The sequence below is a fragment of the Diuraphis noxia genome, unplaced genomic scaffold (assembly GCF_037042655.1).
Source record: "Diuraphis noxia isolate RWA-SAM2 unplaced genomic scaffold, SU_Dnox_SAM2 contig0005, whole genome shotgun sequence".
Taxonomy (NCBI): domain Eukaryota; kingdom Metazoa; phylum Arthropoda; class Insecta; order Hemiptera; family Aphididae; genus Diuraphis; species Diuraphis noxia.
Window position 1 is genome coordinate 16,290,988 of NW_028301715.1, and position 144,179 is coordinate 16,435,166.

Consider the following 144,179-nt stretch of genomic DNA (forward strand, 5'->3'; position numbering starts at 1 on the left):
TTCCAAAGCAGAATAATTTTTGAAGAAATAAAAAATCGAAAATCTATTAAAATATACATTTTTTATAGGTTAGGTTATATAATGACTTCAAATAATAATAATAAAAAAAAAAAAAATACTTGTCTAAAGCGTTGATACTTTTTCAGAAAATGAATGGATTATACCTTTCAAACAATCATTTTGTACTAAACTATACGTAATATAATATACACGAAATTTGAATAATCGCAACAAAACGTCGCGTTACACTCATTACTTATTACATTTAATTTCAAATTTTCAATTTTGTACTAATCACTCAAGCTTTCCGTACAAATTGGATGTAACAATGGTGTGTTTGTATATATATATGCACGATTACGACCTTCTTCGTATAATATATTTTTAATTTGCATATCAATTTTTATAAACGACGGTCGTTGTTAATTTTTTTACTGATTTTGACGTATAATAATACGACACGAGGGGAACGAACGTCCAATGTGAAATATTATTTTTCAACACGTTCATCGTGTTTAGTCATAGATAATAATAATTAATTGTTTTTATTATTTTGTTTTATTGGGTTAATATAAGGTTTCAAAAACTGAAATAACAATTTCAAAATAACAACTTAATTGGCCCATTAACCTGTAATAATTACAAAATATTGGTCTTAAAACTATGGAAATATATACATTGTGTTTATAACAGTGGAGGAAGGAAGTTAGTGAAGTATACCTAATATGTATGTAAATATAATAAATTAATTTTTTTTTTTTTTACTGCAGAAGTTTTGCTAAACCTATAATGTTAGTGAAATAATTAAATATATTTTTAGAATTTTTCTCTTCAAGTGTGCATTGTTGATGGGTTTCCGAAAATTGGTCTGGAGCCGTTGAACTTTGAGCATTCTAAATTGATTGTTGTTCACTCATTCCGATAGAATAATATAAATTAATACGTCTGCTATAATAATAAGATCAATAATAAATCCGTTCAAAACGTTCTACTAAACTTTTTTTAAGTAAATAAAATTTAATATATATATGTTTTCACGAGTGCATAATATCTATGCAATATAATATCGTCGTACGTTTTTTACCGATGATGTATTCAAATGGGGAATACTTGTATTTATAAATTATGCTTTTAAAACGTTTCAACGGTTCACGTTTTTACATACATATTATATACTATATAATGATAGTGATAAAATTATAATAATTTGTTGTGATATGACATATCAGATATGTCATTCCTCGTTCCAATGCTGGTTGCAACGGACACGGTGCAGAAAAAATGTGTAATTAATAATATGCCAACGGTGTGTTTAACGTGCACGTATATTATATACATATTATGGTTGTACAGTACATAATAGGATAAAAGCATTAACAATAAAGTCAAAAACAAAATCACCACGCAAAGTCACTCTTTCGGAACATATTACAGTAGGTACCTACACTGTCGCGGCGGGTGTGTTGTCTCGCATTCTTCAAATCATGTTTTCGGTGTCGCAGTGCAAACTACAAAATGTTATCAACTATTTTTTGTATTGACATGTTGTCCGGTCTAAAAAGTCTAGATGAGTTGTACTGTACGCGTATGCGTTAATGTTTCGACGGTTGTTATCCACGTAATCCAGCGACACGGTAGTGTCGCGAGCTAAGTAAAAAAAAAAGGAAGGCGAAGCACTCGACCGTGTATATATACAGAAACCTAAACATTCCCATTTAATACGTGTTAATATTTTGGTATTCTTTATTAAAGGCTGTAGGTCTAATAAATGAACCAAATAGTTAGAATGAGATATCAATCGATCGAGAAAATCATAGGCTACGTGCTTTTATAATTTTAAATAGAATCGGTTGAATAGTATTTTAGTTATGATCAAAAAACTGTGGATATTTAAGTGATCATTTTATATTACTTTCGCCGCCGGCTGCCGTATTAAACGCGTCATGTTGACGGGACGAGTGAGAGGATTCTTGCGACGGCGGCGTGTGTCTCCCACTACTATTGCTTCCCCCCACCGCTAGACACATACAACATACTAACACGCGAACATGGTCCACAATCGCTTATCAGTTATCGGTATCGGTGCATTCTGTTTTCGTAATTTGAAATTTCGTTCTTTCGTCTCGCGTCCTGCGTACGAGCTTGTTGTCGGCGTTATTGTCTCGTGTCCATAATATTATTATTCAATGCACGTGGTATCACCAAACCTAACCGTATCGACTATCTATCATTTTCCATTGAGCATTTTATTGTTAAATAATATATAGTCGTTATAATAATAATTATTATTATAACAGTCTTTATTATAATTTATAATACTTTATTGTGACTGTCTTCATATTTGTGTCGAATTGTGTCTACATTAAAAATGGTAACTTAACTCCAAAAGGCGCGAGATATGAGGAAAAAAAATATCAGGAGTCTACTCAATCTAAAATCGTAGTTGAAAGTTATAATAGTACTACTATTAAACAGTGCAGTATTAACACGGTACATGAAGTACCACTAAAAAGAAAGAATCCAAAATCCAAACAGTTATTTCCATTTTATTAAATATTGAAAAATGTGCCAATAGATCAATTGGTAAATTAAAAATGCCTCTGGTTCAAGGTAGGTGTGCAGATAGAGTATTAAAATGGGTGCTGAAGTATAGGAAACAAAATGTACTTTTGTACAGAACGATATGTTTAAACATCTTAAAAAAATTATAAATAAGACATTACATCATAATAATGGAAAAAAAAATAAAAAATATCTTGACCCTAATAAAAACTAATGATATCTCAACAAAAACACTACGTCAACTCCGTGTAAAAAAACGCTAAGTAAAAAAAAAAAAATATATAAATGCAATAAAATGTGTGATATAAGGTGGAATCTAAGTAAATAGTTTAATGAATAAAATGTATGTATAAATAATTAATTCAAATTTAATAAAAATTGGTTATTTATATTAATTTATAATATGAATTATTTTAACTCAAATTGATCCAATTTTGGTTTACTTGGCCGGAAGATTCAGTCTAAAAAATGTATAGCCAAGTACTAATAGTTTATGTAATAAATAATGAAAGCACCATTACAATAAATAAATTGTTTCCGGCTAAGTAAACCAAAATTGGATCAATTTGAGTTAAAATAATTCATATTATAAATTAATATAAATAACCAATTTTTATTAAATTTGAATTAATTATTATACATACATTTTATTCATTAAACTATTTACTTAGATTCCACCTTATATCACACATTTTATTGCATTTATATATTTTTTTTTTTTTACTTAGCGTTTTTTTACACGGAGTTGACGTAGTGTTTTTGTTGAGATATTATATACGGAAAGACTTTTCCTGGTTTGTCGAACGGGAACAATAATTGAATTTAAGCATAATATTATAAATTGATAGCTGATATGTTCAAACAGTTCCGATGCCTGTGATAATACTATTCCAGCGGTATGTTATAGAAATCATTATCAAAAGTGCCAAAGTGGGCGTTAACCAGTCAAAAAGTTGATCTTTTTATTACTGGTCAGTTATTTAGACAGTTAATTTCTCAACCTACAATACTTAATAATAACAACTTAATAAATATTGGTTAAAATATTCATTTTAATAATATATTTCGGTGATTTCGAAAATAATTCGTCTTTATAACGGAAATAAAATAAAAATTAACTACCTCTCTATACTTTCCTCGGCAGAAACAACTTTAAACTTTTCGAGTTGAATAGATTTTCCGGTCAACCATTCATTATTAACGCTATAAATAGATTTATAATAGTATTTATAATCAATGATATTATATAAAGTATTAACTTATAACTTGACGTTCTTAACGTCGACTTAACTTAACTTAAGATTTTTTTTTATTTTTTTTCATCAACACGTCTCGCCTAGCTTTCAATATCGTTATCAGGAATACTAGCGCTATAACAGTGTAAACTGTGAAAAATAATTCCATGTTATATAATATAGAGTATTCGTTTTTCGATAACATATTTTATTTATGACGAATTTTATGTTATTAATGTTATTATAATTATAATAATACAGTCAAAAGTAAATAGACATTTGATACAGTACATGCGTGCATACCGTGAACAAATTATTATGCATTAACTATGATCTACGAATAGAATAAAAATAACAATAATTGTTTGATCAATAATTTAATCGGACGATAGAATGCATTTGCACGATACTAATGATTATTGCATTGTTTGAACTGCATAATAATGGACGAAACACGATGGTTAAACTACGGACCGATGTGATTAACGCTATAAAACTTGGTGATATCAATGCGCCCGAATACTGAAATACAAAATGCAGGCATTTGCGTATATTTTATTAAACGGTTGCATTTTATTATATCAATCGGCTGCTTGTATATAGACTAAATAGAGTGTCGTCATCTTGGAAAGGAGTATTATTTATAGTTGGTGGATTTTCCTCTGCAAGGCACTGTATTTTTAAAATGTGAATTATGGTAACCATATAGTCTTGGTAATAATGTATGATACTAAACCAATCTGAAATTTCAGAATACCTACAAAGTATACAAACAATGTTTGGACGTCAATCATAACCTGCAGGGCTCGGATTGTATAGCTAATTGTTATAGGATACAGATAAAAATAGCAGAGTGCTATAACTTTGCTCTACACATCGTAGACTCTAAATATACATTTTTTAATTCCATGTTTTGCATATGTATATGTATGAAGTATTTTGGGTTTTCAGTGATTTTTGTTCAAGTTTTAGTGCTAATTTGCATAAAATGACATTTTATTTTGTATTTTTATGAATCTTGTTGATATTAGGTATGTAGTATGAAAAATAAAAAAAGATTGTCATTTATTTTAATTACATTTTGTTTGAATCAATGAAAAATGTAAATACCCATATTTTTGTTCATATTAAAATCTATTTTAAAGCAGTCCAGCGAATTGGTCTATCGAATAGTGAATAATTATGACTAAAAGCCATCCTAACGAGCCTATAAGGATTGGACACTAGCAAATCTCACACAGTTTTTTAATGTCCAGGAAAGAACCTCCAACATGTGCAACATTCCAAATTACCATTAAACACATACTCACCGAATGCCGTACATACCACAACATATCCGATCAAGTCTCAACTTGCCTGAATCGCATGCCGAAATACTCCACAATCATCACAAAGCCATAGCCGACACCATACAATTCATCACTGCAGCAAACCTCCATTCCAAAATTTAAAATTAAGATCTCCTATAGGTATGTAACTTGATTTAACATGTTATGTAATCTAAACTTATGTAAACCCAATTGCCTAATGCTGCTGAGGGCTCATTAAATAAAAAAATTTAAAAAATATGACCGTATAATATATATTGCGTACAATATTTTGTCGTACATTAATTGTACGTATTTTTTTTTTTTTTTTAAATTGTGAATAGAAGAAATTTTAATTTTTGCTATTTTCCATATGATGTCTTTGCGGTGCATTTTATACCCGATATTTCAGTCATTTTTAGTGCTATAAAATCCAAGACCTGATCATAACTTAGTACTATAAATGTTATATTCAAATCACCTACATAAATACCTGTTCATTTCAATGTTCGGACAAATCCGTATTAATTGAAGTGTTATTTGATACACCTAACCTAACCTGTGCATGTAACTTTTTTATTGGTACCAATAACAGGATTATTATGATATTGCGATTTATTACTGCATATATATTATATTATGTTTGTTATTATTGCCAGTGATTATTATACTCATCAACTTTTATCATACAATAATATATTATCTAGAAACATTGCGTATAGAGAAGGTATATATAAAATAATGCAGAAATGTAATGTTTAGGGAGAATTTCAAACGGATGTTAATATTTTGTACAAAATGCATATGTGCCTACCCACATATTTTATCCATTACTCCATCGTAGGTATACTGATTTAACTTTATATTATTATTGCTATAGGCTATACAGTAGATACAACTCTGAACACTCTATGACTTTTTAAACTCTAACCATAAAAAATTCGATTTTAAGGTCTTAGAAGGTATTTTAAATATCTAAACAATTTATAATTTTCGATTCATTAAAAATAATTAAAAATATTAGAAAAGTAGTTAACAAAGTTCAAGACGAATTCAAATACATAATACGAGTAGGTATTATGTTTTCAGGAGCCGTATCCAATAAATAGATCGTTCGATATGAATGTGGACAAAATAATATAGCAGACTTTGAAAAGTTACAGAAAAAATGTTTTCGTTTGCATGAGTTAATATTACGATAGGCGTTATGTGGTAAAGGTGTTGCACGTACGTTAGTGTTCATTTACAATGCACCAAATTAAATGGCTCATATACACGCACTCTTAAAATTGCCTATATTGAACTCTTTAAAAACGAAAAACCATCTTAATCAGAAATATTTTATCAAACGTAATAATGATAAGTTTATCGACAATCAAAAATATAGTAATTATTACTCATGTGTTTTACTTATAAATTTACATTAGTCATTTATTTCTGAAATATAAACTATATAATTTAATAAACACCAATAATACGTTAATTGTTTTTCAACTACTAATCGAAATTAAAAATATATAAATCACTCACCGTTTAATATGGACGTTTGGTGTGCTACAGAAAAACTCATACCAGTCCTAAATTTGAATCGTTTTTTTTTTAGCATTTTTACTTTTATTTGATCTTAAACATAACCTATACAGCTGCCCTTGGAACTAAATGAAATAACTATTTGATGTGTGAATCATCAAAATATGATATCGTAAATTTATAATATTAATTTTTTATATTCGTGAAACGGATTTTGATGAATTTTGTTTTAGTTTTAAAAATGCATATCTATATAGACATATAGGTGTAGTTTAATTAATTTATTTATCTAAGAAAACAATATTTAAATGTTTTACCAATGACTTCCCTTCGTTGGCCCGTTACAGTACCTATATATAGATATATTATTTTCTATTTTGTATCTTTTGTTATTTTTAGTAACCCAGCAAACAAATAGTATACACATATTATTCTATATTTATATATATATATATATATATATATATATATATATATTTGAGGATAATTTCATGTGAAATTACAACAATAACTGTTTATAGCCTTGCATGAAATGTTTCAATATAGTAAAACACATTCGAGTTATTGAGGAAAGTACAATGTATTATTTATACAAACTAATGTACACTTATAAATTTTAATTACTAATAATTGTTTTATGTTATATTATATAGTATATTTGTGTCTATTGATAAAAAATAATATTATAATAACACTATCCTGAATCAATACAACTCCATTGAAGAACAAATATGCAATGTCCAATACTTTAATTGATATAATATTATATATAAAAGTGCGGGCGGTGGTTTTTCTGTATATCACATAAATTAGTATATAAAACTTAATTTTATCATTATTTTCTCGATTTTAAAAATGAAGTGTTCAATTTAACGGGAAACATAGTCGATTAGTTATGAATTCCTAAAAAAAACTAAAAACAATATTTAATTTCTAGTTTCTGTGAGTTATGTTCATTACGATTGCCAACTAAAAATGTCAGGTTGTATAAATCGTCTACCTAACTAAGTAAATATAGCCAATATATAGATAACTAGTTAAATTATTATGAAATTTTCGGTAGTGAAAATACGACATCATCATGTCCATGTAATTCACTCATGTAATTCACTCTTATAGGAGTCAAACTTTAAAATGAGAAATAATGTTAGTACCAACCTTTTACAGCATTATTATGTGTATATGCCTCAATGTCCTTGTGTTGAGGTGATTCGTGATTGTGAATTAAGTTGTTTCATCTATGAATAGCTTTAAAATAATATAATAATACGTATATCATATTTTAACGAATAAATTATAGTTGATTATTTTTCAACACTATACTCAAGTATTCAAAACAATATTTGTTTTTAATAATTGCATATTCAAGTACAAATAATGTTTTATTATTTAAAGTTTAATTGGCAAAATTCTAATATGAACCACATTCATATTAAGAAAACACGTAGTTATTGTTCTACCTGCACAAAATCATAAAAACTTCATGTCTACGATTTTAAATTGAATCAATAAAATTAAAATTTCATAAATACATTAAAATTGTATAACGATATACTTGCAATATTATGATAATTTTTTATATATTATTATATTATTCATTAATTATATTATATGATATTAGAATGGTAAATGTTATAATAATATAAAATTCGCTAGATTTATGAAAATTCTATAAAACAAAATATTTTTTTTCTCATTTCAAACATGAAATATTTTCTTTCAAATTAATTGATTTTTTTTTTTTTTATTTAATGCCAGCAAAAATATTGTTTTTTCGTTCAGCTTCTTTATCAATTCTTTTGGGTAATTGTAATTTTATCGACATAAACTATAATAACTAACCATTTTTTCAAGTTAATTACGAATCTTTATTTCAGTGAAATTCTTTCATACTATTGTTTTTGTAAAATGACAATTATTATTAAAACTAAAAAATCTATTATTCTTTTTAGTAATTCATAAGGATTTGATAAATTTCCATTTGGCCGTCAGTGAGTAAAAAACTAAAAATAATGTAATAATAGCTTTTCTGAAACTGAAAATTGCAACTTAATATATTATTTTACTTTTTATATCATAGTTTTGTTAACTTTAACTTCAACATGACAAATAGTTGATTGGAAAAAATAATTTCAGCATAAAAATCTTTGATCGATATTTGGCATGAATAAATTAATTATTTGTATGACTTTTATTATTTTAGTTTTATGGAAATACATTTGTAACATATAAAAATATTTAGACACCAAATAATAATGATGTTTATGTATTCTGTAGGTATAACATTGAATAATTGAATAAAGATAAATAGTTTATGTCAATTTCTTAATCAAGAAATAAGTTTTAATTAGTTTTAAGTTAAAAAATTGTGTTTTTATTAAATTTAAAAACATATTCAAAGTTTTTAGGGTATTATTTAGTGAATTTTTTAAGGCGTTTAATAGTATTTTTTTAGGACATTTTTGTTATTTTTAATGGTATTGAAGTCCGTTCTATAATAATGATTATCACCAATTTGACACGAGACAAGCCACACACATATATGTTTTAATGATATCAATATAACCATAAAACTAATAAGTAAATATACTTCACGTCCTTACACGTGATACTATATAGATTTACGAGGATAATAGTAAACCTTATAAACGTGAATTAAGAATATTAATCGTGTCAATTCCCATAAATTATTTTATAATATACGGTGACTCGTTGGTTAGGTTGTCCTAACCTAACCGTTGCCCGTTTGTACATGACGTGACAACTAAAATATTACTGTTCATTTAAAATCTAATAATTGTCGTCTAACTGGAAAGTTTTCTGAGCAGTCAGTACATATCGAAACCAAATAAAAAAACGAACGACCAAGACATATATATATATAATATCGACAAGTCGAAAAAGTTATATGTACACACGAAATAATGTGGTTTATAAGGGTGCGCGAATAGCCGATATAAAAACAACAATAAAAAAAAAAAAAGGAATAAAACCGGAAATTCGGTGGCGACGAAGTTTATGTGAATGTCTCGTAAAAATTTAAGTGTTCGGAATATTGCAGTATATAAAGTATATTATTATGTACAGTGTACACTGCAGCAGAGCCAAAGACGGAATTTCATTAGATTCTATATAAGCCAGATGGACATGGAAATACTGAGTATTCAATTTACTAAACGTAGTACTGCGGCTTACTGTTTTTTCGAATAAAATATTTTTAGGAAAATTGCATAGCTCCAACGAGTTTTATCGTATGCATAACACTTTGGTAGATTGGAAATTCTATACCACTGCGAAGACTAATGTCGGTATACTATTTCTGCGACATTTATAAAATATTCGGTAATCCTGCATAACCGTAGAAAACCGCGCATTTTCAATATATAAGACCGTTTTACGATGACTTTTATTAGATTTTTCCAAATTTTCTGCGGCGAAAAATGTTTCGTCGAGTATAATATGGAACGTTGTAGTAACTATATTTAGCTACTTACAATAGCCTATTATTGAGAAAACTCGTAAAATTACAAAAGTTTTTCAGAAATTCTCCGTGAGACCTCAACGACCCAGCACGAAACGCCGACAACTGTTGAGCCGTAAGTGTACAAAGGTCGAAAGACTCGACTGATACCTGTCGACCTGTGGTGTCGGTGACGTTATCAGTCCGTTCCGAGATAACGAGCGAACGCGCGCGCCTCCCGTATTGTTATTGTGTTCATTGAATCACGGCGGGCGCCGTTGCCCGACCGCCATTGGTCGATTATTATTATCTCCCGCAAACGAGGAAATAATAAAAAAATAAAACAATACTACGACAATCGACACTCCACCGCCGGTTGTACTATATGTATATTATACTATTTACTATACGGTAAATTGTTTATTGTTTAATCAGCGCGTGTTGTATATGTATATAAATCATAACCAAATACGTAGTAAAATCGTTCTACAGTCACCCCACCCCGTCCCCCCGACCAGTGAACGCCACTTCACACCGTCTCGCCACCACCTCCACCAACACCTCCACCACCCGACCGTTATTGGTATGATATCGTAAATTCATAATTACAGTGCGATCCCCCGCCCGCCGCACGGCAAGCACATAATATTACTATTATGCATAAATTATCATTACAGTGTGTCGACGATTATAATACAGTAGTATCAGCCCGGGACGAGAAAACAGGAGAAGGAGAGACCCGTTTCGGCGTTATATAAGATGGCGTCCCGGCCGGTTCGCTATCCGTGTCAGTTTGTTGTGCTCGTGATATATTAATATAATATACGTTCGTTCATCAGTGCCGCTGCCACCTGCACCGACGACGGAGGTGAACGAAAAACTATTATAATTTCATAATATTATCCGGAAAACACTTTCGAGTGCTCGATCGTACACCGACGACTCACGGAAAGCCGCGTCGGCCACCACCGCACATACCTATCGTTCATATTGTTATACCTGCGACAGGTCGGCAAGACAACTTCCGCCGCCAAACATGAGGACCAAGCCGGAAATGATGGGCCAACTGCGCCCCGCGTTCAGCGAACTCAATCTTTCCGAAGGTTTCGAATTCGACACGGAAATGGTCACCAACGAGGTAAGCAAATTTTCGTTTTTCATCACTAAATCCCTCGCAAACACACCGTCTGATTATTTTTCGATCGAGTTCACAATTATTAGTAATCACCGACTGTTCACGAATATTTTCACCTGCGTTCGATTTTTCGCGTATTACACGAAACAAAATAAATTGTAATAAAATTGTAAATCGCATATCACTTATTCGTCCCGACGATCGTGGAATATTCGCGCACGTATTTTATTACAATTATAATAGGCACACAATTAATTAATATTATATAACTATATTGTATTATAACACGCGACCGCGATTTGCGAAGAAACCGTACAAGCAGACCGCAATATAATTTAGACGATATAATATTATAATATGCTGCAGGACGTAGGTAAAGTGCACTTCGGTTTGATAACGCTGCACAATATTAATAATAATAATTAATGGTATAACGGGGCGGCGGTAATATAACGCGGCTGCAGAATATTAATAATATTATTGGTACACATTCGCGGTCCGACATTCGATCGAACACACGACTTTTACTCGGCTGACCAGAAATCGTCGACGGTAAATATTTTAATAATAATAATTCACTCCGACGACGGTTTGCCAGCAGGAGTTGAACAAACACACACACACACACACACACACACACACACACATCTCCTAGAAATGGACAGGTAACTTGTTCGGTGCAACATAATTTTAACTGGACGAACTGCACATTATATGTATACCTATATAAAGGATAACTCGAATTATTATTTGATTCGCATCATAGCGATATTATTATTTATTCCGATCGCGGGCAACTGCACGACGTGCGACGACTTTTTACAATAAATTCATAAAATAATAATAATAGACAGTCGGTATAAACGACAGTGCACGTTATTTGTGAATAATTGTCCCACACACGCCATTAACATAATATTATTCTTATTATAAATTATGATGTACCTATTGCCGTTTTCATATTATACGTTTACAGTCGCCGTGTGCAGCATAAATTATATCGTTTTTCTCGAATCTCGGCGTCCTCCCGAATTAGCAGTAGGTACACCACTCGTTTTGATGAATTCCATAATCATTATTACAAATAATATAATACACCTATTACCTATATTATAATATAACGAGTATAATAATTAATGTTAACTGTTGATGTATACCAGTTACTGTTACGCTATAGTAACAATTAATTTTTTTTTTTTTTACCATAAATTAATGTGTATATAAATGTATAATGTACACGTATCAATTATTAATAATGTAGTGGTTACAGGTATGTTTAAACTTTTAATGTTAGTTGGAGCATTAAAATTTCAATGAATATATTTTACGAATAAATTATGATATTATTATTATGCGTTTTTATGATTTTACCATTGATTACCAGTGATTTGGACACCTGTCCAATAAGAATACGAAATAGGCATTTTCAAACAATTAAATATAGAATATGTTTTTGATTTTAGTTATTCGGTATGTTATTTTTATAAGATTGGAGATAAAAATAAATTAATATAATATGTAAAATTGTAATAATATTACGGATAAGTGATACGATATTATGCTGTTAAAGAATGGATATAGTATATAATTTTTTAAAATTGCATACAAAATCGTAAAGTCCGTCAGCTTTTATACAATCACAGTATTAGCAATTTGTACTATTGTTATATGTAAAATCTATCAATTAGAAAATTAGTAAAAATCGACGACGAACCGAAAAATTTTGTATTCTCTGACTTCTGGGGGGAGCTCTTTTAATCTAAACCTATTCGGTGCACAATATTGTAAACAACCCTCCGCGGAACAAACTAATTCATATTATAATATGTAGAAAAGAAGGTAGACTTTACCATATTATTCTAAAACGGTTTCGTTCTAGTAAGTATAGTGGGCTGATGATGATATTATTATATGTATATACAAATAAATATAAGTACAACAATATTATTGAAATCATAATAGATTATAACATAATCTCATTCCCAACGTTAAGTGAATACCTATACTAAATATAGTATTTTATAAAAGTAATCTTACTAATTTAATTATAACACATAATCGATTCCATCGTTTTATATACGATAGGCGTTAAAGAATCGTACCTATACTTTCAACGGTTTCGACTTCGCCGAGAGGCGAGAATAATTGCCTTTGGATTAAAGTTAAGTACCTATTATCATATTATTCCGTCTGACTCTCATTCCGTCGCGGTTTAATGTTGTTTTCATTGCATGCGATTCGACGCGTGTTGTACATAATATACCCATAGTATAATAATTATTGTTATTATTATAAAATGGTTGGGCGGATTTAGCGCCAGAACTTAATTTATGATTTAACCCCACTCGTCGTGGACCGCCGCGGCAGCATGATCTGTGCATCGGATCGACTGCACCGGTCAAGGTACTTCCGTGGTACTTTCTTGGTATAGTTTTTATTATTTTTCCTCCAAGGTTGCATAATTGGTGAATTGTTATTATTATTATTATTATTATTAATGTGTATGTGTATATTATTTTTTTATCGTCGTCCGAACGGACAAGTATGACGAGTGAGAGGTCAAAAAAATTGTTTTATCCATGTGCACTATTATACATTATATTATACTATACCAATTATTTAGAGACTGCAACGTGAATCCATCTTCGCCGCTAGCCGCGCGCAAATCGGTTTCTCGGCGGGCCATGTGACTTTGCAACGACCTTTAGTACGTCACGCGACCGGGTCAGTTTTCTTCGTTTTCGCCGTTGGCCTGCTGCGTATTCGCACCCGCGTCCAAATAACGTACATAATACCTACTATAATTCAATAGTTTATAAAATGTCATAAATCATGATACATCATAAAATATGTGTGCATTTTGAATATCGATTGTCGAATAGTATAGGTATACGTATAGTCACTCCGCCGGCGCCCCGTCTGACCTCTGTGCCCCTGCCGATTTTCAGAAACTACAATACATTATACTCGTATGTATGAACGAGTGTGTATAGGTAGTGATGTGTGTGTACACATTATATTTTTATTTTATTTCACCCGTTTCACTCAAAACCAGAATTTAATTATTTACAATCATTATTTATTTATTTTAATTTTTTATGGACGATATCGTTTTTCAGTAGATATAGGAGGTATGTGTCTCCGAAATCGTTTAAATATTGAGGGGCTATATTTTAACCGAAAATATTTAATCCGACAGTATTTTATCGAAATTTTATTCGAAATACCTAATATTATGTTGATGCGATTATTGTTATGAAAAAAGTTATATTTATTTGAAAACGTTCACCATATTATGCGTTAAGCTAAATGCCTAAATTCGCTATTTATGCGTGGTTCCATTTATCCCATTATATTAAAATATATTTTACCTATTTACCAGTTCCGTATCCAGGGGGTGGGATTTTGGGCTTTAGCCCTAAATCTCGGGTGAGATATTTTTTTTTATTAATGCGTAATGGGTTCATATCATAGTAATAATGTTGACGGGTGAGCTTAGATTTAAAATCGTGACAGTTTACATTAATATGTTAAATGCATAATATATTAAATAGTATGTATGTATACATGTGTATATAATTATGTGTTTTAAAATTATTTCCTATTTTCCTATAGAGCAACGGTTCCCAAACTTTTAGAATCGCGGAACCCTTAGGAAATAGTTTGTGTTTTGAGGAACTCTAATGTGTCTTTACTTCCAACTCAACCACATTTTTTCTAAAAAAAAACAGTACTACAAAAAATATCATATACATCTGACGGAACCCTTGAGACCCACACTTTGGGAAACGCTGCTATAGAGTATAAAGTATGAATGTTTAAGCCCCCTCCCCACCCTCGAAACCATATCCTGCAGGGTACAGCACTGCTACCTACTTTTATAACGAATCTGAGCGCCAAACAGTTAAATTTCGACATTTTTATCATTCATTAACACACAGCAGTGAAACCTCTGCAGAACACAATTCTCGGCCGCTGAAATTTTGTCCATTTTCCGCATGGGGTTCAGTTTATAAAAAAAATTTATAATTTATAACCAGAAAAACGTCATCTATTCGGAGAGGTTCAGTCTTACGGTACGACTCTTACCTGACGTCTCACTCTAATTAAATATTGTGCACGTAAGATAACGAATATTATTATATAATAAACTTAAAGGTATGTTTTATAAAAATTCTAATGATATATTGATGATGAGTTTTGTTTTATAATTAAAATAAAATTAGTTGTGTAACATGTTATGCAAATTATACATTAATGAACGGAATACAGAGTGTTCTATTTTATAAAAAGTATTATTTTTAAAGGGGTTTAAGCGATGTAAACTTCAATAATAACTTAATCATTTAAAATTCTCGTATTGAGCTCCTACAGGATATTATATAAACACTAGTATGAATATGAATTGACATAAACTAATTATTCATTTTAAAAATCACAACCAGTCTATTGAAATGTGAAAGTTGAAGATCATTCTTATATGGGTAGTTATATGTTACACAAATATTATGCCTGTATAACCATGTATTTCAATGAATAAGTTTTTAAGTTAGATTATTTTATAAAGTAACTAAATCAATAGAAGACATAAAAAAATATAGTATGATGCAATTTAGCTTAAAACAAGCGCAATAATTGTTAAATAAATTAATAATTGTAACATTATGATGATATAATATGAAAACATCGCTGCGGTGTATACACGGCGATTATTTGTGATAGACCTGCAACAATAATGTCCGTTATGTTCGATTTGATGCATTCATAATATTATACATTCAATAAATAACGATGACGATACGAGATTAGTTACATTTTTATTTCGCACGAACTGTCAAAATTCGATCATATACAACACACATTTGTTTCGATTGCTGGAAAGAGTAATCTCGATCATATTAATGTCAAAATAATAAATAAATAGAAACGTAAACACACAGTGGTGCGGTGTAGAAAATCAATAATAATCTACTCTCCGATTAATAATGGTGTTTACACAATTGGCAACCAATTGACACTGACGTTACGATAGCAATAAATAAATATAATATTATATACATTATAATTGACGTTTACTGAGAATAAGGCGATAAGTGGTTCCTAAAGACAAATTAGATTTTTCCTTCGCGCGTATATAATATAATATTGTATCATAATATAGGGCTGAACTGCTCAGAGACCTTGAAATGCTCTTAAAAATTATTTTATTTGCACCTTCGTCTGCGGCGATCGCGAGGACGTAAAAAAAAAAAAACTGCGCACTTGTTTCGTATTATAGTAACCTACCTGTAGCAGTGTACCACGCAAAATAAAATATATAAAGTATAAATATACGTTTCCCTTTTCAGCTATATTATATTGTATTATGTATACCTGCTGAAAATTCGACGTGTGGCATACATTATAATATTTTACACATTATAAGTTCTACGACGCAGATATTTTTATTATATTAACACGTTTTACACCACTCGTGTATAGGCGCGGGTGTGCATTATTACAATAATAATATTTATATAATATATCGCAACCGGTCGACGGCGGTGATGTGAACCAAGGACGTTCTCGCGTTGCCCTCGGCAGCCGATTTTTTTCTTCCGATTTTATTTTTTTCTTTCTGCGATCGATTACGCGAATATCGTATTATATTAGCATATATAGTGCCTACCTATGCCCGTACACTTTTCACAATCGGTGGAACGGCGAAAAAAACCAGCGCCGTCCGGTGGAGGGCCGCCGAGACATAATAATGGAAAGACACATATCGGCCGCATTCCTGCGCGCACTGCACGCGATGCCCCAGCTGGTATGACCAGGTTAGGTTACCATTATATGGTACGACTGTCGGGACATTATACAATACTATACCTAATGGTATGATGAGATTCCATCGTGCTCTTGCATATCATAGAAGTTTGAGGTTTTTACGAATTCCAGGCGGAGGATTAATAATAGAGATTTAAGACGTGATATATTATATAATTATTATCACGCCGTCGGTTTTTCGGACGATCCGCCTTATTTGCTAGATATCCCGCTTTTTATCGGCGGCGTTCCCAGACATTTTCAATGGTGGGGGGGGGGAGATTTAATAAACAATAATACATTTTACAATAATTTTTTGCCAATATACAACTATTATATAGTAAAAAGTATTAAGTATATATAATGACTTAAAAGCTGCTCTTATAACTAATAAGTTGCTTTCTGTAAAAAAATACAGTGGGTGGGGGATATAAGTATATAACCCCTAATCTCCCTCCCCCCCTCATGAGCACGCCACTGGCTATGGTGGGTTAACTCCACATAATATTCGGAGGGCGCCTCTGGGACTCGACGGGGTTTATTATTCCGCGAAACACGGTCACACTGAGCACATTATATTTTATGATGGTGATGAATCTCCCTCGATCGTCGACGTCGTGGCACCGGTACAAATATAATATTTCGCGGCGAATTATCGTTTTCTCGCCGATACGTCTCCTGCTGCAGCTGCTTTTGCTGTTGGCATGCCATTATTACAACTACTATATACTTACACTGCTCGTTCGTCATTTCGTTTTGATGTCTGTCATCATCGCGCCGGCGTCGACGTCGTTCGAAACGATCGAAAAATAATCGATATCGTATATGCGATACTACAATATTGGCGTTTATCGTTTCGAATGTGATGCGCAGTTATTCGACGCATTCATTCAAACATCGCAGGACAATGCACAGGGTAGGTGCTTATACGGTGGTAAAATAGTTTGGCAGCGAGAGAAACGACCGACGCCACCGCAGACGACGGTGACGGTCCATAATATATATAATAATAACACAACATTATAATAGGTAGTGCGTCGTAAATAATTTTTTCCGACCGAGATCAGAGGAATGTCTTGCGGGACGAATTCACATAAATTCTTTTTCACATTCAAATATTGACACAATAGGTATTATTATGCTCACCGAGATACGTGTAATCCTAGCATTATTATAACACACGCTCTTAAGCCGAACACATTATTATCTATAGTCGGTATTTCGCCCGTGAACTCTGTAAGAAAGTGTGGTGAGTAGGTAAATAGCTATATACATCATAATATATTACCTACGTAGACATGTACGTAGTTAGAAATACGTTCCAAGGTTAACGTCGTTGCCGTTACCAATATGCAGCTCGTCGTGTCCCGAGGATAACAAAAAACAGCAATCAGTTTTTTGGTGATCTTTATAATAGTTACTCGAAAGTATGTCCGAGGTAAGTATAGGTACTCGAAAAAAAGAGATATTTCTCGACGATGAGCCGTGTACAAGCAACAAATTTTCACCGAACAATTGAAGTCGATGACGACTCAGATTAATATAGTAATTCAAATCGGTAAACGCTGCGTAGCTGCAGTAGACAACATTTTATACAAAAAAGTTCAAAGCAGCTTTTTAGTTGTAGGCATTAGACGAATACCTACTTTTCGAATGATAATATTATAGACTTTACAAATTTTTCCGCAATTGCAGTTAATAATAATAATTATTGAAATAATACTTATTTTAAAAACTTAACCGGCATACAGTATACTTATACAAATACAACATATTAATTAGTTTTATGTCTTTTACCAACCTATATAGATTTTATTTGATCACATCTGTATTATTATCAAAATAATTAAAAACTTCAAATTGGTAACACAATTGGGTATTGACGGTATTGTGCTTATATATCCTTTGATATTTAATAATAATAATTATTATTTGTGATACATGGTATGAAAATGTTCACGAGAATTATTTGATTATATAATCGATATAATGACATTCTGAGTAGGTAATTCTATCGTATGACCTCTGCTTTTTGTTCAAATATATTTTGTGAAATGTTATACCTATATGGAAAAAACAATATGAAATTAAAAAGATTATAAATTATAGATTCCAATCTAACCATTGGACTCATTCATAAGTAATAAAATTAGAAAACCATAACGATAACTCAGGCTTGTCGATTTATTGAATAATTTAACGATAATACCTGACATATATATATATATATATATTAATAACTGACGTTTAGACGATAATACATTATTATTTATAGGTCACATGTTATAAAGTAATATTTACGATAATGCGTAGGCATATTAAATAATGTACTTTCTATTTTTTTTTCTATTATGATTAATTTTGAGATACTAGCTTAAGCGTTCAAAAAGTTATAAAATTAAAATTTTTTTGTGATTTTGCACATTAGTTTTGAATTAGTCATTACTCATTAATCATTAATAATATCATGATAATTATAGCAATTAAAAACTTCTTGGTTTTCGCAAAATAAGTTAAGATTTTTATTCGTTGGTTTTAGTGATTTATAAATTTTAGTTTTATAATTTTACTTCTATAATAATATATCAAATACACAAAGAAATTAATATTTCCTTGATTATAAAAATGACTCAAACTAGTCTAAAATATAAAAGTAAATATTAAACATACGTCTGTCGCACTTTAATTTCACTAACTACTAATAGTGATACAAGTTTATTGACGTATACTCAGCAATTATTATACATCTTTTTTATTTTATGTAGGTACATACTAAATACTTCTCAATGATATGCGTTTTAGCTATAAACAGAAATTAAGTGTAGTGATTAATTATTATATCCATCGTATTCGTATATTATATTATATACAATACGGTATATTTAACTTAATAAAGCTTAAAAACAATTTGATTTATTTATTAGTTAAATTCATTCGGAAATCGTGTTTTGTCATTTTGTCAAATGTCGTACGTTAACAGTTTAACTGCGATTTTGTTTACTGAATTTAAAATAGACACGTCAATCCACTTAAAACCATTCCACCAGGTGGTCGCATTCAGTCGCGGTCGACATTGCCCAACGATTTTCGAGTTGAATGTATAGTCAAAAGTACTTGCACACTCGCATGCGTTTCGTGTATAATCGCGACGTTTTAAAATCGTATCGAGTATGTATATTACTTCATATCATTCTATATGAAAACGAACGGCCGGACATGTAATCGTCGTGTGCGCAAAAATAGCTCGTGTATACCAATCAGTACCTATTCAAACGATTAACTCGTATTCGAATAAAATATTATACACTCAAAATCCGGGATGAAAGTGGGGACACGGTATAGTCGGTATCCCCGAAAATGGCTCGAACGTTCGCTCAACAACCCCGAATTTCGGAAACTCGACCGTGAAGGCTATTAAAAAAACATCGTTAACCGTTTAACAATATTATATTATATTTACATAATAATAATATTCTAGACTAAATGAACCATTTGTCATGGGCCATCTTGTTGTAGAACCACGAACCCCATCTATCATCGACTATCTCGCTAAATGATAACGTCTGACGAAACCCCCCGCGGCGGCGACACGGGCTCGCGTAACCTTCAAAATTCGGATGAATCGTACGATGATCGGCGTCGCGTGGTAGTATAGACTCTTAAGTAGAGATAGTTATAAAAAAATAAAAAAATTATAGGTAGTAGAAGTAGTAGTTGTAGTAGTAGTAGTAGTAGTAATAGTGATGGCGGTGCGGGGAAAAAAATGTGACCGATTTCTTATTACGGGAGTGACGTAATAATAACAATAATCGGCGGGGCGAGGGCAACTTTCGGTCGATAGCGGTCGCGAGCGCCGCCGGTGACCTGTTTGGCGCGCGGATGAATGGTCGCGTGTGTGTGTGCGTGTGTCGCGCATGCGCGTCCGTGCGACCGGACTGGCGGCGGCGGGGTGTGCACTCACACGCGCGTCGTCGTCGTCGTGTACTCGCGTGACGAGTGCGCCAGCGCGTTGAAAATGTGAAAACCACACTCGGTCTCTGTCGGCGGCCCGACAGTCGGCACTCGGCAGTCTAACCCTCTCGTGCCAGCAGTTTCGCGTCCGTTTCGCCGTCAAAGTCGAATTTTTTTTCGCGCCGTCGTGTGTGTGTGTTTTTTTTTTTGTTGTGTGTTTTCGCTCTATCTTCCTCCTACTCAATCGTGTCGAGTTTGACGCCGCGCGTGTGATTATAATTGTCGCCGACGCGTTTTCGTCATTTCTCTACGATAATTACATTGACTAGAGAACCGCGTTGATTTAAAATTTAGGCACTTTATTTTTTATAATTTTATTACATTTTTTCGTCGATTCAACGCCGCCGCCATGTGCATCGTTGTCCACCCGATCCTGCGCGCCCTCTACGGCCTGTTCACCGGAGCCACTTCTTCTTCGTCCGCCGTCCGCGTGACCGTAAGTCCTCCTCTCAGCCCATCGAGGCGCTCAAGTTTTGATGGATGGTCATATGGTGGGATTGTGGGTGGGTGGGTTGGTTGGTGGGTGAGTGGGGGGGGGGACCGCCGAAATCTACCCAACTGATCGGCCGCGCGTATCATCGCCTCCGCCGCCTGTGATCGCCCCTTCGCCTACGATTCGGACGGGATGCCCTCGTGGGGAGGGTTAGCGGGGTGTTTTACGCGTGACGCCCGTTTTTTGGCGGCTCCCACACATGAATTACCAGCGACGACGGTAAACTGCAAAATAATATTCGAAATTATTGGAGTGTATCCGATACGTATCGATTTAATTTTGAGAGTCCAAGAAGTGACACGTTTAAGTTTAGGTACCTACAAACGATAAGTGTCGAATTCTTCTTGAAAATCTTGATTATTGTGCCGTCGCTGTTTATTTATTTTTTTTGCGTCGTACACATATATATCATAACAGTAAAATGCAATAGTATGTACCTACACATTTTCGGGGGGAAAGGGTTTTCTCAACGAAATTCCATCTCTTAGCTTTCGATTTATTTTCTCATCGAAATACCTATTAGGTACGACCCTTTGGCTGACCGTTCCTGTCCGTCGCCATCACACTCTGTTCACCGGTCGATCGTTTATCCCCGAGAAACTAAATCGATCATAATACTGTTATCGCGTGGTCGCAATATTCACGATAGGCAATATCAGTGGCGTCGAAGTCCTAAAAACCTAGTTGGGCGAAAAATATTTCAAGAGGCCCAACATCTTAATATCGGAAAAAATGGCATACCGTGTTGAAGAAAATGATCAATATGAAGCGGCCCTATCTTAAATTTTCAAAATATGTCGGGCCATGGCCCGACCTTAACATAGTGTTCGGCGCCACTGGGCAATATTATGCCGGAATATCTTACCCCCCCCTTCCTTGTCACCAAGGCTTAGAACTAATTTAACTTGAGGTGAAGCATAAAACAATAATTATATTACAATTAGTACACACTATAAGGTAGTAGTAGTGTAGAAAAAACAGCAGGTTTTACGAGTTTCGCGCCAATATAATAATAATAGTATTTTGTAGGTGACTTTTACGACAATTTTTACTGCGAAATGCTTTTATTGTTCGTTATTTTATTGACGGTTGTTAACGATTTACCGACGTTTTGAATGTTTTCATTCGCGTCTATACGGAATACTTTTACTCTGAATTTGAACAATGACATATTATTATAAAACGTATGCCCTCCGATTGTTAAATATTATTGTGCGATGTGTATTCAGTGTACACAAAAAGCTTTATATCAATAATATTATATTTCGCCGTCTAACGATATGTGAATACTAAAAACTTATTTTTTATTGCACCTACTTATCTCTTTTTTTGTTGTGTTGACACTAAAAATAAATCATTTCTAATTAGTATTAATAACTCATTTGTTATCATTACGCGTGCAGATGTATCACACGGTGTGCTATCATTGACTCATTGTACAAATGATAAAATACCTAATATTATTTTATTAGAGTAGGACAATATCATATATTATAATAATTATACTCATAGTTATTATGTCTAGCCGTATAGGTACATATTATTATGATAATTATGATGTAGTATTATCGGGACATTTTTCTAGTTTTCCTTGTGTATGTACATTTTAAACATTAGGTCTATCGTTATGAATACCTTCTTTATTAACTATTTTCATTGTCTTTTTTAAGATATATTTTACCTGCTCATTTTGACTTTGACCAAAATGGACTGACAATATTGTGTTTTTATTTCTTAGATCAAGGAAGATTGCAAACCACTTCTTTTGTCCAATGAACAACTGACCACCTTGATGAATGATATGGATGTAGCCATCAGGAATGGTTTGGCCAAAGATACCAATCCATCTTCTATTGTCAAGTGTTATGTCACTTATGTACAAGATTTGCCTAATGGCACAGGTAATTAAGCTTCTGATTGTTAAGGTTACAGATGATATTTTATGAATTTTTTTTCATTCAGAAAGAGGAAAATTCTTGGCTCTGGACTTGGGTGGCACCAATTTCCGTGTGCTATTGATTGAATTGGGAGAGAATAACTACTTCCATATGGACTCTGAAATCTTCAAAGTTCCTGCTCACATCCAAACTGGCAAAGGCACTGAAGTAATTAAATATAATCTTGTTATTAATCAATAGCTTCTATACTTATGTATTTTTTTTATGTTATATAGTTATTCGATCATATTGCTAAATGTCTGGCAGAATTTATAAAGAAACACAACTTGGACAGCAAAAAGGCATTACCATTGGGCTTCACTTTTAGTTTTCCACTAAGACAAGTTGGACTTACCAAAGGATATTTAAATAGTTGGACTAAAGGATTTAACTGCTCTGGAGTAGTTGATGAAGACGTTGTCAGACTTCTCAAGGAAGCTATCAAGAGGAGAAAGGTAAATAATAAAATTACCAAAATCAGTTATTATTTTTATATAATACCTACACCTAATACTTAATATATCCGTTATGATTTGAATTTTCATAATTCGTGTTAATAAGTATCAACAGATGTAAGATATTAAAATGTTAATGTAGGGCCTGAATCTACGTTTAACGGCTGTATTGAATGATGCAACCGGAACCCTAATGAGTTGTGCTCACAAAACACGTTTTTCAAATAACTGTTTTGTAGGTTTGATCGTTGGTAAGTTTGGTTAAGCCAAAATTTCCAAAATATATAATGCCAGCTGTTTGCATTGGGTAACGTGATTCAACGTTTATTTAAGTCTGATGAATGCTTTCTGGTCGTAAATACATAACTTGTATATATTTTATATTGTACTGTTATGTCAAATTGTCCAAACAAATATTCTATACCTACGAAATCAGCATGAAATATTTATTGTAATTGTACAAAAACTGTTTGTGATTGTCCATTTGAAACATGAGTTATATAAATCTACTGGTATTTTATAAATATGAACTTTATAAGCATATCTGCTATTTATCATATAATTTTGCTTAATTTGCTGATGATTGTCCCTTATAATTTTTGTGTATGTTCATGTATGATAATTGATAAATTAATTGTATTATTTTTAAATCTCTAAGAATGCTTTCTGATGTACCTACAATCATGAACTTGTCTATCATGCAAAGACATGATCTTCAAAATTTGACTAAAAATGCATAAATGTGTTATCAACAAAATTACTATTCCATTTAGATATTAATCATTTTTCTTTTTTCTAAAATTATTATTTACAGTAATGTTAATACTTATTACTTTTTCAAAATTTGGGCGTCATACTCGTTATCCCTACCTGGTCTAACAAGTTTCACATTCAATTACATAGATATGTAACTTATGCACCACCTGCAATCAAGATCTGAACATGCCCATAGCTACAGTATATACCTATTTAATGCTGTTTTTTTAAAACTACAGTTGTTCCTCTATTGGCTTTTCTATATTTGCTCAACTTTTCCTTGAATACAATATTGTAATATATAATATTGTGTGAACTCTAAGTCTTTACTTTCTTGACTCTAAAAAAATTGCATAAATATGCAAATACTTTATAAAAACTGTTTTACAGAAATAATGTTATCCAAAAACCAAATGTTTAGTAATATTATAAATACTTGTAGATATTAAAAATATGTCTCTATCTGTAAAAGAACATAACATAATAGAAGGTTTGTTTCGATGGTAATTTTATTAGGACGTCGAAATTGATGTGTGTGGAATATTGAACGATACAACCGGTACAATCATGTCATGCGCTTGGAAGAACCCGAACACCAAAATTGGACTTATTGTTGGTATGTTGAGTATATTGAAATTTAAAGGAGTTAAAAGTTAATACTATTAGCTCAATGAGTATGTGTGAATTTTTAAGTGTTGAGTCACAGTAGTCACACAGTTGAGTATTAAACACAATATTTTACATAAGTTTATTTTTCATTTCCTTCTAACAGTATTATAATTATTATTTCTTTTCTATTCATTCACTTAATCATTTTTTGCACAAGTATTAACTAGGAATATTTAAATACTTTAAAAAATGTAAGTTTCTATTATTAACAATGCCTACCTATATAAGATATTATACTTCTGTATTCTATACCTAATTTAATTTTAAGTGCATGGCTCTTTTTTTTTTCTTATTATACTTAGATAAATACATTTAGATTATCTTAGATTTTCCTTTTCATTTCTTTTTTTGTAAAATTAACAACCTTGCGTTATAAAAGTACCTATATATAGGTCATATTGTTCAAACAAGTTCGTCTTGGTTCATTGAACATCAAAATATAATACATGTGTTAAGTACCTATAACCTATATCGATTTGATGGGCATCGCAGTAAAATCTAATAACTTCTTGTTTAACCTAGATATTAAATTATAACTTTATGGGTCGCTGTAATCGGTCAAGAATTAAATTTGAAATTACCTGATTAAAATATAATTGTAGATTTTATATAGGTATTATTGTCGGTCGCATACAATTTGGACGAGACAAAACATCATCCGATAAAACCGATGTCAATTTGGAATACAATGTATCGATAATGTATTACTACTTGTTGTAGACTGATATTTTAACAGTCACTTTCATATGCAACTATAATAATATAATATACAGCTTTATAGAAAATGCTAAATTTTTTTTTTTAATACTGTTAACATACATTTTTGTGATTTTTGCAAACTATCGACAAAATATCGTGCGATACAAATTTGCTTTAAAATTAGACCGTTTTTTTGCGTTTTGGGAGTTTCGACATTTTTATTATTGTCCTAACGCTGCCACAGCTGTATACCTTTATTGTGTTATCTAACATTTTTTACCTAGTTCAATAGGTATTCTGCATCGTACGTACCTATAATATGTAAATATGTGATCAGACTATCGTCATTATAGTATTATAACATTAATAATAATATCACTGTCGCTTTTGCTTTTCTTAACTCGCCTGTGATCGATATGCGTTGTATTCGTACGACGGATATAGGTTCACAGCTGTGGACCACATCAGCTGCAGTTATGCTCAGTGCCGTGTTAAGGTTTTTGGCGCCCAGGGGCATTTATATAAGTCGGTAAGTCACCAACAGCGGTTTTTCAAACCCGGGGCGCCTCCACCCCCTTTGATTTTACCAAGCTGTGACGTCCAGAAGCATTATGCCTCTTTGCCCCCCCCCCACCTTAACACGCCCTGGTTTTGCGTTTCAAAAACGAATATCTATACGGACGACTGCAAGAATATAATATAAAGCCGGTTGTCTGCATATATCTCTTTTTTTTTATGTAGGAACGGGCTGCAACGCGTGTTACGTGGAAAAGGTAGAAAACGCCGAACTTTTCGATGGCGACAAGACGAAACCGCACGTGATCGTCAACACCGAATGGGGTGCGTTCGGAGACGACGGAAAATTGGACGCCGTCCGCACGAAATACGATCGGCAAATCGACGAAGACTCGTTAAACCCGGGACAACAGAGGTAGAGACAGCTGCTCCCCAAAAGCAAAATTATATAATATTTTTCTCGATATGATAGTATCCGTTTTTTATCACCAATCGGTGTCTGAAATGTGCGGTTCCCGTGTTCTAGATTCGAGAAAATGATCAGTGGCATGTACATGGGCGAGATCGTGCGGTTAGCTATTGTGGACTTGGCCAACCAGAACAAACTATTCGAGGGAAGACTGTCCGAACAAATGAAAACCAAAGGAGCATTTGGCACGTCATACGTATCAGACATTGAAAGGTGAGTACCTGCTGGATTATATATAATATAATGAAATGCTACTAAAAAAAAAATGTTAATATAAAATACATTTAAATATGTGTGAGGGGCAGGTGGTGGTGTGATGAAAATTTTAAATTTTCAGAAGTTTTTTATAGTATTTTTTTTACGAGCTGTGCTCATAGATATTATGTTTATATCGAATTGTATTATAAAGTCTTCGGCAAAGTAATGAGAAGAACTACATTACACCTCCCATAGTTTATGAAAATCATTTTTCATTTTGCGTAAAACAAACTTACTGAGACAGAATTCGCGGTGGCTTTGCTAAATTTTTGCATTACACTATTACACAAGAAACAACTTAATCTTTGTCTTTTACGTCACATAATTTAATAATATGACTATATTCTTTTTTTTTTTCGTATAACTTAAAGACTATCTGCTATCACTAATTTGCAAGGATTAATTTTTTATTTGCTTAATGCAAATTAGTGAGCGTCGGTAATATTGGTATCAAAAAAATATAAATGTTTCAACAGAAATAAAGTATGTCTCTATATTATATACATGGTAAACATTTAGTAAAGCTACAGATACTGTAAATTGTGAATAATATCCTCATAAGTTTGTCCACATTTTTCTATATTACAATATCGTTATTACAACCACTGTTAGTACTACCATAGGACCACTTTTGAAATAGTTACTTAGAATTAATGCTTAAAGTTTAATAATATTATATTGAGTTTCCTCGAAACGTTATTAAATTTGCCTATATAAAACCCCTTAAATAAGTGAGTTTTTTGTGTCCTCAGCCAGCTGTAGCCTATAGGTTTTATGGATAGAAATAATGAATGAATGTGTACTATTATTCGCTTATCGCTCGTAAAATATTGAATGTGACACTGATTGTGTACCTCATTGCAATTGTATAATATTATTTCATATTGTTCTTATAACATAAGGTGTAGCACTACTTATTATTGTGATTTTCGTGTTTCAGCGATAAAGCCAACTACAAAGAAACGTTGAAGGTTCTGGCCGAGATGGGCATCAACGACCCATCGTTGGTTGACTGCGCCAACGTACGATATATTTGTGAATGCGTGTCTAGGCGGTCGGCGCATCTGGTGTCCGCCGGTCTGGCTGCACTTCTCAACAAAATGGACGAGAAGTCTGTCACAATTGGCGTTGACGGTTCCGTTTACCGTTTCCATCCATACTTCCATAAACTCATGGTGGAAAAGACCAAACAACTGACCAAATCTGACATCAAAGTGAGTGAAAAGACTATGTTAAGCCTTGGTAGTTGTTTGAAAAGGTACCATGGTGTACATAGTGTTTTGATAATATCTATTCCTTGATGGTTGATAAATGTGTGTGCCTTGTGGGTTAGATATAGTCATTGCATATTATCTTAAGATTTGAGTCAACGGTCAGCCATTATTAGACCGCTTAAAGGCGAAAACTGGAGTGTCAACACATCCTACAATTTTTTTTCTTCATATTGCAATTATAAAAATATTCAAATATTTAAATATTAAGATTTTTCTTTCTCTAAACCTCATTTATTCATTATTTTAATCTTCTGAATTCCAATTAACTTACCAACCCCTGCCTTTAGACATATTATTTAAAATAAGTCTTTGTGGGTTACACTTGGCTTTACAATAATTATTCTTTTATAATATTAAAAATAAGTGTAAATGTAGTGAAACAAGGAATTTCTTAAGTCAACTATAGGAAATGAGCTGATATTTTTTTAGATATTGTTTTACAATTTGATGTGATACTTTTAGTTGTGATTAAGTTATTACTTTACAATACAACTTTTTCATAATTTGCAGTTTGACTTGATGTTGTCCGAAGATGGAAGTGGTCGTGGAGCTGCGCTCGTCGCTGCTGTAGCTGTCAGAGATGAATTACCATCAATGACGAATGGATTCTCGGCAAAATAATTAGTGGTATTCAACTAATGAGTCGAAGTTGTTACCAAAAATGCTCGAAGTACTTTAAACATTATTTTTAGCATTATATGATTTGATTTTTTTTTTTTTAAGAAAAAAAAACGTTGGTGCTAACGCTAATAAGTGTCCCTTAGGCGTATTTTATTCACTTTACAGCGCGAGTCTTGTATGTCTTAAAGTGTTGTTGTCATTGTTGTTGAGTGTTGAATCCTGATTGTTCATTGTTAAATATTTTTTTTTTTTTTTAGTTATAATTTTATTAGATGATAATACATTTATATTTAGTATTTTCATAAAATCAGCGCTATAAATGTATCCATTATAATTTTTTATACCAATAATTATATTATTTATGTATGTATGAAAGAAAAAAAAACGAAGAAATAAAAGTTATATCTATGTTTTAGTTTTATATGAAGAATCTACAATATATGTGTTATGTAATTGATTTATATATCCCGGGTGTTATGTATCTATGACAATAATAGTGATAAAGCCCAAAGTAAGCCTAATATTATTATTATTATTATTATTATTAATATTATGTGTTATGTGTACATCTAGTTTTGAATTGTTCCATCAAAATGATTTTTACCATTGTCATTGCTGTTAACACTAAATTAATTTTATCATAATTATTATTATTATTATTGCTGTTTATTTTAAATTATTTTTCTTAACTTATCATATGATAGTTATAGTTATAAATAGTACCAGAATTCATTTCTTTTTGTTTCGTAAGGATGATGCCATTGTTATTATTATTTTTTTTTTTATAAATATGTAACTATACAATGAAAATGATATCTTATCCTCTTTGAAACCAATATGTAATACGATCATTTATATTATTAACTATTTGTACTTAAGGTTGTATTTAGTGAAATGCTAAATTATAATATAAACGAATTAGGTTCAAATAAATTAATACTAAATTATATAATATATTACACAACATTTTTCACAATGTAAAAGCTTCAGTTATAATATAGTTTGGTACTTAATCGGTACACTTATTGTAAAAATATTAAATAATAACTATATACAAATTCTTGAATATTTTATTGTTGAAACTTAATGAAATAAAAATACTAATTTTGAAAATATTGAACATCATAATGTATTTATTATATTGTATTCCTTTGACATTAGTGACTTTTCAATGATTTAATACAACAACTATTATAGATATTCACATACAGTTTAAATTTCACAATAAAAAATGTGAAAAAAAAATTGGAAAATTTTAAAACCAGAACTTATATTCTACAGTTTAGGAACAGTACAAATGCTTTAGTCTTCATCTTCAATATTTTTTCTGGTAGAAAATCTATATAGTTGGTATTTTGATTCATAAATTATTATTTTGTTTCATTATAACAAAAATGTTCTTTTAAATTTCAGGTTTGATTTCGTAAAAATTGTATCTTACAATTAAAAAAAAAAATGTATATGTATATATCAATAAACATTTACCATAATAATAAATTATACCTATTCGAGGTGTAACAGATGGAAGTGAATTTTGGAATAACTTTTGTTCAAGTTAATATTATTTATTTATTTTTTATTACTGTAGAAAATAAAAAAAATTGGTGAATCTGATTATAAGAACAATTTTGATGGTAAAAAGATTTATCAAAGTCAAGAAGTTTATTTTTTATAATTTTTTTTTAAATTCAATATTTTTTCGGTTAAATTAATTTGTAACGTAATAACTTTTTAAAAATATGATTTTTGAGAATTTGCTGACAATTGTATATGATGCTCGTTCACATGAAATTTTAAATTTTATTCTTAAAAATGGTCTTTGAGAAACTTATCCTAACATATTATTCACAGCTTATCAAATATTTTTGACATTATCCGTAACATCGGCCAGTGGCGTATTTGGGGGGGGGGGTGTCCTCCATGTCTTGACACCCCCGATATTTAAAAAAAAGTCCTAATATATTGGACATAAGTGTTGTCACTTATTTTATAGTATACTATTTTTATCAAATGTAAAACTTCTTGTCAATTCCTAACATATTAATTTGTTTAAAATTAATTCAATGTCTTTTTACATAAGTAAATAATAGTAAAAATTTTGTTTTTGAGGTTCAATAAATGTTGACACCCCCCGAGAAATCACCCAAAATACGCCACTGTATGTATCTTGTGAACGTAGTTTTAGTAAACTGAAACTAATTAAATCATATTATCTAAGGTCAACTACATAGCAAACAAGATTAAATGGCCCGTCAATCAGTGGCGTATATAGGGGGGGGGCCTAGTGGGCCGCAGCCCCCCCCCCCCCCGAAATAACAATCTTAATTTTTAAATAGAATAACAACATATTTATTATGTAGGTACCATGACTAAATTTAGTCATGGTAGGTACTATAAATTAATAAGTAATAATATTATACGAATATTTGACATTATCTATTATCAACGTTTATTTTCTGTATGTATATCTGTGGGAAAATAAAATGATAATATTATGCTGCCAGACGCCCAGCCGGCCAGACTGGCAATAATAATTGTTTATCAGTTAATATGAATGCTATTTATAGGTTGGTTAATAATATTATTGGTCTATACAATATAACTTGTTTACGTTTAGGTACCTTAGATAAATGTGCATTTAATAATATGCCTCTAGGTGCTAGATCACTTAATAATTTCTATCTACTATAGCCCACCCCAAAAATTATTTCTATATACGCCACTGCCGTCAATTATATCCATTGAGCACCAAATCGCTAAATCCATAGATTATGAATATATCATTAACGAATTCGCGTCAAAAAAATCAAGAAAAATAATTATTAAATATAGCCATATAGGTGTAAGTTCTGAATTATTTGTTTTTTTATTGAAAACAAACATTGTATAAATATTAAATATTATATGTATATAATATCTTGATTAATTGTATGCGTATTTAAAATATAAATCGCCCATAATAATAATAGTCCGTATTTTGACACACTTCAGGACTTCATCCATTTTTTATTGGTGACTTTTAGGGGCGCTAATATTATGTTGTGCCCCGGGTCGCAGCATAATTTGTATAGATCCGGTACTGTGCGTAGATTCAAAAACTGGTTACATACATATACCAGTATATGGGCCAAGATAAGGATTTACTAAGCTTACTATACGCTTAAACGCTTAGCATTGAGAGAGATCTTACCGATAAAACAGAGGGGGAAATTATATTGCAAAAATGTGCAATATCAAACAGAAAATCAAATCTTGTTTAACATTGATAATCAATGTTTACATAATATTATTATATAGCTTGTAATGTAATTACTTTAAAATATTTGTTTTTATTTTCAATAAAAATTTATAATATTACAGTATTAGGGTGGTCGCGTCTAATGCCCATATTATAATACGTATGGTTCGGCAACGCCGGATTAAACATTATTTAAGCTCGGTCCAGACCAAGAAAAATTTTTCGGGAACATAATATATTGCTGACACTGTCGTCGACAAATATTTATGTTACCGCTTGTGACGGGAAATCAGAAACATTGTCGTCGACATGTCGGAAACACTACTATATAGTTTTCGACAAATTTTTCTTTGGTCTGGACGAGGCTTTAGACAGCACGATATTGTTTTGTTGAATCAAAATTGTTTGGAATCGATTTAAAAATGTCGTCGACACTCCGCGGGAAAAGTGCACGCGAATTGCATACGACCGAGACTGCAGTTGTCATTTTATGGTCCCCTGGTAGCTAGTGTACCCACGGCGCGTGTCACGAAACAGTTGTGGAAGTGTACGCCGGTCACGTTTCGCGCGCCAATTCGACGAGGAAGAGTCAAACGAACGAAACACGCGGACGTAAAGATGGGTGGGTACATGTCGAATGCGCCAGAAATCACAGGTAAGAAAAGAAAAAAACGTTGGGATCCAAAAAGGTAAATAGGTAGTGTTGTATCGATTGCGCCGAAGTACGAATAATAATCGTTTTGGATAATCCGTCGTGTCGATATTTTATAAAATGTTTAACAAACAAATCATTGTACATAATGATGTGTGTTTTACAATTTTAGAAAAATTACAATCAATTTTTTAATGAATTATTCTACGTACAATATATTAATATGTGTTTAATATTTTACGATTTTTTATTCTATGCTATATTACCGGGTGATTCTTTTATCATTGAACACTCATTATTTCAAAAATTATTAATGTTTTTGAAAATATTATTTTACATAGTTTCAAGTTGTTAAAAAAACCAACGTTTTTATTAAAAAATTGTATTTTTAAATATTTTTTTATCCTTATAAGTTTTTAAGTTTTCTACTTTTTTGAACGACAACATAGAGTTTTGATTTCATATTCGAAAGCAGAATATTTTTCTAAGTATTTTTATTCATAAAAATCGAATTTAGGACGAGTAGTTTATGAGTTACAGTGGACAAACATTTTGAGGGGTAACCCCGTACCACTCCACTCTGCCAATTCTAAACTTTAAATACTTATAACTCATAAACTATACTCGCCCTAAATTCGATTTTTATGAATTAAAATACTTAGAAAAATATTCTGCTTTGTAATATGAAATTAAAACTCTATATGTTGTCATTCAAAAAAGTAAAAAACTTAAAAAATGATAAGGATAAAAAATATTTTCAAAAACATTAGTAATTTTTGAAATAATGAGTGTTCAATGATAAAAGAATCACCCGGATTATGTTTGATTAGTATTTTTACGGTTTTTGACAGTCACTATTATATTGCTAACGCGTATACACGTCTTATTAAAATAACATATTATCTAAAAATATTCATATTTTACTGGCGCGAAAAATGTATAAATTTCAAGTAGTCAAGAAAAATCGGCGAGATTGACGAACACCCGGAAAATATCGGTGAAAGACATAAGCGCCATTGCGCCAAAATGAGGTAAAAAATCAAAAAATCGTATCGTACAAAAGCGCCAAAATCCTATAGGTACCATGCAGTTGCGACGATGAATATATTATGTTAAATTTAGAACTAACCGATTTATTAAATTTGTAGTGATTTTCATATGTTTATCGTAATTTACTATTCACATTTTTTTCTTTTTGTAAAATCACAAGCGTTTTATTAGATTTACATTTATATATAATGCATGTATTGTATATTATTATTTTAACAATTTATTATTGAAATTTTTTACAATAAAATATAATTTTTTATAAGATGACAGTTTTTAAATAACTAGGTACTTATATAAAATATTAATTTTGGTGCGAATTATAAGTAATTTGTGCACCTTTGGCGCTTATCGCTTATGCGATATATATTCGAAAATATATTGCTTAATTTATTTCGTTCCGACACTGTCGTAATATGATGCACAACACATAATGCACAGATATAAATAATAATTTATCTGTTATTGTCTATTTATTTGTTATCTATACCTACCTGTGTATGCAAAGGTGGGCGTATTAATAATATACTGCAGTTGGGTAAACAGTTAAAAGTTAAAAAGTTGATTTTTTTTTAAACTTAGGTACAAGTTGGTTTATTTTCAAATTAACTCATATGAATTTAACAATAGGTATCTTAATCGAGTGTTGAAATAACTATACTTTTCTCAGTCGATTTAAAAACAATCAATCAAGTTCAGAAAATATTTTGAAATTTTTAATTTTATACCTCTATATGCGTATTACGAAATAAAAAATAAACCAATGCTATATTATAGTAATTACACAAACATTTCTGTTCTATTTTAAAACTATTTACTATATCCATATATTTTATCGGATTAAAATGATGTTAATTATATTAAATATTATAATACGTAACGATAAACGTTTATGTAAAGTAACAGTGGAAAAAATGTTTAATTATGCGGGAAATGAGAACGCCGGCGTTGTAATATATTGTAGTATGCCTAGATGAACGACAATATTTATATCTATTTAATTGTGAAAATATATTGTTTAATTTATTATTCTACGATCCGGATGTGTCATCGTGTCTGTGTATGTTAACGTGTAGCGCGCTCGGAAATAAAATACGCCTCTAAAAGTCTGAACATCAACCACGAGTAGATGGACGGGGCAATAATTTATTAATTAATATATAACACAATTTATTATTGCACGATTTTCATGATTTATGATCATTTTGATTTATATATTATATTTTATGTTATAATTTCATTGCAAAAATAGTAGAAATACCTACCTATTATACTGGTGTACTATACGTTGTTTCGATGTAACTGAACGTCGACCAGTCGAGAACACGCACTATCAGGATTTCACTTGAGTGGCCGAGTTATACATGATGGTTGATTGCGTGTCTAGTTGTCATACGTTGGACAAAACTATTTTCTTGCATCAGCTATATGTACATGTACTTGGTAGTTACTTCGTGCTAATTTGGTGTGTTTTTAATGTTTTTATAGTCTAAAAGAGATGTAAAACATCTGTAGATGATAAAACAGTTAGATTAGTTTCAAACTGAATTTCTATATTTCGAATAATAACATTTTCAAATTAATTCAATAAAAATAAATAGTTAACTAAAAATTCAAAATCACAATATTTTTGGTAGACTCCGAACAAAGCGTTTTATATATTATAATGTTAATTAAAAGAAGTTGACTCAACTAAAAAACAAAACAAAATTCAAAACAATTTGTATTCCTCAACCTTAATAGTCAATATATACAAGACTAAAAAAAAAACAATAAACAAATTTATGATATCTAATGCAAATCGCTATTAAATTATATAATTTATAGAAAAAAAGTATTGAAAACTAGTTTTAACATTTTTTTTTTTATAATGTTAGCTCTCTTATACAAGTCGATAAAGAGATTGTTTAAAAATTGTTATAATATAAAATTGTAACTAACAGCCGATGACATAAATAAATATATTAAAATATAATATAATGTACGTATGATCTCATAACTATTAATAATTCAGACATTAAAAAATAAAATAAAATAAATAAATATGTTATTTTTAAATACTTAGCTTTACTACGAGTATATTTTACACATTTTACTAACTACACATAAAATGCAGAATACAAATGGCAAAGCAATATGAAAAAATAATAAAAATGAATACATTCACTTATATTTTAGTAATGCATTTTAAAAAACAAAATTAATCCTACAAGTCTTTTTTTTTAATGTTTACACGCCACCGACTAACATTGATTTTTTTTAAATTTTATGTTCTATAAAAAAATCACATTGCACTTAACAAATATATTCACACAAACATACTAACAAAATAAACTGTATGTACGATTTTATATTAACAATCTATATCAAATAACTAAAACCACAAAAACTGATGATTAAACGATAAATATTGATGGTTTTTTTTTTTTTGGAAACTTAGCTATAACAGTGCTTTTACTATAATATAGCATCACAAAAGTTATACAAAATTGCACTGGGATCTAATTTAATACTTCAACATATCAGTTTTAAAATAGAAAAAAATTGGTTAAATGGTTAAAAATAATAAAAATAAAAATACGAAAAAAAAAAATCTTAACACTTATTTACATGAAAGAATACAAAAAAAAGTGATTAATTAAAACCCAATCGCTTGAACGTATTTTTGCCAGCTAATCGTGGTGCTGCATCATTGTGACAAGCCCAGGTTTTTGATTTGGACCTAAACTTTCTTAGTTCTGAGGTGTGGGCAGGATCATACATTGACCGATAGCTAGACGGCACACACAAATTACTGTGTTGACTGTAAAATTTACAGTATCCACCATCAAGCAAATACATTTCTGGATAGTCCAAGTAAGGATAACACATACTGTTTTTTTGCCTATCTGCATTACGTAAGTACCGTGACCTATAAAACAAACAAAACAAGTTATAATTTATTCAGTTAACTTTAAAAACAATGTGAAACAGCTCAATCATATTTTATTAGTACCTTAACATTTATAGGACCAATGTAACTATACTTTAATGTATATTTTGCAATGAAAAGAATAAAACCTTATAACTTAAAAACAACATTAACTATTGTTGAATTGATTAATTTTATGCTTTATTTATTAGCTAATTATTTTCAATAGTAAGATATTAAGATATAACAAAATAATTTTAATAATTTTTAATAAATCATTATAACTTAAGTAGACTTTTCTGTCTTTAAATGGTTTAATATAATCCACCAAAAATGTAAAAAATATTTCTTAATGTCATCCTAAGTTTAAATGTACTATTGTACTAACAAAAGACTACTTATACATGTTATGTCCTCTCACTGGACTGAGAATAAATATAAAATAAATTAAAATCTATCAAAATTAATGGATTATAAAAATTAAAATTAAATACATTAAATTATACTCACAGACTTGGACCTCTTTCTGATGAGAATTCACAGTGAAATATTAACACATTTCTCTTAGCATTAACTTTATCAGTTTCTTGAGATTTTTTACCCAGCTTATTTTCAGTAAAATCTTTAAGTAGTTGCTCTTTAGTATATATATTGATTGCACCTCTAATATGACCACCTTCATACTCATATGGATATCTACAAATGAAATAAATTAATAAATACAAAACATAATTTTACTTACAATAGATTTATATTGAAATTACCTGCAATCTATTATAAGATAGGAGTCGATACAATCATTGAATGAGCCTTCCAATAAACGAGCTAATGTATCAGGAGATATGCTACGGAGATCTGCATGACGACCAAGTGATAACAAAGGCAATATAAATGATTGACTGAAGTCACCAATTAAATTTGATGCATTATCCTCTGAAAAAATAAAAGAATTATATTTTTTTTATATATTTTAAGTTTTAAGACTAAAAACTATTGTGTTATTTAAACAATGGAATCCAAACAAAGTAATTATAAATAATATTCACTATTTATCATAGTTCATTTTTTTTACAATTTAACTCATGTTTAATAACAAAAGAAATTTTTATTCAAATGCAAAATATCCTTATTACAAAATATAATAATGTTAAAAAAATAATTTTAAGAAGATGTCAGTTTACCTCAATATGGTAGAATACTATTTTTCTTATATACATATACATATACAAATAAATGTGATTGAATAAAAGCAATTAATTAAATAAATACAAATCAAGCAACATTAATTATAAACAACAATTTAAATATTGTATAATGTCACTTTTATACCCTTACATGTACATACATTACATGTACATGTACATAATCAAATATTTATCCATGAAAAAATGGAATAAATATAGTTTAGATGTTTAATATTAATTCTTTTGTTTATTTGATGGTTGATCAACTCACTGCTATGCTAAATATGTTAAAAACTAGAAAGTAGAAACTACCAACTATGAACACTATGTTCTACAATATTATGTTAAAATAGACTCAAGAGCCCCTAGCACTATAAGTTCGCAACTATAACACAGATATTGGCACCAACTTGAGATAGATAACAGTAGTGTTCAGTATTTATATGTTAACATTTTTAGAAAAAATATTCTGTATTGGATTACAATTAAGAATAAAAATCATTCAACACAAATAAAAATAAATTCCTTGAAAAAACAAAAAGCAAGTAAATATAAGTATGGTTTTAATTATATAAATAAACTAATTTTCTGTAGCAGATTAATTATTTTATAATCCTGGTAATGAATTTATTCCAACAATTTTGTAAACAAAAAATAATAATTTAATTGTTTAATTTTAAATGTATAAGTATATTACTCACCTTTCTCAAATGCAGCTTTAATAGTGGCTTCATTAGTTGAGAATGATCTTTGGAGCTTGGAAACACTATTTTTGCAAAACCCATAATCAAAGAGTGTTGTTTTCTTGTGTGATACAGGAGCAGTTAAAGAAGTATTTCCAGTGTCTAATCTTGGAGAATCAAATGACATCGAAAGATCAACATTAGGCTTTAAACTTTTAGATGCAATTGACTTTTCGGAAGGACATTCAAATTCATTAAATAATTTACGTTTTTTCACAACATCAGTGATTTTAATTTCTCCAAAAACCAAATCCTATTTATAAAAAAATACAATGAGAAATTAAAAAAAAATATATATATATATTATGAAATAATTCCTTACAATTTTCCGAGGTGTCTCTGAATCGTATTTAGAATTTCTTCGTCTTACAATAGGTTTAATTATTGGCGAATGCGAGGCAAAAATATCTCCATCAATTAAAGTATTAAATTCAACCGGTAGTGAATCTTGAGACTTCAACCATCAATAATAATTAAATTATAGAATTAAAATACAATGTATTCTAATTTAATATTTACCAATCTTGCTGGAGAATTAACATTGTCTATAAATGGATCATCTATATCTAGGATTCCTTTGTGACAAATAATTGAATCCGATCGAGAAATATTTGATGATGAATTCTCCTTTTCAATCACAGTTTTGGGTTCAAATCTTCATGCACAATAAAATATTTTATCAGTTGGAAACAAAAATAAAATAATTACTGATTTTTGGAAAATACAGTGAAAACTCTTTATAACGAAACTCGTTACAACAAAAAACTCTATATTACGTAAATAAAATTAAGTTAACTTATAATGGTTGGTTTGATTTAAAACCTATTAATTACTCTCTATTACGAAAACTCTCAATAACAAAAGAAATCACATGGTCCCTTCAGATTTGTTATAGAGAGTTTTCACTGTACCTGGTTAATGATCTGGAATCTTCAGAGAGCACAGAAAAAAAACCACTGTCTTGTGAATTAAGATCATGATCTTCTAACGGGAAACGACCTCTTGCATTACAACTGTGCATCAAGAACTACAAAATAATACAACAACTATTATTTACTAATTAAGAAAAAAAAATTTATGTCATAAAGCATTTTATTCAAATTTAATTGGTTATAATAAATTACTAGTTAGGTAGATACTACAAACAATTTATTAAAATAAGTTTAAATAATTATAAAAAATAAATTACTGTTGGACTTGATTGAGATGGTGATAAAATTGATTTAGAGACCATCGTATCCATACAATTAGTTGAGTTTTCTTTCTCAACTGGACTATTCATCATTTTTTGAAGCATCAAACATTTTAATGTTGAATTATCGTTAACATTTTTTGAACTTCCTTTGAAGAATCTATAATAAATTAATATAAAGTTGATTAAATAGATATTAGTCATAAAAATATTTAAGGTAGTAAAAACATCTATAAAAATATTATGTACCTGGTATTTGATGAGCCGTTCAAATCGTGATCTATTGTTTTTGTTTATTTAAATGAAAATAGGAAAATCGTTTTAATTAAACAAAACATATAACGAGAAAATTATTTTAACCATAAAGGCATAGACGCATAGACCTTATACTCACAGACAATGTACTAGATATATCGTACTATGTAGCATCAAACTATCAATGGTTAGCGTGGTGCACTGGTGCAGTGGTGCAGTTATAGCTATCCCTCTTAGCAGTGTTGTCATTTTTGACGACATAAAATATGTTTATTTATTTATTTTATTATAATAATGTTATAACATAATTATTAGGTCTCGGGACTATGCATTTGTTCATTTTGTTCGGAAAGCAAAAAATAGAATAAATCTGTTTCAGTATAAATTTGTTTACTGATGTCTGGAATTGAAATCTGAAAGTTTTTTTGCACAATATATTTATGCATATATTTTATTTCCAACCTTTTATTATCATAGAATACATTTTTAAAACACACACAACCATTGATTATAGAATAGACAGATAGGCGATAGCCCATACCAACCCATACAATGTATTAATGTAAATATTTGATGACCACGCGTAGGATGCAACCACTATGGAGCGCTAGTGTAGTTGTGTTGCAAGGGGGATGAAGTGGTACCTCCATGATAGTCCATCATCGAATATGTTTGTTTTGGTAATGCGGTTATCGCGCGTTGCCGATCTAAAAATAGAATAATAATAAGAAACTCAAGATAATATACTAAAATGATTGGAAATAATAATATTATTTTTTTATCATTCAATATTCATTACTAATATTATTATTTACAGTGGAGCAATCTGCTATCCGAATTTTCTTGTTTTTCAAGTTTATAGTTTCATTGAAAATTACTAATTCTAAAACAAGTGCAAATAACTAAACTGTGGAAAATCTAAGAAAATGTTTTCAAATTTAAAAATGTATCGTTTTCCAAAAGACTAAAGAAAAGAAATATGGACAATACATTCAGGGAAGTAATAAATTTTAAATTAAAATTTTTCTATACCATTGCAAATAATTATAATTTTTTTATATCTACACAAGAGACACAAGTTTGTTTTCTGTCGATCCAGATAAACTCCATAATAGGTACATTTGTCAAGAACATTTTCCACCCAAAAGCTTTGTACAGAATTTCACTCAAAATCGTTTGATAGATACTGCTGCTCTTCCCAGTCTTCCCTATAATTATTATCAATATAAAACACAGCCATCTACATCTTCAGGCATTAACCAAAATTTGAATCTGAACAGGAGTAGGAGTATTATATTATAATGTCAACACTAGCTAAAACATATACACACTCAAAATCAGATATGGTTGAGTTAGTTTTTCCGAGCCCCTCTTCTACTTTTGCTACACCTCAAAAAATTAAAATAACAAATATAATGGACATGGCTGGCCCAAATTTAAAAAGGAAATCTGATTTGGTAGAAATAGATACACCTATAAAAATAAATTTTAAACAAAAAAACAAATTAATTCATAATAAAATAACTCACATTTCAAAATTTAAAAAAAAGTGTTTAAATTAGCAGTACAATTATTAAGCAATTCCATGGCCGCAGCAATCCGAACTTGTATACAAACAGGACAACTTCAAAGTAACACTTCATCAAATACTGCAGATTTTATAGAGTTTATTAATCATTTATTTGATTGTCTTAATAGCAAATCCTTATATAGCCATAGTCCATATCTCTGTGCATTAACTAATTTAGGTACGGTAAAAAATTTTTATTAGAAGCTTCAAAATACTTCACAAATTTACAAAAATTAAAAAAATTTAAAAATGGAAAATTATCACAACCTCCCTGTTTTAAAGGATTTACACAGACCATTAATGGTGTATTCCAATTTTTTGAAGCAGAGAAATCTAATGATATTGTATTTTTAATGACTAATCGTTTAAATCAAGATATTTTAGAAAATCTTTTTAGTAGGTATTTTTTGACAAAATGGTGGTTATAACAAAAACCTAACAGCTAGAACAATCAGAAATTCCATAAGAAGTAATTGTATTTTTTCTTTATGTACTTCAAAAGGGATAAATTGTGAGGCAACCCAAGTAGATAATAATCCAGTAATAATTGACCTAATACGACCACTAAGTAAAATAAATTTTAACAGTTCGTCATTATCATCTAATTCAGACAGAAAGTAATTCTAATTTATCTCTCTGTTTTTTTCATCTGGTGAGGATTTAAATAATACTGATGGTAACAATGATATTACTTTAGAAGACTGTCCTGTTACATATTTTGCAGGATATTTGGGCTATAAATGTATGAAAACATTTAATTGTAATTTGTAACTAATGTCAACTTGAATTATTTGTTGATAAAAACTTAAATGATAAAAAGCAGTTGCATCTTCTTAATAAAAATTATAATTCAATTGAAAATGAAAGTGGGCTTAACCTAACCATCAAATAGCTTAAATAATATAGTAAATAAAATTTTAAATATTTTTAAAAACAATCATAAAAACTATTTGCATAAAAATACTGATTCGTAAGTTAGAGTTGATGGATGTTAATAATATCATATTAAAATAGCTCAGTTCATATATATCGGGTAGATCTCTAAAGGTAAGGCTCCACGGTTATGTTTTTAATAATATTTCCATCCCCTCAGGTGTCCCACAAGGTGGTCATATTTCACCACTACTTTTTATTTTATACATGAATGATGTTTGGTTAATTTTTAAACATGCACAGTTTAGTATGTTTGCACATGATTTAAAGGTATATTACAATATCAATTCATTAAGTGATGGCTCTAAATTACAAGAAGGCTTCGACAATTTTAAAGCCTGGTGCTATAATAATGGTTAACAAGTCTTAATAATTAAAAAAATAGTAATAAATAACCACAATATATTTTGTAAAGTCACAGAATTTTGAATCTCTTATCTTATCCATTTAAAGATATTATTATATAATATCACAAAACTGTTCTGTGATAATAATATGTTCCATAGTGTAGATATTCTCCAAGGTTTATAGATCATCTATAAACCTTGAGCATTCTCGGTATATTATGCGCGCAACAATATTATTTTATCATTACGCACGACAATAATAGCGTTAATAATTTATGATATAACAATTCCCCATTCCCCCCCGATCGCCGGATCACCTCATACGACAACGACAGTGTTCATACGCTCGACACGAGGCTGCCGCCCATATTATATTAATTATAATAATTATCATATTATAATAATGTATAAAAATTTAAAATCCACTATGCGAGATACGACGCACGACGCACTCTTCCATCACCAACAACCAAAACCGCCGCAACGGACGACGTCACGAGTATTCACGACGAAATACGAACTACGAACCAGTCGAACTACTACACGGTACACATTTCTGAATGTTTTCACCACCGACGACTCGGCACCTCGTCACCCGGATTTGTTTTCTTACGCGTCCACGTGATCGGTCATTGTTATTTTTACGTTGTGTTCATTCATAACTGCCGTCTGCCATAGCACAACAATGCGGGCGAAGCTTTCCTACCAACCAACCAGCCGAGCTCATCACCTCAAGACACCAGTCGTAATATTTTTCTCCCATTTTCCCCTTTTTTCAATAAACGCTGTCTATTAATGTTTTTTTTTTCCTATATGACGTCTGGTTCAGCCGACATCCCTGCAGCAGGGAGTTTCTTTCCACGCCGCAACACCTGCGTCGCAGACTTCCATCGAAGCTCCGGTCACCGTCACCCCGTTGTTCATGTCGTTACACGTAGCCCAGCGAAGACCTGATGCGATGATTGTGGTGTGGGTGATGTACTGATGTTGTCTCGAACACACGCTAATATGTTTTATTCCCTACTCTCACTGCTCTCAGTCCTTTCATTATTATTATGCACTTGCCATGTGTCAAAATAATATTATTCTTGTATTGTGCACCTGCCATGTGCCATTTTAGATTACTATATTATTATTATTATTATACACTATTCTGCCCCGTATAAAATATAATCGCATGATTGCTTTTTAAATTCTATTTTTATTATTTCCATTATGTTTTCCCCCCTTTTATATAAGTTTTTGCAGAAGTTTTTGGTTTTCATTAACCACTGTGTGTACAAAAAACCTATAAGTTCCATCGCCTTGAATCTAGGGTCAACACGCTGTGCGGCTTATTAGGTCATGTGGTCAGTGTTCCCCTGGCCACATGGGTAGAAAGTAAGTCCCTAAAAAGACCGAAATCTCACATATGGCGACCATGACACGATCTCGTGTCCAAAAAATCTCCGTTATAACTAGTAAATTTTTTTTTCTCTATCTGAAACTCCCCTGAACTTAAAATATTTAAAATAAACTCGCTCTAAAATTCTCTCTATAAACTGGAGAAAAAAAATTTAATTTTTAAAACTTAAAAAATTATTCTACATGGCAACTAAATATTATCCGTTTCGATCCTGTAAGTTATGAATCTCTTGCAACTGAAAATCATCCCTAACAACTCCTCCAAAGCATTATTTTTATACAATCCCAAAAAATCAATAAATTATTATTTTCACATTATTCTCAAAAATAAATGGAACTTTAATTATTCTATTGGTAATAAAAAAAAAAAAAAATACATATATATTGTATGATGATTACTATAAACACTGTTATGCCTACCAAGGTAATTACCAGGGCCCGGGACTTATAGCATTTAAAAAACTTAATTCTAGCAAAAATATTTATCAAAAAACAAAAAACTAAAAAATCAAACAAAATAAAAATAAATCTTTATCTTTATATTATAAAATAAATTAAACTTCACTTTTGAGACTTATAAGATTTTATGGATTCTCCGAGGGATTTTCTGAAAAATGAAATGTAAACGATATTTATAATAGTTGAAAACACTATGAAAACTTAGAAATACTGGTCAAATAAGCAAAAATAATCAGAAAAACTGGGAATAAGCATTTTTTTTTGAAAAATCACTGAAACAAGTGAAAAGAAATCACTTTCAAACTTCATAATTAAACGCGTATTATAACATGACATACACTTCCATAGCACTATGCTACATTTTAAATCAATCCATAAAAATAAGCAAATGCAAGTACCTAGCCTTGGTAATTACTAATTTTTATTATGCAAGTTCCCCCCCCCCCCTGTACATTTGTTACCCATGAAATATTATTACAGAATGCTCCTGTTGTGTGTGCTGGTGGACACAAGATGATGGCGGTCCAACCAAGCAGCTGCGGCAACGAGAAGACCAAACACTGATCCAGTTATTTCCCCACATTTGCCTCTTGGTATGAATATTATAATAGTCCCTTTACAAGTTTCCCTGACACCCTGCACTCTTACCTCACATACTAATGTCTGTGTTACTTAATAATATAAGTTTTGTTAACTTATGCATTCCCCAAGACCTCATGGTTAGAAAACTTATCATTATATTAAACTTAAAATCTGCAGATTATTATTAACAAGTATAGAAGTAGATCTGCAGATCATTATCCTCATATTCATTATATTATAACTTAAATCATGTTTGGTGATAAAACATTATTACTGCTTGGTAGGCAGACTGCTATCATTTTATTATTAATTAATTAAAAGAAAAAAGATCTAAAATGTTAATTTTCAAAAACTCATTCGCTTATATTTATATTTGAGTTAGTTGAAAAGAATACTTCTTATTGTTATTCACTTGACCACTAGGTTATTCTTGATTATTGTCATTCTCTAGTAGAAACAAAAAAAATATTTTTTCTTAATTCTTCATTATTATTAATTTGTTTTATATATAAGTAAACGTTTCTTTCTTACTTAGGGAGTGAGTCTATTGTATGAGTAATCTTATGTTACTTTGGACCAGTATTTTTACCTTTTTTTGTTATTGTGTTAAAATTAATTAATTATAAAGTGGGATATTCTCATTATTCTAAACTTTATTATACTAATTCTCAATTCATCTTTTCCTGTTAAGTGCTTAACATCAAATCTTATTATTATATTTAAACTATTAAAAACTAGCCCATTATTATTATTATTATAAAGTTCTTAAAGAAACAACACATTTGAAGTTTCAGATTATTATTATTTAAATTAGGTATCATTACTATTATCTAATTTCTGTAAATTACTATTATTATCTAACTACTTAAAAATTATTATTCAATTTAAAAAAAAACATTTTTAGGAGTGGTCAAAATCCTCTTTATTATTATTATTTAATACATTATACAAACTCTCACACTTCCCCCATGCCAATGCTAGACAGTGTCGCGTCCAACCACCAAATAGGTACGACCCTTCTGTTCCATAACCATCACCCCAATTCCCCAAACTGATTTTGACATAACAATGGACAACCTTAGCAAAGATTTGAACAATTCTCTTTCCAGTAATTTGTACGTATTTAATCAAAATTTTAACTGTTAATGCTTATAAAAAAATCGTGTCTATGTATTTTTAATATTTTTCAACTGGTATTGTTGCAATGTGTTAGTAGCCTTGTATTAAATTTTCAAGCTTTTCTACCCTACAAATAAATTTTTATCGATAATTATAGAAAAAAAAACTGAAAAAGTTGAAAAACTAAAATAATAATAATAAACTAAAACAATACAAATAAAAGAGAAGTGTTGCTCTTTAATGTAGGAGTGCATTGAGGTTATGAATTAAAAAATAGCAGACTTGCCACAATGTAGATTTCACTACTTTGATAGGCCGGCTTTTTTGGGAGGGAGTTTGGAATTTGTCCTTTTTTCACTGTTATGCTTTTGTTGCGGATATCATTTATTTTTGTGGGCTTCAGCGTCGTGGACGACGTGTTGTTATTATTTATTTCCTTTTATTTTTTAAAATGTATTTATTTTTTATTTATACGTCGTAGATTTTCTCTTGTAAGACCGTTTGGGTTTCTGTTGAGGAGCTGAGAAATTGTACTCTTGAGCGTTGTCAATACCAGGCAAAGATACCCAAGTACGGTTTTTTATTTTTCGTCGTCGAGACTTAATACCATATTGTAACGCTGTTTGAAAGTAAACGTACGATTCTCACGGGTGGTGCAGGTGGAGCCGTAAAAACGATTGCGAGGAAAATGAAAAACGTGAAAATTACTGTAACGACGAATGAACTCGGTACCAGACGGACTAACCTAACCGGGCGATACTGTGTTATATTATTGTGATATTTTAACAACAACAATAATATTACAACGACAACGCTCGGGCTGGTCCATTTCGGTTGTTTTCTTTTTCAAAAAGTTTAACGGGCGACGTGGCTACGGCGTTGGCTGAGGTGGTGGAGGTAGCTGCTGTGCCTCGGGCCTATGATCAATATGATCATCATCAGTATGAATATGAAATAGTGATGTGCAAAAAAAAATCGATTTTCAAAAGAATCAATTTTTTTACAATGAAAAATCGATTTTTTGACCCGATTTTTGGATGGACCGACTCGATTCGATTTTATGAGAATCGGCAATTTGTTTTCTCCGTTAATCGTTACGACCGACTACTGAGTGCCGCCCTCCATGGATATTTGGATCGAGATTGTGATATTGTAAACGTATATTATTATATAATTATTTATTGTATCAAATATTGTGATATTTTGAACATATTATTTATTATTATTCCAATTTTGAACATATTGTTATTCCAATTGTCAACATATTAATTGTTATTATAGTATTGGGAACATATTATTATTTTCTATTTGTTTTTATTGAAGCCTAATTAAAATACAGTCCACTTATTAACTTACTACATATTTTTTTTATACAGTTAGGGAACAGGCAAGTCTACTAATATCGTAGGCACCTGCGTTAATAACAACTTGTTTTTTATTGTATATTATTATTTTTATTAAAAAACTATTAAATTTAATAATTATTGTAAAAATTATGTGAAAGTACCAATGATATAATAAATAAAAACCTACAGTATTCACCATAATCATTGTTGTGTTATATATCTAACTACATTAAAATCAATAAATACCTTAATCCTATGCGTCACAAAGGAGAGCTATAATTCTAGATTCTAACTAGAATGCGTCACGTGGCACTGCCATCTAGTGATAGAAAAAATTGCTATTTTGAGAATCGATTTTTTTCATTCCGATTTAAATCGATTCACCGACATGAATCGCCCATCACTAAATTATGAAATGAACTCGGTGCCCGGTGGTAGTCCGACTGGTCCGAGTCCGATTCCGATGGATTCTGTTACGGGCGGCGGCCACCAGGCAGCGTGTCGGTCGTGTCGTCATCATAGACGCTAAGGTTAGGTAATAACTTTTTATTTTTCTTACAGTTTGATATCAAATATAATTATTAATAATTTCAAGATCAATAAAAAAATAGTAAGAGAAATACTCCAACCTCCCCTCCCCCTCCTGCATACCCAGCTAAAATTTGAGAACTGTGGTGACAATAACTAAAACTACCTATACCCATATTATAGTTCGTCAACGAGGGATTAAACATTATTTAGACACGATTTTATTTTGTTGAATTAAAAATGTTTGGATTAATTTAAAATGTCGTCAACACTCCGCAGGAAAAGTGCATATGAATTGCATACGATTGACTCTGCAGTTGTCACTTTATGGTCCCCTGGTAGCTAGTGTACCCTTGCCAGGTGTCACGAAAGACGAAACAGTTATTGAAATGTATAATAATCGGGGGCGCCGAAATATAAAAATATATGTAGGGCAAATCATAATTGACTACCCACCCACCCACCCACCCACCATACCTAAATACCTATTTAAGTTAATTATCTTAATTTCATTCAATAAGGCAGTTATAATATAGATATATTCTCAATAAGTTCATAAAACTGTGTTGAGAATATAACAAGCAAAAATCCATGACTATGGTACCCACTTAAAAATCATACAAATAAATTATTACTAATAAGAAATATATAGTACTTACATGAAATCTACAGAGGTAAAAGGGTATTTATAAAAAATTCATGTATTTTTATGTTTCTCTATTTACAGTTTTGATTAGTACTATTTTAGAAAAATATACATATTATGTTTAATTTCAATATAAAATATGAATATAATTATAGATCATTAGTAATAATGATAATTAAATAAAAATATATAAACTCTAACTTATTGCTTACATTTTTAAAATTTATTACTTTAAACATACATATTGTCATAACAGATCAATTCTTAATTTTTAATTATATAAATTCATATTAATTGAATAGAAATAAAAAATGTTATGAAAAGAAATAACAAATTATTATGATCAATGGTGTAATGTATTTACAATAAGAAAAATTGAACATTTGTTCATAAAAACATTAACAAAGTACATTAATACACTAATGCTTTACATAAGCGGGAACTTTTTCCAGCTAGCGATAAAATTATATTGTCTACTACTGGATCTAAGTCTTTTTCACAACTGATTTTCATCAAGTTTTCTAACCTATTCTGTAGCATGGAAGTTCGAAGTTTAGTTTTAATCAGTTTTAACTTTGAGAATGAACGCTCTACACTACAACTAGAAATTGGAAGAGTGACTGATAATTTTAATGCTACATACAAATTTGGAAAACAACTGGTTAAATTAGCTGTACAAAACATTTGAAAATTTTTTTTAGTACTTCCAATGTTTTTAATTGCTCTTTGATTATTCCAAGTTTCATTTAAATCATCATATGTATTTAGTTCAAGCATTGAAATGTTGTCATCATTATTATCATCTTCATCTTCATCATCACTTGAATTATTATTACTAACATCATGCAAAAACTTTGGTAAATTTAAGTTATTCTCAAATTCATTGAAATTTTTACAAAACTGCATATATTCAGAAATCAAACAATCTCTATTAATTATTGAATAGACCTCACATAACTCTATAAATGAATCTTTTGGTAGCGTTGTTGGATCATTGTGTACTTCTTGTATTCTACGATATGAGAGCAATGCAATGTCTTTTAATGGTCCAATATTTGTGGTTTCAAACCGGTCACTCAATTCATTTAGAGTCATATCTATTACAACATTGTAAGTTTCAACCTCAAACTTTTTAGTTGGACAAACAATAGGATCATCTTGCATTAGTTCACCTAAATAATTAATAAAATACAATTAGTTGTTTTATTCACTAAAAATAACTTTTTAACTAATAAATTTAACCTTGAAAATATTTTTATATTTATTTTTTAGTTAATTACATAGCATTGTAAAATTTAAATAAATAATATCATACCTGCTTTAATTGGAACACGTCTAGGTCTAATATTTTTTAATGGTGTAAAATCTGTGTCACTCTCATTGATAAAATTATCTGTTAATTTTATAATTTCCTCAAATGAATTATTTGCTCTCAACTTTCTAATCGCATTAATGGTTTTAGTTACGATACTTGTTGCCAATAAAATATCCATATCATGGGTTTGAAATTGTCTAGTAACTACTTCTAATATGTCGAATAGTTTTTTGAATGTGAAAGCAGTTAATAAAAATCTCTGTGATGTAAAATAATCTATAAGACCACTACAATTGGCACCAACAGTTGCATCAGTAACTCCTTCAAGATTTTTTACTTCTTCCAATGTTTGTAGAACTGCATAATGGAACTTGATAACTACATTCAAAGCGGCTGAATGGGAATTCCAACGTGTTGTACAGACTCGTTTAACAGCATGCTGTTGGGTGTATTTTAAATCTAAGTGATTTTTTTGAGCTTCTCTAAATGTTGCTGCTCTTTTTTTTGAACACCATAACAAGACATATAGACTTTCCAAGTTTCCAAACAAGTCTCTTGAATTTGAGTCACAGGATACCACTTGCTTGACTACTAAGGCTAGTCGGTGGGCGTGACACCATACATACAAAGCTTGGGGACATTCTCTTTTTATATGTGCTTGTAAGCCTTTGTAATTTCCTCGCATGTTCGAAGCACCATCATAAGACTGCCCAACAAGGCAATCTTTCCAATTAAGTTTTTCTTTTTCCATAATAGCAACAAATAAGCTGTACAAGTCTTTTCCTGTTGTAATAGGTGATTCTTTAATAGCAATAACTCTTTCGTGAATTAACCCAAATTTATCATCAACATATCTAATAACAAATGATACTTGTTCGCGACGTGAAGCATCAAAAGTCGAATCAATAGATATACTAAACATATTGGATTGAACAACTGCTTGTTGAATTTGAGTGGAAATATCATGAGATATTGAATCTATTAACTGATTCTGTCTTTCCCAGGTAACAAAAGAAATTTGATTTTTTTTTTTTAGTTTAATACTATTTAAATGGTCAGATAATGGAGCTGAACTTTTAGCTATTAAAATAACCAAGTCTTTGAAATTACCACCAGGCGAACTTACTAACCAATTATCTCTATGACCTCGAAAAGCCAGATTGTGTCTTGCTAAGTATAAAACAATGTCTATAATTTCATTTATTACTTGTCGATTCATCGCAACTTCAATTTTACGTTGGTATTCCAAACTAGGCAAAATTGGAGGTGAAGTTTTTCGAAGTTTAAATTTTAATGTGGCGTTTATATGATCATTTGTAAGTTCATGATACTCAATTCCGGAAGACAAGTTTTTCCAAGAGTCAAATCCATTTTTTGTCCACGATTTCTCTAGATTTTTGTGCAAATTTGTCCCAAATAAAAAACAATGCATGCAATATATTTTGTTTTTTCTTGGAGAATATGACAGCCAATCGCGGAGACATTTTGTTTTGTCAGGAAGAATCCGGTAATAGTATATTTCTTTAAAGCTTCTATTTTCTTTAGAAACATTTTTAGGAAAACTCTTTCCTGGAAGATCATTTGACACTGGTTTAATAATGTAAATTAATGATAAAAATGCATCTAGTAACGGAAAAATAAATTCATTAACTTCAACTACTTTAGCAATATCATAACGATTCAAAATTCTTACGGATGTTGTAGTCTAATGATGAAGTCTTATTTTTTCAGCTTATAAGTTCGCCGTATGTTATTTTCTTCGTAAACTATGGACATTGAATTTTCACTTGATTAATAATTCTAATTTTTTGTACGAACAAACTTTTAAATTAAAATTATTTCCAACTGCACTCCTTTTAGATTCTGAACGAAGTGATGAATGTATTGATTTTACAATGATGTGTGTGTGTGTTTTTTTTTTGTGTGTCTGTATACAGCATAGCTAGTCGAAATAATGCTTCGATTTCAAACTTTGGGGGTGGTTTCCGATGTAAAATTGAAGATCCTTGGTGCATAATAGAGGTCTAACTATTACCCAAACTGATTTTGATAAAAAAATCGTGTCTATGTATTTTTAATATTTTTCAACTGCTATTGTTGCAATGTGTTAGTAGCCTTGTATTAAATTTTCAAGCTTTTCTACCCTACAAATAAATTTTTATCGATAATTATAGAAAAAAAAACTGAAAAAGTTGAAAAACTAAAATGCCAGCAAACAGCTCAAAACAAATCTAAATATTTTGAAAATTTTATCAAATGTAGAAAATGCCTATATAATTCAGTGAAAATGTCAAGTATCTGCGGTCGTATTTTAGATTCTGAACGAAGTGATGAATGTATTGATTTTACAATGATGTGTGTGTTTTTTTTTTTGTGTGTCTGTATACAGCATAGCTAGTCGAAATAATGCTTCGATTTCAAACTTTGGGGGTGGTTTCCGATGTAAAATTGAAGATCCTTGGTGCATAATAGAGGTCTAACGTAAACATTTTCCAACAGTTTTCAAAAAAATCGAGAAAAACAAAAAAAAAAATGACAGAAAAACGGGAATTTTTACGCAAAATCAATTTGCGACAAAGTCGATTATTTATATGGTTGTAATTCAAAAACTAATCACTGTAAATACTTGAAATTTACACCAAATGTTTATGTTAATGTTATCTATATACAGTTTAATTTTCAAAATATTTTGACTTTTTTTGAGTTATTTATAGACCACTGAAATTTTCAATTTTTTTTGAAGTGTCGGTAAAAAAATGTTGGACGACCAAAAAAACTTGAAAATTTAATACAAGGTTCCTTATGAGTTGTTCTTATTGTAGCTAAAAAAAATTAAAAATCGTTAGTCACAATTTTTTTTTATAAGCGTGTTTATAGTTCAAATTTTTACGAAATCTGTCGAAAACGCGAAAATTTGCGAGTAATTTTGAAGTTGAAAAATCATAAAAAATTTTGGGTTCATAACTAAGAATTAAAAATACAACACTGAGTTTTCCTTCAAGTAGCTATAGAGAAAACTCGAAGCATCGTTATAGGAAAAATTTTAAGTGCGTTTGAATTTTAAATTTTTTCGAAATAGCGTAACGATAACGAGTTATCCTCAAACGATTTTAAATATTTGTTATTATTCAAAAAGTATATGTAGTAGATACTTGAAAATTTTACCAGTTATTAAGATTGGCATTTTCTTCGCATAATTTAATTTTCAAAATATATTGACTTTTTTTGAGATATTTATAGACAACTAAAATTTTCAATTTTACTAAAAATTTTTTTTTGAAGTGTCGATAAATTTACTAGGCTCATAATATAGTTTTGCAATAGCAGTTGAAAAATAAAAGAAATATATAGCCACATTATTTTTTTTACATGCATTCAAATTTTAGTTTTGACAACATACGTAAAAATCACAAAAATTCGTAAATTATTTTGTAGCTTAAAATTCATAATATTGTTTGTATTTATATCTAAGATTATAAAATTTAACGCCAAGTTTTCCATATGTTTTGCTTCAAATAGCTATAGAGAAAATTTGAAGCGTCATTATAGGAAAAATGTTACGATTTATCCTCAAACCAAGTATATGTATAACTATGATAATATAAGGTATTATGAATTATGATAACTACATGCAATGTTATTGGAAAAATTGATTAACCACGCTTTATGCAAAATGCGTCTTAATTGAAAAATAAAATATTTGTTTTTATAATAGAATACCTATATGACAATATTTAAATATAATATGTCCTTGACTGACAAATCATCTCCGTTCAGAATCGTTTTTCGTATACAATGATACCTATCATTGCATTCAAATTTAGTCCCATCTCTTACAGTAACCTATACTACTGTACAGCAGAGCGACATCCACGACTTACCCGCTTTTTTTAAATTTTATAATTGAGTCATAATAAAGTGATAGTAACAATTATGCAATTTAGGGAAACAATAAAATTTATTCTTAAAACTTACTATTATATTTCTAATAAGACGCCGAAAATAAGAATTTACCCACTATATATTAAATTATATTGTATTTGAGCCTTCACGGGCGTTTAAATAAATACATAAATGATTGTGAAAAATTATACACCATAAAGATTTTTATTGAATTTAAAAAAAAAATGTATTTTGGAGAAAAAACCGCTTTATGTTATACTTTGATATAAATAAAAATAGTTTTTAATATTTTTTAAAATTTTGTTGCTATGGGAAACTAAAGTGTTCGAAATAAATATTGATCAGTATATTCTTCATTTCACAAATGTTATTTGTAATTGTCGAATTCAGTTCTGAAGTTTGAATAAGACTTAATTATATTATTTCGATCGTATCACGTAATTCATACCTATATCCTAAATATATTTGCATTATATTGCTCTGCAGCGGAAACTCTTAACCCGACATACTCCGAGAGTGAAGTTATGGACCCGAACACCACATTTTCCACAGTTTCGTCGTGGAAAAAAACTAAGCGTTTTATCCGGCAATTATTTTGTTGCGCCGGGCCCATGATGAAGCGTTCTGGTTCCGGAGACCTCGGCGTACAGGCGGCTGTAGCAGAACCCGTGGTTAGTGAAATCAATACAGGTTCTTGTGCAGTGGATGACGGCCAATCGATGCTAATGGCCATCCCTGCACAGTCCACTAGCTACGAGGCTATGACACTAATGGATTCTACATTGGACAGTATACACGTGAGTTTTTTAATTTTTTTAATCTATCTAAATCGAATTCATAGAATGTACACACATTGACGCTTTACGCGGAAGCGATTTGCACAAACCAACAACAGCATAATATTGTATAGTTATCTTTATTACAGTCTGAACAGTGCTACACCCACACCACCCCCGCCACCACCCTCCCAGAAGCACCTGAAATGTTGGAATGTGACCAGCCGAAAATAAACCAGGCGGAACTGGTGCAGCAGATGACGCCATCAGAACTGCAGGCAGACCCAGCGCTGTGGGCCGCTTACAGACGGGGTTGGGAAGACCGGATGTCTTTCAAAACCGGAATAAGTGGCGACCTGACGACCGTTCCGAATAACAACAGGTCCCGCATCCCCAGATTTGTGAAACGGCAGGCCGAAACTCGGCCGATTACAACGACCATCATGCCGCCAATGACGGCAGTCAACCCGCTGGTCATCAATACGGCCACATCGAAGACACCCAACGCCCCAACTCCAACTGCACCGGTTTTCAAGAACTCTCGCCAACGCCGGAACCTAAAGCGGTTGCTGGAGTACAGAGAAAAAATTAGGTTACAAAAATTACAACAACCTAACCGCTTGCAGGAGAAACGGGCACCACCCACATTCGAAACAACTACCTCCCCAGCCAACACCAGATCTACATTAGCAGGAGGCGACGTTCCCAACCCTCCCAGGTTCCGTGGTACCGGAGGTAATATTAACCGACCACCACCCCCTCGCCGTACCTGTCGATATTGAGATATCACCGAAAGAGGAGTACGGAATGATTATTTTTTAAACGGTATGCATAGGTTTTGGTTATAAATTTCTCATTCCGCCAAACACTGTAAGCTTTTTGACCAACCGTCTATTATCAAATTTTTTACAGTATTCCACGAAATAAGAAATTTATGACCAAAACCTATGCATCTATAGTCCGGTGTCATAATATGCAACTTTTTGATTTAGTCGTTTATAGATACAATTTTCTATGTCATGCGTGGGTCAGAAATAGGAAAAAAAATACGTCAATATTAATTTATCATATAATTTATACGTTTTTTATGATTTTTCATTAGGTATAAATAAAATATTAGTCCCATTATATTATTACATTGTATTTTATCTCAAAAATATTATATAATAATAAAATGGGACTAATATTTTGTTTATAGCTAATGAAAATCATAAAAAATTATAAAAATCGTATAAATTATATGGATTAATGTTGAAGTATTTTTTTTCCTATTTCTGACGGACGCGTGACATTGAAAATTATATCTATAAACGATTTAATCAAAAAGTTGCATATTATAACATCGGATTATAGATGCATAGGTTTTAGCTATACAATCTTCATTTTCGTGCAACACTGTAAGCTTTTTTGCCAACTGTCTACAACCCGGTATTATAGTATAAAACTTTTTGATTTAAGAGGACGCGAAACCCGCACGTGTTGTCTCCGTCTTACAAGTCCATAACATAGCAAATTGTACGCTCAGCAGATCACGTTTAGTTCTTTTAGTTTAACATTTGGAGTTAGTTTGACCTCTCATAAAAAATAAAGGTGACATTATTATGGAGGGCTTCTCATAGGCTTTTTATTATATTTTAATTTTAAAGCGAGTTATGTGTATTTGAAAATTGTAAACTGTTTGTATATCTTAAAATACTCATAACTCACTCTAGAATTAAAATATAATAAAAAGACTATGAGAAGCCTTTCGTAATAATGTTACCTTTAATTTTTATGAGAGGTCAAACTAACTCTAAATGTTAAACTAACGGAGCTAAACGTGATCTGCTGAGCGTACAATTTGTTATGTTATGCACTTGTAAGACGGAGATAACACATACAGGTGTCGTGTCCTCTTAAATCAAAAAGTAGTATACTATAATACCGGATTGTAGACAGTTGGCAAAAAAGCTTACAGTGTTGCACGAAATGAGAAATGTATTACCAAAACTTGTACATATACAGCAAAAAAAAAAATAATCTCTTTGTCGTTTTAACGATTTCTTTCTGATTAGCATATATTATATGACATCTTCATAAAATGGTTCGGTTTCTTTGAGTTGTTGTATTAATAACTTTTCAATTGATATTGTTGATAAAGAACTTAAACCTTGTTGGCAAGTAGTGTTTCTCAAGTATGTCTTGATTCTTTTAAGACAAGAATCACTTCTTTCAACTAAAACGCTATAGTTGATGGAATAGTTAAAATTAATGCAAATAATATATAGACTTCTATTTCTGGCATAACTTCTTTTAACCCATCACTCTCAAAGATTTTAATCGGGTCATAAACATGTTGAAGATTGTGATACTTAACATAACCGTACAAAGCTTCTAACTCAGTTTTTAGCTTATTATTGTCTTGAAAAATATAATTAAATGTATTTTTGAGACAATTCAAGCCACTATCAGGAAATTTAGTAGAATATTCTTTAAATTTTGTAACATCACCTAACTTTGAAAATTTTCATTTATCAGTATCACTAAATCTTGTATTTATTTGCATTATGATATTATCTATATTATTTCATAAAATAACATTTTATAGGTAACTTAATTCATTTTTAGAATTTTGTCTTGTTGTTGTGGTTGGTTTTGTTAATTCAGCTGCTGTATTCAAATAGTTTAAAAAATGTTTATTCTTTCTTTTTCTGTTCTATGAGACCACTTGTTATTTTATTTGTCTAAGACAATATTCTATGTCAAAGGATTTAGTTTGTAAAGTATTGAATAAGTGGTTAGTGATTAAGTGATTAAAAATATATAATTGAAAATGTGTGCTATACAAGCAAACTCAAAAGACTTTAAATTTTTTGAATGCCCTATAGCACCACTAATAGATTCTACAGATGATTTTGGATCAATACTAATAGTGTCAAAAACGGTTATAAAATTAGGGCACTTATTTATTAACAAATTCAAAATTTTTGAACGCGAAGACAATCTATTTTTTGTACAAATTGTGGAATGCGTTTTCCTACGATAGAATCAAAAACGTTAGTGCGTGAGGTGGAATTATGGAAATATAGGCTGACATGCCAGTCAGATTTGCAAAAAATATGCAACATTTTGAATTCATATTACAGCCATTTTGCAGTAGGTACCAAGCTTAACCTATGCGCTAAACAGTAAGTAATGCATTGGGTGCAACATTTTTTACTCTCGCTTGTAATCCTGTCAAATAATGTCCTGCTATTACACTTGCTCCATCGTAACATTGGCCAACTAACTTTTTCTCAATGTCATACTCATTTAAAACAAAACTTATCAAGTTAAATAATCCCCTGGTGGCTAGCTGTATGATCATCACTAACATTATGGAAACCTAGAGAACGCTCAACTAATTCTGAATTTTTATTGACAAATCTTAATATGATTGAACACTGTGTTTTTTGAGTTATATCAGTAATGTCTCTATTTGAACAGAATAAAACATGCACTATTTGATTTCTTGTTTGATATGACCTTATTCAGAAATACACGTAATTAAGTAATTTTGAATTGTTTTTGATAAACCAGAAACTTATTTTGAATACATTTATAACGATTTTTTATTTCTAATGAACACCTGCTAAAAACCATTTCGAATAGCTCTTTAAAATTTCCTTTGTTTAAAGATTTGCTGCTTTCATATCATGAGTCATGACCACGGAATGCTAATTCTTGTTTAGTTAAAATTATAACGATTTCAAGAAGGTGCTACATAAATAAATGAGAATGTGTGTAAAAATAAATTATTAAAAAGTATCTATGAGTAAATATAAATGATTATCTATTAGTATCGTTTAGTTATATAATTATAAGATAATGTTTATTTAGAGAAGTAAAATGCATCATTCTCAATTGCATAAGACACATTTTATTTTATTTTATTATATTATATAAGTAATATGTACAGCAACTCCGTATACCAGAAACGAGCTTGCTCAGTTGGTATTATACGTATATCAGCTCTTATCACTATCATTGTTATAATTTAACTTTTTAAATTTGATTATTGTATTGAAATAATGATATTGATTTTGCTGAAATAAAAATAAATAAATTAAAAATAAAAAAATAATCTATTCAGTCTCACATTTTCGTTGTAATGCTTTTTAAATAACATTCCATGTTCACTGAAAGCATCAACAATAGTTACAGCATTTTTTTTCCAAGTTTTTTAAGTTAAAATGATTGCGAATATGCTCCTTTGACAGCTTATGATAAGAAAATTTTTTATGAATTTCATTTTTTTAAATAAATACTCAAATCTTAGAATAAAAAAGAAAAACTTTAATCAATTTCTATCTAAGAAAATTTGAATAACATTGCCGTAACTTTTATGTATTTAGTCAAAATTTGAACTGTAAATGTTTATAAAAAAATTTGTGACTATATATATTTATTTTATTTTTCAACTGCTATTGTAAAAATATGTTAGGCGCCTTGAATTTAATTTTCCAATCTTAGATCTAAAAAGAAAAACTGTTATGAACTCCTATCTAAGATAATTTGAACATTGCTGTAATTTTTACGTATTAATTCAATATTTGAACTTCAAATACTAATAAAAAAAAATTGTTCCTATGTATTATTATAATTTTTATAATCACTATAAGAATAACTTGTGAGGAACTTTGTATTAAATTTTCAAGTATTTTTATAAGGCCAAAAAAATTTTATCGAAACTTCAAAAGAAAATTTTCATAAAAATTTTAAATTTCAGTTGTCTATAAATATCTCAAAAAGTCAAAATATTTTGAAAATTAAATCATGTAAAGAAAATACCAATCTAAATAACTGGTAAAATTTTCAAGTATCTACGACTCATACTTTTTGAATAATTACAAATATTTAAAATCGTTTGAGGATAAATCATTATCGTTACGCTATTTCGTAAAAATTTAAAATTCAAACGCACTTTTTCCTATAATGATGCTAAGAGTAATTAGTCTAATTAACATTATTAGTTGCCCGTAGGTCTTACTCATTAGTTATTACTTGGTTATTGTTGATATTAATATTTAACACAATTTATTATTGTACGATTTTTATGATTAATGATCATTTCGAAAATACCAACCTATAACACTGGTGTATTATACATTAAATCGGTGTAACTGAACGTCGACCAGTCGAGAACACGCACGTTCAGGATTTCACCTGCTGAGTGACTGAGTTATACTTGATGGTTGATTGCGTGTCTAGTTGTCATACGATGGACAAAACTATTTTCTTGCATCAGCTATGTATATGTACTTGGTAATTACTTCGTGCTGATTTGGTGTGTTTTTATTGTCTAAAAGAGATGTAAAACATCTGTAGATGATAAAACGATTAGATTAGTTTCAAACTGAATTTCTATATTTCGAATAATAACATTTTCAAATTAATACAATAAAAATAAATAATTATCTAAAAATTCAAAATACAATATTTTGGTAGACTCCTAGCGAAGCGTTTTATATTATGTTATAATTATAATATTAATTAAAAAAAGTCGACTCAACTAAAAAAAAAAAATAAATTGGTATAAAATATCAAACAATTTGCATTCCTCAACCTTAATATTCAATATATGAAAGAGTAAAAAAATAATAAAATAATTTATGATATCTATCGCAATTCGCTATTAAATTATAAAATTTATAGAAAAAAAGTATTGAAAGCTAGTTTTAACATTTTTTTTTTTTTTTTTTTTTTTTTTTAAATGTTTTAAGCTCTCTTAAACAAGTCGATAAAGAGATTGTTTAAAAATTCTTATAATATAAAATTGTAACTAACAGCCGATGACATAAATAAATATATTAAAATATAATATAATGTACATATGATCTCATAACTATTAATAATTCAGACATGAAAAAATTAAATTAAATAAATAAATATGTTATTTTTAAATACTTAGCTTTACTACGAGTATATTTTACACATTTTACTAACTACACATAAAATGCAGAACACAAATGGCAAAGCAATATGAAAAAATAATTAAAATGAATACATCATTCACTTATATCCTAGTAATGCATTTTAAAAAATAAAATTAATCCTACAAGTCTTTTTTTTTAAATTTTATGTTCTATAAAAAAATCACATTGCACTTGGCAAATATATCAAATCACACAAACACACGTACATAATAAACTATATGTATGATTTTATATTAACGATCTAATCAAATAACTGAAACCACAAAAACTGACGATTAAATGATAAATATTAATGGTTTTTTTTTTTTTTGGAAACTTAGCTAACAGTGCTTTTACTATAATATAGCATCACAAAAGTTATACAAAATTGCACTGGGATCTAATTTAATACTTCAACATATCAGTTTTAAAACAGAAAAAAATTGGTTAAATTGTTAAAAAGAATAAAAATAAAATACGAAAAAAAATCAAAAAAAAAAAAAAAAATCTCAACACTTATTTACATGAAAGAAAAAAGAAAAAAGTAATTAATTAAAACCCAATCGCTTGAGTGTATTTTTGCCAGCTAATCGTGGCGCTGCATCATTGTGACAAGCCCAGGTTTTTGATTTGGACCTAAACTTTCTTAGTTCTGAGGTGTGGGCAGGATCATACATTGACCGATAGCTAGACGGCACACACAAATTACTGTGTTGACTGTAAAATTTACAGTATCCCCCATCAAGCAAATACATTTCTGGATAGTCCAAGTAAGGATAACACATACTGTTTTTTTGCCTATCTGCATTACGTAAGTACCGTGACCTATAAAACAAACAAAACAAGTTATAATTTATTCAGTTAACTTTAAAAACAATGTGAAACAGCTCAATCATATTTTATTAGTACCTTAACATTTATAGGATCAATGTAACTATATTTTAGTGTATATTATTTTGCAATGATAAGATTAAAACCTTATAACATAAAAACAACATTAACAATTGTCTCGACTATTATTGAATCGGTGAATTGTATGCTTTATTTAGTAGCTAAATATTTTCAATAGTTAGATATAACAAAATAATTTTACATTTGATTTAATAAATCATTATTACTAAGTAGACTTTTCTGTCTTCAAAGGGTTAAATATGTTCCACCAAATATTTAAAAAATATTTCTTAATGTCATCCTAAGTAAAGTTTAATGTACTAAAAAAAGCGGGTAAGTGGATGTCGTTCTGCTGTACATTAGGTGGTGGGGTGGACCTATGACTAGGGTAGGTTAGATTTGAATGCAATTATAGGTATCATTGCATATGAAAAACGATTCTGGACGGAGATGATTTGTCAGTCTAGGGTACATTATATTTAATTATTTAAATATTGTCATAAATTCTATTTTGAAAAAAATATATTATTTTTCAATTAGGACGCATTTTGAATAAGGCAAGGTTAATCAATTTTTCCAAAAACATTGCATGTAGTTATCATAATTCATAATACCCTATATTATCATAGTTATACATATACTTGGTTTGAGGATAAATCGTTATCATTACGCGATTTCATAAAAATTTAAAACTCAAACGCTCAAAACATTTTTCCAATAATGTGCTTCAAATTTTCTGTATAGCTATTTATTTGAAGCAAAACTTAGTGTTGAATTTTTTAACCTTGGATATAAATACAAATAATTTTATGAATTTTGAACTACAAAATAATTTGCAAATATTCATGGTTTTGACAAACTTTTGTCAATATTTGAACTTCAAACGCTTATAAAAAAAAATGTTGCATATGTATTCTCATAATTTTTTAATCACTATAAGAATAACTTTTGAGAAACTTTGTATTAAATTTTCAAGTATTTTGATTGAGCCAAGTAAATTTTATCAACATTTCAAAAAAATTTCAGTTATCAATAAATATCTCAAAAAAAGTCATATTTTGAAAATTAAATCATGTAAAGAAAATACCAATCTAAATAACTGGTAAAATTTTCAAGGATCTATGACTTATACTTTTTGAATAATAACAAATATTTAAAAACGTTTGAGGATAACTCGTTATCGTTACGCTATTTTGTAAAAATTTAAAATTCAAACACACTTAATATTTTTCCTATAATGATGCTTAGAGTTTTCTCTATAGCTACTTGAAGAAAAACTTATTATTGTATTTTTAATCCTTAGTTATAAACACAAAAAATTCCCGTTTTTCTGTCATTTTTTCTTTGTTTTTCTCGATTTTTTTGAAAACTGTTGGAAAATGTTTATTTTTGACCTGTATAATGCACCAAGGATATTCACTTTTTCACCAGAAACCACCCCTAAAGTTTGAAATTGAAGCATTATTTCGACAAGTTATGCTGTACACAGACACAAAAACATAAAAAAAATACACATCATTGTAAAATCAATCGATCATCACTTTGTTTAGAATCTAAAAGACTACTTATACATGTTATGACCTCTCACCGGGCTGAGTATAAATATAAAATAATTTAAAATTTATCATAATTAATGGATTGTAAAAGTTAAAAACAAATAAAAAAATTAAATTAAATTAAATACATTAAATTATACTCACAAACTTGGACCTCTTTCCGAAGAAAATTCACAGTGAAATATCAACACATTTCTCTTAGCATTAACTTTATCAGTTTTTTGAGATTTTTTACCCAACTTGTTTTCAGTAAAATCTTTAAATAGTTGCTCTTTAGTATATATATTGATTGCACCTCTAATATGACCACCTTCATACTCATATGGATATCTACAAATGAAATAAATTAATAAATACAAAACATAATTTTACTTACAATAGATTTATATTGAAATTACCTGCAATCTATTATAAGATAGGAGTCGATACAATCATTGAATGAGCCTTCCAATAAATGGGCTAATGTATCAGGAGATATGCTACGGAGATCTGCATGACGACCAAGTGATAACAAAGGCAATATAAATGATTGACTGAAGTCACCAATTAAATTTGATGCATTATCCTCTGAGAAAATATAAGAATTATATTTTTTTTATATATTTTAAGTTTTAAGACTAAAAACTATTGTGTTATTTAAACAATGGAATCCAAAAAAAGTAATTATAAATAATATTCATTATTTATCATAATTCATTTTTTTTTACAATTTAACTAATTTTTAGTAACAAAAGAAATTTTTATTCAAATGCAAAATATCCTTATTACAAAATATAATAATGTTAAAAAAATAATTTTAAGAAGATGTCAGTTAACTTCACCTAACTCTTATTACTCTGATACTTTCAGACTTTCAAGTTAATTATATTTTAATTTAATATTAAGATTAGATTTATGTTAACTCATCATTTGTTTTCTTTCTTTATAGTGAGGACGAAATATATCATATAACAAATTTTTGTTTATCAGAAGCAGGGTATGATAAATTTTGAATTATAATATACTACTCATCAGTCATCACTGATAAAAATAGATATATAGAAAAAAAGCAAACGTATAAAATCATATCATGTTCTTAATGTAAAGTTTATAAAAAGTCAATTCAATTTAGTCTCTAACACTAAAGCTAACAACATAAGATAGTTTTTGATGAACTTCGATTTGTGAAATAACTAAATTGAGTCAGAAAAAACAAATGCTGATATTATTTTAATCATAAGCATTTAAAACATAGATTTGTTTAAAGTAATGAAAGCGATATATGGGTAGGTACTAGGCATGGTAGCCTAATTCTTAAACAAGCAGGTGAGTTTACCTCAATATGGTAGAAAACAATTTTTCTTGTATAATATACTTCAAAATTTAAAGTATATACAAGATATATTTAGTTTAAATAAATGTGAATAAAAACAATTAATTAAATAAATACAAATCAAGCAACATTAGTTATAAAAAACAATTTATATATTGTATTAATGTCACATTTGCACCCTTATATACGGAAAATCAAATATTTAACCGTGAAAAAACAAAATAAATAGTTTGCGCGTTTAATATTAATAAAACTTAAGTATGACACATCTTTATGCAAAATTTTTTTTTATTTAATGGTTTATCATTACTTACTGCTATGCAAAATAGGTCAAAAACCAGAATGTAGAAACTACCAACTATGAACACAATGCTCTACAATATTATGTTAAAATAGACTCAAGAGCTTTTAGTACTATAAAGTCACAACAATGACACAGACATTGGCTCCAACTTGATATAAATAACAGTACCTAGTATTCAGTATTTATATATTCACATTTTTAGAAAAAAATATTCTGCATTGGAGTACAATTAAGAATAAAAATCATAGAACACAAAATAAAAATAAACTCAATTGAAATATCAAAAAAGTAAGTAGATATATGTATGGTTTTAATTATATAAATTAACTAATTTTCTGTAGCAGATTAATTATTCTATTTTCCTGGTAATGAATTTATTCCAACAATTTTGTAAACAAAAAATAATAATTGAATTGTTTAATTTTAAATGTATAAGTATATTACTCACCTTTCTCAAATGCAGCTTTAATTGTGGCTTCATTAGTTGAGAATGACCTTCGGATCTTGGAAACACTATTTTTGCGAAACCCGTAATCAAAGAGTGTAGTTTTCTTGTGTGATACAGGAGCAGTTAAAGAAGTATTTCCAGTGTCTAATCTAGGAGAATCAAATGACATTGAAAGATCAACATTAGGCTTCAACCTTTTAGATACAATTGATTTTTCAGAGGGACATTCGAATTCATTAAACAATTTACGTTTCTTCACAACAACATCAGTGTTTTTAGTTTCTTCAAAAACCAAATCCTATTTATAAAAAAATACAATGAGAAATTGAAAAATATATATATATATATTATGAAATAATTCCTTACAATTTTCCGAGGTGTCTCTGAATCGTATTTAGAATTTCTTCGTCTAACGATAGGTTTAATTATTGGCGATTGCAAAGCAAAAATATCTCCATCAATTAAAGTATTAAATTCAACCGGTAGTGAATCTTGAGACTTCAACCATCAATAATAATTAAATTATAGAATTAAAATATAATGTATTATAATTTAATATTTACCAATCTTGCTGGAGAATTAACGTTGTCTAGAAATGGATCATCTACATCTGGGATTCCTTTGTGACAAATAATTGTATCCGATCGGGAAATATTTAATGATGAATTTTTCTTTTCAATCGCAGTTTTGGGTTCAAATCTTCATGCACAATAAAATATTTTTTCAGTTAGAAATAAAAAAAAAAATTACTGATTTTTGGAAAATACCTGGTTAATGACCTGGAATCTTCAGAAAGCACCGAATAAAAACCACTGTCTTGTGAATTAGGATCATGATCTTCTAATGGGAGACGACCTCTTGCATTACGATTGTGCATCAAGAACTACAAAATAATACAACATCATAACTATTAATTAATAATTAAGAGAAAAAATATTATTTCATAAAGAATTTTATTCAAATTTAATTGATTATAATAAATTACTACTTACTAGTTAGGTAGATACTACAAATAATTTATTAAAATAAGTTTAAATAATTATAAAAAATTAAATTACTGTTGGACTTGATTGAGATGGTGATAAAATTGATTTAGAGACCATCGTATCCATACAATTAGTTGAGTTTTCTTTCTCAACTGGACTATTTATTACTTTTTGAAGCATCAAACATTTTAATGTTGGACTATCGTTAACATTTTTTGAACTTCCTTTGAATAATCTATAATAATATAATATACAGTTGATTAAAAAGAATACTAAGTCATAAAAACATCTATTCACATATTATTTACCTGGCATTTGATGAGCTGTTGAAATCGTGATCTATAGTTTTCGTTTATTTAAATGAAAATAGAAAATCATTTTAATTAATTAAATTATACAACAATATAATTATTTTAACACACACACAGTGATTATTTTAATACAAAACATTGAAAAGTCCATACCTCTTAGTATATCTCAATAATTGAAAAATAGTAATAAATGACCACAATATATTTTTATATCAAGCATTCAAGTGAATATTTATCCAAAACAAAAAATTAGAGAGAAAGGTAAACATGGATGAATATAATTTAATATTAATGAATGTAATATTAAATATGGAATTTAAAAGAAAAATCAATTTTTGATATTACTAAGTAGATGAGGATATATTGAAACATTTTGAAATTTAAACAAATTATGGCTGTAGTGCATACAACATTAATTACGACATAGATATTAACCATGTGTTCATGTATTAGGTATGTATATAATTTGGTAAAAAAGAATCAAATAATTAGAATTAGATATGATATTGATCAATATTTAATTAAAAATTCATATAATATAATGGTTTGAAATATTTTAAATAGTGTTTAAATTTACCATGGAGTATGTTATCATAACATTTTTTTGGAGTATCGCTGGGTTCAGATAATGTTAGTTTGCGTCTGACTGTTAGTGATGTTCCTAGACAATTAGCTAAATTTGTCATTGGTGATGGAACTTCTTGGATTGTCCTATCATTGAATGAACTCATTTTAACAATTTATTTACTGGCTTTAATGTATTGAGTATTAAAACTGTGAAAAAAACAATAAATTTAATTATTTCATAATGATTAAGTAGAAACACAAGCATCTATTACAATATGTAATTACTTTGGTAATCACCTACTTACCTAGGTACTTAACAAATTAAGTAAATGAATATAATTTGGCTAATGACTACTACCTACATATTGTTAATTATGATTTAATTAAATGGTACCTTCTTTGAGAAAACACATACAAATTTAATGGGTTTAATCCAAGAATCAAGATGCAAATAAAATTAATATTGAATTTAAATTTAGTTTACTTATGGTACCAGGGTAATGTGTAGTAGTTACTAGTTCCACAGCTGTGTGATATTTTGTAAATCAGATTAGCTCATACAATCAACTATGTAGGCTTATCAGCCAGTGTTGTGAACAACAAAAATCAAAAAAATGAACTAAAAGCTAGGCAAGCCATCAAACTGTGAATTGGTTTGGATAAGTTGTAGGTACACTTCTTAAACTATTGTGGATGGAAACAGTTATCGAGAGTTATCGGCACTAACAGTGGAAGTGTACGCCAGACATGAGAGACATAACAAAAAAAAAGTGAGCAAAACATTAGAAACAAAATAAAGAGTGCTGACGACCAATGGAATATTGTCTTTGACGTGTAGGTATTATTGAGATGTACCAAGTTATAGTTGTGCTGGTCGTCGTCGTTTTGGTTTTTACCAAAAACATCATATTTAATTCGGATGCAAACGGGACAAGCAGAAACGGTACATTCCCGGTTCGCACAGACTAGATAACTGTATGACGTATGTGCATAGTGCAGTTGTTGTCGTTCGAATTATTTACTCACTGTTTACAACGTCAACTGCTGCTACTGCTACACAAGTCGATGACCTGCGAACGACACATCGTTTCTAGTCCGCGACAACAACCGTCGGTGAATTCAGTCGTCGCCGTTGCTTACGATTCTCACGGGTGGTGCAGGTGGAGCCGTAAAAACGATAGCGAGGAAAATTAAAAAGTGAAAATTACTGTAACGACGAATGAACTCGGTACCGAACGGCCGCCGTCGGGCGATACAGTGTTATATTATTGTGATATTTTAACAACAATAATATTACAACGACAACGCTCGGGCCGGTCCGTTTCGGTTGTTTTCTTTTTCAAAAAGTTTAACGGGCGACGTGGCTACGGCGGCGGCTGAGGTGGTGGCGGTGGTGGTGGTAGCTGCTGTGCCTCGGGCCTATGATCACCATCAGTATGAACCGGTAGTCCGAGTCCGACGGAATCGGTTACGGGCCGCGGCCACCAGGCGGCGTGCCGGTCGCCGTCGGCGGGGACGACCGACCGTATGTCGTCGTGTCGTCACGGGCTCGCTCACAGAGGTCTGGGTCGGCGGCGGGCGGGGGAGAGCGCACAAAGACCGTACTGCTCGGTTCGCGCTTTTCCGCTGCCGCCTGCCGCTGCCGGTTCGACAACCCCTAGCTGCGACGGACCGTGGACGCGTACCTACTACTCGGCTATTATCATTATTATTATTATTGTAGAATTTTATGCGTTTCGCAATAGCGCGCGTGCTGCCAATCCGTTACCGCGTTGATGGTATAGCACGCAGAACACAATACACGGGGAATTAGGGACCCACCGTGATGTGGCAAGTGACGTTTTTTTATACTTTCGCCCAATCACCCGCACGCCGCTACAACACTGGATTATAATAATATAATATTACACGGCCTCGTCGTCGTAGCAGCCAAGCACACTCGCGTCACCGTTTAAAGGGGTGCATACACATAGGGGGTTAAGAGTGCAGTCAGGCCCGAAAATCTACGCATTAGGATTTGGGGGTGCCAAAATTATGGACATTATACGTCCTGTGTATATAATGCTTCGTGCCGAGATTTTGTTCGTGGCACACAAAACTTCTATAACGATAATATTGCAGCGAATTGAAGTCGCTATGTAGTGCCTCTACTGACTATAGGTGTATAAAGATTAGAACATGCCTATACAAGGTCAACTCTTAGACAACACGATTTAGAATTATAATATTATATATAGTCGAGTTGAAAACAAAATAAAAATGTCGAGAATGACGCAACGGTGAACTACACATGATAAGCTATAGATTACCAAAAATGCCAGAATATAGTTTAAAATCAATAATCTGTTCAGATAGGAATTTTGGGAGTACTATGGTTTGGACTTCTGAAGTAGTTCTGAGAAAGATTACAGAAATCCAACCGGGATACGCGTGTAATCGTTATTGAAAGTATACACATTATAAATAGGCATGACGATGAGAAATTATTTTTCAATTTACCACGTACCTGATACATGTTATGATCACATAAAAATATAAAATCTACTATGAAATTGTGGAAAAATTCAACATTAAGTAAAATCCATGGACAATAAATTCACCGAAAATAATTAAATATAAATATAAATATTTTCATTATTTTATAATTTTATAATTATAATTAATGATGATGTTAAATTCAATTTTGATACCTAGTTGATGTTTTCCTGGTATACATTTAATAAGCATGAGTAATTAAATGTAATAAAATATATAAGTTTGAAAAATCAAGTATAACATAATATTATAATTCATAATTATAATTCTCCACTTAATCGACTTTAAATTGAAATTATAATATGATCATTACATTTCATTTGTTTCTTTTTCATTGATCAGGTTTAACGCTTGTAATAATAATAGTTAAGATACAAGTGGAATTGTGGAGTGGATACGTATACCAATGAACTACTTATCAATAAATTGCATTTTTGTTAAGTACCCAACTGTTGATAATTGATAATTATTTAGATATTTAATTTAATTTACATTGTTCTGTACGCTTACCAATATAATTTAAGTACCTAAACTATACTTTGTTTAAACAGTAAAAATGCTGGGTAAATGGGTAATATTGACAAATAGGTATTTTAGTATTTAAAAATATTTAGCTCCATTAGAATTTTTCGAGTTATCATCAACGAAATATTTTAAAAATATAAAATAGTACAATAATTGCAGTGTGGCAATGGCTTGGACTATTTCCCTCGGTGCGTTTATTTTTCTGAGTCTTTTTCCATCCACCCATACTATATGTCCGTCATAAAATTTAACCTATTATATAGGTTAAGGGTTTTATTTATATAGTATATGTATATTCCATATTATTACCTTATTTTAGTCATTTCCAGATGTCACCGCGTATAATCGCAGGTCTGACATATTAATATATAGTTCGATATATTGACCGTCCTGGTTAATTCTTTGCTATATGACCGATTATAAGCGTACAGGTTTATGTAGTGTACTGAGTTCACTGCAATAATTTCTGTATGATTTATCTGTGTAAATTCACCACTAAAAATTTTCGCAATCACAGATGATAATTATTTGAATAGAGTAACAATACTTGCAGTATATAAATGTGCACGAAACCGATAATCGAATAACCCATGAATAATTAAGTAGGTATAATTTTTGATATAGTTTTTTTCATGCTGATACGCATAAATAAATGACTATATTATGTATAATACTATAATAGTATGTAAATTATGCATCAAGCGATCTTAATTATTTTAACAACATAAGTAGGGAATACTTAAAATATTGTAATGGGCCATATATATATATATATATATATATATATGCTCGTTGGACTTCTGTTATCATAAGCATACAAAATAATGAGTAATGAATAACATTACGACGCTTGTCGATTATACAGAGACAATAGTAATCATTTCGTACAAACAATAACAACAACAATAAAATAATTTACGTTTAGTAAACCACATGAAATACGTGTTACATATTATACACATCGTATGCATGAAATGAATTACATTAATCCGCGATTGGCGCGATTATTGAAACCGTTTCCATGATAATATGATACAATAATATGTGCTTACCGATATAGCACTCATCTGCAGTGATCTTATAATTATTAATTTCTAACTTTTAAAATGTTATGTCCAGATGTGTGTTTTCACTGTATATAATAATCGTAGACAAACTCGACGTACAATAAAAAAAAAACTCGTCATTGCGTGGGTCGATCATAAGCAATAATATGTGGTTCCATTTTTAACGAGTAACAGCACTCGAAAGCAGTATTATATATATATATATATATATATATATTATATGTATTATACTGTTATGTATACATTATGTTAATATGTTATGTCGTTATGTGTGTATGCTGTATATACGATATGATATCGGATGTTTCACGTATGTAGTACTATATATATATATATATAAGTATATAACTCACCTCCTATATGTGGTTCATTACGAACAGTTTTCTACACAACGCGCGCTTAATCGGACGATTTCAGGACTCGGCATCCGATTACCTTACCATACCCACAATCCATCACACTCATAACGCATATAATATTATATTATATTTCATAAGTGCCTAATATTATTATATACACATTATGTGTGGGTTAGACCCTAGCGGGGCCCACCCAGCATAAAATAGTTACATTCAACGCACTGCTATATATAATATAGGATGCGAGGCGCATGCGCATTATTTCTATATGATGATTTTCAAACGGATCGTCACGAAAAATACGTTAAGACGCGCTTGTTGTACATAATAGCTGCCGTACCTGCAGCATACTCCGAGCAGTATAATAGCAGTGTAGCATTGCGGCGGAGATCGTGGGCGTACGTATAAATGAAATACGTATTTTACGATCAGGTCAGAGTCGGAATTTCGAGAGAGAAAAAAAAGCATAATAATTTATAAATGGGATATAGCCGGTATAGGTAGTACGTGACAATAATACACGTATAGAATTATATACGCATACTATGTATCGTTGTCGAGATCCAAAAAAAGGCCGACGATATATATTTATGTATATACGTCGTTCGGAACTCTCCGCGTACACTATATACGTAGTGTTATAATATAATAATATATGTGTTAAGTATATGTGTATGGAACGCTGACGATTTATACGACAACGTACAATGTACAATGTTGAATATACATACTAGTATACTACATAGTATATATGTATATAATAGGTATATAATACACAACATTATATTATAATCTGAAATATTTTATTGGCGTGCGAGGCGACTGTGCGCGTAGAATATAGGTAACAAGCTTTGGGGGAGGTCGTCAAAAAGAAACCGTTTTTTTTTTTTTTGAAAAATTTTCCCCGAACCACATATGGACCTTAAAATCACGCATATATATATATATATATATATATATATATATTAATATAGGTATTATTTCGGATGCGTCTTGGCCTCGAGGGTGAACGGGAGCGGTATCGACTATCGGGGTATGGAATTTGGGGCGACCCAACGAGAATAGCAGCGCGGGCGCCTCATAATAAACATACGCATATATATATACATATAGCAACGACAAGGGTAGGTAATATATATTATTATATGTAGTCACGGCTTACGAATACGCACCGGTTCGGGTTTTACACACTATGCATCGTGTGTGTGTGTGTGTGTGTGTTATAGGGGTGCGGTGAGACTACTCGGGGCGCGTAGGTAGTCTTACTAACTCATGTATAAATATATATATATATTATTTGTGTGTGTGTGTGTGTCGTGTATATTTGTATATACAAAGATTTCGTTAGACGGCGAATAACAACCGCGCGGACTGCAGACGGTTATTTTTCAAATGTGATTTTTTCGGTCAAGGCATAAACGTCGAAATACCGACATTGATGTTCCAGTAGGCTATAATATATAGGGTTTTTACAATCTTACACATAGGTTTTTTCTGATTTAATATAAATAAACTTAATACATGAATTAAGTTTATTTATATTTTATTATGGTATACAGTATCTACGCTATTTCTTCTAAACAATTTTACATTTTACCGTGCTGAACACATTTATCACATTGTAGACACGGCATTTTATCCATACACCGTATATATTATTGTTTCTTCATGTATTATAATAGTCCAAGTTAATAGATAAAAAATACAAATTAAATTATGATTACCTGTTATGAGTATTATGTGCATACGTTAACAGCGGTAACAGCGCGTGCATTGGATAATTTTTATCTAAATATGGCTATAGGTACATAAAACATTTAAACATTTAGAACTATTTGAAATAAATATTATTATATTTATATAGGTATATAATAAAAAACGGGATCACAAGGTTTTTGCAGATAAAAATTTTACCAAACAGCATAAATAAATTATGATCAAATACAAAAAGTGTATTTCAAAATGAATATTATTTTACCTAATATTTTTATAGTAAATAATAGTACCTATACGTAAAAAGTAGATTAACTACAAACTAAAAATAAAAATTTCCGAGGAAGTTTTCGATTTAAAAATATCATTATTATAAAAATAATTATTTTTATTTAATTTTAAATTAACTTTTGACTTCTACAGTTCTACGACACCAGGTCACTCGGAAGTTTGTATACACACGCATTACCGTATTACCTATACGTGTTAAATAAATGAAAAATTAGTTCATGCACGTAAATATAAGTCGTATAAACAATAATATACACTGCTGCCTGCTGCAGGTATACAGTATATATTATGTAATGTTTGTCTTTTTCGACATTTCCGGTTCAATAAAGTTATTACTTCACTTGAGCGCTAGTGCGTGCGTACTGCGTATTAAACAATAATAATACAGTAATTTTATCATGTAGGTACCTTATAGTATATTAAACATGAGCCGCCGATAAAAATAGTAAATGTAAGTATGACTATAATATATAATATAATATTTTAGTAGGTAGCAGTAGTACCTACTATAATTAGTAAATATATAAGATATTATAATATTATAATTTACAGTTTACAATTTATTATAAACTATATTACAAAAATATTAAAATAACGCTATCTAAAATGTACCTAATCAATATGCTATTTTATACTATATTTGTTAGTTTTACCATCATATATAGGTCTATTAACCAAAAAAATATTTATTATAGACGAATTTGTAAGTTGTGAAAGGCATTTTATCAGTTATTGTCTGAATACCAAGCTCGTTTAAAATAAGAAAATTATTTTTGAAAAATTGTTCAATAGTTTGTAAGTAGACGAGAAAATATTGAGACTAACAAGTAATAACTTATAATGTAAATCAACAATAAAAGAAATATAACATATTATATATAGTACCTATCTACTGCTGTATAAGTATGATATTATGTATATATATGTATACCTGCAAGTTATAGGTATTCTCATGTGTTCTAAAATGCCATCATCCCCAATTTATTATTATAAGGGTGGATACCAAATAGGGTAGGGAATATAGGGTCTATGACCGCTCACTATTCGTTTTGAAATTGTTAAAGAAACCCTTTCGCTTTAATTTATTTGTTATTTAATTATGGTTTAATACAACTATACAACGACCTAACACTGCCATTTATAATGGTTGGTACAAAATTAACGTTTTATATTTAGGTACTATCAGTACCTACTATAACCTATAAACAATAAATATATATAATAATTATATGTATTAAAAACCAAATCCCATTGCCGTTATATAGACACCGCGTCAGTGAATTCAATCAAACGCGTATAATTATAGCTAATAAAAACATATCTCAATTTGCAAAATCCCCAACAACTAACAATATGTAACAAGCATTAACAACCCAACCGTCATCGTCAATAAAAGAATTATGAAATCTCTGCACGCTATAATAGCAAATAAAAAACCATCTTTACATAAATAATTTAACTAATCACTGAAAATAATAGAAAACAGTGAATTACACAACATCTATGTATACATAAATCTAAGGCAAATTAATTTTTGTGTTAAAAAAAATGTTTTATTCGCCGTCACTCCTAAGTCCTTACCCATATTAATAGTATTTTTTTTTTTATAATCTAAGTATAGACTAGTAAATATAATGTATAAGTGCCTCGAAAAAAAAAATCACTCTTCATATTTCTGTTTAAAAACTACTTTTGAATTATTTTTGTGAAATATTGTTTGGTTTATAATTTTAAGTAATATATGTAATGTATGCCTTGTATATTTATATATATAAAATCTTGAAAACGTTGAATAATAAACCAAGAAAAGAAAAGTATTCAGAACTATATAGGCGCAACAGGTGATTTCTTTTTATCCCGCCATGTCTTATGATGCGCGTAACAACGAAATTCTGAGAACTAATAGCATCCATTCAAATTTTTAACAAAACATAACGTAGCAATACAAGGGATGAATGACGCGCCTCCAGTGTATAGCGACAACGGTCTCGAATCAGTGATATTGTAATAGTCGGGATTATTTATCCTCTGCAGGTTGAATGAAATGAACTGTCCAAAATAATACTCAATATGAACACAATCTGCCTGATAATAACATAATGTATTATTTGAAAAAAAAAACACAATTTTTTTCATGTGAAAAGCATAATAATATTATTATTGTTATTTCGATATACGACAATTTTATAATTTATTAATATCTTATTCTTATATTTACGGTATATCTAATAGGGTACAATGGAATTATATTGTATCAAAGCATATAATAATATGTACCTATATATATTACCATCAACCTGTACGGGTAAGGTTAAGTTATGTTTGCTATAGATTAACGGATTACGACTTACGATTATAAGCTATATACAACTAAATACTAATATATTATATACCTATATACCTGCAGCATATTCGAAAACTTTTTCCAAAAAGTTGATCCATTGATTCTGCGTGTAGACGTTCAAAAATGTATCGTTAAATGTGCCCAATTTAAATTGGATAAAAATCACTATAATTATAAAAATTCTTAATACGTGATATTTGGTGTTGACTGTGCGCAACAAACACGAATACGGACAACTGAAACGAAAAGCGATTGAAAAATTAAAACTACCTATATTGTTTGAAAAAAAAACTTCTTCAAAAGACTCGCACAGTCACACTGTGTTTTTTTTCATTTATTTTCCACGGCGACGATATTATATTTTGTATAGGGACACTCCTCCAGTCATATCAAAATCGTTATGAAATAATGTAATATAATGACGTATGTCGTATGTGCAGTGTACAATATTATTGTGTACAATTACATATTGTATTATATAGGTGTACCTATAGTGCGTACATTTTCTCTTCAATAATAGCATTGTGGTTACTTCGTTAGGAATCTATACAGGTTAAATCGATATATATATATATATATATGTATATATATGCATTATATGTTTAGACAATAACTTATATTTTAACATTAATCTTGAAATATATAATATAATATACCTGACCAACTGTATTGCAGTTGTGGCACCATAATATAATATACGTATATATTTAATTGTTTGTACATCGCCGTTTCTCAAATTCTTTTGAAAGACGAACCAGAAACCTGTGTAAATATTATACCTTCGATATTTTATAAAAACCAATATTTAGTATCGCTACACGGGCGTATATGCCGGAGTTGGAGTACATAATTTATATACTGTCACCTATATTATTATCGAGTACAGGATACGCATCTCGAAAGTCTGGCATATTATTTCAATATGTATAATGGTTGAATTTTATATTATAATACACACTGTAGCATGTACACCATATACATCACACATTGCAGCAATAATATATTATATACATAGTAAGTGTTTTTAATATCTTAGAAATGAATCCAGGAAAAAAGAACACGAAAAAAATCACGGAGTTAAAGAACAATTTTTAAAAATTTGAAATATACTGATTATAAAAACTAAAATATTATGAGTTAATTGGGTTATCTGCAATAGAATGAAAAAATGTACCTATAACAAAATATAATATATTATAATAAAATAATGTCATAAAGTATTATCATATTATTTAGTTAATGGTACCAATAAAAAGGAACAATATATAGTCAATTTTATATTTGGAAATACAATAGTTAAAAAGAAACTTTTTTTACCAGTTAATTCAGTGAAAATTTTATTACAAAACAGGTGGGAGTTCCTATATAATATTACTACATATTATTTATATTTAATATAATATAAATTAAATTACAAAATAATTATCATCGTTATTCTTCGTTCTATTGAAATCATATGGACTTCTCTTTCGTTGCTCTGCAAGTTAATAGTTGCACTTTTTAGTTATTGTTAATTCCGTATATAGGCCTTTCCATACTTTTATGTTATTATTTGAGTGTTTAATAATAATAATTTGATATCAATATTTTTTTTTTTTGATAATCAATTAAAATATTTTTAAATTGTTATTTTTTACCGATAAGTGATTTACCCTTAAAAATATAATATCGATATCAGTAATATATTATACACTTTTATATATACATTGATAACTGATAATGTCTAATATAGTGGTAAAAGAATAAGTAATCGATATTTATAATCAAGTGTCGCTTGTAAATGAATCATTATGTAGGTACGCAAATTATTAACACGTAATAAACTCTTGCCATGAAAATAAATTTGTAGAAACCATTATTATTTACTGTATAGTGATACATATCTGCACGTATGTATACAATTTCATCAAATCGTGAGAACTGAGTCAGTATTTGCACAGAATACATGACAGCACAGCGCGAAATTCTACATTCTATATAGCACAGGTCAGATAAAAATGGTACGCGGGCCGTCAATTTCCCATTCTTATATGCCATGGAGTGGAACCAACATAAGTTAGGGTGAGCAGGAACATATGGCCGGAAGGTATTTGTCCCAATATCTCCCTTCCCCCACCACTTACTCACCGATACTTCTTATTCGTATTTTGCATATAAATCCAATTTCATCGAATTGATAATTTTTGAGTTAAGGTAAGCATATTATTGTGCATGTAAGACATGTGTAAGAATTTCGAAGATATTTACTCGAACGATATAATAAACGTATATACTTAAAATAATAATAAATAAGCAATGAAGTTTTTGTAGGTTTTAAAATCGAACTCCGAAATTTAAATAGTCTGAAATCTGAATCCAAAATCAAGTCTTATAAGGTTAGTTATAACGTTTATACAGCCGATAATATGATAACGTCTTCAATTCTTCATTTCAACAGAATCTGAAAGGTCATGTCAAATTTGCACGTGGAGTTTATATTATATGTATATTTTTTTATTCAAATAAATTTGAATTGTTTCAAGGCTTGCATTGGAAAATTGACCGAGGACGGCTATAGACTATAAAATTATTTTCTAGAGTAGAACGTATCAATAATGAACAATACAATGCTTTATAAACAATAGTGATGATAAAATCATGTCCCTATTGTCCCTTAATAATGAATCCTAGATTCAAAGAATTGTTTTAGAATATTTAAATGATACTTAATACTTATTAAAAGAGAGTGTTGAGTCAAACGTAATACATAAATTATACTTTTCGACGACTTGCTGGAGGTTGCAAAGAATAATATTATCTGAATAATAATTACGGGTAAAAAGAGCATAAGACTCTGAGAATAACATAACCTTACTCAAAGATAATTTTTTTATTTACACTAGAGTACTATACCGTTAAAAACGTTCATCATTTTGTAACCATACTGATTTTGAAGGTGATTTTATACTAATCAACATAATTTAATGGTGTATCATGTCATCTGCGAAAAGAAGATTCCGAGCTTTTGGAAAATGTAAATCACAAATGAATAAGATAAATAATATAGCCACATAGAAGCCAAATAAAAACCTTATTGCGTGTTTATAACTTATAAGAAGACGCCACGCCCACATGAGTTGTCTCTATCTTATAAAATAACAACATAGCAAAAACTGTAGTTAGCTCAAGATAGAAGTACTTAGGCTGTAGTTCAAGCTAAGCAACAACATTTTTACACTATAAATATGAGAACATTTACTGTACACCACCGTTTTTATTTTTTTGTTATTACAAATACTAAAAAAGTTATTCAAGTTTGAAATAAGGAATATTTAAATAATAAGAATTTTTTCGTATTTGTCATATCGGAAAAATGAAAGCAACGTTACATAGTAAACGTTTTCGTCTTTATTATATGAAAATTTGGTTGCTTAGCTAGGACTTGGACTACAGCCTTAGGGGTTCTATGCCGCGCAAAATAGTTTTTGCCATGTAATAAATTTGTAACGAGATAACGGTACCGCGAAAAAATAAGCCCGTTAAAAAGTAACCCCTAATAAAAAATTATGAATACATATATTTACAAAATGGAAAATACCAAATTTTCCATGCTTTAAAGATTATAATTATAAATTAGTATAAAATATATAAAAATACAAGTTTAGTAATTTAAGTTATATCTAATAAAATGTCAATAATATAAAAAAATATGAAATAAAATATTAATTTCATAACATTTTTTGTCAATATAATAAACACCTATAATAGTTTTCTTAAATTGAAGGATATTTTTTTTCAAAAATGTGTCCACTTTAAAGATTATAAAATTTATAACTATAAACTATAGAATAAATATAAAATACTGCAAGTTTAATAGTATGTTGTTGCGGCGTCCTCTTAATGGAATAATATTAAGATAATTAGAACTAACACGTTTAACAATTTTATTTCTAATAATATAAGAGACATGTGTGATGTGTAAAAAGGATCGAAAGCTCCAATAGCATGAACTTTATTGGAGAGAATGGCCACAAATTAAAAATCTGTAAAATTTACATCAAATTCATATTCCAAAGAAAAATTATCCAGTATGTAATTTCGAAAAATGAATAGATTCGAATATTAATATACCAAATATATACCAATATTTACCTGTTTTCTATCGAATATGGGCATATTTATAATATTAAACAATAATAGGTATCTACGCAATGATCAAATAATATATTATAATACGGTATACATAATGCAGTATCTATTAGTTCTAAGTTATAACCCAAGTATAAACGTATATATAGGTACCAATTTACAAGTATAACCTGTACATATACAATATATACGCTTATTATAAGCGGGGAGAGAAAAAACGAGTTCGCGTGCAGCCCTAGTATGATGGCAGCCAACTTGTCTATACCTAGCTATATTAACTATCTACTTTTAATATTTTATTATAAGGTAGTCATATTTAATTTTACATAAATTATTTATATACGTATATATGCGTACCCACTGTGCAACACCCGGACACATCACATCACCGAACAGCCGGACAAAGACGGACAGAACTCCATCCGGTTGACTGCACTCGACCGGGCGTGTAGTTTTCGATTATATAATATGATAAATGTATTGCTTCACGGCGATATCATGTCATATACTACCTAAATGAAAAAATAAACGGTCGCGATAACGATAAATTTCCACACACGGGTCCATTTTATTATTTGTGTGCATACCGCAAAGGGAGGTTTTTCTTTTTAGTTTTTACTGTAGGGTACATATTATCTGTTTTAAGATGACGCCATACGAGCATATTTTGTTATCTTCGTCTTACAAACGTACAACACGACACATTTTACGTTCGCAGTAACATATTTTACTCTATAGCCTCGAAAATTAGAATGAATTTACCTCTTATAAAGTTTAAATGCAATAATTTATTATCTGGGGCGTCTAGGAAGATTTTATTGCAATTATTATTTTTAAGTCGGTAAGTTATTATGATCTTCTAAAATGCACAAAAAATAATATCAATAAAATCTTCTGAGACGCCTCAGATTAGTGATATTAAATTTGATAAGAGGTAAATACAATTCTTATTTTCGAAATTACAGAATAAAATTAATTATCACGAATGTAATATGTAAGTATACAATAATGCCAGTGTGGCGGAAATTATTGTCCGCCGAGTGCACAATACACATTTTTTTTTTTCATATCACCTAAGTATGTGTTTTTTCTTTTTTCCGTGACAAACATATAACGCGTGAGCTATGACGTGTACACGTCCATAGGTATTATATAATAAAATATGTTTTGATACAATTTAATCAGTTGACATTATCACAGGTCACAACGATAACATAATAATATTACAATTTTTTTATACCGTGGTAAGTGTCACCTACCTTTATTACCATGATAGGACAGGACAAGACAGGTGATCAGTGACGCAAACGGACTCGCGTGCAAACTCATTGAAGGAGCATTATCTGTTGTTATTAAGATTAACAGATAGGAACAAAAGAGATAAGCAGTTATTTTGAAAAATATACTAAATTAGAGCACCATATTGTACATAGTTTGGCTCTTACATTCTATTGTATTCAAATATCTATAAATTATGCATTTAAAAATATTATAAAACGGGATGAGCAATAGCACATTTAAAAAATGTCATGTCTACAGTTTTGGGAAAAATATCCATGATTAAAGTTTATAAATTAAATATAAATAACATTGTATTAAAATAGTTTAACATATATTTTATATCTATACCTAGTATTATTAAAAAAATTTAAGTTTTACATCAATTCTTGAAATTCCAATGTTCTGGATAAAAGTTGGATTTTTGACCTCCACTCTATCGATATAAAAGTAATGTATACAGTATTCACCACTTAAGTGATACTGGTTGGTTATTGCTATCAATTAATTTATTTTTAAGAAATATTTATAATCTACTTGGTTATGCGTTGATATAAAAATTATCTTTTAATGCCAATAAACACACCAATGTTTTGTGAAAAATATTCAAAATGATAGTCAGAAAAAAAGCCAGGGAAAAAATCCACGGAAAAAAAGCCAAGAAAAAAATCCAGGGAAAAATAATCCACAGAAAAAAAAGCCATGTGAAAAATAAGCCGCTGAAAAAAAAAGTCAAACTACAATAATTAAATATACCTATAACAGTTAAAATTAAAGTATTATTAAATTAGGTATTGATTAAAAATTGTTTACACGTTATTGGTCAAATATAGAAAAAATAATTATAATTAAATATTCAAAAAAATAAAATTTAAATCATAATTAAAATTTTTTAAACATTGGTCATATTGTATTATATATATATATATATATATATATATATATATATATATATATATATATAATATAATATTATACTATCTATATTTATATATATACTATACTATATATATATATATATTATTATAATATAATATTATACTATATAATATATATATATATATAATATACTACCTTATTAATATATATATATATATATATATAATTATTAATACACAGGTTATAATATGTTAATTAATTTAAAACTTTTAACACAGTTGATCATACTGTATTGTCCGTATTCATATATAAAAATAAAATTGTTAATATTATAATATACATTGAATAAAAATAACATAATATTTTGTGTATATTATCTTGAAATCAATTGATTTATGTGTTACGCCTTAATAAATGTATAAGTATAATGTATATACATAGTATAGGGTGATTCTTTTTTAAATTTACATGTTGCAGTATGAAATACATGCTATCTTGAAAAAAATAAATGTATATATATATTTTAAATTTACATTTTTTGTATAATAAAATTAATACATTCATTGCTGTTTAGAGTCTAAAATATATTTATTACGATGAATAATTAATAACATATAATAACCTGTGTATTAAAAATTATATATATATGTATACAATATGACCAACAATGTGTAAAATTTTTTTAAATAATACCTAATTTAATATTTTAATTTTAATTGATATATAATTAAATTATTGTAATTTGGCCATCTCATGGCTTTTTTTTCTGTGGATTATTTTTCCCGTGGCTTTTTATCCCCTGGATTTTTTTCTTGGCTTTTTTTCCTACATCCATTCAAAATATAATATATTTTATAATAGAAATCGTTATCTGTTATTAAATAATTCATTTTTAGTGCAATAATTGCAATTCCATTAAATTTAGCATGAGAATATACAGCCATATAGGAACATATTTATACAACACTTATCATAACAAACGTAAATGGAGGTTTACCGCGTAGTGTTTTAATTTTTCTAACATATCTATTTACCTAAGTAATATACCTATACATATTATATGTGTAAAAACTATAGTTTAACAAATTTATCGATGTACTACAACTGTGGTGCCTATCTACTTTTTTCCCTTTCACCCAAATGACACAAATATCGAGATGCGATGCCGACTTATGTACTTCCTCGTGCCAGTTGTTGCAATCGGCGATATCCTGGCCACTAAGTTTAAAAGCAAAAACGGAAATACGAACACAATGGCGCCATCTGTCGTGTTACTGTACCCGACAGATATGAAATTGGTTCTTAAGATCTTTTTATTTTTAAGGCGGCTCAAAGTGGTTATCGTTTAAGGAAAACCGGTCAACATTTAATGTTGAGTTTTATTATTGAGCTAAACCAATACGACCATCTGGTTTCTACTTATATTTTTATGTATTTTACCTTGATTTATTTATCCTTTTAGATTTTAGTATATAATTCATACCTAGTTTAGCTATTCATTACGTAAGTATGTATAAATTAAATGAACCTATCTATAAAGAATAATAAAATCATGATATAATGATATAATGAATTTCTTAAAAAATCAATGTTCTAAAAATTAACACTAGTTAAATTATGAAAAATAAATTTGGAGGGAGGATTGGCTACCACAGGCAAATGTTTTTCAAGGTAAAAAAAAATTGGAAAAATTATATTGTAAGAATACACACTAAAGCCTACAGTATGTACATTCATGAAATTTAAAAGAACCTATCTATAAAGAATAATTAAATAATGATATAATGATTATTTATAGGGCTCATTAAATTAAAAGTTATAAATATTTTGTTCTAAAAATTGACATCAATGAAATTATAAAAAATAAATTTGAAAGGGGGGATTGGCGCCCGCAAGCAAATGTTTTACAAGCAGAAGAAAATTAAAATTTGGAAACATTTTATTGTAAGAATACATACTGAAGCAGTGAAGCCTACAGTATGTACATTCATAAAAAAATTAAATGAACCAAACGCGCATATCAATGAACTAAGAGTTACTCGAACTAGTAGTACATTACTATTCCTGATAACCATGACGACGTCAGACCGATGACAAAATTAAACTCAGCTTGGAGTCTTTTACATCAACTAAGTACAAGTAACTCGAAATTCTTATAAGTTACTTTCTTGTGACGACGCCGACAACAAACCGCCTACATAATGAATCTCAACGCGCACGCCGTTCTAATATTATGAGTTACTCGTAATCCTTATACGTTACTTTTCTTGTGGCGACGCTGACATCGGACTGCCAACCTAATTAAACTCAATTCACACGTCGTTCTATTGTGAATTACTTGTCTTGTGACGACGCCTACGTCGGACTGCTAAAATGATTTAACTCGGCAGGTACATCATATTATGACGAATAACTCTAAATCGTTATAAGTTACTTTTCTTGTGACGACGCCGACAACGGACCGCCAACATAATGAATCTCAACGCGCACGCGCACGCTGTTCTATTGTGAGTTACTCAATATTGTTAGATGTTACTTTTCTCGTGAAGACGCCGACGTCGGACCGCCTACGTAATAAAACTCGGTGGGCACATCATATTATAACGAATAACTCTAAATCGTTATAATTTGATTTTCTCGTGACGACGCCGACGTCGGTTCGCCTACACAATGAATCTAACGCGCACGCCGTTCTCTTGTGAGTTACTCGAAATTGTTATACGTTACTTTTCTTGTGGCGACGCTGACATCGGACTGACAACCTAATTAAAATCAATTCACACGACGTTCTATTGTGAGTTACTTGTCTTGTGACGACGCCTACGACGGACCGCTAAAATAATAAACTCAGCAGGCACATTATATTATAACGAATTACTCTAAATCGTTACAAATTACTTTTCTCGTGACGACGCCGACGACGGACTGCCAACATAATTAATCTCAACGCGGACGCCGTTCTATTGTGAGTTACTCGAAATCGTTATACGTTACTTTTCTCGTGACGACGTCGACGTCGGACCGCCCACATAATTAAACTCGGCGGGCACATCATATTATGACGAATAACACTTAATCGTTATAAGTTACTTTTCTTGTGACGAAGCCGACGTTGGACCGCCAACATAATTAATCTCAACGCGCACGCTGTTCTATTGTGAGTTACTCAAAATTGTTAAATGTTACTTTTCTCGTGACGATGACGACGACAGACCGCCAACATAATAAATCTCAACGCGGACGCCGGTCTATTGTGAGTTACTCGAAATCGTTATACGTTACTTTTCTTGTGTCGACGCCAACATCGGACTGCCAACATAATTAAACTCGGCAGGCACATCATTTTAAAACGAATAACTCTAAATCCTTATAAGTTACTTTTCTTGTGACGACGCCGACAACGAACCGTCTACATAATGAATCTCAACGCGGACGCTGTTCTATTGTGAGTTACTCAATATTGGTAGATGTTACATTTCTCGTGAAGACTCCGACGTCTTACCGCCTACATAATTAAACTCGGCGGGCTCATCCTATTATGACGAATAACACTAAATCTTTATAAGTTACTTTTCTTGTGACGAAGCTGACGTCGGACCGCCCACATAATTAATCTCAACCCGCACGCCGTTCTATTGTGAGTTACTCGAAATCGTTATACGTTACTTTTCTCGTGACGACGCTGACGTCGGACTGCCTACACAAATAATCTCAATTAACACGTAGTTCTATTGTGAGTTACTTGCTTTGTGACGACGCCTACGTCGGACCGCTAAAATAATTAAACTCGGCAGGCACATTCGCACATGATATTATAACGAATTACTCTAAACCATTACAAGTTACTTTTCTTGTGACGACGACGACGTTGCTCCTCCAACATAAATAAACTCATTGCTTATATCAAATAATTACGAGTTACTCGAACTTGTTATACCTTACTATTCCTGATAACCATGACGACGTCAGACCGATGAAAAAATTATACTCAGCTTGCAGTCTATTACATCAACTAAGTACAAGTAACTCAAAGTTCATATAAGATACTTTTCTTGTGAAGACGCCGACATCGGACTGCCAACCTAATTAAACTCAATTCACACGTCGTTCTATTGTGAGTTACTTGCCTTGTGACGACGCCTACGTTAGACCGCTAAAATAATTAAACTCGGCGGGCACATCATATTATGCCGAATAACACTTAATCGTTACAAGTTACTTTTCTTGTGACGACCCCGACGTCGGACCGCCAACATAAATAATCTCAACGCGCACGCTGTTCTATTGTGAGTTACTCAAAATTGTTAGATGATACATTTCTTGTGGCGACGCTGACATCGGACTGCCAACCTAATTAAACTCAATTCACACGTCGTTCTATTGTGAGTTCCTTGTCTTGTAACGACGCCGAAGTCGGACCGCCAACATAATTAAACTCGGCGGGCACATCAAATTATAACGAATAGCTCTAAATCGTTATAAGTTACTTTTCTTGTGACAAAGCCGACGTCGGACCGCCAACATAATTAATCTCAACGCGCACGCTGCTCTATTGTGAGTTACTCAATATTGGTAGATGTTACTTTTCTCGTGAAGACTCCGACGTCGGACCGCTAAAATGATTAAACTCGGCAGGCACATCATATTAAAACGAATAACTCTAAATCGTTATAAGATACTTTTCTCGTGACGACGCCGACATCGGATCGCCAACATAATTAATCTCAACGTGCGCGCTGTTCTATTGTGAGTTACTCAAAATTGTTAGATGTTACTTTTCTTGTGACAACGCCGCCGTCGGACCGCTAAAATAATTAAACTCGGTATGCACATTCGCACATTATATTATAACGAATTACTCTCAATCGTAATAAGTTACTTTTCATGTGACGACCCCGACGTCTGACCACCGACATAATTAAACTCGGCGGGCACATCATATTAAAACAAATAACTCTAAAACGTTATAAATTACTTTTCTCGTGAAGACGCCGACAACGGACCGCATACATAATGAATCTCAACGCGCACGCTGTTCTATTGTGAGTTACTCAAAATTGTTAGATGTTACTATTCTTGTGGCGACGCAGACATCGGACTGCCAACCTAATTAAACTAAATTCACACATCGTTCTAATGTGAGTTACTTGTCTTGTGACGACACCGAAGTCGGACCGCCAACATAATTAAACTCGGCGGGCACATCATATTATAACGAATAACTCTAAATCGTTATAAGTTACTTTTCTCGTGACGACGCCGACATCGGACCGCCAACATAATTAAACTCGGCGGGCACATCATATTATGACGAATTACTCTAAATCGTTACAAGTTACTTTTCTTGTGATGACAACGACGTCGGACCACCAACATAATTAATCTCAACGCGCACGCTGTTCTATTGTGAGTTACTCAAAATTGTTAGATGTTACTTTCTTGTGACGACGCTGACATCGGACTGCCAACCTAATTAAACTCAATTCACACGTCATTCTAGTTTGAATTACTTGTCTTGTGACGACGCCTACGTCGGACCGCTAAAATAATTAAACTCGGCAGGCATATCATATTATAACGAATTACTCTAAATCGTTATAATTTGATTTTCTCGTGACGACGCCGACGTCGGTTCACCTACACAATGAATCTTAACGCGCACGCTTTTCTTTTGTGAGTTACTCTAAATCGTAATAAGTTACTTTTCTTGTGACGACCCCGACGTCGGACTGCCAACATAATTAAACTCGGCGGGCACATCATATTATAACGAATAACTCTAAATCGTTATAAGTTACTTTTCTCGTGACGATGCCGACAACGGACCGCATACATAATGAATCTCAACGCGCACGCTGTTCTATTGTGAGTTACTCAATATTGTTAGACGTTACTTTCTCGTGACGACGCCTACGTCGGACCGCTAAAATAATTAAACTCGGCAGGCACATCATATTATAACGAATTACTCTAAATCGTTATAATTTGAATTTCTCGTGACGACGCCGACGTCGGTTCGCCTACACAATGAATCTTAACGCGCACGCTTTTCTATTGTGAGTTACTCTAAATCGTCATAAGTTACTTTTCTTGTGACGACGACGACGTTGCTCCTCCAACATAAATAAACTCTTTGCTTATATCAAATAATTACGAGTTACTCGAACTTGTTATACCTTACTATTCCTGATAACCATGAAGACGTCAGACCGATGAAAAAATTATACTCAGCTTGCAGTCTATTACATCAACTAAGTACAAGTAACTCAAAATTCATATAAGATACTTTTCTTGTTAAGACGCCGACATCGGACTGTCAACCTAATTAAACTCAAATCACACGTCGTTCTATTGTGAGTTACTTGCCTTGTGACGACGCCTACGTTAGACCGCTAAAATAATTAAACTCGGCGGGCACATCAAATTATAACGAATAGCTCTAAATCGTTATAAGTTACTTTTCTCGTGACGACGCCGACAACGGACCGCCTACATAATGAATCTAACGCGCACGCCGTTCTCTTGTGAGTTACTCGAAATCGTTATACGTTACTTTTCTTGTGGCGACGCTGACATCGGACTGACAACCTAATTAAACTCAATTCACACGTCGTTCTATTGTGAGTTACTTGTCTTGTGACGACTCCTACGACGGACCGCTAAAATAATTAAACTCAGCAGGCACATTATATTATAACGAATTACTCTAAATCGTTACAAGTTACTTTTCTTGTGACGAAGACGACGTCGGACCGCCTACATAATAAAACTCGGTGGGCACATTATATTATAACGAATTACTCTAAAGCGTTACAAGTAACTTTTCTTGTGACGAAGACGACGTCGGACCGCCTACATAATAAAACTCGGTGGGCACATCATATTATAATGAATTACTCTAAAGCGTTATAAGTTACTTTTCTTGTGACGAAGACGAGGTCGGACCTCCTACGTAATTAGTCACAACGCGCATATCAACTAACTCAGAGTTACTCGATCTTGTGATACGTTACTATTCTTGAAAACCATGACGGTGTCAGACCGATGACAAAATTAAACTCAGCTTGCAGTCTATTACATAAACTAAGTACAAGCAATTCGAAATTCTTATAAGATACTTTTCTTGTGAAGACGACGACGTCGGACCGCCAACATAATTAATCTCAACACGGAAGCCGTTCTATTGTGAGTTACTCGAAATCGTTATACGTTACTTTTCTTGTGGAGACGCCAACATCGGACTACCAACATAATTAAACTCGACAGGCACATCATATTATAACGGATTACTCTAAATCGTTATAAGTTACTTTTCTTGTGACGATCCCGACGTCGGACAACCAATATAATTAATCTCAACGCGCACGCTGTTCTATTGTGAGTTACTCAAAATTGTTAGATGTTACTTTTCTCGTGACGACGACAACGACGGACCGCCAACATAATTAATCTCAACGCGGACGCCGTTCTATTGTGAGTTACTCGAAATCGTTATACGTTACTTTTCTTGTGGCGACGCTGACATCGGACTGCCAACCTAATTAAACTCAATTCACACGTCGTTCTATTGTGAATTACTCAATATTGTTAGATGTTACTTTTCTCGTGACGACGCCGACGTCGGACTGCCAACATAATTAAACTCGGCGGGCACATCATATTATGACGAATAACACTTAATCGTTATAAGTTACTTTTCTTGTGACGAAGCCGACGTCAGACGGCCAACATAATTAATCTCAACGCGCACGCCGTTCTATTGTGAGTTACTCGAAATCGTTATACGTTACTTTTCTTGTGGCGACGCTGACATCGGACTGCCAACCTAATTAAACTCAATTCACACGTCGTTCTATTGTGAGTTATATGTCTAGTGACGACTCCGACGTCTTACCGCCAACATAATTAAACTCGGTGGGCACATCATATTATAACGAATAACTCTAAATCGTTATAAGTTACTTTTCTTGTGACGAAGACGAGATCGGACCGCCTACGTAATTAGTCACAACTTGCATATCAATTAACTCGGAGTTACTCGATCTTGTGATCCCTGATAACCATGACGACATCAGACCGATGACAATATTAAACTCAGCTTGCAGTCTATTACATCAACTAAGTACAAGCAATTCGAAATTCTTATAAGATACTTTTCTTGTGAAGACGACGACGTCGGACCGCCAACATAATTAATCTCAACACGGAAGCCGTTCTATTGTGAGTTACTCGAAATCGTTATACGTTACTTTTCTTGTGGAGACGCTAACATCGGACTGCCAACATAATTAAACTCGACAGGCACATCATATTATAACGAATTACTCTAAATCGTTATAAGTTACTTTTCTTGTGACGATCCCGACGTCGGACCGCCAATATAATTAATCTCAACGCGCACGCTGTTCTATTGTGAGTTACTCAAAATTGTTAGATGTTACTTTTCTCGTGACGACGACGACGACGGACCTCCAACATAATTAATCTCAACGCGGACGTCGTTCTATTGTGAGTTACTCGAAATCGTTATACGTTACTTTTCTTGTGGCGACGCTGACATCGGACTGCCAACCTAATTAAACTCAATTCACACGTCGTTCTATTGTGAATTACTCAATATTGTTAGATGTTACTTTTCTCGTGACGACGCCGACGTCGGACTGCCAACATAATTAAACTCGGCGGGCACATCATATTATGACGAATAACACTTAATCGTTATAAGTTACTTGTCTTGTGACGACTCCGACGTCTTACCGCCAACATAATTAAACTCGGTGGGCACATCATATTATAACGAATAACTCTAAATAGTTATAAGTTACTTTTCTTGTGACGAAGACGAGATCGGAAAGCCTACGTAATTAGTCACAACTTGCATATCATTTAACTCTGAGTTACTCGATCTTGTGATCCCTGATAACCATGACGACATCAGACCGATGACAAAATTAAACTCAGATTGCAGTCTATTACATCAACTAAGTACAAGTAACTCAAAATTCATATAAGATACTTTTCTTGTGAAGACACCGACATCGGACTGCCAACCTAATTAAACTCAATTCACACGTCGTTCTATTGTGAGTTACTCGAAATCGTAATAAGTTACTTGTCTTGTGACGACGCCTACGTTGGACCGCCAACATAATTAAACTCGACCCGCACGCCGTTCTATTGTGAGTTACTCGAAATCGTAATAAGTTACTTTTCTTGTGATGACTCCGACGTCGGACCGCCAACCTAATTAAACTCAATTCACACGTCGTTCTATTGTGAGTTACTTGTCTTGTGACGACGCCTTCGACTGACCGCCAACATAATTAATCTCAACACGGAAGCCGTTCTATTGTGAGTTACTCGAAATCGTTATACGTTACTTTTCTTGTGGCGACGCCAACATCGGACTGCCAACATAATTAAACTCGACAGGCACATCATATTATAACGAATTACTCTAAATCGTTATAAGTTACTTTTCTTGTGACAATCCCGACGTCGGACCGCCAATATAATTAATCTCAACGCGCACGCTGTTCTATTGTGAGTTACTCAAAATTGTTAGATGTTACTTTTCTCGTGACGACGACGACGACGGACCGCCAACATAATTAATCTCAACGCGGACGCATTCTATTGTGAGTTACTCGAAATCGTTATACGTTACTTTTCTTGTGGCGACGCTGACATCGGACTGCCAACCTAATTAAACTCAATTCACACGTCGTTCTATTGTGAATTACTCAATATTGTTAGATGTTACTTTTCTCGTGACGACGCCGACGTCGGACTGCCAACATAATTAAACTCGGCGGGCACATCATATTATGAAGAATAACACTTAATCGTTATAAGTTACTTTTCTTGTGACGAAGACGAGATCGGACCGCCTACGTAATTAGTCACAACTTGCATATCAATTAACTCGGAGTTACTCGATCTTGTGATCCCTGATAACCATGACGACATCAGACCGATGACAAAATTAAACTCAGCTTGCAGTCTATTACATCAACTAAGTACAAGCAATTCGAAATTCTTATAAGATACTTTTCTTGTGAAGACGCTGACATCGGACTGCCAACCTAATTTAACTCAATTCACACGTCGTTCTATTGTGAATTACTTGTCTTGTGACGACGCCTACGTCGGACCGCTAAAATAATTAAACTCGGCAGGCACATCATATTATAATGAATTACTCTAAACCGTTAAAAGTTGCTTTTCTCGTGACGACGCCGACGACGGACCGCCAACATAATTAATCTCAACGCGGAAGCCGTTCTATTGTGAGTTACTCGAAATCGTTATACGTTACTTTTCTTGTGGCGACGCTGACATCGGACTGCCAACCTAATTAAACTCAATTCACACGTCGTTCTATTGTGAGTTACTTGTCTTGTGACGACTCCGACGTCTTACCGCCAACATAATTAAACTCGGTGGGCACATCATATTATAACGAATAACTCTAAATCGTTATAAGTTACTTTTCTGGTGACGACGCCGACAACGAACCGTCTACATAATGAATCTCAACGCGCACGCTGTTCTATTGTGAGTTACTCAATATTGGTAGATGTTACTTTTCTCGTGACGACGCCGACGTCGGACCGCCAACATAATTAAACTCAACCCGCACGCCGTTCTATTGTGAGTTACTCGAAATCGTAATAAGTTTACTTTTCTTGTGATGACTCCGACGTCGGACCGCCAACATAATTAATCTCAACGCGCAAGCTGTTCTATTGTGAGTTACTCAAAATTGTTAGATGTTACTTTTCTCGTGACGACGACGACGACGGACCGCCAACATAATTAATCTCAACGCGGACGCCGTTCTATTGTGAGTTACTCGAAATCGTTATAAGTTACTTTTCTTATGACGAAGACGAGATCGGACTGCCTACGTAATTAGTCACAACTTGCATATCAATTAACTCGGAGTTACTCGATCTTGTGATCCCTGATAACCATGACGACATCAGACCGATGACAAAATTAAACTCAGCTTGCAGTCTATTACATAAACTAAGTACAAGCAATTCGAAATTCATATAAGATACTTTTCTTGTGAAGACGCCGACATCGGACTGCCAACCTAATTAAACTCAATTCACACGTCGTTCTATTGTGAGTTACTTGTCTTGTGACGACGCCTACGTTGGACCGCTAAAATAATTAAACTAGGCAGGCACATTATATTATGACGAATAACTCTAAATCGTTATAAGTTACTTTTCTCGTGACGACGCCGACAACGAACCGCCTACATAATGAATCTCAACGCGCACGCTGTTCTATTGTGATTTACTCAATATTGTTAGATGTTACTTTTCTCGTGACGACGCCGACAACGAACCGCCTACATAATGAATCTCAACGCGCACGCTGTTCTATTGTGTGTTACTCAATATTGTTAGATGTTACATTTCTCGTGACAACGCTGACATCGGACTGCCAACCTAATTAAACTCATTTCACACGTCGTTCTATTGTGAGTTACTTTTCTTGTGACGACGCCTACGTCGGACCGCTAAAATAATTAAACTCGGCAGGCACATCATATTATGACGAATAATTCTAAATCGTTATAAGTTACTTTTCTCGTGACGACGGCGACAACGAACCGCCTACATAATGAATCTCAACGCGCACGCTGTTCTATTGTGAGTTACTCAATATTGTTAGATGTTACTTTTCTCGTGACGACGCCGACGACGGACTGCCAACATAATTAATCTCAACGCGGACGCCGTTCTATTGAGAGTTACTCGAAATCGTTATACGTTACTTTTCTCGTGACGACGTCGACGTCGGTCCGCCCACATAATTAAACTCGGCGGGCACATCATATTATGACGAATAACACTTAATCGTTATAAGTTACTTTTCTCGTGACGACGCCGACGTTGGACCGCCAACATAATTAATCTCAACGCGCACGCCGTTATCTCGTGAGTTACCCGAAATCGTTATACGCTACTTTTCTTGTGGCGACGCTGACATCGGACTGCCAACCTAATTAAACTCAATTCACACGTCGTTCTATTGTGAGTTACTTGTCTTGTGACGACGCCTACGTCGGCCGCTAAAATAATTAAACTCGTCATGCACATTCGCACATTATATTATAACGAATTACTCTCAATCGTAATAACTTACTTTTCATGTGACGACCCCGACGTCTGACTGCCGACATAATTAAACTCGGCGGCACATCATATTAAAACGAATAACTCTAAAACGTTATAAGTTACTTTTCTTGTGACGAAGACGAGGTCGGACCTCCTACGTAATTAGTCACAACGCGCATATCAACTAACTCAGAGTTACTCGATCTTATGATACGTTACTATTCTTGAAAACCATGACGGTGTCAGACCGATGAAAAAATTAAACACAGCTTGCAGTCTATTACATCAACTAAGTACAAGCAATTCGAAATTTTTATAAGATACTTTTCTTGTGAAGACGCCGACATCGGACTGCCAACCTAATTTAACTCAATTCACACGTCGTTCTATTGTGAATTACTTGTCTTGTGACGACGCCTACGTCGGACCGCTAAAATAATTAAACTCGGCAGGCACATTCGCACATTATATTATAACGAATTACTCTCAATCGTAATAACTTACTTTTCATGTGACGACCCCGAAGTCTGACTGCCGACATAATTAAACTCGAAGGCACATCATATTAAAACGAATAACTCTAAAACGTTATAAGTTACTTTTCTTGTGACGACCCCGACGTCGGACCGCCAACATAATTAATCTCAACGCGCACGCTGTTCTATTGTGAGTTACTCAAAATTGTTAGATGTTACTTTTCTCGTGACGACGACGACGACGGACCGCCAACATAATTAATCTCAACGCGGACGCCGTTCTATTGTGAGTTACTCGAAATCGTTATAAGTTACTTTTCTTATGACGAAGACGAGATCGGACTGCCTACGTAATTAGTCACAACTTGCATATCAATTAACTCGGAGTTACTCGATCTTGTGATCCCTGATAACCATGACGACATCAGACCGATGACAAAATTAAACTCAGCTTGCAGTCTATTACATAAACTAAGTACAAGCAATTCGAAATTCATATAAGATACTTTTCTTGTGAAGACGCCGACATCGGACTGCCAACCTAATTAAACTCAATTCACACGTCGTTCTATTGTGAGTTACTTGTCTTGTGACGACTCCGACGTCTTACCGCCAACATAATTAAACTCGGTGGGCACATTATATTATAACGAATAACTCTAAATCGTTATAAGTTACTTTTCTGGTGACGACGCCGACAACGAACCGTCTACATAATGAATCTCAACGCGCACGCTGTTCTATTGTGAGTTACTCAATATTGGTAGATGTTACTTTTCTCATGACGACGCCGACGTCGGACCGCCAACCTAATTTAACTCAATTCACACGTCGTTCTATTGTGAATTACTTGTCTTGTGACGACGCCTACGTCGGACCGCTAAAATAATTAAACTCGGCAGGCACATCATATTATAACGAATTACTCTAAACCGTTATAAGTTGCTTTTCTCGTGACGACGCCGACGTCGGACCGCTAAAATAATTAAACTCGTCATGCACATTCGCACATTATATTATAACGAATTACTCTCAATCGTAATAACTTACTTTTCATGTGACGACCCCGAAGTCTGACTGCCGACATAATTAAACTCGAAGGCACATCATATTAAAACGAATAACTCTAAAACGTTATAAGTTACTTTTCTTGTGACGACCCCGACGTCGGACCGCCAACATAATTAATCTCAACGCGCACGCTGTTCTATTGTGAATTACTCAAAATTGTTAGATGTTACTTTTCTCGTGACGACGCCGACAACGGACCGCATACATAATGAATCTCAACGCGCACGCTGTTCTATTGTGAGTTACTCAAAATTTTTTAATGTTACTTTTCTCGTGACGACAACGACGTCGGACCACCAACATAATTAATCTCAACGCTGTAATAACGCAAAAATAAAAGAAAAGAAATAAAAATAAATAAAAATAAAACTCTAGAATGAGTAATAATTTGACTAAAATAATTAAGTTAATATAACTATTATATAACTAAGGCTCCTGCCAATAGTTATATATTAATAGATATAAATATTAAAATTGCGCTATTACCTTCCTCCTAATCGTCGGAGGGTTCTCGAGGTCGTGATTCGAGAACGATCAAGTACACCGTAGTAATAAAATGTTAATTATTAAATTATAAAAATTTAATAAATACAATATAATATATGAAATTATATAAATATATGAATATAGATGCGCATGCACCTTACCTTATTCGCAGCTGTCTTTGATATGCAGTTGACGTAATAAAATAAATAAAGGTTTTTTATTAAACACTCAGATTAAAGAAAAACAACACTGTTAAATTTCGATTTAAAAAAAAGAAACGGTCCAGCTGTCGCTCGCAATGTCTGGTGTTGAAAAGTTTTTAGGTGCTCCTGCACTCTTGAGGTTGTTTTAGTTTTGGGTGGTGCTCATGCACTCGAGAGTGGTGCTCATGCACTGATGGAAGGAGACGACGTGGTCCAGCCAGCCAGGGTTGTAGGTGGCTCCACCAAAGGCCTCTGCGTTTCCAAATACTTAGCATTGTCTTTGGCAACAGAGATCCTCATTGGACCATCCCCTGCTCTGGTGGCTCACGAAATAGCTCACACGTGTTGTGCCAGATAGTCACAACTACGTATAAGTTCCCATGTGATTAAATAATACAAATCGTTCCTTTCATCAGTGGACAATGGTGTTTTTTTTGTTGGATTTTAACTGTTATCTGCGTGCGACAACTTGACTGTTATTTATTTTATTGAGTATTTAAACAACATACAATCATGATGTGTGAGCATATCATTACATCCACCCTACGCTTTTTTGTATTGTGCCCTCACAATACCACTCACAGGTGAGTGTCAGCGTGATACATCAAGTGTGACGTTGAGAAAGTTTTAAGTTGAAAGTTGAAAGTTGAAAGCTGAAAGTTCTAAAAGTTTGAATACAATGTAACCGGGTAATTTTTTTTTTTTTTTTTTATACAAAATTGAAGGGTCGAGTGTAATATGATTTGAGCTTACATATAATATAGGAATAGTATGTGTGCAGGACTGAAGCTTGAGTCTTCTTCCACTCCTATTCCATTGTTGCTCTATTTGTATTAATGTTACTATTTTATTTTTAAATTTAAGATTCCTAACTGGTGGATGATAATGATTACTTTACAATTTATTAAGTTTTAACATTTTTGTATGTAATGACATATTGTTTGCTTAGTTTCTAATTTTACATATTATTTCTTATTAACTATTAGCTAGAGTTGGTAATGTTTGACTTATAACTACTTAATTGTATTTTGTACTTAATTAATTTTTTTTTTTTTCTATAGGGTTTGTCTTATTTGAACTTCCCCCCCCTTTTTTTTTTTTATATAGTATTTTATTATTTTATTTGTTGTTTATTTGTTTATTTTAGTGTTATTTATTTTTGACTGTTTTTGAATAAATATTTTATTTATTTATTTATTTTTTATACTTATATTAACTTAACTTAGGTTAATTTTTTTTTTTTTTATTATGCAATAGTACACAGAGGATTATTATAAATTAAATTATATAAACTTAACTAAGGTTATGACTATATTTCTTTTTTTACAGTTGGTTTTTTTTTTTTTTTTTTGATGATGATGTAACAGCATTCATAACTTAGTTTATTGTTTTGTATACATTGGAAATGTTCTTATTTAGAGTGTGTTAGTGTTTCACATTATTTTTTTTTTTTACTTGCTTTAACATTCATATTCTTACATATAGGTTTAGATTGGGTTAATTACTCTAGATATTTTATTACTTATTCTGTGCACTTATTTGCTTTAACATTTGTTGTCTTACGTATATAATTTAATTATTTTTAACTTAAATTATTTTTACAGTATTTTTTTTTGCATTGATGTACAGACATATTAACATATTAACTTGACTTTAATTATTTTTTACAGTATATATATATTTTTTTTTTTGTGTACATATATATTAACATATTGACTTAACTTATATTATTTTTTACAGTATTTTTTTTTTTACAGACATATTAACATATTAACTTAACTTTAACTATTTTTTTTTTTACAGTATATTTTTTTTTTTGTGTACATATATATTAACATATTGACTTAACTTAAATTATTTTTTTACAGTATTTTTTTTTTTTTATACAGACATATTAGCACATTAACTTAACTTTCTAACTTAACATTGGTTATTTATTTAGTTTTTAGTTTTATTTTTTTGTTAAGAGAAGTATAATTATCTTTGTCCTTTTTTTTTTTTATACTGAGAGTCTTCTATTGTAAATAATTATTGGTGCTTTATTATTTTTTGTTTTGTTTTTCCGATTCAATTATTTTATGTTCTGAATTTTTAGGTTTGTATTGTTTATTATGTTTGTTATGCATCAGGTGGTGTGTAACGTTCGAGAATAACCCACCAATCAATTTGATGCTCCATCCAAATGTGTTATATAATAATGTTATGTTTAACCCAGTGTTTATGAAGGTTACGACCATTTTGAAAATAATGACTAAACCTAACACGCCTGACATTATGTTGCCGAAACTTGTGAACCAGCCCCACATGTTATATATTTCCTGATGGACTAGTTTGCTTAGGGTTTGTTCATCAATTAAATTTTTTACATCGATTCCTTGATCTATTACAATAAATTACAGTAAATATTCGTTACAATTTATTTCAGTGCCATGAGTCTGTAATATATGAGTTTTGGGAGTCATGAAAAGTGTTTTATTATTTTTGTTTTGTTTTTCTTTTTATTATTGTTATTATTATTATTATTATTATTATTATTTTTTTTTTTATTCTCTTTTATGGTACGGTTTTAGCCTCCTGATATGTATGGTATCGATAATTTCTTTGTTATTCAAAATTAATTTTATTCTATAATTAAGTTCATTGACCTTATCTATTATTTTAAATGGCCCTCTATATATAGGTCCTAGTTTGGGAGACTTGCCTACTTCTAAAAATGGAAATTTGACCATAACTAAATCATTTATATTGTAATTTATAGTTGTATGAGTTTTGTCATGATATTTTTTTTGTGTTATCTGAGCTTCATGAACTCGTTGCGGTATTTTGTCTCTTATTTTATTTAGTTCAATTAGAGATTGTTTTAATTGATATTGCATGTTTTCAGGGATGATTTTATTATCTATTGGAAATGTAGGTTCGAAGCCATGCATAAGATAGAACGGGCTGTACTTAGTAGTGGTTTGAGGTGTGGCATTATATGCTAATGTTATATACGGTAGAAAGTATGACCATTTCGATTGGTCACCATTTGTTATATAATTTTTTAATGAACTTGTTAATACCCCATTAATTTTTTCAACTAGACCTTGTGTTTGAGGTGAATAGCTTGTTGATAATGTTTGTTTTATTCCTAAATTTGAACATATATCACTGATTAAATTATTTCTAAAATGAGTACCTCTGTCGGATGAAAAGTTTCTAAAACAGCCCCAAGTCGATACTATTTCTATTATAAATTTGGCAGTACTTTCGGCTGTTGCTGACTCCACTGCTTTAGTAAATATATATTTTGTTGTGTTGCATACAGCTACTAGCACATAACGTTTTTTATTGCTTGATATAAGTGGTCCTAAGTAGTCGAACGTTACTCTATCTAGAGGTTTTCCTGTTATTATGGGTATTGGATTTAGTAAACCTATTGGCTTGCCACTCATTTTTTTATTAATTTGACATTCGTCACATGATTTGATGAAATTTGTGGTGTCTTTGTTTAATGATGGCCAATAATATTTATTTTGAATTTTGTGAATAGTTCGTGATATGCCTGTGTGACCACCAGTAGGTGAGTCGTGGTAGGATTTTAATATTTCATTAATTAGTGTTTTTGGTATAACAAGAATTAGGTTATGGTTTTTTTGGGGTATGTATTTTTTATAATATAATATTTCATTTTGTAATGTGAATGACCTAGATTTTCTTTTTATGTTGGTGGGTACTTCTTCATTTTTTAATGCTTTTATTATATTGTTGCAAAATTGGTCATTTTTTTGTTGTATTTTTATGTCGTGTAAATTGGTCAATAAATCAATATTATCGTTAAATATATTTATGCTTTTAATATTGTTAATTGCATTTCGAGAAAGTGAATCAGCGACTTTATTTTCTTTACCCTTTTTATATATTATTTCAAAATCAAAATCTAATAATTTTAATGTTAATCTGGCTATCCTAGCGGAGGGTATTTTTAAACTGTTATAATATTGTAAACTTATATTGTCACAAAATACAGTAAATTTACGTCCCCATAAATATTCTCGAAAATATTGAATACCAAAACAAAGTCCAAGTAATTCAAGAGTGGTGGAAGAATAAGTTTTTTCTGAGTCTAGGAGTTTTCTAGATGCATATCCTACGGGGTGTAGTGTATTCGTGTCGTCGGGTTGCTCAATACATGCGCCTAAACCCATTATAGACGCATCTATTGTCAAATATACGTGTTTATTATCATCAAAGTGTATTAGTAATGGTTCTGATATTAAACATTTTTTTAATTTATTAAATGATTCCTCATGTTGGTCAAGCCATGTTATTTTATTTGTTCCTGTTTTTATTAATTCACTAAGTGGGTGTGCAATTTTGGCAAAGTCTTTGACATGTTTCCTATAGTACGAACACATGCCGATAAATGATCTAACGTCTTTTATTGTTTTAGGTCGTTTAAATTCAATAATTGCTTTAGTGTTTGTGTCTAAAGGTTGTATGCCAGTGGTTGATATTTTATGGCCTAATAGTTCTATTTTATCAAAAAAGAAATTACATTTTTTTGTTTTTAGAGAAAAATTCATTTTATCAATAATTTCAAATGCCTTCCGTAAATTAATTATTGCTTGTTCAAAATTATTTCCATAGGATACTAAATCATCAATGTAAATTATAATTGATTTGTATAATATATTTGAAAATGCCTTATTTAATTCTCTCTGAAATATTGCACTACTATTTTTAAAACCTTGTGGAAGTCTTGTGAAAGTTAATAATCCTAATGCGGAGGTGAACGCTAATTTAAATTGATCTTTTTCTGCAACCGAAATTTGAAAAAATCCACTGTTTAAGTCGAGAGAGCTAAAGTATTTTGATCCTTCTAAAGCTCTGAACAAGTCTGCAGTACGAGGTATTGGGTATTGATCACATTCTACTCTGTCATTAAGTTCTTTGTAAGATACTACTAAGCGATATGAGCCTATTTCTTTTTTCTTTACAAGGAATGCCGGTGCGGCAAATTTTGAACTTACTGGTTTTACTATGTTTGCTTTTATTAGTTTATTAATTTGAGTTTCTAATTCTTGTCTCTGCTGTGGTGATACTCTATGGGGTGCATTAAATTTTGGTTCTTTGTAATTTGGTTTCATTTTAATCTCGCAAGGTTTTACATTGGCAGCTTTTATATTAGAAGTATCCGTTGTGAAAATGTGTATGTATTCAGTTAACAGCTGAATAGTTTTGTTGTGTTCTATTATGCTTAATTTGTGTGAAATTGAGAAGGGTGTGCCTTCAGAATCTGTTAGAAATTGTTTTGTGACCTTGTTTATTAGATCTGTGGCTGTAATATTTTTTGTTTGGAAATCGGTTTCTTTATTATCAATGATTTCTATTGATTCAGCATGTGGTGGTACTTTAGTGTATAATAATGTATTGGGATGCGTTTGTTTGTCGTTATCGTTACCAGATGCCATGTTTAGATGCTGCAAGGAACTCGTTTTTTTAGTGGTCATTTTTATTTCATTATTCTTTTTCATATAGTTTTCGTTTTGTATTATTTGTATATTATTAATTGTGTCTATGTCACCGTTTCTCGTGTCCTTGATATTTAAATTGTGTGTTTGTAAGTTAATTTTTGGTGTTTCTCGTATGTGAATAATGTTGCTAGGGATTTTATTTGATTTTGTTGTTGTAAGTGTGCCTGGGATCCAATGAGTATTTTTGTTTACATTATATAATACTATAGGCGATCTATTGCCGTCCCCGTATGTTATACCCGTATTATTGTTATCGTTATATATGTAAGTGTCATGGTTGTAATAATGTGCTATTGCGGCTAACTCTTCGTCAGACCACCAATAGTTTGGTAATTCGTTCAACCCTAACAATTCTAATAGCTCTAAAATTGAAGTTATTTTATTTTTTTTATTGTCATTTAATGCATTACAAATGGCATAGAGCCCACAATTCCCATCGCTGAGAACGTTTTCTCCCGGTTTGTATTTAGAAAATATATTATAGGCTTGACTTTTGGTTATAATATGCTGTGTTTGTGTGTCAATTATTTTTATTTTGGTTTTATTATCATTATCATTATCATTATTGTTACAGTATGTATGGATGTTATTAATTATGTCAGTGAATTCTTTTGATTTGTGTGTTACGTTTTTTTTATCTTTATAATATATATGTATTTCAATATTGGTATTTTGAAATTCTGAATATATTAGTTGTTTTACTATTGACCAGTTAAATTTGTGTGGTTCTGAATCAAAAGTGGGCATAGCAATTTTTAAAATATTTAATTTCATAGCTTGAAGTTTTAGGTTGTGGATAGAGGCTTTTAGATCTTCGTATTTAGGTCTATTATAATGTAATTCTTTTGTTATTAGATGAAATATAGTTTTATTATTATTATTTGTGGGTATGGTGTTTCCTACATTTATTTTTTGTAATGAAAGTTGTGGTCTAGTATTACCATACACTTTGTATATTAGGTTTGTTATGCCTTTGTTCATTTTTAGGTCTGAAGATGTATAGTGAGCTATTGCAAAGTTGTCTGGGCAGTTAAATATGCTACCTTTTATTTCCTTAATATTGTTTGTATTATTTATACAATTTAACGCGTTTGTATTATTTATTTTTAGTTGGACATTTATATTATTGTTTAAGATAATGATGTTGTCTTTAAAATCAATTAGAGCATTGTTTTTTATTAGAAAATCATTCCCGAGTATAATTGTGCTAGATAAATTTTTTACTACATGGGTGTTTATATCGAAGTAATTATTTTCAATTTGGATTTTTATTTTACTTATACCCGTTACGCATAACGGTTTATTGTCCGGTCCTGATAGTTGTACTGTGGTAGGTGTTATAGTATAATTATTAGGTAATAGTTCTTGTCTAATACAGCATATGTTTGCGCCCGTGTCAATTGTTATTGGTAAGATAGTATTATTGAATTTAGCTTCAATAAAGAGTGCGTCGGGTGTAGAGTTAATTTTATTAATTTTTTGTATAGGTGATGCTGTAATGGAAGGTGAACAATTATCAGCTGTGTTTAACCTTATATTTAGTTTTTTTGGCTTGTTAACGTACAAATTACAATTATTGGCCGTGTGTCCGAATTTATTACAAATTTGACAAGTGGTTAAGCTTGATTTATTTTTGAAAAAGCATTTTTCTTCTGAATGATTAGTTTTAGAGCAAATAGAGCATTTTTTTCTTTGAGTATTAGGGACTTTATTTTTATATGCGGATTGATTTGTTTGTTGCATATTATTATTTATCGGATTTTGTGGAAAATATGGTTGGTTATAATGTGTTGGACTTGCGTTCCAATTGTTATATGGTGAGTTATAAGTTTGCGGCATTTGCGTCTGCCACTGTTGGTTGTTAAAGTCATTTTGATTTAATTGTTTATTAAGTTTATAGGGATCTTTTTGTTCTATATTATTCTGACGTATATCATTTTTATTATCTTTTAAGAGTTGGCTAAACATAGCTTTCATGTCTTTTATTTCATCACGTAATTTGTCAATTTCATTTTCTTTACTATTTTTATTAGTGTTTATTTGTTGAATTTTTGATTTTATTATTTCTGTTTCGAAATCAAATGAAGATTTAGGTGTTTCACCTGCGATCATGAATTCGATCATTTCATATTTACGTACATTGTTTTTTAATTCTGATAAATTTTGGTTGCCCATTATTCCTATATATCGTGCTATGGAGGAGTTTAAGCCTTTCATGATATTACGAACCATCTCTTCTTGAGACATATTATTATCAATACGCCTACATAAAGATTCAGCTTCGTTAATATATGATACTGTAGGTTCATCCGGTAATTGTTTGCGTTTTTCCAACATTAGACGGAGCATGTCCGTTTGAGCTATTGGTTCAAATTCTAATCTAAGTTTCTTTTCTAAGTCAGGCCATTTAATATCTTCTCCGCTATCTACAATATTGTCATAAAATGTAAGAGCGGAGCCTTCTAAGAATACAGGGATATATTGAACCTTTTCAGATTCAGACCAACCATTTATGATGGCTGCTCTGTTATATTTTTTTAAAAACGAATCAATATTTTCTGAAATGGAACCTGAGAAATTTGTTGGTTTGAAATAGGGTTTTTTGTTGTCAGTCATATTGTTTTTTATTGTGTTATCGACAGAATTAGTAATTGGTTCTGAAATAAATTTTATGTTATCTATTTGTTTTTCGAAATCGTCAGGGGTAGATTCTCCTTTTAGATATTTATGGAGCCTACTTTTTAAGTCTGGAACTAGACCAGATGTTAATAATTGTCTTCTTGACAATTCTGTTATTAATTTTTCTTTGTTAAGTTTGTTAATCCACCCTGTTGAGATTTTATTAAAATCTATGTCTGGGAATTTATAATTATTATCTAACTGATTTTTTTCTAAATTTTGCATGTGTCAGTTTGGTGGTTTTTTTTTTTATTTCTTATTTTATTATATTAATTTGTTTTCTAAGAAACAATATTTTAATAAATTTTTTTTTTTTTAATTAAAAAAAAAATTTTGTGGATATATTGTGTTCTGCAATAATATTTAATCGTGACAAACAATTATTTTTTATATTTATTATGTTTGTTTTTTATTATTATTATTATTGAATATATAAATATATATATATAAATATTTTTTATATGGTAAAAGCAAAAACCGTAATAAAGACAAATATGTATTACCTTAGTACTAAAGTATTTGCTGTTACTTTTATAATATATATAAATTATATGTGTATTATCAACGTAATATTCTAAATAATAATAGTATATGTATTTCTCTGATATTCAGTAATTATTTCAATTATTAAATAATTAAAAATATGTTAGAATATTCAGTATTAATATTATGTATTCTGGTTATAAAGTATACATATATATATATATATATACGCAGGCACATATAAATATCCTTGTTTTGGTTTTTAATATTAATTGTGAATCTTCTAAGATTTACAAAAAAAATTTTCTTGTTTTATTTACGGGTTAAAATAAAGGATAAAATAAAATTTCCTTATAATTTAATTTAATTATATCCCGTTTTTAATTAGCAATATATTATTTATATATGCCTTTTTTTTTTTTTTTTTTACTAGTGTAAAGTGATATGATGTATAAAATAATATTGTTTATTTTATATGAAGTGTACTTGATCAATTCTCAGTTTATTTATCTAAATAAACTGAACTTATGTTGGGCGCCACTTTGTAATAACGCAAAAATAAAAGAAAAGAAATTAAAATAAATAAAAATAAAACTCTAGAATGAGTAATAATTTGACTAAAATAATTAAGTTAATATAACTATTATATAACTAAGGCTCCTGCCAATAGTTATATATTAATAGATATAAATATTAAAATTGCGCTATTACCTTCCTCCTAATCGTCGGAGGGTTCTCGAGGTCGTGATTCGAGAACGATCAAGTACACCGTAGTAATAAAATGTTAATTATTAAATTATAAAAATTTAATAAATACAATATAATATATGAAATTATATAAATATATGAATATAGATGCGCATGCACCTTACCTTATTCGCAGCTGTCTTTGATATGCAGTTGACGTAATAAAATAAATAAAGGTTTTTTATTAAACACTCAGATTAAAGAAAAACAACACTGTTAAATTTCGATTTAAAAAAAAGAAACGGTCCAGCTGTCGCTCGCAATGTCTGGTGTTGAAAAGTTTTTAGGTGCTCCTGCACTCTTGAGGTTGTTTTAGTTTTGGGTGGTGCTCATGCACTCGAGAGTGGTGCTCATGCACTGATGGAAGGAGACGACGTGGTCCAGCCAGCCAGGGTTGTAGGTGGCTCCACCAAAGGCCTCTGCGTTTCCAAATACTTAGCATTGTCTTTGGCAACAGAGATCCTCATTGGACCATCCCCTGCTCTGGTGGCTCACGAAATAGCTCACACGTGTTGTGCCAGATAGTCACAACTACGTATAAGTTCCCATGTGATTAAATAATACAAATCGTTCCTTTCATCAGTGGACAATGGTGTTTTTTTTGTTGGATTTTAACTGTTATCTGCGTGCGACAACTTGACTGTTATTTATTTTATTGAGTATTTAAACAACATACAATCATGATGTGTGAGCATATCATTACAACGCGCACGCTGTTCTATTGTGAGTTACTCAAAATTGTTAGATGTTACTATTCTTGTGGCGACGCAGACATCGGACTGCCAACCTAATTAAACTCAATTCACACGTCATTCTAGTGTGAATTACATGTCTTGTGACGACGCCTACGTCGGACCGCTAAAATAATTAAACTCGGCAGGCACATCATATTATAACGAATTATTCTAAATCGTTATAATTTGATTTTCTCGTGACGATGCCGACGTCGGTTCGCCTACACAATGAATCTAACGCTTACGCCGTTCTATTGTGATTTACTCGAAATCGTTATACGTTACTTTTCTTGTGGCGACGCTGACATCGGACTGACAACCTAATTAAACTCAATTCACACGTCGTTCTATTGTGAGTTACTTGTCTTGTGACGACACCTTCGACGGACCGCTAAAATAATTAAACTCAGCAGGCACATTATATTATAACGAATTACTCTAAATCGTTACAAGTTACTTTTCTTGTGACGAAGACGACGTCGGACCGCCTACATAATAAAACTCGGTGGGCACATTATATTATAACGAATTACTCTAAAGCGTTACAAGTTACTTTTCTTGTGACGAAGAAGACGTCGGACCGCCTACATAATAAAACTCGGTGGGCACATCATATTATAACGAATTACTCTAAAGCGTTATAAGTTACTTTTCTTGTGACGAAGACGAGGTCGGACCTCCTACGTAATTAGTCACAACGCGCATATCAACTAACTCAGAGTTACTCGATCTTGTGATACGTTACTATTCTTGAAAACCATGACGGTGTCAGACCGATGAAAAAATTAAACACAGCTTGCAGTCTATTACATCAACTAAGTACAAGCAATTCGAAATTTTTATAAGATACTTTTCTTGTGAAGACGCCGACATCGGACTGCCAACCTAATTTAACTCAATTCACACGTCGTTCTATTGTGAATTACTTGTCTTGTGACGACGCCTACGTCGGACCGCTAAAATAATTAAACTCGGCAGGCACATCATATTATAACGAATTACTCTAAACCGTTATAAGTTGCTATTCTCGTGACGACGCCGACGTCGGACCGCCAACATAATTAATCTCAACGCGCACGCTGTTCTATTGTGAGTTACTCAAAATTGTTAAATGTTACTTTTCTCGTGACGACGACGACGACGGACCGCCAACCTAATTAATCTCAACACGGAAGCCGTTCTATTGTGAGTTACTCGAAATCGTTATACGTTACTTTTCTTATGACGAAGACGAGATCGGACTGCCTACGTAATTAGTCACAACTTGCATATCAATTGACTCGGAGTTACTCGATCTTGTGATCCCTGATAACCATGACGACATCAGACCGATGACAAAATTAAACTCAGCTTGCAGTCTATTACATAAACTAAGTACAAGCAATTCGAAATTCATATAAGATACTTTTCTTGTGAAGACGCCGACATCGGACTGCCAACCTAATTAAACTCAATTCACACGTCGTTCTATTATGAGTTACTTGTCTTGTGACGACGCCTACGTTGGACCGCTAAAATAATTAAACTAGGCAGGCACATTATATTATGACGAATAACTCTAAATCGTTATAAGTTACTTTTCTCGTGACGACGCCGACAACGAACCGCCTACATAATGAATCTCAACGCGCACGCTGTTCTATTGTGAGTCACTCAATATTGTTAGATGTTACTTTTCTCGTGACGACGCCGACAACGAACCGCCTACATAATGAATCTCAACGCGCACGCTGTTCTATTGTGTGTTACTCAATATTGTTAGATGTTACTTTTCTCGTAAAGACGCCGACATCGGACCGCCAACATAATTAAACTCGGTGGGCACATCATATTATGACGAATAACACTTAATCGTTATAAGTTACTTTTCTCGTGACGACGCCGACGTCGGACCGCCAACATAATAAAACTCAACCCGCACGCCGTTCTATTGTGAGTTACTCGAAATCGTAATAAGTTACTTTTCTTGTGATGACTCCGACGTCGGACCGCCAACATAATTAATCTCAACGCGCACGCTGTTCTATTGTGAGTTACTCAATATTGGTAGATGTTACTTTTCTCGTGACGACGCCGACGTCGGACCGCCAACATAATAAAACTCAACCCGCACGCCGTTCTATTGTGAGTTACTCGAAATCGTAATAAGTTACTTTTCTTGTGATGACTCCGACGTCGGACCGCCAACATAATTAATCTCAAAGCGCACGCTGATCTATTGTGAGTTACTCAAAATTGTTAGATGTTACTTTTCTCGTGACGACGCCGACAACGAACCGCCTACATAATGAATCTCAACGCGCACGCTGTTCTATTGTGAGTTACTCAATATTGTTAGATGTTACATTTCTCGTGACGACGCTGACATCGGACTGCCAACCTAATTAAACTCATTTCACACGTCGTTCTATTGTGAGTTACTTTTCTTGTGACGACGCCTACGTCGGACCGCTAAAATAATTAAACTCGGCAGGCACATCATATTATGACGAATAACTCTAAATCGTTATAAGTTACTTTTCTCGTGACGACGGCGACAACGAACCGCCTACATAATGAATCTCAACGCGCACGCTGTTCTATTGTGAGTTACTCAATATTGTTAAATGTTACTTTTCTCGTGACGACGACGACGACGGACCGCCAACATAATTAATCTCAACGCGGACGCCGTTCTATTGTGAGTTACTCGAAATCGTTATACGTTACTTTTCTTGTGGCGACGCTGACATCGGACTGCCAACCTAATTAAACTCAATTCACACGTCGTTCTATTGTGAGTTACTTGTCTTGTGACGACTCCGACGTCTTACCGCCAACATAATTAAACTCGGTGGGCACATCATATTATAACGAATAACTCTAAATCGTTATAAGTTACTTTTCTTGTGACGAAGACGAGATCGGACCGCCTACGTAATTAGTCACAACTTGCATATCAATTAACTCGGAGTTACTCGATCTTGTGATCCCTGATAACCATGACGACATCAGACCGATGACAAAATTAATCTCAGCTTGCAGTCTATTACATCAACTAAGTACAAGCAATTCGAAATTCTTATAAGATACTTTTCTTGTGAAGACGCTGACATCAGACTGCCAACCTAATTTAACTCAATTCACACGTCGTTCTATTGTGAATTACTTGTCTTGTGACGACGCCTACGTCGGACCGCCAACAAAATTAAACTCGGCAGGCACATTATATTATGACGAATAACTCTAAATCGTTATAAGTTACTTTTCTCGTGACGACGCCGACAACGAACCGCCTACATAATGAATCTCAACGCGCACGCTGTTCTATTGTGAGTTACTCAATATTGTTAGATGTTACATTTCTTGTGACGACGCTGACATCGGACTGCCAACCTAATTAAACTCATTTCACACGTCGTTCTATTGTGAGTTACTCTAAATCGTAATAAGTTACTTTTCTTGTGACGACCCCGACGTCGGACTGCCAACATAATTAAACTCGGCGGGCACATCATATTATAACGAATAACTCTAAATCGTTATAAGTTACTTTTCTCGTGACGACGCCGACAACGGACCGCATACATAATGAATCTCAACGCGCACGCTGTTCTATTGTGAGTTACTCAATATTGATAGATGTTACTTTTTCGTGACGACGCCGACGTCGGACCGCCAACATAATTAAACTCGGCAGGCACATCATATTATGACGAATAACTCTAAATCGTTATAAGTTACTTTTCTCGTGACAACGCCGCCGTCGGACCGCCAACAAAATTAAACTCGGCAGGCACATCATATTAAAACGAATAACTCTAAATCGTTACAAATTACTATTCTTGTGAAGACAACGACGTCGGACCGCTAAAATAATTAAACTCGGCAGGCACATTCGCACATGATATTATAACGAATTACTCTAAACCATTACAAGTTACTTTTCTTGTGACGACGACGACGTTGCTCCTCCAACATAAATAAACTCATTGCTTATATCAAATAATTACGAGTTACTCGAACTTGTTATACCTTACTATTCCTGAGAACCATGACGACGTCAGACCGATGAAAAAATTATACTCAGCTTGCAGTCCATTACATCAACTAAGTACAAGTAACTCAAAATTCATATAAGATACTTTTCTTGTTAAGACGCCGACTTCGGACTGCCAACCTAATTAAACTCAAATCACACGTCGTTCTATTGTGAGTTACTTGTCTTGTAACGACGCCGAAGTCGGACCACCAACATAATTAAACTCGGCGGGCACATCAAATTATAACGAATAACTCTAAATCGTTATAAGTTACTTTTCTCGTGACGACGCCGACAACGGACCGCATACATAATGAATCTCAACGCGCACGCTGTTCTATTGTGAGTTACTCAAAATTGTTAAATGTTACTTTTCTCGTGACGACGCCGACATCGGACGGCCAACATAATTAAACTCGGCGGGCACATCATATTAATCATATTATGACGAATTACTCTAAATCGTTACAAGTTACTTTTCTTGTGACGACAACGACGTCGGACCACCAACATAATTAATCTCAACGCGCACGCTGTTCTATTGTGAGTTACTCAAAATTGTTTGATGTTACTATTATTGTGGCGACGCAAACATCGGACTGCCAACCTAATTAAACTCAATTCACACATCGTTCTATTGTGAGTTACTTGTCTTGTGACGACACCGAAGTCGGACCGCCAACATAATTAAACTCGGCGGGCACATCATATTATAACGAATAACTCTAAATCGTTATAAGCTACTTTTCTCGTGACGACGGCGACAACGAACCGCCTACATAATGAATCTCAACGCGCACGCTGTTCTATTGTGAGTTACTCAATATTGGTAGATGTTACTTTTCTCGTGAAGACTCCGACGTCGGACCGCTAAAATGATTAAACTCGGCAGGCACATCGTTTTAAAACGAATAACTCTAAATCGTTATAAGTTACTTTTCTCGTGACGACGCCGACAACGGACCGCCTACATAATGAATCTCAACGCGAACGCTGTTCAATTGTGAGTTACTCAAAATTGTTAGATGTTACTTTTCTCGTGACGACGCTGAAGTCGGACCGCCAACATAATTAAACTCGGCGGGCACATCATATTATGACGAATAACACTTAATCGATATAAGTTACTTTTCTTGTGACGAACCCGACGTCGGACCGCCAACATAATTAAACTCGGCTAGCACATCATATTATGACGAATAACACTTAATCGATATAAGTTACTTTTCTTGTGGCGAAGCCAACGCCGGACCGCCAACATAATTAATCTCAACGCGCAAGCTGTTCTATTGTGAGTTACTCAAAATTGTTAAATGTTACTTTTCTCGTGACGACGTCGACAACGGACCGCCAACATAATTAATCTCAACGCGGACGCCGTTCTATTGTGAGTTACTCGAAATCGTTATACGTTACTTTTCTTGTGGCGACGCCAACATCGGACTGCCAACATAATTTAACTTGGCAGGCACATCATATTATAACGAATTACTCTAAATCGTTATAAGTTACTTTTCTTGTGACGAAGACGAGGTCGGACCTCCTACGTAATAAGTCACAACGCGCACACTGTTCTATTGTGAGTTACTCAATATTGTTAGATGTTACTTTTCCCGTGACGACGCCGACGACGGACTGCCAACATAATTAATCTCAACGCGGACACCGTTCTATTGAGAGTTACTCGAAATCGTTATACGTTACTTTTCTCGTGACGACGTCGACGTCGGTCCGCCCACATAATTAAACTCGGCGGGCACATCATATTATGACGAATAACACTTAATCGTTATAAGTTACTTTTCTCGTGACGACGCCGACGTTGGACCGCCAACATAATTAATCTCAACGCGCACGCCGTTATCTTGTGAGTTACCCGAAATCGTTATACGCTACTTTTCTTGTGGCGACGCTGACATCGGACTGCCAAACTAATTAAACTCAATTCACACGTCGTTCTATTGTGAGTTACTTGTCTTGTGACGACGCCTACGTCGGACCGCTAAAATAATTAAACTCGTCATGCACATTCGCACATTATATTATAACGAATTACTCTCAATCGTAATAACTTACTTTTCATGTGACGACCCCGACGTCTGACTGCCGACATAATTAAACTCGGCGGCACATCATATTAAAACGAATAACTCTAAAACGTTATAAGTTACTTTTCTTGTGACGACCCCGACGTCGGACCGCCAACATAATTAATCTCAACGCGCACGCTGTTCTATTGTGAATTACTCAAAATTGTTAGATGTTACTTTTCTCGTGACGACGCTGAAGTCGGACCGCCAACATAATTAAACTCGGCGGGCACATCATATTATGACGAATAACTCTAAATCGTTATAAGTTACTTTTCTCGTGACGACGCCGACAACGGACCGCATACATAATGAATCTCAACGCGCACGCTGTTCTATTGTGAGTTACTCAAAATTTTTAAATGTTACTTTTCTCGTGACGACAACGACATCGGGCGGCCAACAAAATTAAACTCGGCGGGCACATCATATTATGACGAATTACTCTAAATCGTTACAAGTTACTTTTCTTGTGAAGACAACGACGTCGGACCACCAACATAATTAATCTCAACGCGCACGCTGTTCTATTGTGAGTTACTCAAAATTGTTAGATGTTACTATTCTTGTGGCGACGCAGACATCGGACTGCCAACCTAATTAAACTCAATTCACACGTCGTTCTATTGTGAGTTACTTGTATTGTGACGACGCCGACGTCGGACCGCCAACATAATTAAACTCAACCCGCACGCCGTTCTATTGTGAGTTACTCGAAATCGTAATAAGTTACTTTTCTTGTGATGACTCCGACGTCGGACCGCCAACATAATTAATCTCAACGCGCAAGCTGTTCTATTGTGAGTTACTCAAAATTGTTAGATGTTACTTTTCTCGTGACGACGACGACGACGGACCGCCAACATAATTAATCTCAACGCGGACGCCGTTCTATTGTGAGTTACTCGAAATCGTTATAAGTTACTTGTCTTGTGACGACGCCTACGTTGGACCGCTAAAATAATTAAACTAGGCAGGCACATTATATTATTACGAATAACTCTAAATCGTTATAAGTTACTTTTCTCGTGCCGACGCCGACAACGAACCGCCTACATAATGAATCTCAACGCGCACGCTGTTCTATTGTGAGTTACTCAATATTGTTAGATGTTACTTTTCTCGTGACGACGCCGACAACGAACCGCCTACATAATAAATCTCAACGCGCACGCTGTTCTATTGTGTGTTACTCAATATTGTTAGATGTTACATTTCTCGTGACAACGCTGACATCGGACTGCCAACCTAATTAAACTCATTTCACACGTCGTTCTATTGTGAGTTACTTTTCTTGTGACGACGCCTACGTCGGACCGCTAAAATAATTAAACTCGGCAGGCACATCATATTATGACGAATAACTCTAAATCGTTATAAGTTACTTTTCTCGTGACGACGCCGACAACGGACCGCATACATAATGAATCTCAACGCGCACGCTGTTCTATTGTGTGTTACTCAATATTGTTAGATGTTACATTTCTCGTGACAACGCTGACATCGGACTGCCAACCTAATTAAACTCATTTCACACGTCGTTCTATTGTGAGTTACTTTTCTTGTGACGACGCCTACATCGGACCGCCAACATAATTAAACTCGGCGGGCACATTATATTATGACGAATAACTCTAAATCGTTATAAGTTACATTTCTCGTGACAACGCCGCCGTCGGACGCCAACATAATGAAACTCGGCGGGCACATCATATTATAACGATTAACTCTAAATCGTTATAAGTTACTTTTCTCGTGACGACGACGACGTTGCTCCTCCAACATAAATAAACTCATTGCTTATATCAAATAATTACGAGTTACTCGAACTTGTTATACCTTACTATTCCTGATAACCATGAAGACGTCAGACCGATGAAAAAATTATACTCAGCTTGCAGCCTATTACATCAACTAAGTACAAGTAACTCAAAATTCATATAAGATACTTTTCTTGTTAAGACGCCGACATCGGACTGTCAACCTATTTAAACTCAAATCACACGTCGTTCTATTGTGAGTTACTGTTCTTGTGACGACGCCTACGTCGGACTGCTAAAATGATTAAACTCGGCAGGTACATCATATTATGATGAATAAGTCTAAATCGTTATAAGTTACTTTTCTTGTGACGATCCCGACGTCGGACCGCCAATATAATTAATCTCAACGCGCACGCTGTTCTATTGTGAGTTACTCAAAATTGTTAGATGTTACTTTTCTCGTGACGACGACGACGATGGACCGCCAACATAATTAAACTCGGCGGGCACATCATATTATAACGAATAACTCTAAATCGTTATAAGTTACTTTTCTCGTGACGACGCCGACAACGGACCGCATACATAATGAATCTCAACGCGCACGCCGTTCTAATATTGTGAGTTACTCGTAATCCTTATACGTTACTTTTCTTGTGGCGACGCTGACATCGGACTGCCAACCTAATTAAACTCAAATCACACGTCGTTATATTGTGAGTTACTTTCTCGTGACGACGCCTACGTCGGACCGCTAAAATAATTAAACTCGGCGGGCACATCATATTATAACGAATAACTCTAAATCGTTATAAGTTACTTTTCTCGTGACGACGCCGACAACGGACCGCATACATAATGAATCTTAACGCGCACGCTTTTCTATTGTGAGTTATTCTAAATCGCAATAAGTTACTTTTCTTGTGACGACCCCGACGTCGGACTGCCAACATAATTAAACTCGGCGGGCACATCATATTATAACGAATAACTCTAAATCGTTATAAGTTACTTTTCTCGTGACGACTCCGACAACGGACCGCATACATAATGAATCTCAACGCGCACTCTGTTCTATTGTGAGTTACTCAATATTGTTAGATGTTTCTTTTCTCGTGACGACTCCGACAACGGACCGCATACATAATGAATCTCAACGCGCACTCTGTTCTATTGTGAGTTACTCAAAATTGTTAGATGTTACTTTTCTCGTGTCGACGCCGACGTCGGACCGCCAACATAATTAAACTCGGCGGGCACATCATATTATGACGAATAACTCTAAATCGTTATAAGTTACTTGTCTTGTGACGACGCCTACGTCGGACCGCTAAAATAATTAAACTCGGCAGGAACATCATATTATGACGAATAACTCTAAATCGTTATAAGTTACTTTTCTCGTGACGACACCGACAACAAACCGCCTACATAATGAATCTCAACGCGCACGCCGTTCTAATATTGTGAGTTACTCGTAATCCTTATACGTTACTTTTCTTGTGGCGACGCTGACATCGGACTGCCAACCTAATTAAACTCAATTCACACGTCGTTCTATTGTGAATTACTGTTCTTGTGACGACGCCTACGTCGGACTGCTAAAATGATTAAACTCGGCAGGTACATCATATTATGATGAATAAGTCTAAATCGTTATAAGTTACTTTTCTTGTGACGACGCCGACAACGGACCGCCTACATAATGAATCTCAACGCGCATGCTGTTCTATTGTAAATTACTTAATATTGTTAGATGTTACTTTTCTCGTGACGACGCCGACAACGGACCGCCTACATAATGAATCTCGGCGGGCACATCATATTATGACGAATAACTCTAAATCGTTATAAGTTACTTTTCTCGTGACGACGCCGACGTCGGACCGCCAACATAATTAAACTCGGCGGGCACATCATATTATGACGAATAACTCTAAATCGTTATAAGTTACTTGTCTTGTGACGACGCCTACGTCGGACCGCTAAAATAATTAAACTCGGCAGGAACATCATATTATGACGAATAACTCTAAATCGTTATAAGTTACTTTTCTCGTGACGACACCGACAACAAACCGCCTACATAATGAATCTCAACGCGCACGCCGTTCTAATATTGTGAGTTACTCGTAATCCTTATACGTTAATTTTCTTGTGGCGACGCTGACATCGGATTGCCAACCTAATTAAACTCAATTCACACGTCGTTCTATTGTGAATTACTGTTCTTGTGACGACGCCTACGTCGGACTGCTAAAATGATTAAACTCGGCAGGTACATCATATTATGATGAATAAGTCTAAATCGTTATAAGTTACTTTTCTTGTGACGATCCCGACGTCGGACCGCCAATATAATTAATCTCAACGCGCACGCTGTTCTATTGTGAGTTACTCAAAATTGTTAGATGTTACTTTTCTCGTGACGACGACGACGATGGACCGCCAACATAATTAATCTCAACGCGCACGCCGTTCTAATATTGTGAGTTACTCGTAATCCTTATACGTTACTTTTCTTGTGGCGACGCTGACATCGGACTGCCAACCTAATTAAACTCAAATCACACGTCGTTCTATTGTGAGTTACTTTCTCGTGACGACGCCTACGTCGGACCGCTAAAATAATTAAACTCGGCGGGCACATCATATTATAACGAATAACTCTAAATCGTTATAAGTTACTTTTCTCGTGACGACGCCGACAACGGACCGCATACATAATGAATCTTAACGCGCACGCTTTTCTATTGTGAGTTACTCTAAATCGCAATAAGTTACTTTTCTTGTGACGACCCCGACGTCGGACTGCCAACATAATTAAACTCGGCGGGCACATCATATTATAACGAATAACTCTAAATCGTTATAAGTTACTTTTCTCGTGACGACGCCGACAACGGACCGCATACATAATGAATCTCAACGCGCACTCTGTTCTATTGTGAGTTACTCAAAATTGTTAGATGTTACTTTTCTCGTGACAACGCCGCCGTCGGACCGCCAACAAAATTAAACTCGGCAGGCACATCATATTATGACGAATAACTATAAACCGTTATAAGTTACTTTTCTCGTGATGACGCCGACAACGGACCGCCTACATAATGAATCTCAACGCGCACGCTGTTCTATTGTGAGTTACTCAAAATTGTTAGATGTTACTTTTCTCGTGTCGACGCCGACGTCGGACCGCCAACATAATTAAACTCGGCGGGCACATCATATTATGACGAATAACTCTAAATCGTTATACGTTACTTTTCTTGTGGCGACGCTGACATCGGACTGCCAACCTAATTAAACTCAATTCACACGTCGTTCTATTGTGAGTTACTTGTCTTGTGACGACTCCGACGTCTTACCGCCAACAAAATTAAACTCGGCAGGCACATTATATTATGACGAATAACTCTAAATCGTTATAAGTTACTTTTCTCGTGACGACGCCGACAACGAACCGCCTACATAATGAATCTCAACGCGCACGCTGTTCTATTGTGAGTTACTCCATATTGTTAGATGTTACATTTCTTGTGGCGACGCTGACATCGGACTGCCAACCTAATTAAACTCAATTCACACGTCGTTCTATTGTGAGTTACTTGTCTTGTGACGACTCCGACGTCTTACCGCCAACATAATTAAACTCGGTGGGCACATCATATTATAACGAATAACTCTAAATCGTTATAAGTTACTTTTCTTGTGACGAAGACGAGATCGGACCGCCTACGTAATTAGTCACAACTTGCATATCAATTAACTCGGAGTTACTCGATCTTGTGATCCCTGATAACCATGACGACATCAGACCGATGACAAAATTAAACTCAGCTTGCAGTCTATTACATCAACTAAGTACAAGCAATTCGAAATTCTTATAAGATACTTTTCTTGTGAAGACGCTGACATCAGACTGCCAACCTAATTTAACTCAATTCACACGTCGTTCTATTGTGAATTACTTGTCTTGTGACGACGCCTACGTCTTACCGCCAACAAAATTAAACTCGGCAGGCACATTATATTATGACGAATAACTCTAAATCGTTATAAGTTACTTTTCTCGTGACGACGCCGACAACGAACCGCCTACATAATGAATCTCAACGCGCACGCTGTTCTATTGTGAGTTACTCAATATTGTTAGATGTTACATTTCTTGTGACGACGCTGACATCGGACTGCCAACCTAATTAAACTCATTTCACACGTCGTTCTATTGTGAGTTACTTTTCTTGTGACGACGCCTACGTCGGACCGCTAAAATAATTAAACTCGGCGGGCACATCATATTATGACGAATAACACTTAATCGATATAAGTTACTTTTCTTGTGACGAACCCGACGTCGGACCGCCAACATAATTAAACTCGGCTAGCACATCATATTATGACGAATAACACTTAATCGATATAAGTTACTTTTCTTGTGGCGAAGCCAACGCCGGACCGCCAACATAATTAATCTCAACGCGCAAGCTGTTCTATTGTGAGTTACTCAAAATTGTTAAATGTTACTTTTCTCGTGACGACGTCGACAACGGACCGCCAACATAATTAATCTCAACGCGGACGCCGTTCTATTGTGAGTTACTCGAAATCGTTATACGTTACTTTTCTTGTGGCGACGCCAACATCGGACTGCCAACATAATTTAACTTGGCAGGCACATCATATTATAACGAATTACTCTAAATCGTTATAAGTTACTTTTCTTGTGACGAAGACGAGGTCGGACCTCCTACGTAATAAGTCACAACGCGCACACTGTTCTATTGTGAGTTACTCAATATTGTTAGATGTTACTTTTCCCGTGACGACGCCGACGACGGACTGCCAACATAATTAATCTCAACGCGGACACCGTTCTATTGAGAGTTACTCGAAATCGTTATACGTTACTTTTCTCGTGACGACGTCGACGTCGGTCCGCCCACATAATTAAACTCGGCGGGCACATCATATTATGACGAATAACACTTAATCGTTATAAGTTACTTTTCTCGTGACGACGCCGACGTTGGACCGCCAACATAATTAATCTCAACGCGCACGCCGTTATCTTGTGAGTTACCCGAAATCGTTATACGCTACTTTTCTTGTGGCGACGCTGACATCGGACTGCCAAACTAATTAAACTCAATTCACACGTCGTTCTATTGTGAGTTACTTGTCTTGTGACGACGCCTACGTCGGACCGCTAAAATAATTAAACTCGTCATGCACATTCGCACATTATATTATAACGAATTACTCTCAATCGTAATAACTTACTTTTCATGTGACGACCCCGACGTCTGACTGCCGACATAATTAAACTCGGCGGCACATCATATTAAAACGAATAACTCTAAAACGTTATAAGTTACTTTTCTTGTGACGACCCCGACGTCGGACCGCCAACATAATTAATCTCAACGCGCACGCTGTTCTATTGTGAATTACTCAAAATTGTTAGATGTTACTTTTCTCGTGACGACGCTGAAGTCGGACCGCCAACATAATTAAACTCGGCGGGCACATCATATTATGACGAATAACTCTAAATCGTTATAAGTTACTTTTCTCGTGACGACGCCGACAACGGACCGCATACATAATGAATCTCAACGCGCACGCTGTTCTATTGTGAGTTACTCAAAATTTTTAAATGTTACTTTTCTCGTGACGACAACGACATCGGGCGGCCAACAAAATTAAACTCGGCGGGCACATCATATTATGACGAATTACTCTAAATCGTTACAAGTTACTTTTCTTGTGAAGACAACGACGTCGGACCACCAACATAATTAATCTCAACGCGCACGCTGTTCTATTGTGAGTTACTCAAAATTGTTAGATGTTACTATTCTTGTGGCGACGCAGACATCGGACTGCCAACCTAATTAAACTCAATTCACACGTCGTTCTATTGTGAGTTACTTGTATTGTGACGACGCCGACGTCGGACCGCCAACATAATTAAACTCAACCCGCACGCCGTTCTATTGTGAGTTACTCGAAATCGTAATAAGTTACTTTTCTTGTGATGACTCCGACGTCGGACCGCCAACATAATTAATCTCAACGCGCAAGCTGTTCTATTGTGAGTTACTCAAAATTGTTAGATGTTACTTTTCTCGTGACGACGACGACGACGGACCGCCAACATAATTAATCTCAACGCGGACGCCGTTCTATTGTGAGTTACTCGAAATCGTTATAAGTTACTTGTCTTGTGACGACGCCTACGTTGGACCGCTAAAATAATTAAACTAGGCAGGCACATTATATTATTACGAATAACTCTAAATCGTTATAAGTTACTTTTCTCGTGCCGACGCCGACAACGAACCGCCTACATAATGAATCTCAACGCGCACGCTGTTCTATTGTGAGTTACTCAATATTGTTAGATGTTACTTTTCTCGTGACGACGCCGACAACGAACCGCCTACATAATAAATCTCAACGCGCACGCTGTTCTATTGTGTGTTACTCAATATTGTTAGATGTTACATTTCTCGTGACAACGCTGACATCGGACTGCCAACCTAATTAAACTCATTTCACACGTCGTTCTATTGTGAGTTACTTTTCTTGTGACGACGCCTACGTCGGACCGCTAAAATAATTAAACTCGGCAGGCACATCATATTATGACGAATAACTCTAAATCGTTATAAGTTACTTTTCTCGTGACGACGCCGACAACGGACCGCATACATAATGAATCTCAACGCGCACGCTGTTCTATTGTGTGTTACTCAATATTGTTAGATGTTACATTTCTCGTGACAACGCTGACATCGGACTGCCAACCTAATTAAACTCATTTCACACGTCGTTCTATTGTGAGTTACTTTTCTTGTGACGACGCCTACATCGGACCGCCAACATAATTAAACTCGGCGGGCACATTATATTATGACGAATAACTCTAAATCGTTATAAGTTACATTTCTCGTGACAACGCCGCCGTCGGACGCCAACATAATGAAACTCGGCGGGCACATCATATTATAACGATTAACTCTAAATCGTTATAAGTTACTTTTCTCGTGACGACGACGACGTTGCTCCTCCAACATAAATAAACTCATTGCTTATATCAAATAATTACGAGTTACTCGAACTTGTTATACCTTACTATTCCTGATAACCATGAAGACGTCAGACCGATGAAAAAATTATACTCAGCTTGCAGCCTATTACATCAACTAAGTACAAGTAACTCAAAATTCATATAAGATACTTTTCTTGTTAAGACGCCGACATCGGACTGTCAACCTATTTAAACTCAAATCACACGTCGTTCTATTGTGAGTTACTGTTCTTGTGACGACGCCTACGTCGGACTGCTAAAATGATTAAACTCGGCAGGTACATCATATTATGATGAATAAGTCTAAATCGTTATAAGTTACTTTTCTTGTGACGATCCCGACGTCGGACCGCCAATATAATTAATCTCAACGCGCACGCTGTTCTATTGTGAGTTACTCAAAATTGTTAGATGTTACTTTTCTCGTGACGACGACGACGATGGACCGCCAACATAATTAAACTCGGCGGGCACATCATATTATAACGAATAACTCTAAATCGTTATAAGTTACTTTTCTCGTGACGACGCCGACAACGGACCGCATACATAATGAATCTCAACGCGCACGCCGTTCTAATATTGTGAGTTACTCGTAATCCTTATACGTTACTTTTCTTGTGGCGACGCTGACATCGGACTGCCAACCTAATTAAACTCAAATCACACGTCGTTATATTGTGAGTTACTTTCTCGTGACGACGCCTACGTCGGACCGCTAAAATAATTAAACTCGGCGGGCACATCATATTATAACGAATAACTCTAAATCGTTATAAGTTACTTTTCTCGTGACGACGCCGACAACGGACCGCATACATAATGAATCTTAACGCGCACGCTTTTCTATTGTGAGTTATTCTAAATCGCAATAAGTTACTTTTCTTGTGACGACCCCGACGTCGGACTGCCAACATAATTAAACTCGGCGGGCACATCATATTATAACGAATAACTCTAAATCGTTATAAGTTACTTTTCTCGTGACGACTCCGACAACGGACCGCATACATAATGAATCTCAACGCGCACTCTGTTCTATTGTGAGTTACTCAATATTGTTAGATGTTTCTTTTCTCGTGACGACTCCGACAACGGACCGCATACATAATGAATCTCAACGCGCACTCTGTTCTATTGTGAGTTACTCAAAATTGTTAGATGTTACTTTTCTCGTGTCGACGCCGACGTCGGACCGCCAACATAATTAAACTCGGCGGGCACATCATATTATGACGAATAACTCTAAATCGTTATAAGTTACTTGTCTTGTGACGACGCCTACGTCGGACCGCTAAAATAATTAAACTCGGCAGGAACATCATATTATGACGAATAACTCTAAATCGTTATAAGTTACTTTTCTCGTGACGACACCGACAACAAACCGCCTACATAATGAATCTCAACGCGCACGCCGTTCTAATATTGTGAGTTACTCGTAATCCTTATACGTTACTTTTCTTGTGGCGACGCTGACATCGGACTGCCAACCTAATTAAACTCAATTCACACGTCGTTCTATTGTGAATTACTGTTCTTGTGACGACGCCTACGTCGGACTGCTAAAATGATTAAACTCGGCAGGTACATCATATTATGATGAATAAGTCTAAATCGTTATAAGTTACTTTTCTTGTGACGACGCCGACAACGGACCGCCTACATAATGAATCTCAACGCGCATGCTGTTCTATTGTAAATTACTTAATATTGTTAGATGTTACTTTTCTCGTGACGACGCCGACAACGGACCGCCTACATAATGAATCTCGGCGGGCACATCATATTATGACGAATAACTCTAAATCGTTATAAGTTACTTTTCTCGTGACGACGCCGACGTCGGACCGCCAACATAATTAAACTCGGCGGGCACATCATATTATGACGAATAACTCTAAATCGTTATAAGTTACTTGTCTTGTGACGACGCCTACGTCGGACCGCTAAAATAATTAAACTCGGCAGGAACATCATATTATGACGAATAACTCTAAATCGTTATAAGTTACTTTTCTCGTGACGACACCGACAACAAACCGCCTACATAATGAATCTCAACGCGCACGCCGTTCTAATATTGTGAGTTACTCGTAATCCTTATACGTTAATTTTCTTGTGGCGACGCTGACATCGGATTGCCAACCTAATTAAACTCAATTCACACGTCGTTCTATTGTGAATTACTGTTCTTGTGACGACGCCTACGTCGGACTGCTAAAATGATTAAACTCGGCAGGTACATCATATTATGATGAATAAGTCTAAATCGTTATAAGTTACTTTTCTTGTGACGATCCCGACGTCGGACCGCCAATATAATTAATCTCAACGCGCACGCTGTTCTATTGTGAGTTACTCAAAATTGTTAGATGTTACTTTTCTCGTGACGACGACGACGATGGACCGCCAACATAATTAATCTCAACGCGCACGCCGTTCTAATATTGTGAGTTACTCGTAATCCTTATACGTTACTTTTCTTGTGGCGACGCTGACATCGGACTGCCAACCTAATTAAACTCAAATCACACGTCGTTCTATTGTGAGTTACTTTCTCGTGACGACGCCTACGTCGGACCGCTAAAATAATTAAACTCGGCGGGCACATCATATTATAACGAATAACTCTAAATCGTTATAAGTTACTTTTCTCGTGACGACGCCGACAACGGACCGCATACATAATGAATCTTAACGCGCACGCTTTTCTATTGTGAGTTACTCTAAATCGCAATAAGTTACTTTTCTTGTGACGACCCCGACGTCGGACTGCCAACATAATTAAACTCGGCGGGCACATCATATTATAACGAATAACTCTAAATCGTTATAAGTTACTTTTCTCGTGACGACGCCGACAACGGACCGCATACATAATGAATCTCAACGCGCACTCTGTTCTATTGTGAGTTACTCAAAATTGTTAGATGTTACTTTTCTCGTGACAACGCCGCCGTCGGACCGCCAACAAAATTAAACTCGGCAGGCACATCATATTATGACGAATAACTATAAACCGTTATAAGTTACTTTTCTCGTGATGACGCCGACAACGGACCGCCTACATAATGAATCTCAACGCGCACGCTGTTCTATTGTGAGTTACTCAAAATTGTTAGATGTTACTTTTCTCGTGTCGACGCCGACGTCGGACCGCCAACATAATTAAACTCGGCGGGCACATCATATTATGACGAATAACTCTAAATCGTTATACGTTACTTTTCTTGTGGCGACGCTGACATCGGACTGCCAACCTAATTAAACTCAATTCACACGTCGTTCTATTGTGAGTTACTTGTCTTGTGACGACTCCGACGTCTTACAGCCAACATAATTAAACTCGGTGGGCACATCATATTATAACGAATAACTCTAAATCGTTATAAGTTACTTTTCTTGTGACGAAGACGAGATCGGACCGCCTACGTAATTAGTCACAACTTGCATATCAATTAACTCGGAGTTACTCGATCTTGTGATCCCTGATAAACATGACGACATCAGACCGATGACAAAATTAAACTCAGCTTGCAGTCTATTACATCAACTAAGTACAAGTAACTCAAAATTCATATAAGATACTTTTCTTGTTAAGACGCCGACATCGGACTGCCAACCTAATTTAACTCAATTCACACGTCGTTCTATTGTGAATTACTTGTCTTGTGACGACGCCTACGTCGGACCGCTAAAATAATTAAACTCGGCAGGCACATCATATTATAATGAATTACTCTAAACCGTTAAAAGTTGCTTTTCTCGTGACGACGCCGACGTCGGACCGCCAACATAATTAATCTCAACGCGCACGCTGTTCTATTGTGAGTTACTCAAAATTGTTAAATGTTACTTTTCTCGTGACGACGACGACGACGAACCGCCAACATAATTAATCTCAACGCGGATGCCGTTCTATTGTGAGTTACTCGAAATCGTTATACGTTACTTTTCTTGTGGCGACGCTGACATCGGACTGCCAACCTAATTAATCTCAATTCACACGTCGTTCTATTGTGAGTTACTTGTCTTGTGACGACTCCGACGTCTTACCGCCAACAAAATTAAACTCGGCAGGCACATTATATTATGACGAATAACTCTAAATCGTTATAAGTTACTTTTCTCGTGACGACGCCGACAACGAACCGCCTACATAATGAATCTCAACGCGCACGCTGTTCTATTGTGAGTTACTCCATATTGTTAGATGTTACATTTCTTGTGGCGACGCTGACATCGGACTGCCAACCTAATTAAACTCAATTCACACGTCGTTCTATTGTGAGTTACTTGTCTTGTGACGACTCCGACGTCTTACCGCCAACATAATTAAACTCGGTGGGCACATCATATTATAACGAATAACTCTAAATCGTTATAAGTTACTTTTCTTGTGACGAAGACGAGATCGGACCGCCTACGTAATTAGTCACAACTTGCATATCAATTAACTCGGAGTTACTCGATCTTGTGATCCCTGATAACCATGACGACATCAGACCGATGACAAAATTAAACTCAGCTTGCAGTCTATTACATCAACTAAGTACAAGCAATTCGAAATTCTTATAAGATACTTTTCTTGTGAAGACGCTGACATCAGACTGCCAACCTAATTTAACTCAATTCACACGTCGTTCTATTGTGAATTACTTGTCTTGTGACGACGCCTACGTCTTACCGCCAACAAAATTAAACTCGGCAGGCACATTATATTATGACGAATAACTCTAAATCGTTATAAGTTACTTTTCTCGTGACGACGCCGACAACGAACCGCCTACATAATGAATCTCAACGCGCACGCTGTTCTATTGTGAGTTACTCAATATTGTTAGATGTTACATTTCTTGTGACGACGCTGACATCGGACTGCCAACCTAATTAAACTCATTTCACACGTCGTTCTATTGTGAGTTACTTTTCTTGTGACGACGCCTACGTCGGACCGCTAAAATAATTAAACTCGGCGGGCACATCATATTATGACGAATAACTATAAACCGTTATAAGTTACTTTTCTCGTGACGACGCCGACAACGGACCGCCTACATAATGAATCTCAACGCGAACGCCGTTCTATTGTGAGTTACTCGAAATTGTTATACGTTACTTTTCTTGTGGCGACGCTGACATCGGACTGCCAACCTAATTAAGCTCAATTCACACGTCATTCTAGTGTGAATTACTTGTCTTGTGACGACGCCTACGTCGGACCGCTAAAATAATTAAACTCGGCAGGCACATCATATTATAACGAATTACTCTAAATCGTTATAATTTGATTTTCTCGTGACGACGCCGACGTCGGTTCGCCTACACAATGAATCTTAACGCGCACGCTTTTCTATTGTGAGTTACTCTAAATCGTAATAAGTTACTTTTCTTGTGACGACCCCGACGTCGGACTGCCAACATAATTAAACTCGGCGGGCACATCATATTATAACGAATAACTCTAAATCGTTATAAGTTACTTTTCTCGTGACGACGCCGACAACGGACCGCATACATAATGAATCTCAACGCGCACGCTGTTCTATTGAGAGTTACTCAATATTGGTAGATGTTACTTTTCTCGTGACGACGCCGACGTCGGACCGCCAACATAATAAAACTCAACCCGCACGCCGTTCTATTGTGAGTTACTCGAAATCGTAATAAGTTACTTTTCTTGTGATGACTCCGACGTCGGACCGCCAACATAATTAATCTCAAAGCGCACGCTGTTCTATTGTGAGTTACTCAAAATTGTTAGATGTTACATTTCTCGTGACGACGCTGACATCGGACTGCCAACCTAATTAAACTCATTTCACACGTCGTTCTATTGTGAGTTACTTTTCTTGTGACGACGCCTACGTCGGACCGCTAAAATAATTAAACTCGGCAGGCACATCATATTATGACGAATAACTCTAAATCGTTATAAGTTACTTTTGTTGTGACAAAGACGAGATCGGACCGCCTACGTAATTAGTCACAACTTGCATATCAATTAACTCGGAGTTACTCGATCTTGTGATCCCTGATAACCATGACGACATCAGACCGATGACAAAATTAAACTCAGCTTGCAGTCTATTACATCAACTAAGTACAAGCAATTCGAAATTCTTATAAGATACTTTTCTTGTGAAGACGCTGACATCAGACTGCCAACCTAATTTAACTCAATTCACACGTCGTTCTATTGTGAATTACTTGTCTTGTGACGACGCCTACGTCGGACCGCCAACAAAATTAAACTCGGCAGGCACATTATATTATGACGAATAACTCTAAATCGTTATAAGTTACTTTTCTCGTGACGACGCCGACAACGAACCGCCTACATAATGAATCTCAACGCGCACGCTGTTCTATTGTGAGTTACTCAATATTGTTAGATGTTACATTTCTTGTGACGACGCTGACATCGGACTGCCAACCTAATTAAACTCATTTCACACGTCGTTCTATTGTGAGTTACTTTTCTTGTGACGACGCCTACGTCGGACCGCTAAAATAATTAAACTCGGCGGGCACATCATATTATGACGAATAACTATAAACCGTTATAAGTTACTTTTCTCGTGACGACGCCGACAACGGACCGCCTACATAATGAATCTCAACGCGAACGCCGTTCTATTGTGAGTTACTCGAAATTGTTATACGTTACTTTTCTTGTGGCGACGCTGACATCGGACTGCCAACCTAATTAAGCTCAATTCACACGTCATTCTAGTGTGAATTACTTGTCTTGTGACGACGCCTACGTCGGACCGCTAAAATAATTAAACTCGGCAGGCACATCATATTATAACGAATTACTCTAAATCGTTATAATTTGATTTTCTCGTGACGACGCCGACGTCGGTTCGCCTACACAATGAATCTTAACGCGCACGCTTTTCTATTGTGAGTTACTCTAAATCGTAATAAGTTACTTTTCTTGTGACGACCCCGACGTCGGACTGCCAACATAATTAAACTCGGCGGGCACATCATATTATAACGAATAACTCTAAATCGTTATAAGTTACTTTTCTCGTGACGACGCCGACAACGGACCGCATACATAATGAATCTCAACGCGCACGCTGTTCTATTGTGAGTTACTCAATATTGGTAGATGTTACTTTTCTCGTGACGACGCCGACGTCGGACCGCCAACATAATAAAACTCAACCCGCACGCCGTTCTATTGTGAGTTACTCGAAATCGTAATAAGTTACTTTTCTTGTGATGACTCCGACGTCGGACCGCCAACATAATTAATCTCAAAGCGCACGCTGTTCTATTGTGAGTTACTCAAAATTGTTAGATGTTACTTTTCTCGTGACGACGCCGACAACGAACCGCCTACATAATGAATCTCAACGCGCACGCTGTTCTATTGTGAGTTACTCAATATTGTTAGATGTTACATTTCTCGTGACGACGCTGACATCGGACTGCCAACCTAATTAAACTCATTTCACACGTCGTTCTATTGTGAGTTACTTTTCTTGTGACGACGCCTACGTCGGACCGCTAAAATAATTAAACTCGGCAGGCACATCATATTATGACGAATAACTCTAAATCGTTATAAGTTACTTTTCTCGTGACGACGGCGACAACGAACCGCCTACATAATGAATCTCAACGCGCACGCTGTTCTATTGTGAGTTACTCAATATTGTTAAATGTTACTTTTCTCGTGACGACGACGACGACGGACCGCCAACATAATTAATCTCAACGCGGACGCCGTTCTATTGTGAGTTACTCGAAATCGTTATACGTTACTTTTCTTGTGGCGACGCTGACATCGGACTGCCAACCTAATTAAACTCAATTCACACGTCGTTCTATTGTGAGTTACTTGTCTTGTGACGACTCCGACGTCTTACCGCCAACATAATTAAACTCGGTGGGCACATCATATTATAACGAATAACTCTAAATCGTTATAAGTTACTTTTCTTGTGACGAAGACGAGATCGGACCGCCTACGTAATTAGTCACAACTTGCATATCAATTAACTCGGAGTTACTCGATCTTGTGATCCCTGATAACCATGACGACATCAGACCGATGACAAAATTAAACTCAGCTTGCAGTCTATTACATCAACTAAGTACAAGCAATTCGAAATTCTTATAAGATACTTTTCTTGTGAAGACGCTGACATCAGACTGCCAACCTAATTTAACTCAATTCACACGTCGTTCTATTGTGAATTACTTGTCTTGTGACGACGCCTACGTCGGACCGCCAACAAAATTAAACTCGGCAGGCACATTATATTATGACGAATAACTCTAAATCGTTATAAGTTACTTTTCTCGTGACGACGCCGACAACGAACCGCCTACATAATGAATCTCAACGCGCACGCTGTTCTATTGTGAGTTACTCAATATTGTTAGATGTTACATTTCTTGTGACGACGCTGACATCGGACTGCCAACCTAATTAAACTCATTTCACACGTCGTTCTATTGTGAGTTACTTTTCTTGTGACGACGCCTACGTCGGACCGCTAAAATAATTAAACTCGGCGGGCACATCATATTATGACGAATAACTATAAACCGTTATAAGTTACTTTTCTCGTGACGACGCCGACAACGGACCGCCTACATAATGAATCTCAACGCGAACGCCGTTCTATTGTGAGTTACTCGAAATTGTTATACGTTACTTTTTTTGTGGCGACGCTGACATCGGACTGCCAACCTAATTAAGCTCAATTCACACGTCATTCTAGTGTGAATTACTTGTCTTGTGACGACGCCTACGTCGGACCGCTAAAATAATTAAACTCGGCAGGCACATCATATTATAACGAATTACTCTAAATCGTTATAATTTGATTTTCTCGTGACGACGCCGACGTCGGTTCGCCTACACAATGAATCTTAACGCGCACGCTTTTCTATTGTGAGTTACTCTAAATCGTAATAAGTTACTTTTCTTGTGACGACCCCGACGTCGGACTGCCAACATAATTAAACTCGGCGGGCACATCATATTATAACGAATAACTCTAAATCGTTATAAGTTACTTTTCTCGTGACGACGCCGACAACGGACCGCATACATAATGAATCTCAACGCGCACGCTGTTCTATTGAGAGTTACTCAATATTGGTAGATGTTACTTTTCTCGTGACGACGCCGACGTCGGACCGCCAACATAATAAAACTCAACCCGCACGCCGTTCTATTGTGAGTTACTCGAAATCGTAATAAGTTACTTTTCTTGTGATGACTCCGACGTCGGACCGCCAACATAATTAATCTCAAAGCGCACGCTGTTCTATTGTGAGTTACTCAAAATTGTTAGATGTTACTTTTCTCGTGACGACGCCGACAACGAACCGCCTACATAATGAATCTCAACGCGCACGCTGTTCTATTGTGAGTTACTCAATATTGTTAGATGTTACATTTCTCGTGACGACGCTGACATCGGACTGCCAACCTAATTAAACTCATTTCACACGTCGTTCTATTGTGAGTTACTTTTCTTGTGACGACGCCTACGTCGGACCGCTAAAATAATTAAACTCGGCAGGCACATCATATTATGACGAATAACTCTAAATCGTTATAAGTTACTTTTCTCGTGACGACGGCGACAACGAACCGCCTACATAATGAATCTCAACGCGCACGCTGTTCTATTGTGAGTTACTCAATATTGTTAAATGTTACTTTTCTCGTGACGACGACGACGACGGACCGCCAACATAATTAATCTCAACGCGGACGCCGTTCTATTGTGAGTTACTCGAAATCGTTATACGTTACTTTTCTTGTGGCGACGCTGACATCGGACTGCCAACCTAATTAAACTCAATTCACACGTCGTTCTATTGTGAGTTACTTGTCTTGTGACGACTCCGACGTCTTACCGCCAACATAATTAAACTCGGTGGGCACATCATATTATAACGAATAACTCTAAATCGTTATAAGTTACTTTTCTTGTGACGAAGACGAGATCGGACCGCCTACGTAATTAGTCACAACTTGCATATCAATTAACTCGGAGTTACTCGATCTTGTGATCCCTGATAACCATGACGACATCAGACCGATGACAAAATTAAACTCAGCTTGCAGTCTATTACATCAACTAAGTACAAGCAATTCGAAATTCTTATAAGATACTTTTCTTGTGAAGACGCTGACATCAGACTGCCAACCTAATTTAACTCAATTCACACGTCGTTCTATTGTGAATTACTTGTCTTGTGACGACGCCTACGTCGGACCGCCAACAAAATTAAACTCGGCAGGCACATTATATTATGACGAATAACTCTAAATCGTTATAAGTTACTTTTCTCGTGACGACGCCGACAACGAACCGCCTACATAATGAATCTCAACGCGCACGCTGTTCTATTGTGAGTTACTCAATATTGTTAGATGTTACATTTCTTGTGACGACGCTGACATCGGACTGCCAACCTAATTAAACTCATTTCACACGTCGTTCTATTGTGAGTTACTTTTCTTGTGACGACGCCTACGTCGGACCGCTAAAATAATTAAACTCGGCGGGCACATCATATTATGACGAATAACTATAAACCGTTATAAGTTACTTTTCTCGTGACGACGCCGACAACGGACCGCCTACATAATGAATCTCAACGCGAACGCCGTTCTATTGTGAGTTACTCGAAATTGTTATACGTTACTTTTTTTGTGGCGACGCTGACATCGGACTGCCAACCTAATTAAGCTCAATTCACACGTCATTCTAGTGTGAATTACTTGTCTTGTGACGACGCCTACGTCGGACCGCTAAAATAATTAAACTCGGCAGGCACATCATATTATAACGAATTACTCTAAATCGTTATAATTTGATTTTCTCGTGACGACGCCGACGTCGGTTCGCCTACACAATGAATCTTAACGCGCACGCTTTTCTATTGTGAGTTACTCTAAATCGTAATAAGTTACTTTTCTTGTGACGACCCCGACGTCGGACTGCCAACATAATTAAACTCGGCGGGCACATCATATTATAACGAATAACTCTAAATCGTTATAAGTTACTTTTCTCGTGACGACGCCGACAACGGACCGCATACATAATGAATCTCAACGCGCACGCTGTTCTATTGAGAGTTACTCAATATTGGTAGATGTTACTTTTCTCGTGACGACGCCGACGTCGGACCGCCAACATAATAAAACTCAACCCGCACGCCGTTCTATTGTGAGTTACTCGAAATCGTAATAAGTTACTTTTCTTGTGATGACTCCGACGTCGGACCGCCAACATAATTAATCTCAAAGCGCACGCTGTTCTATTGTGAGTTACTCAAAATTGTTAGATGTTACTTTTCTCGTGACGACGCCGACAACGATCCGCCTACATAATGAATCTCAACGCGCACGCTGTTCTATTGTGAGTTACTCAATATTGTTAGATGTTACATTTCTCGTGACGACGCTGACATCGGACTGCCAACCTAATTAAACTCATTTCACACGTCGTTCTATTGTGAGTTACTTTTCTTGTGACGACGCCTACGTCGGACCGCTAAAATAATTAAACTCGGCAGGCACATCATATTATGACGAATAACTCTAAATCGTTATAAGTTACTTTTCTCGTGACGACGGCGACAACGAACCGCCTACATAATGAATCTCAACGCGCACGCTGTTCTATTGTGAGTTACTCAATATTGTTAAATGTTACTTTTCTCGTGACGACGACGACGACGGACCGCCAACATAATTAATCTCAACGCGGACGCCGTTCTATTGTGAGTTACTCGAAGTCGTTATACGTTACTTTTCTTGTGGCGACGCTGACATCGGACTGCCAACCTAATTAAACTCAATTCACACGTCGTTCTATTGTGAGTTACTTGTCTTGTGACGACTCCGACGTCTTACCGCCAACATAATTAAACTCGGTGGGCACATCATATTATAACGAATAACTCTAAATCGTTATAAGTTACTTTTGTTGTGACAAAGACGAGATCGGACCGCCTACGTAATTAGTCACAACTTGCATATCAATTAACTCGGAGTTACTTGATCTTGTGATCCCTGATAACCATGACGACATCAGACCGATGACAAAATTAAACTCAGCTTGCAGTCTATTACATCAACTAAGTACAAGCAATTCGAAATTCTTATAAGATACTTTTCTTGTGAAGACGCTGACATCAGACTGCCAACCTAATTTAACTCAATTCACACGTCGTTCTATTGTGAATTACTTGTCTTGTGACGACGCCTACGTCGGACCGCCAACAAAATTAAACTCGGCAGGCACATTATATTATGACGAATAACTCTAAATCGTTATAAGTTACTTTTCTCGTGACGACGCCGACAACGAACCGCCTACATAATGAATCTCAACGCGCACGCTGTTCTATTGTGAGTTACTCAATATTGTTAGATGTTACATTTCTTGTGACGACGCTGACATCGGACTGCCAACCTAATTAAACTCATTTCACACGTCGTTCTATTGTGAGTTACTCTAAATCGTAATAAGTTACTTTTCTTGTGACGACCCCGACGTCGGACTGCCAACATAATTAAACTCGGCGGGCACATCATATTATAACGAATAACTCTAAATCGTTATAAGTTACTTTTCTCGTGACGACGCCGACAACGGACCGCATACATAATGAATCTCAACGCGAACGCTGTTCTATTGTGAGTTACTCAATATTTTTAGATGTAACTTTTCATGTGACGGCGCCTACGTCGGACCGCCAACATAATTAAACTCGGCGGGCACATCAAATTATAACGAATAGCTCTAAATCGTTATAAGTTACTTTTCTCGTGACGACGCCGACAACGGACCGCCTACATAATGAATCTCAACGCGCAAGCTTTTCTTTTGTGAGTTACTCAAAATTGTTAGATGTTACTTTTCTCGTGACGACGCCGACAACGAACCGTCTACATAATGAATCTCAACGCGCACGCTGTTCTATTGTGAGTTACTCAATATTGGTAGATGTTACTTTTCTCGTGAAGACTCCGACGTCTTACCGCCTACATAATTAAACTCGGCGGTCTCATCATATTATGACGAATAACACTTAATCATTATAAGTTACTTTTCTTGTGACGAAGCCGACGTCGGACCGCCAACATAATTAATCTCAACGCGCACGCTGTTCTATTGTGAGTTACTCAAAATTGTTAAATGTTACTTTTCTCGTGACGATGACGACGACAGACCGCCAACATAATAAATCTCAACGCGGACGCCGGTCTATTGTGAGTTACTCGAAATCGTTATACGTTACTTTTCTTGTGTCGACGCCAACATCGAACTGCCAACATAATTAAACTCGGCAGGCACATCATTTTAAAACGAATAACTCTAAATCCTTATAAGTTACTTTTCTTGTGACGACGCCGACAACGAACCGTCTACATAATGAATCTCAACGCGCACGCTGTTCTATTGTGAGTTACTCAATATTGGTAGATGTTACTTTTCTCGTGAAGACTCCGACGTCTTACCGCCTACATAATTAAACTCGGCGGGCTCATCATATTATGACGAATAACACTAAATCTTTATAAGTTACTTTTCTTTTGACGAAGCCGACGTCGGACCGCCCACATAATTAATCTCAACCCGCACGCCGTTCTATTGTGAGTTACTCGAAATCGTTATACGTTACTTTTCTCGTGACGACGCTGATGTCGGACTGCCTACACAAATAATCTCAATTAACACGTAGTTCTATTGTGAGTTACTTGTCTTGTGACGACGCCTACGTCGGACCGCTAAAATAATTAAACTCGGCAGGCACATTCGCACATGATATTATAACGAATTACTCTAAACCATTACAAGTTACTTTTCTTTTGACGACGACGACGTTGCTCCTCCAACATAAATAAACTCATTGCTTATATCAAATAATTACGACTTACTCGAACTTGTTATACCTTACTATTCCTGATAACCATGACGACGTCAGACCGATGAAAAAATTATACTCAGCTTGCAGTCTATTACATCAACTAAGTACAAGTAACTCAAAGTTCATATAAGATACTTTTCTTGTGAAGACGCCGACATCGGACTGCCAACCTAATTAAACTCAATTCACACGTAGTTCTATTGTGAGTTACTTGCCTCGTGACGACGCCTACGTTAGACCGGTAAAATAATTAAACTCGGCGGGCACATCATATTATGCCGAATAACACTTAATCGTTACAAGTTACTTTTCTTGTGACGACCCCGACGTCGGACCGCCAACATGCGACGCTGACATCGGACTGCCAACCTAATTAAACTCAATTCACACGTCGTTCTATTGTGAGTTACTTGTCTTGTAACGACGCCGAAGTCGGACCACCAACATAATTAAACTCGGCGGGCACATCATATTATAACGAATAACTCTAAATCGTTATAAGTTACTTTTCTCGTGACGACGCCGACAACGGACCGCCAACATAATTAAACTCGGCAGGCACATCATATTATGACGAATAACTATAAATCGATATAAGTTTCTTTTCTCGTGACGACGCCGACGTTGGACCGCCAACATAATTAATCTCAACGCGCACGCCGTTATCTTGTGAGTTACTCAAAATTGTTAGATGTTTCTTTTCTCGTGACGACGCCGACATCGGACCGCCAACATAATTAATCTCAACGTGCGCGCTGTTCTATTGTGAGTTACTCAAAATTATTGGATGTTACTTTTCTCGTGACAACGCCGCCGTCAGACCGCCAACAAAATTAAACTCGGCGGTTACATCATATTATGACGAATAACTATAAACCGTTATAAGTTACTTTTCTCTTGATGACGCCGACAACGGACCGCCTACATAATGAATCTCAACGCGCACGCTGTTCTATTGTGAGTTACTCAAAATTGTTAGATGTTTCTTTTCTCGTGACGACGCCGACGTCGGACCGCCAACATAATTAAACTCGGTGGGCACATCATATTATGACGAATAACTATAAATCGTTATAAGTTTCTTTTCTCGTGACGACGCCGACGTTGGACCGCCAACATAATTAATCTCAACGCGCACGCCGTTATCTTGTGAGTTACCCGAAATCGTTATACGCTACTTTTCTTGTGGCGACGCTGACATCGGACTGCCAACATAATTAAACTCGGTGGGCACATCATATTATAACGAATAACTCTAAATCGTTATAAGTTACTTTTCTTGTGACGAAGACGACAACGGACCACATACATATGAATCTCAACGCGCACGCTGTTCTATTGTGAGTTACTCAATATTGTTAGATGTTACTTTTCTCGTGACGAAGCCGAAGTCGGACCACCAACCTAATTAAACTCAATTCACACGTCGTTCTATTGTGAGTTACTTGTCTTGTGACGACACCGAAGTCGGACCGCCAACATAATTAAACTCGGTGGGCACATCATATTATAACGAATAACTCTAAATCGTTATAAGTTACTTTTCTTGTGACGAAGACGACAACGGACCACATACATATGAATCTCAACGCGCACGCTGTTCTATTGTGAGTTACTCAATATTGTTAGATGTTACTTTTCTCGTGACGAAGCCGAAGTCGGACCACCAACCTTATTAAACTCAATTCACACAACGTTCTATTGTGAGTTACTTGTCTTGTGATGACGCCGATGTCGGACTGCCAACATAATTAATCTCAACGCGCAAGCTGTTCTATTGTGAATTACTCAAAATTGTTAGATGTTACTTTTCTCGTGACGACGCTGAAGTCGGACCGCCAACATAATTAAACTCAATGCGCACGCTGATCTATTGTGAGTTACTCAAAATTGTTAGATGTTACTATTCTTGTGGCGACGCTGACATCGGACTGCGAACCTAATTAAACTCAATTCACACGTCGTTCTATTGTGAGTTACTTGTCTTGTGACGACACCGAAGTCGGACCGCCAACATAATTAAACTCGGCGGGCACATCATATTATAACGAATAACTCTAAATCGTTATAAGTTACTTTTCTCGTGACGACGCCGACAACGGACCGCATACATAATGAATCCCAACGCGCACGCTGTTCTATTGTGAGTTACTCAAAATTGTTAGATGCTACTTTTCTCGTGACAACACCGCCGTCGGACCGCCAACAAAATTAAACTCGGCGGGCACATCATATTATAACGAATAACTCTAAATCGTTATAAGTTACTTTTCTCGTGACGACGCCGACATCGGACCGCCAACATAATTAAACTCGGTAGGCACATCATATTAAAACGAATAACTCTAAATCATTATAAGTTACTTTTCTAGTGACGACGCCGACAACGGACCGCCTACATAATGAATCTCAACGCGAACGCTGTTCTATTGTGAGTTACTCAATATTGTTAGATGTTACTTTTCTTGTGACGGCGCCTACGTCAGACCGCTAAAATGATTAAACTCGGCAGGCACATCATATTATGACGAATAAGTCTAAATCGTTATAAGTTACTTTTCTTGTGACGAAGCCGACGTCGGACCGCCAACATAATTAATCTCAACGCGCCCGCTGTTCTATTGTGAGTTACTCAAAATTGTTAGATGTTACTTTTTTGTGACGACGCCGACGTTGGTCCACCTACACAATGAATCTCAACGCGCACGCTGTTCTATTGTGAGTTACTCAAAATTGTGAAATGTTACTTTTCTCGTGACGACGCCAACGACGGACCGCCAACATAAATAATCTCAACACGGACGCCGTCTATTGTGAGTTACTTGAAATCGTTATACGTTACTTTTCTTGTGGCGACGCCAACATCGGACTGCCAACATAATTAAACTCGGCAGGCACATCATATTAAAACGAATAACTCTAAATCGTAAGAAGTTACTTTTCTTGTGACGACCCCGACGTCGGACTGCCAACATAATTAAACTCGGCAGGCACATCATATTATGACGAATAAGTCTAAATCGTTATAAGTTACTTTTCTTGTGACGAAGCCGACGTCGGACAGCCAACATAATTAATCTCAACGCGCACACTGTTCTATTGTGAGTTACTCAAAATTGTTAGATGTTACTTTTCTCGTGACAACGCCGCCGTCGCACCGCCAACATAATTAAACTCGGCGGGCACATCATATTATAACGAATAACTATAAATCGTTTTATGTTACTTTTATCGTGACGACGCCGACAATGGACCGCCTACATAATGAATCTCAACGCGAACGCTGTTTTATTGTGAGTTACTCAATATTGTTAGATGTTACTTTTCTTGTGACAACGAAGACGTCGGACCGCCAACATAATTAATCTCAACGCGCATATTAAATAATTTCGAGTTACTCGAACTTTTGATACGTTTCTATTCCTGATAACCATGACGAAGTCAGACCGATGACAAAATTAAACTCAGCTTGCAGTCTATTACTTTAACTAAGTACAAGTAACTCGAAATTCTTATAAGTTACTTTTCTTGTGAAGACGACGACGTTGCACCGCCAACATAATTAAACTCATCGCTTATATCAAATAATTACGAGTTACTCGAACTTGTTATACCTTACTATTCCTGATAACCATAATGACAATAGACCGATGAAATAATGAAACTCGGCCTGAACATCATATCATTATGAGTAACACGAAATTGTTATAATAGTTACTTTTCTTTTGACGACGCCGACGTCGGACCGCAAACATAATTAATCTCAACCAATCTATATCGTCCGCTACCCTGCTTAATCCTGTGTTAGCTAAGGTATCGGTTTGGATGGAACAAAACGGACTGAAGTTAGCCCCCACCAAAACTGAGGCTGTAGTCCTGACAAGGAAAAACAAATATGACAACCCGGAGCTTCTGGTTGAAGGACACGTAATTCCTATCAAACGATCAATGCGATACCTTGGTGTTGAGATCGACACTCGGCTCTCTTTCACCAAACACATACAACAGGCCTCCCGTAAGGCTACCGACTCAGCGACAGCCATAGGCAGACTGATGCCCAACATCGGCGGACCGTCGCAAAGCAAAAGAGCGCTTCTTGGCACTGTGGCAAACAGTAAGATGCTGTACGCCTCGCCGACCTGGGCCGTCCGCGGGACAAAAACAGCTAAGAATCGCGCAGAATTGGCAAGAGCGCAGAGGGCCGTCGCACTCCGCATAACACGTGCCTACAGGACAGTCTCGGCCGACGCTTCGTCAGTATTGGCCGCAATGCTACCTGCAGACCTGTTAGCAACAGAGAGGGCTAGAGTTCGGGTTCGCCTGGACGACCAGACTGACGTCGTCCCGAACACCGTTAAAAACCAGGAGAGAAGAATCAGTATTGCAGCTTGGCAAGCTCGGTGGGACCGGTCTGATAAAGGCAGATGGACATACCGGCTCCTCCCTGACGTTGGGCGCTGGTTAACAAAGCCACCGCTAACCCTGACTTTCCGACTGACGCAGGTGCTTTCGGGGCACGGGTGCTTCCGGAGCTACCTGAAGAGGTTTAATCGGGCGGACGACAGTTATTGCGTATACTTCGTCAACCGCGACGACTCTGCTGAGCACACGGTTTTTACCTGCCCGAGATGGATTGACGACCGCGTTCGGATGACTGAGATTATGAGGCGACCTCCGAACGCGGGTGACGTTGAGGAAATCCTGTGTGGTCCCCTGTCACATGACTTGCCAGAAGACGCCCAAGCCCGAAGAAGAATTATTAAACAGTTCGAAACTAATCGCCTGGAGTTCATCCGCATGGTCGAGACGATTCTGTCGACCAAGGAAAAGGATGAACGCGAGGAAGAGGCCTTGCGAAGGGCATAGGGGAACGTGCGACCGCCCTGATGGAGAACGAAACATCCAGAGTGGTGGACTCCGGTCGGCTCGCCAATCGGATGACAGGCGCGCGAATTCAAGGGCGGCGGACTCCGGTCAGCCCGAGAAGAACAGGAAGAAGTCAAATAAAACTTGTAATGTAATTAATATTTGATAATGTCAATAAACGATGGCGGCGCCGCGGAAGCAATGCGAAAGCAGATCCCGCAGCGTCGTCGGTTAAAACGGAAAAAAAAAAAAAAAAAAAGTTACTTTTCTCGTGACGACGCTGACGTCGGGCCGCCAACATAATTAATCTCAACGCTCACGCCATTCTATTGTGAGTTACTCGAAATTGTTAAATGTAACTATTCTTGTGACGACGACGACGTCGGACCGCCTACATAATTAATCTCAACGCTCACGCCGTACTAATGTGAGTTACTCGAAATTGTTATACGTTACTTTTCTTGTGACGATGCCGACGTCAAACCGCTAAAATAATTAAACTCGGCAGGCACATCATATTATAACGAATAACTCTAAATCGTTATAAGTTACTTTTCTTGTGACGACGACGACGACGGACCGCCAACATAATTAATCTCAACGCGCATATCAAATAATTACGAGTTACTCGAACTTGTGATACGTTTCTATTCCTGATAACCATGAGGAAGTCAGACCGATGACAAAATTATACTCAGCTTGCAGTCTATTACATCAACTAAGTATAAGTAACTCGAAATTCTTATAAGTTTTCTTGTGAAGACGACGACGTTGCACCGCCAGCATAATTAAACTCATCGCTTATATCAAATAATTACGAGTTAGGTACTCGAGCTTGTTATACCTTACTATTCCTGATAACCTTGACGACAATAGACCGATGAAATATTGAAACTCGGTCTGAACATCACATCATTATGAGCAACACGAAATTGTTATAATAGTTACTTTTCTTGTGACGACGCCGACGTCGGTCCGCCAACATAATTAATCTCAACGCTCACGCCGTTCTATTGTGAGTTACTCGAAATTGTTATACGTTACTTTTCTTGTGACGACGACGACGTCGGACCGCCAACATAATTAAATTCGGCAGGCACATCATATTATAACGAATAACTCTAAATCGTTATAAGTTACTTTTCTTGTGATGACGCCGACGTCAGACCTCCTACATAATGAATCTCGACGCGCAAGCTATTCTATTGTGAGTTACTCGAAATTGTTAAATGTTACTTTTCCTGTGACGACGACGACATCGGACTGCTAACATAATTAAACTCAATTCACACGTCGTTCTATTGTGAGTTACTTTTCTTGTTACGACGCCGACGTTGGACCGCCAACATATTAAACTTGGCGGGCACATCATATTATTACGAATAACTCTAAATCGTTATAAGTTACTTTTTATGTGACAACGCCGACGTCGGACCACCTACATAATGTATCTCGACGCGCACGCTGTTCAATTGTGAGTTACTCGAAATTGTTAAATGTTACTTTTCATGTGACGACGACGACGTTGCATCGCCAACATAGTTCAACTCATCGCTTATTATATCAAATAATTACGAGTTACTCGAACTTGTTATACTTCACTATGCCTGATGGCCATGACGACATCAGACCGATGAAATAATGAAACTCGGCGTGCACATCATATTATAACGAATAACTCGAAATCGTTATACGTTACTCTTCTTGTGGCGATGCCAACATCGGACTGCCAACATAATTAAACATTTGGTGAAAATTTCAAATATTTACAGTGATTAGTTTTTGAATTACATCCCTACAAAAAAAAAATCGATTTGGTCGAAAACTACTTTTGCGTAAAAATTCCCATTTTTCTGTCATTTTTTTTTTCTTTTTCTCGATTTTTTTGAAAGCTATTGGAAAATGTTTACTTTTGACCTCTATAATGCACCAAGGATATTCACTTTTACATCGGAAACCACCCTCAAAATTTGAAATTTAAGCATTATTACACAGCCACAAAAAAAAAAAAAAATAACACACATCATTGTAAAATCAATACATTCATCACTTCATCGTCCAGAATCTAAAATTGAATTCTAAGCAGAGGTAGATAATTGTATGCCTTCAATAGTAATACCAAACGATTAACTAATAACTAAAATATTAACTATTAGAACAAATTATAAATTTTGTTGGTAAGTACTAAATTAAAACAAATATAATTCAGATTTTAGGATCTTACCTTGGGCGACTTAAACATTGTAGTTTTTATTATACCTTGCCATTTATTAATTTTAATTTTGGATTTGTAGCCCTTTCGACATCCAGGAACAAAATAGTTTCTGGACATTTTATATAATTATATTAATGTACTTACTACAAAGTACAACTCACGGATAATAATAATAGGTATTATATTTTAATTCGTTCTACAAGAACATAATATTTTACATTTTATTCTTGCGAGTTGTGATAAGACGCAATCATTGATATTATATTGCCTATATATAGATATAATATATATTACAAAATTTGAATGCATGTTTTAAAACAACTATATCTCTTTTTATAGAAGTCGTATATTACTAGAAACACATATATTCGATCGAGGACAATTTGGTCTTAAAATAACGTACCATAGTAATTATTCATAAGTTTCGTAATTTAGATTATAATATTAAAAAACCAATAATTTCCCTATGCTGTACATGTAAAACGACATCACTACTGTCCGACGCGCATTCTGACGGAATGCGATAATTTCGGACCACTTTTAGATGCACAGTTCGGCGTCCTTCCTCTAATGTTCATGAAATATATATTATAATTATATTTTATATAATCTGTGGTATTATCTTCGGCTGTTATTAGTTTACCAGGCCACTTGGGGGACCAACTACAGAGTAGTTAAAATTGACCTCTTCTGTTTTGTAGAAAAACCTACCGCGGATATTGATGGTTGATCTATTTACAGAATCGAGAATATGATGATATTCGAGTCAAAATGGTCGTAATTAATGATTACTTTTGTTATTGGTTTTGGTAGGTACTAAACAGTAAACGACAATTTTTACTTTATTTTGCGTTTTATATGTTAATTTTGTGTTACGTTAAAATGTCTAAAATAA

The 144,179-nt window shown here is 33.5% G+C and overlaps 4 protein-coding genes and 1 long non-coding RNA gene across 12 annotated transcripts; 2 read left to right on the forward strand and 3 right to left on the reverse strand.

Annotated features, from left to right (window-relative positions):
- Positions 1–10,858: 10,858 nt before the first annotated feature.
- Positions 10,859–30,307, forward strand: LOC107161915 (hexokinase-2-like). Of its 4 annotated transcripts, none has more exons than XM_015508531.2 (9): positions 10,859–11,232; positions 23,277–23,439; positions 23,501–23,643; positions 23,712–23,930; positions 24,073–24,181; positions 26,796–26,985; positions 27,097–27,252; positions 28,238–28,511; positions 29,082–30,307. In XM_015508531.2, the coding sequence occupies exons 1-9, from the start codon at positions 11,131–11,133 to the stop codon at positions 29,190–29,192; spliced, it is 1,467 nt and encodes a 488-aa protein (XP_015364017.1). In that variant the 5' UTR covers positions 10,859–11,130; the 3' UTR covers positions 29,193–30,307. The 4 variants fall into 4 exon arrangements, with proteins under 4 accessions (XP_015364017.1, XP_015364019.1, XP_015364020.1 ...); XM_015508533.2 differs by lacking the exon at positions 24,073–24,181 and adding an exon at positions 25,203–25,302 and having other exon boundaries at positions 10,861–11,232; XM_015508534.2 differs by lacking the exon at positions 10,859–11,232 and adding an exon at positions 21,091–21,481.
- A 6,218-nt stretch (positions 30,308–36,525) lies between these two features.
- LOC107161912 (M-phase inducer phosphatase 1-like) lies at positions 36,526–40,700 on the reverse strand. The gene is made up of 10 exons (XM_089228315.1): positions 40,554–40,700; positions 40,409–40,439; positions 40,157–40,319; positions 39,879–39,994; positions 39,487–39,622; positions 39,290–39,421; positions 38,926–39,220; positions 37,805–37,973; positions 37,551–37,736; positions 36,526–37,040 (listed from the first exon to the last, which is right to left on the reverse strand). Exons 3-10 carry the CDS (start codon positions 40,262–40,264, stop codon positions 36,764–36,766), a joined length of 1,419 nt encoding a protein of 472 aa, XP_089084441.1. The 5' UTR covers positions 40,265–40,319; positions 40,409–40,439; positions 40,554–40,700; the 3' UTR covers positions 36,526–36,763.
- Positions 40,701–41,297: 597 nt separating this feature from the next.
- On the forward strand, positions 41,298–48,330 carry LOC149054964 (uncharacterized). Of its 3 annotated transcripts, XR_016191876.1 has the most exons (5): positions 41,298–44,009; positions 44,094–44,233; positions 45,608–45,720; positions 47,310–47,398; positions 47,488–48,330. It is a non-coding gene; the product is annotated as an uncharacterized LOC149054964 (long non-coding RNA). The 3 variants fall into 3 exon arrangements; XR_016191875.1 differs by having other exon boundaries at positions 41,317–44,009; positions 47,310–48,330; XR_016191874.1 differs by lacking the exons at positions 45,608–45,720; positions 47,310–47,398; positions 47,488–48,330 and having other exon boundaries at positions 42,912–44,009; positions 44,094–44,457.
- Positions 48,331–49,701: 1,371 nt separating this feature from the next.
- Positions 49,702–60,608, reverse strand: LOC149054965 (zinc finger MYM-type protein 1-like). 2 transcript variants are annotated; one of them, XM_089228311.1, is made up of 4 exons: positions 60,447–60,608; positions 52,357–52,429; positions 50,664–52,286; positions 49,702–50,520 (listed from the first exon to the last, which is right to left on the reverse strand). In XM_089228311.1, exons 3-4 carry the CDS (start codon positions 52,093–52,095, stop codon positions 49,760–49,762), a joined length of 2,193 nt encoding a protein of 730 aa, XP_089084437.1. In that variant the 5' UTR covers positions 52,096–52,286; positions 52,357–52,429; positions 60,447–60,608; the 3' UTR covers positions 49,702–49,759. The 2 variants fall into 2 exon arrangements, with proteins under 2 accessions (XP_089084437.1, XP_089084438.1); XM_089228312.1 differs by lacking the exon at positions 60,447–60,608 and having other exon boundaries at positions 52,357–53,684.
- A 1,066-nt stretch (positions 60,609–61,674) lies between these two features.
- On the reverse strand, positions 61,675–69,099 carry LOC107171629 (M-phase inducer phosphatase 1-like). 2 transcript variants are annotated; one of them, XM_089228313.1, is made up of 11 exons: positions 68,677–69,099; positions 67,661–67,857; positions 67,081–67,111; positions 66,845–67,007; positions 66,554–66,669; positions 66,350–66,485; positions 66,153–66,284; positions 65,787–66,084; positions 64,121–64,289; positions 63,867–64,052; positions 61,675–62,100 (listed from the first exon to the last, which is right to left on the reverse strand). In XM_089228313.1, the coding sequence occupies exons 2-11, from the start codon at positions 67,812–67,814 to the stop codon at positions 61,824–61,826; spliced, it is 1,662 nt and encodes a 553-aa protein (XP_089084439.1). In that variant the 5' UTR covers positions 67,815–67,857; positions 68,677–69,099; the 3' UTR covers positions 61,675–61,823. The 2 variants fall into 2 exon arrangements, with proteins under 2 accessions (XP_089084439.1, XP_089084440.1); XM_089228314.1 differs by lacking the exon at positions 68,677–69,099 and adding an exon at positions 67,956–68,647.
- Between the last annotated feature and the right edge of the window lie 75,080 nt (positions 69,100–144,179).

What these genes read in the sequence shown, in the direction of transcription:
- LOC149054965 (XM_089228311.1), bottom strand. Translation starts at nt 52,095, where the DNA reads ATGCATTGTTTTTTATTTGGGACAAATTTGCACAAAAATCTAGAGAAA. An exon ending in ACGTGTTCCAATTAAAGCAG is followed by an intron (nt 50,521 to 50,663) that starts GTATGATATTAT and finishes TTAATTATTTAG; the next exon opens with GTGAACTAATGCAAGATGAT.
- LOC107161915 (XM_015508531.2), top strand. Translation starts at nt 11,131, where the DNA reads ATGAGGACCAAGCCGGAAATGATGGGCCAACTGCGCCCCGCGTTCAGC. An exon ending in AAACTGGCAAAGGCACTGAA is followed by an intron (nt 23,644 to 23,711) that starts GTAATTAAATAT and finishes TATGTTATATAG; the next exon opens with TTATTCGATCATATTGCTAA. An exon ending in TACGTATCAGACATTGAAAG is followed by an intron (nt 27,253 to 28,237) that starts GTGAGTACCTGC and finishes TTCGTGTTTCAG; the next exon opens with CGATAAAGCCAACTACAAAG.
- LOC107161912 (XM_089228315.1), bottom strand. Translation starts at nt 40,264, where the DNA reads ATGCTTCAAAAAATGATGAATAGTCCAGTTGAGAAAGAAAACTCAACT. An exon ending in CATCTCAATCAAGTCCAACA is followed by an intron (nt 39,995 to 40,156) that starts GTAATTTATTTT and finishes ATTATTTTGTAG; the next exon opens with TTCTTGATGCACAGTTGTAA. An exon ending in TCAGAAAGAGGTCCAAGTCT is followed by an intron (nt 37,041 to 37,550) that starts GTGAGTATAATT and finishes TTTGTTTTATAG; the next exon opens with GTCACGGTACTTACGTAATG.
- LOC107171629 (XM_089228313.1), bottom strand. Translation starts at nt 67,814, where the DNA reads ATGAGTTCATTCAATGATAGGACAATCCAAGAAGTTCCATCACCAATG. An exon ending in AACAGCTCATCAAATGCCAG is followed by an intron (nt 67,008 to 67,080) that starts GTAAATAATATG and finishes ATATTATTATAG; the next exon opens with ATTATTCAAAGGAAGTTCAA. An exon ending in GATTCCAGGTCATTAACCAG is followed by an intron (nt 66,486 to 66,553) that starts GTATTTTCCAAA and finishes TTGTGCATGAAG; the next exon opens with ATTTGAACCCAAAACTGCGA.